Here is a 139,776-nt window from a genome sequence, read left to right as displayed (position 1 = left end):
ACTCTCCTAATTTCTTTCATGGAGGGTTCCCGGAGAAGGGACTCTCCCGCAGATCTCAAAGGGCGGTCAGGCATATACGGACGTAAGCGCTCGTTCAGGTAGCCAGGACCCAAGCCGTTTAGGGCTTTGTAGGTCATAATCAACACATAATATTAACTGGCTTGGTAACACATTCTTTTAAAACAGAATGATCAAAGTTAATTTTAGCTCCAGAAAAGCCAAGCGCTGACCATACTGACATGCAGGCTATATAGGAGAGACTTCCTCATTCCCCCCTGCCCAGCCTAGTGATAAAGCAGCCCTGAGTTGGATTCACATGCAACCTTTTGGGTGCCACGTTCTATTCGGCAGCTCCCTGAAATAGCTCCCATTGCATCTGGCCTTGGATTGCCAGGTCTCCCCTGATGCCTCTCCATCAGATACCCTCCACAGATTCAAGCCTTACGTTAGCCAGGTCCTCTTCACAGAAAACCAGAAGAAATCAAGTAATGGTGCACAATGTAACTCTGAAGATAATACGTAGGAGCAGAAGTATGGTTGGTTGATACACAAGGGCTGTGGATACTAACCTATTGACTGCCTCTTGAATGTCTGCCTCTGATCCTTGCCCAATGTAAGTGCTCTCCGTTGGTGGCCTAGACAATTCATGCATGGTAGTAATTAAAAAACACAACAAACGTTAGTCTAATAAACAGGAACCCAGCATGATTGCAGCAGTGTAACACAGGCTGTATCCAGGCAAACTGAATCAGATATGTCTTTAACCCCCAGCAAGGAGCAATTGACTAATCAGCCTTGGGGTGCATTAATGAATTTCAGGTAGAAGGTGAGTCCTCATAACCCTGTAGGTGGTGACCAACCTGTCGAGAGAGAGACTTCTAATTCTTCTAGTATTCACTTGCCATTTATATTTAGCAGCCAATTTCATTTGGGGGGAAGGGAGGAGTAAGAAGAACCAAAAGCTTTGTGATGACTAATCTCAACTTGCAGTACTAGTTTGGTCCCTTTGTGCCAAAGGTGGAAGACTTGTGGTCCTCCAGATGTTTTTGTGTACAAAACATCCTCCAGATGTTTTGCTGCACATGAGCAAAGCCAATTTTAGAATCAGAGGGATACCACCTTCCTTGCACTACTTCTTCTGTAAGTCTAAACGAAGGTGAGGTCTATGAGGAATACCTGTGTGCATGTACTCCTATTTTAGTGTGGTGATTTATTTATTTTATTGAATTTATTTAAAAGCCAAACTCTCTGGGTGGCCATTACAATAATAGCATTAAATAAAACCCATACAATTTAAAATCAGAATAAAATAGAACAGGGTAAAATTATAATACACAACATTAAATAAAAAATATATATTAAAAGCAGTGCAATTGATCGAATAGTTTCCGTAGCACTATAGGTGCACCAAAAAAGGAAGACTTTTGATGGCCATTAAACACCAACCTGAAACTGGAAGATCCCTAAAACATTGATACACAGTGGCACAAAAGAACATTCAGCTCATTCTGTTCTTACTGCATTCTTACTTGTGTTTTAATCCCATTGTTGCTTTAATCAAGTTCGCTTTATGATTGTAAGCCACTTTTCTTGACAGAAGGCCACGGAAGGAATCCTAGAAGCATGCATTGCTTTGTGTATGTATTCAGAGCCTGCAAGCCTTTTTCCATCTGACCAGGCGCAGGATTGCATCCCAAATAAAATACATGCATTAGATCATTGGCATTTTGTAGAGCATATCAGAGATTTCAAGAATCTTACCTGCTTTCACTCTCTGTCCTGATCCAAAAGAGAAAACTAGAATGAGTCACAGGCAATGATGTTTAACAGTAACATAACCTTTCCATCATAAATACATATTTCCCCCAATGGCTTCAATGATTAGTCAGTTAAATGGGTTCAAAAACGTCATATCAGATAAAATGTGCCACTGATTATCATATTTTTTAAAAAAGTTTTAAAGTTCTTGCACAAACTTCATGCATTATTCCTTCCTATCTATTGAGCAGTGGGGGGAAATGGCTTAAAAAGATTGCGTTTGCTATGATACATATGTCTTTTGATGTGATTTTATTAATATGTATATTTCTGTAGATTTAAATAAGACCCAAGCAAATCATTGGTGAAGCTTTTTTTCCCCTTGTTAACTCACCTGTCTTCATATTCTGGAGGTCCTAGAAAGTAAATTTTATACAATATGAATGCAAGCTCTTTGGAAGAGAAGAAAAGAACCATAGTAATAAATATTGAAAGCTTTTCCACACCAAATGATGCCTGAAGTACAAGTGTCACCCCTGATCTCAAATAAACCAAGGCAAATTGCTTAGTTTTTGTGAATTTTAATTGGTTCTACCTCTTCACTACCTCATGGTACCATAAATGCCTTGCCAAGTCTGTGCTTTTGTATTGCTTTCGTACTATGAGATATTCTTCTGCTTGCTATATGCTGGCACAAACTCCTCTCTCCTGCGCCCGGCCCCACCATACCTGGGTCACTGGAAGCCCCACATCCCATGGCCGTACCAGGCTCCTTGCATCCCATCAGTAACATCTTCCAAAGTTTGCCATTGCAGCTGCTTTTATACCGGGGGAAATGATTAAGGCTCTAAGGATTATTGTTGCAATGATAAAGCAAAACAGAGCTGAATGGAAAGGATATAATATTGATGGAGTGCTTTTGCCTGTAGAGCAGTGACCTTTTGGTTTTTCATTACACTAATGCAGTCCTTGCCTTAATTTCTTTGAAGTCATGCTTGACCCTTGAACTGTATTTCTAGACCATTTGGAAACATCCCTTTGGAAAACAAGTTGGGACCAAGGTCTTCAGCAAGTCGGATATGTGAGATTAAGAGTGGCAGATTCTGTACTGTAAATTTCTTCGAATAGAACAGAGAAAAGGCACTTTACTGTGTTAGATGCCCTGTTACTCCATTTTAGTGAGCACCTATTTGAGATGGCTGAATGCCGTGCATGAATTTATAGCTTATACATTCAGCAGTGTTAGGCACATTTCACAATTTGAGAAGCTCCTGGGTGCAACTACAGAATGGCTGCCATGGGAGATGCGGGAAAGGAGAAGGGCTGAATACAAGGTAGAAGTGGAGACTGAGCGTGTTCATTGTTTTCAGTACCAACAGAAACCTATTTCATTGCCAACTCAGTTGCCATTAAGAAAATCTGTTAATGTGGATACCTGGAAAAATGTCCAGAGGCCCTTTGTATCTATGGGAAGCACATTGCCGAGAATGCTGGAATATGAAGAACTTGATGGCAAATCTGTGTGTCTCCCATACTTTTAAATAGAAAAGGAACTTCACTCCGAGGTAGGCAATTAAATGCCATGCCTTGAAATCCCGGTTCTGAGACCAGTGCGTACTTTGCAAGCTAAGCAGACTTGCATGTCCTCATATTGCACATTTCTGGTTTGCCAGGCAAGGGAGGGAGGTGGAGCTCTGCTGGGCATGAATGTCAGGATCAGGGCCCGAGTGGCCTTGCGAGTGCTCACAGAGCCAGGAGCACCTTTGGGGGCACTTGCAGGAAGCACCTGGGCAGCAATCGCGCAGTGCAGCTGGGGACCCTGCAGGTCTTCCCTGCACTGCTGCTCCTGCCACAGCAATGCTAGTTTTCCTGGTGTCCCCTTGTGCTCTGGCCCCTGCACTGCTGTGCTTTGTTCCCCTTTGTTCCTGCCTGGATCACTGCACCTGGTTCCAGTTTGTTCCTGCCTTGTTCAAGCCCCGCTGCAGTATGTACCTGCCTTGTTCCAGTTTGTTTCTGCCTCGCTCCAGCCCATGGCCTTTTCTGCTCTTCCTCTTTCCTCTGGATAGACCCTGCCTCATTCCCCTGCCGCTGCCCCCTCTCTGCATGCAAAACTGGACTGCTCTCTTCTGTGCCTTTGACATGAACCTGCTGATTTGCCTCTAGACCATAGTAAGCTCTAGAATCTGCTTGAGCTTGCACCCGGGACCCGGCATTCTACCCTTCCCTGCTGCCGCCCATGGTCTGGCCCTTACTTTGCATGGGGGAAATGGAGAAAAGTTTCTTTTCTCAGAATCTACTAGGACCCCTGGCCTGGGCTGCAACCTTATTGCTTTTTTTGGAGGCCTGGGGGCAAAACTGAAGCCAAATTTTGGATCATGCTTGCAAATATCCCTGTGCTGATGCACGATGGTCTGAGCCCGTTAGAGGCAGTGTTAGCACCCAGGAAGGCGTGTTCTTCAGAGACATTCAGACACATTCTCTGTTCCAGCCAGCCAGATGTCTGCTTCTCTCTGGATCATGTGCTCTCAAGAGCTGCAAGATTGGGGGGGGGGGGGGGGGGTGGCAGCTGGTGCTAATTTGCAGGTTCCAAATCTGTCCCTAATTGGTTCATTTTCTTTTCCTCCCCGTCTCATGCCCAATCTCACCTATATACTCACATAATATTACTGCCATGTTTTTGACTCATTAGATTGTATGATGGGATCATGGCATCTGTGGGAAGAGGAGGTTGATACAAATTTTACTTCCAAATCATTTAGCTATGCGATTGACATGTGGTGTTTTGATAGACATTGCTTTCAAATACATTTTCACAATCGCAAGGATAAGAACTTTTAAAAGACGAAAACAATCTTCTCTGTGGGTTCTGTGCATTTGCTGCGGAGCACAGTCAGAGAAAAACTTCCATTGCTTGGTGTCACAGAGGGTGGGAGTGGACCAGGGTAAACTGCTCCAGCATCCCTTTCCCAACATTGCTCAGTATAAAAGGAAAACGTGAGGGTAGTTAAGCACGCCCTAGTTTTCTAATCATCTGATACTCAGAATGTCTGTTTTAGAACATACGAAAATAAAAGCCAAGCTGCATCAGACCAGTGGCCCATCCAAACGATCACCCAGATAACACAGTGGCAAGCCAGTGGTCCACAGGTTCGCCTGAGCAGGATGGGTGCAAGAGTTCTACCTGCCCTGCTCCACAGCGACTGGTATACGCAGGCACGTTGCCTCTGAGAACGAAGGTAGCACTCAGCCAGCAAGGCTGATAATCTCCAGGCATTTGTCTAATCCCCTTACAGTAGTCCAAATTGGTGGCCATCACCAATAGTTTCTGCACATGGCTTTTCCATTTAGGTATCCTTATAGCTACACCTTGTGGTTGCATATTCTGTTAGCTGTTTCTGCATAAAGTAGTACTTCCAGTTGTCCTGCCAATCAGCTCTTCAAAGAATCAAAGCTCTAGAATTACACTGGGGAAGTGTACACCGGGGTGGCCAGACTTGCTCAACAGAAGAGCCACGTGCCATAAAAGTCATATTTGAGAGCCACAAGTGGGCACCGGTGGGTGGCAGCCATGAGTGACCAGCAGCAAGCCGAGAGCTGCAAAATAGACTCAAAGGAGCTGCATGCAGCTCCTGAGCCTCAGTTTGGTCACACCATTATCTACAATTGTATGCAGCAAACTCTGTTCTGGGGAGTGTTTTCAGCTAGTGAGTTTGATTCATTAACACTGAACTGTAAATTACAAGATAACTAGCATGATGATTGTACAGGAAAACACTGTCTCACCAACTTCCTTGAATCCCTTATGGCATGGGGGCTTGTGTAAATATTTGCAGCCACAGGCTTCGAGCACTGAGGGGTGAAGAACTTTTGGCAGCTCAGTTTTGGTTAGAAATGAGAGGCCTGTAATGCTGTGAGGTCAATCAAGGCGAGAGACGATTCAGAGTTTTAGACGAAGAAACATAGATAAATGTTAGAATGTTTTTATTTAATTAGTTATTAAAATATTTTATGAGAAGAAAATGAGTTGGTTGACAAAGTTGATATCGCAAGCAAAGACTCATCTTTCTGGCATAGCCCCCATGCTGTGTCTCAGAAATAGCTTCAAATAAAATACTGTTTTGCCTTTAAAATGCTCTGAAGGATCATTAAAGGTAAGCAGTCCTGTCTTTCTCATTTCTAAAACTGTTGCAGTGACAGTCGGTCATCAAAACTCCTTCCCCACCTGTCCATTCCTGTTGGATATCCCTGGATGCATTGGAATATATGCTAGGTACTGGAAACATTTTTGACAAGTTTATATATTTGCAATACAGAGGAGCCAAGATCAGAAGTAAAAGCCATTTTATTTTCTTCTGGAAGAAATAGTAGGGAAATAGTAGGCAACTGAGAAAGATTAATCACAGAACCTCTTCCATAAAATTCCTAAGCTCCATTTTTAAATCGGAGGCTGTGTTAGAATATTGCTTAACTCGAATGAGTCTTGTGGTACATCTCTCTCACCCCAGGGAGTAGGGCCTATTAAGTACATTCAGGCTTGCTTCTGGGTAGGATTGTGCTGCCAGCCATGTTCCACAAAGCTTCTGTTATCATGGTTTAAAAAATCTATTCACTATCCACTAGTTAATATTTTCTTAATATTGCACCTGTAGATCATTTTACCTGCCCAGCCTCATTTCAGGTCAAAATATGGAGAAGGAAATCAGTCAGGCTGAACAGTTAAAAAAATGAAAAAGCAAATTAATTAAATCTGGGGTATGAAGGTGGGGCAGAGCCATCATTAAAAAAAAAAACAAGGACTTGTAACAGGGCAAACATCCATGACGTCTTCTCCATCACTCTGCAGCTGCCTGGCTTCTCGGTGAGCTTTGTGCTGGCTGCTTGTCCCCCATGCGCTCACAAACAGAACTGTAAAACTCCAAGAGAAGCTTTGCGGTCTTCATGGGCCTCTCTAGCGCTATGAAGTGTCCACATTTCTCCAGCATATGCACTTGGGAGTTGTGAATGGCAGTGGCTAACATTTCTGCACCAGTAGAATCAAAGACCTGAATGGTAAAGAATTAATGATTTTTCTTGGTGTCTACATTTTTTAAAGATGTAGAGAAATTAGGGAAGAGGCTGATGGAATTGGAAAAGAGAAAAGGCTTCCATGCAATTAACACAAGGATGAAGGAATGTCTGCTGCATTTGTCTAAGAACCACCCTGCCAAACTTAGCTTCCCTAAGCTGCACCTGCAAATGTTTGTATGTTCAGGCACACAGTCTTGACTGGAAGTGCTCAGTAGCCACCTCCCCCTCCACAGGAGCTTGTCCAACTGTTTGATCCCCTGCAGCCCTGTTTTGGGGCTCCTCACCATCTGAGAAAGAATGAAACCCTCTTTCCTTCCCCTTTTGGTATTCTGGAGCTCTAAAGCAAGAGTGTTGAGCCTCAGGCCCTTGGCTCCGATTGACTTGCCTGGGGCCCCACTGCCCTGGGGCCCCTCAGGCAGACTCCGTCTTTTCCTCTCAGCCCCCAATCAGTTGATAGGATGGCTTTATAAAAGGCTGAAATTCTTTTGAGGCTGAGTTACCACCAGTAAAACCTATATGCTGAACATGCGAGCGCCTTTTTGTCTGTCTATTTTTTGGCCCAATTCCTTTTACCTTCAGGCCTACCCACCTACTTGACCTGGCTCTTGGCAGTGCCTCTGAACTAGAATTCAGCCCTGGAGCTTACCTTGTCCTCTCTTCCCCAAATGATCTGTGTTGGGGCTCTGATCCTCCTCATGTTTTCATGGAGAATGAACCTGGACTTGGCACTTGAGATATCTAAGAAACCTTTCAGAATAAGGAAACCCGAGTTAGGACCAAAGCAACAACAAGGCATTGTGGCACCTTAAATATGAGCAGCCATTGGTATAGTGAACTTGGGGCTCATGGGGAGGTACTGGCCTTTTTGGCAAGGATGTCGATGGCCCTGCTCCCCTGCCCTAGGTCCCTCATCCCTCTGAGCTTAGCCACAATCCTCAGAGGCACTGGGGTGGGGAGAACGGATTTTCCCAGTGTAATAATACATTCTGTTGTAATGCGACAAGTGGCTTGCTCTGGAATGGGAAATCAAGATGTATGAAAGGCCTCGCCTTTGTGGAGATGAAACTGTTTAGCTGACATGGAGCACCTCAGCTGCCAGTATGTTCAGACTCTGCTTGGGGTGTGTGGAATGGAGATGCTCACGATGAGCACTTGCACTTCAGAATTCACTGCCAGCGCAGTGACTAACCGTCAGTGGATTTCCACCCCAGACGACTAAATGATGTAGTGGTCCCAGTCCCAGTGCTGGACTGGGACCCAGGAGGTCCAGAGAAGCCTAGTCCCAGACTCTCAGCCTAACCTACTTGACAGGGTTCCTGCTGAGAGAACTCTGTGCCCATGAGGAAAACTTAACCCGCGCACAATTTAAGATAAAACTCTCTTCCCCAGTGCTGTGGCCATGATGGAGATCCTGATCATGGATCTCCTGCTTTGCCTCTGCTTTGACCCTGACAGATGTGCCTCCAACCTGTGTGATAAGACCTGCATTTTGCAGCCTAGTTCAATATGATGGTCGCAGTGGGGAAATTTGGCAGCCTGATCATCAGGCTCTATCCAGTATGTAAGTGCCTGAGGATCATTTTGACAGCCTCTTAAAGTACGTGTGTTGAGAAATGGTCATGCATTTCTCTGGTATGAGCTCCTTTCAAGGCTCTTCGGCCCATCGTCTTTTCTTTCTTCAGTTGTGCCCCTACAACTGTAATAAGGGAAAGCAATAAAAGTTTCCTTGTTAGAGAGCTGGAGATGGATGTTCTGCATTGGTTCTTGTACTTACATGTTATAAAAAACATCTTATGTGGTCTCTGATCATCAAGATACCCCTTTAGGCGCTACGGGGGAAAACGACAACATATGAGTCAGAGGTACAGAAAGGCGGGCTTAGGCTCCTGTCCTGCAACAGTGTGCAGGCGTTCCTTTCTGCAGGCAGTACAGAGTGGCTTACCATAATCCCCAGCAATGCCTTTCCTAGACCAAGAGCTTTTCCACATAATGCTGTTAATCTGCTGTCTCTGAGTTTCTCACAAACCAGAGACCTGAGTGCCAAGTGAAGAGCTTTTGCTTTTCCACTGTGTAACCTCTAGGTGGTGCTGTGGCATAGCAGAGTAATGCAACTACATGGCTGGGAGAATGCATTTTGCTTTGCTTTCACATACAGCACTGCATTTCCCCCACTCTGTAAATACCTGAGAAGTGCTCCTATACAGGAAACTAATAAAATATAGTTATAAACTACTGTTATAGAAATTAGAACAAATAAATTAATTTCACTTCCGATCTGTGCTTGTGATTTTATCATCCAATAGGAATCTTAGCTATGAACTTGTGAAATGGCTGTCGGGTAGGGGGCCTATGCCGGTCATTGTGCATCCCTGTTCTCCTGCGTTCATTCTTGGCCATCTGCTGCCAGGCCATGAAACACTGGCCATCGCTGTCCTTCCTTTCTCTTTGGCTCTTTTCTTGCAATTTAGTTCTGCTAACAGAACTGAAAGGAGGCTCAGCACTGGGGCAGTAGCTGCAGATCCTGGGAGTGGCATGATTACTGTCTCAAGCAGTGGTTTCTTCTTATGCAATGCCTCTGTTGAAGGGTGGTATAGGGGGTGGTGGTAGCTCTCTAGAGAGTACGTGCTTCCTATGCACAGGTTCCATCCCTGGGCAGTGCCGGGGAAGATCCCTTGCTGAAGATCTGGCAGGAGACGGCCTGTCTGGGAAGGCCATATTGAGTTACATGGACCCAGAGTCTGACCGTGCACGAGGCATTCCGTGAGTCAGAGGACGCCAGGAAATGGGGCCGTTTCATCGGACCTGTTGAAGGACCACCTTTATTTGAAACTGAACTCCATCACCCTGAACTATCGCAATTCCATCCAGAGAGTCTTCCTGGACTATTGGGTAATACGGAATATAAATGCAATTATAAATAAATCAATGAAATAAATTCTAGCTGGTCATTATAAGAATAAACTAAAAATGAGTGGCTTTATTTGCTTGCTCCCCTCCCTCCCTCCCTCCCTCCCTCCACATCCTTTTCCCTTCTGAGGCACAGCTTTCAGATGTGAACAGGAGCTCTTTGGGCTTATGGATTGCTTGCAACTCTCTGGGGGCCTTCTAAGCTGAAGGAAAAAAGCTTCAGACTATCCAGTGCAAATGTGCATCTGGAAAAGTGACTGAACCGTCCCTTCAGATTTTAGCCTGTGCAGGGCCAGCAAAGTGGCTCAGGGGAGAGAGAGAGAAGGGGGCACTCAGGAGGGAGAATGCAGGGATGTGAGACATCCCTGTGGCAATTTGGACCATACTTCACCTGCATGTTTACAGTGGTGGGACGAGCCAAGCAAAGCTTGAGTAAGTTTTCTCCCTGCTCTTCATTCACTGGAAGAAGAGTGCCATCAGCAGGGTCCTTAGAATAAACTATTTCTCTTAAGCGTGCAAAGAACTCACTTTCTGTCGGATACTTCAGACCTAAAATTTGGGAGAGAATGCAACGTTTCCATCACCATTAAATAAGCAGCCCCAGACTCACTTCTATTTTGAAACCCTCTTCAGGGCAGCCCCAGGTAAGGAGCATTTCAACAATGGGCTGGACCTGGATCATGTAGTCTGATCCAGAGGCACTGCTCTGTTCGTCCACTGTGGCCTTCTGGGGTGCCCCACCTCTGCCTCTTCGTTAATGACCTGGTGTGTGCTGGGTAATAATAGCCTGAGTGCAATAAGCCCTTAAAAGATGACTCATTTGTTATAGGGTGAATTTTCATGGGCTAGACCCTCTTCATCAGATACACAGAGTGGGCTGCATCCTGCCATTCCATGCAGTTTCCTGGGGTCAAGGAAAGGCTGGATCCAGATGCGATGGGAAGGTGAAATGTTAGACTGAAGAAGGAAGAGGGCCGGGGAGCCACAACCTGAGGGAAGGGCAGGAGGGGGCACCATGGTTGGAGCGGCAGGGTTAGAGCCTGGCCAAAAGGTTCTCAGGTCGCAAGCAGCCCCTTGGATTAGTGCCCTAGCATGGCAGTGCAAGCGCCATCCTCTCTGCTCCTGCTTGTCCGCACCCCTGTGCCCATCGCTGTGTCCTGAAGAATCGCCTTGGAACCACTGCATGTCGGCACTCACCAGCTGGACAGAGGAGGGACAAGCAGCACACCTCCGAGGGGTAGTGAGCTGCATACACGCCAGCAATCATCCCGCCCGTGGACATCCCGACCAGGTGGAAAGGCTTCTTGTTCAGCTCGAGGCACTGGACAAACTGAAATAAGAAGCATGAACGAAGGGTGGCCCAGGCTACCTCGTGGCAGGGGAGACAAAGGGAGGGAAAGCCTCATGATCCGCCCCACGTCCTCCTCCCAGGTCGTATTTTCTCTCGGCTGGGCCATGTTCCCAGCGGGTCATTGTGGCCGGACACCAGTAGCGTCTTGGTTTTCCCTTCGCAGGCTTCCCTGTGCAACCACCACGCCAGTGGAGGTACCGCAGTGCGTGCGACCTGCGCCCGCTCTGCAAACGCACTCTGGAAGTGGGCCAAAGCAGATTGTGCAGAGGCACGACCAGCTGAAGGCCTGTGGCTGCACGGCAGGAAAGAGCTCCCCATGGGGCGCCTCCCCGGGGTGAGATGCATGGTGCTCACCGTTGGCCACATTATGTAGCCCCTGAGCCAGAAAATCCCACAAGCACCTCTTAGGATGGCCGCTGATGGATCTCCCCAAAGAGGGAATGGACCAGGCAGCAAAATAAATCTGCATAGCATTTGCATATTCAGGCAACGAGCCAGCGTACCATAATGGCTAGGGTGGGACTCTGCTGACCTGGGTTCTGGTCTCTGCTTGGCCGCCGTGGGCTCAGTGGAGGACTTTGGGCCAGGCACTGACCTGCAGCCTCACCTTTCAGAGTCTGTTTTAACTGCAGTGCTGCATTTTAAATCTTCATATTGCTGTGACGCCTTACTTTACAGTTTGAATTGCCATGATCTGCCCAGAGAGCTCTGCTTTTGGGGCAATACAGAATATAATTGAAGGGAAGTGACAGGATATTTCCAGTTGGAAGGCTTCTACACTGGTACCTCTGTTCTTCAGTGTTTCCATTTGCTATATGTTTAAATTCTGCATCCCACTTTTTGAGGGGAGTCCCTCAAAAAAGAGTTCAGATATCAAACTCAGCATAAAACAAAGCCAACAATAATTGCACCAGGAGCAGGAGTTCAAGAAAGGGGAACCAAAGTAGCATTTGGGGCGGGGGGGGGGGGGGGATAGTGTTGAGAGGAATGCCTTCTTGAATGAGCAGCTTTAAGCTGGTCCTTCAAACACTTTTAATCCCCCTTCCTGTTAACAGCTCATTCTCCTCGGTTGCAGCAATCAGTCATGAACACAACAATATTCTTTGATGGGGCTCCAGGAGGGAGGGTCTCTTACCAGAGCCCCTCAGCTGCCGGCAGCTGTGTCACCCTTAACCACTGTCGGGCAGCTGATGAGGGGCTTTAATGGGCTCATTCAAGCCCCCATATTTAGGACCTATCCACAGACACCCCCCCACCACACTTCACCAGGGAGTCCAAGAATACAGGCAGTTGTATCCGCACAAGCAACCATAACATCCAACCTATTAGGATTATCTGAAAGTCACACCGTAGAGAATGAGCCAAGAGAGCAGTGTAGGGACTAGCAGGCCAGACTCTCTGGTTGGGGGAAAACATTTCTGAGTGGCCGTGCTGTTCATGGGCGACGTGAGGTTAGCCACAGAATGGTGCGCCCCGCTTTGCCGCTGCCTGTCAGCTCCCAACGTGCAACGCTGCTGTGGGCGGCTTAAAGCGGGGCTTACCTGGTGGACCCTTTTAGCCTGAGCAGCCACTGTGTAACTTTCTCCCAGCAAGCGGGTGGTGTCTCCATGGCCGGGCATGTCAAGGCAGACCACGTGCAGGTCCTGGGGGAAGAGCTGTGAAAAGATGGCGGGAGGAATTGCGCTGAGGAATCTGAAGAGCAACAACCGGGTTTCTGTATCTTCAAAGGGTGGAGTGGCTAATGACTTCTGTGGCTGACTCTGGAGAAAACATCCTGGAGTCGGCAGTGATGAAGCACGAGTGAGCTTGCCTAGATCCACGGGGCAAGTGACCCAAGCAGGTCTCAGGTTAGGATCAAACACTTTCGTGTTTCTTCCCCGTCGTCACTCGCCTTCTCTACTTGGAGTGGTTCCTGCCAACAGCACAGTTCAGTAAACTGTTTGGGCAGGTATCACAATGTGAAGATGTGTGTTTCAAAGGAACCCGCTAACTATTTTCCATTCTATTTTAAATTTTACCCCTCAAAAATACCAGGAGTAGCTCCGTTCAGCAAAGACGTCATTAGCACACCTAGAGTGGGGGTGGAGCTCATTTGCTCCGTTTAGCCTTTAGCTCCCGTCAGGCCCAGCGGCACGAGAGAGGGGGCAGCTGCAGGCACCGCGGGAGGGGGGCCTTCGGGGCACGCTGCACTGGAGATGCTGCACTGCGGGTGCCAGGCCGCTTGAAAGGAGGAGGACAGCACACGAGCATGGCGGATTCTCCTTTTTTACCCCCGATAGAAACCTACTTTGATCATATTTAGCCAAATGTCTTTGTTGAGTGAAAACCCGTGCAGCATCAGGATGGATGGCTGGGCTCCTGGCTCTCCTCGGGAGAAGTAGGTGAATCTGTATCCCTCGTGATCGATGTGCTTCACTTTCACACCTCGCTTCTGACGCTTGAACCTAGACGTATGGAGAGAAGCGTGGTGAGCAGGCCAGTTGGTTGGTTGTGTGCCGGAAGGAAGCTTTCCATAGGGAGGGCCTTCCAGGGCCGGCTGGGCTGCTTCCTTCTGTGGAGCCTCGGCCAGTGGAGAAGGGAATGCAGGGCAGTGTGGCAGAGTGGGAACAAAAATGCCGCCTGCCAGAGGACCCTCACTGCTCCGGCAAGCAGGTGGGCTGATGAAGATCTTTTCTGAGACCTTCATGTTTACTATTCATAGGCACCTTTCCCCAGCCTGATGCCCTGCAAATGCTCTGGGTGCGAATTCCCATCAGCCCTAGCCAGCATGACTAGTTGCCAGAAGTGCTGGGAATTTCAGTCCATAATGGCTGGAGGGCTCCAGGCTGGAGAAGGCTGGCATAGAGGAAGCTGGAACAGAAGCTGCACATATTCAGCTTCCCATTTTTTGACACAGTTCCTACTTCACACACGCTGTCCGAAAAGTAACCCTCAATGTTGTTTGCATTTCTGCTTGACAGTGAAAGGCTGCATTTAAACTCAAGTGGTTGCCCTGTGAGCCTGTGCAGCCAGAAGTGAGCCGTATTGGAGGTGGCAGAGCTTCCGCCCTGGTGATTACGCACGGGAGGGTCTTCCATCTCGATCAGGGGCGGCAACATTAATGCAACCAGGGCCAAGGATGCCTGGTGGTGGTGCTGCTGCTGCTGCTGAGAGTGGGCACATTTGTCCCATGGCTATTTCTGCCCATGCACAATTATTTTCAAGCTCTCCCCTTTTCTTGACCCCCTTCCAGAATTCTCACTTTTCTCGCCCCACTTCCTTTCGTTCTTGTTCTCCTTCCCCCGGCACCTCCCTTCTCGCCCTCTTGTTCCACCCTACTCGCTGCACCGCATCTGCTTCTTGCCTCACTTATGTTGGGAATGGAAGGGGTGGTTGCTCCTGGCATACATTTCAAGGTCAGGCAGTTTCAGACTCAGAGGAGGAAGAAGAAGGGCCCTGGGAACCGGCAGCCTCAGACATCAAGATGGAGGAAATGGAGGATTTTCTCTCGAGGCCACCCTCTCCAGGTGTGGAGGCCGACTTTGAGCCAGGATCTACAACTGCAGGGAAGGGAGGTGGGAAAGGAGCTGCAGGGGTCAGCCGAGCCTGGTGCAACTCTTGATCCCATGGCACAGTGTCAGGAGACAAGGGCTGGCCAGCTGGAGGGGTGGCATACAGAGAGACACTCACCCACCTCCAAAAGGGCTACCCCTGCATTGGGGTGACACCCCGGGGTACTCAAAAAGAGGGTTCTTGGAAGTCATTTCTAGTTTGGATTCAACGAGCTGCTCTGAACATGTGCAGAGACTCATCCTGTGGCGATTGTGCTTACTTTGAGGAATAAAGCGCTTTTGCAAAGGAGTGGCCTGTTACTTGGAATGTGCAAAGGGGGAAACTAGCTCCACGGAAGCAGGAAGCTGGGAGATCAGAGGCTTAGGCCTTCAGGGAGCCAGAAGGTGCCGGCTGTCAGCCCTGATCTAACTCTCATCCAGGGCTAGAACCTCCAGGGCTGATCTCTCTCTGCTCACTTTTACAAAGCTGCCTTCCTGGATTTTGATCTTGCCCTGGATGCTGCTCCCTCATTAAGAACCAAGTAGTGGACCAAATATGAACATCATCCCATTTATTGTACTAGATATTCACTCACCACAATATGCTCCGGAATATCAGCGAGGGCAACTTCTCATACTTTTTGATTAAGGAAGGTGCTAAGAGACCCAGAGTGATGCGTAGGATGGTCTTGATCATGGTGAGGTCCATGCCTGCTACTTAAGGTGGTTCTGTGATGTCTGCATTTGAAAAAAGAAACAGGCAGGAGTAGGAAAGAACAAAGCCCAGCAGCTGTCCAGTGTATGTGTCTGCATGTATATGCATGTATTTAAGAGTCTAATAAAATGCAAATTAAAACAGTAGCTAAGAGGGATTTTTTCAGGATCGCTTTGAGAGCAATCCTGAGGTCCCCAGACACAGAAGACCCTAGCGGTGTTTGGCTGCCCATCTTCAATGCTGGGCAATCGTTCCAACCTCAGAGGCGGAGACCCCCTCTCCAGCCTCTGCAACTGGTATGGGAAAGACCAGGTCAGCTGCTGCTTCAAGGTCTGAAAAGCACCCCAGAGACGGGGTTCAGGAGGTGGGGAGGAGACTGGTGCCACTCAGATGCAACGTATCCTCAGCCTCCTTCCCCGTCTCTGGAGCTCTGCAGTCCACAGCCACAGCCAGCTACCCAGCTGTTCTCCAGAGCAGAAGGATCGTGGAGGTGCTGCTCCCACCCTGTATAGGATTCCCCTATGTGAGCCGTCCCATGGCTATAAGCGATGGGACAGCATACAAAAGCTATACACACATACATAATCCTCTGAGTTTAGAGGCGGCATGCAGTCCCGTAGGATTGTGCCCTGAGCTGCAGTAGGGTGAGCGTGGTTGTAAATTCATTTCTGCACAAGAGAGGGTTTCTCCAGGTTGCTGGAATGGGGGGCACTGCCAGTGGTCCTCTGCCACGCTCTGGTGGCCGGGTGCAACACAAGCGTGGGAATCTCGGCCGGTATGGATTGCTGCCGCAGGAATTATGCCTGTGGCAGCGTTGACTTTGCTGGGCATCATGGAAGACTCAAGCCTCCACCTTTTTACAGCACACACATTCTTAGTTTCCTAACAACTCACATCGCCATCTAGATTTGGATGAGTTGCAATGATCAAACTGACATTGGAGACCACAGGTTCTGTTGAATAACTTGAAAATTATTTCAACATATATTTGAAGTGGAAACAATTGTGAACAGAGGTGCAAACAGAAGTGGAAACAATTATTTCCACTTCTCTCTGCAAATGTGTAGGACAACTTTCAATAATAAAAGGAAACTATTAAATTGCCAAAATGCATATACAAAACACAGATTAAAGTGTTGTAAGCCACCCCGAGGCTTCGGCGAATGGGGCGGCATAAAAATGTTTTAATAAATAAATAAATAAATAAATAAATAAATAAATAAATAACGAGAACAAATTCACCATCCAAAATCTAAAATACAGAACAAGCTACAGTCCAATTAAAGTCACAACTCTCTTAAAAACAGTTTTAGTATCATTTCCCTTTGAAGTGGAAGTGTACAATCTGGGGTTCTCTGCTCTCACCCCTGCTGAATTTCCCCACATCCACTATGCCACCCTCCACTCTCTCCCTCAGCGATCTCAATTAATATTGCCATTTACCTGCCAGTGCTATGATGAGAAAATACCCCTCTGTATCGAGATGTCTCAGGTGTGTCAGTGTTTGTGTCCACACATGGGCACTGACTACTGAGGCTTCACTGCATGCAGTCCTTGGGACGTAAGAGGTTGTGCACCCCAGAGACAGGTGTCCTGTGTGTTTACCTGGTCTACTGTCCAGGTGCTCACTGTGGATGGACCACTCCAAGGCCCCTCCTCGCTCCCCTTAAATGGGATTTCGGCTGAGCAGCCTCCCAGACAGGGGATCTATTCAAATGGAGGATGGTTCTATATCAGTCCCTTAAACGGAGCTGTAAATACTAGAAGGAACCACTAAACACTAGAAGGAAACAGAAATGGTTTAAAAGTTGCCTCACTATGTATTTACAGTGCATCCTTATGCTAAGTTCAGCAGAAAAAGTGTCTATAGCTCCCAGCATGGACAGCCTTTTTCTGCCTAAACGAGCTTAGGGCTGCACCTCTAATTTTACTTTATTCCATTTCATCCTTGTCAATATATGGATGTGTCGGACAGCAACGTCGATCATCACCAGCCAGCATAGCCAATGGAAAATAGTATGAAATGTGGCTATTGAAGGCCAGGTGATGCCAAGCACTGGGCTTGTAACCGGATTACCTTTCAGTAATTGTTTGCATGGGACCCTTGCAAAATTCACTGTGCTGTTTCCTGGTAGACAGAAGAACTGAATTGTCTGGGCCACCATTTGTAGGGTTTGTTTTTCCTACATTCTATAAGAAAGGCACTGTGGGACATTTTATTATTTATTTATTTATTTATTTATTTATCGATTTATATCCTGCCTTTTTCCTACAAAGGGCTCAAGGCAGCTTACATCATTCTCCTCCTCCATCTTATCCCCACCACAACAACCCTGTGAGGTAGGTTGGGCTGAGAGTCTGTGACTGGCCCAAAGTCACCCAGTTGTCTCCATGGCTGAGTGGGGACTAGAACCCAGATCGTCTGAGTCCCAGTCCCAGCTCTTAGCCACTACACCACACAGATCTCTCCATTTCCAGTCAATTGTCCAGATCGCCTGTTTTCAAGGTTTTTTTCTAAAGGCATCTAGGCGGGCTAATGTGGAAAGTTTCCTTGAAAAGGGTTTGGAAAAAAAACTTTTTATTTACTCAGCATTTTAAAGTTTAAATACATTTTTAATCTGGTTTTATTAATATGCTCAGTTGCATTTTATCTTGTTATTATAGTTGTAGATCGTTTATATTTATTGTTTATTTATATTATAAGCCATACTGAGACAATTTGGTTTGTATAGGATGCGATAAAAATGTTCTAAATAAATAAGTTAAAAACACTGGCAAGACCAAAGTTGGATATGAATGCAGGTTTACCTAGAAACATACTCACTGTATTTTGTTCACCCAATATTCTCTCTAGGGCTATGCCAAGGGTAACCCAGTTCTGTGTGCTTTCCAAGGTAGTAGGCAGTACACAGTCCAGACTGGCTGCTGTCTCCGACGTCACGAATCTGCCCCCTCCCTCCCCCATCTCTGGAGCCCTGCTGCTTTGAATTAAACTTTCAAAATTAAACAAAAAGATGGCACATATTGAAAAGAATAAACATACGAGTAATCATGGTGAGACGAGTGAGCTGAATTAGTCTTTGAACTGCTACTAGCGTGCAATCTGGCTTTTATATTATGTATTTCCAGCCTGTCTGCTGAACTTGGGAACCACCTATAGGGCTTGTGTCTTGCCAGGAGGCGGGAGGAACGGGGCTTACCCTGTGAGAGAAAATTGGCCGGAACTCTAGTTTTAACATCTGATTGCAGCTTAACTGGTGCTGAGGCATTCTCCTCACAGAAAGAGCTGGCTTTGGTGAATCACAGAATAGCAGAGTCGGAAGGGGCCGGGAAGGCCATCGGGTGCAACCCCCTGCTGGTGCAGGACACCACGTTACACCACCCCACCCAGCTGGCTCTCCTGTTTCTTTTCGAATGTCTCCAGTGTGGGAGAGCCCACCACCTCTCTGGGCAGCTGGTTCCACTGCCGTACTGCTCTGACTGTGAGGAAGCTCTTCCTGATGTTCAGCCTGAATCTGGGCTGTCACAGCTTGAATTGATTATTCTGTATCAGCGGGCATCAGCGAGAAGAGAGCTTGACCTTCCTCTTTGTGACAGCCTTTGGGGTACTTATAGAGGGATATCACATCCCCCCTCAGTCTTCTCTTCTCCAGGCTGAACACGCCCAGTTCTCTCATGAAGTCCGGGTCATGTCCATGTGGATCAGCTGGATGCATTTCTAACCCCTCTGTTAAGCTGGATCCTCTTCCTGTCTGATTTGGAGATCAATTTTTGCTCATCATTGTGCCTAAATTAACAGGTAAGGTTTGCAAAACTGCCAATCAGTCTGCTTAATGTTCTTAGATGTCATGCATGTAAGAAGGAGCAAAAGAGAGCTTTCCAGCTAGCTGCTGCTGACGGCAGCATCTTGCAGCTTTCTCTGTTGCAATGTTGGGTCATGATGATTAGAGATGGTGGGAGCAGTAGTCAGCACATCTAGAAGGCACCAGAATGGGGAAAGCTGCAAGCCCCTGTATGTCACCAGAATTTGCATCCCATAAGAAACTGCTTTTCCCAGCATTGGACTGTGCACTTTTACCCCAGTCACCCTGCACTGGTCTAAAGCTAAGCAACAGCTCCTCTCCTAAGAAGAATTGAAGCACCAGCGATCAGCATTATTATCACATCACACTTGTACCCTCCCCTTTTTCCACTTGCAAGGAACTCAAGGCAGCTCACAGGACTGCCCTCCTCGCAAGATGGTCTCGTCCTCACCACAACAACCCCACAAGGTAGGCTGGGCTGGCCCGAAGTCCCCCAGTGAGCTCAATGGCTCTCTCACCACAGTGCCACCTGGCTCGGTTAACCTGCAGGTGTAACAAGCCCTCGTGTTTCCATCCTGTGCTGTGCAGAGGCAAGCACTGTGCCTGACGCGGTAGACTGAACGGCCACCACGTCTTGCTCAGCTTGCCGGTCTCCACTCACCTTGCGGAGTCGCTTGCAGCAGAACCTTCTGCTCAGAAATAAAGTCCCATTTGGCACAAGGGGATTTAATCCGGGGAAGTCTGTCTAGCGCTGCAGCCAGAAAGGCACCCGCACCAACATACAGCCTCTCTGGAAAATCCACTGACTTCTGATGAGTCTTACCTGGTAGGAGATGTTCTGAAGAAGTCCTCGCTCTCGCTCCCCCTTGCTGCTGCCGTTGCTGGGATCTCCCTCTTGAAGCCGGGCGGAGGAGTCCTTTAAAACCCTCCGGTCCAGTGGAGGTGTTGTGTCTGCCAAGCCTGCCTCCCACATCTGGAGGCTCTCGGCCATGCAAGCCGCATTCTGGAGCCTGGTTAATACTCACTGGCCTCCCACTGCCGCTGTGAAACCACCAGAGGTCCTATGACGCAATGCTAAGGGCCTATGACTACTACATCCATGCAACCTCCAGGCTTCTCGCTGTGTGTCTTGGCGGCAGTAATTCCAGCTGTAATTAGATGCCTATCCCCATTTCACTGGGGTGGCCAGTGGTGGCTCCGTCCCGTGGGCAGAAGGCACCAGGCTGATGACTCTGCTGCCTCTGGCCACTCCCCACCAGCAAATCCCAAAGAACAAACTGATGCTAGTCCCTCAGGGCCACCTCAGCTCCAGCCCAGGGAAAATGGCATCTCTCAGAAGAAGAGTTTTCCAGAAAGCCCAAAAGAGTCCCAGGGGCTTGGTGTGAAATGCATTTCAGAGAGCAGAGAGAATGACTTGGTTCAGATAGCAGAAAGCCCTCACTTAAGGGCGAGTGTGGGTTCTCACTGTGCTATGGGTTATTGTCCATGATGTCCGAGCCCGACTGTGAAGCACAAAAGCCCATGAACAGAACCCACGACGTGCAGTTTGCCATGGCTGGTTATCTCAGCTGGGTCCAGGAAAATGGAACGTATGTTCCAGCAAGCGCCTGTGGGTCAGCAGCACTCCGCCCGTGCCACGAGTGCGCCTCATCCCGCTGCCTGAAGCCAGAAGGGAGGTTGGAATCAGTTGGTGGCTCCACTGCTGTTACAGAACTCGCACCCGTGATCTTCTGCCAGGGCAAAACAATGCTAGAGAAAGAGGACTAGTGAGTCTGCGGCCAAGAGGAAGAGCAGTGATTTCCCTGCCCAGCGATTTCCCTTCTCCCTGCCCTTTCGCCCTCTTATGTTTCTGCAGGTATCAGGCTGATACTACTGGATTGGTAGCAGTGCTATTTCCAGTGGGGGCGCTTCCACACGGAGAGCCCCTCCACTGCCTTTTGTGACCACGTTCTGTCCTTTTTTCTTAACGGATTTTCTGAAGTACGGAAAAATGAGCAGTAGGGAAACTCGGGGTGGGGCTGCAAATGGAAGATGGTGACCTCCCGGACTTCCCTAAATTCCATGAATCAGGCAGGGCAATGGAGCTATGAAAGCCAATCTGGAAGCAGTATCAGAGGGAAGGAGCTTCTGCAGCACTGGAGAAATGCGCAGGTCTTAGTGCTGTTGGACATCTAAATTGCTGGAGCCACATCAATAAATATCATGACAATATCATAAGATGGAGCAGAGGTCTGCTTCAGCACGGGTCGGTTGCTTTTCAAACAATATTTATTAAATAAAGACTAAGAGAAATATAAAGAATAAAAATATACATAGATTTATTTAATTAAATTGAAATTAGAAAAATATACTAAAGATAGAAAAAGGAGATGGTCCATGAGTAGGTAGGTAGACAAAAATGGTTGTTTCTGGTTGTAAAACACATTATTCCAAAAATTCTTAAACAAAGTCACTCTCCCAATAAGTAAGTCTGGTTGTGATCTGTAATGGCTTCTCATAAAATAAGTTAGTTTGGTGACTGTCAATGTGAAAGGTGACATTATTATCTTTTTGATGCAACATTTAGACTTTGTTCTTTGGAACTGGGCAGCGTATGAAGAGGTTTTTGATGGGGTCCTGGCATTTCTTATTGTTGGATGATAAAACAGTTTATACAAGTTCATGTGTTTGTTCATGAGTTTGTATGTAAATTATTTTATATTTATGTCATGGTGTTTAATTATTTTAATGTTTGTAAGCCACCCAGAGAGTACTGGCTGTGGGGCAGCACAGAAATGTAGTCCGTGAGATGAACAGAACTGGAAAGCTGGGATGGGGTATTTATCTCTCCCTGCAGCTGCTGATTCCCCCTGCCAAAGTCCTTCTGCTTGCAGGGCCCGTCTCAACACCGCCCAGCTGTCTCCCCCTGCTGGGAAGGAACAGGCGCCCCCCCCCCCCCCCGGCCTTCACGGTGTGTGCGAGTGACCTGTGCCCGAGCTGGTGCGTGTGCACAAGCACAGGTGGGCACGTGAACGGGGTCTGGGCAATCACACTGGGCGCCCATGTGGCGGCAGTGGCTCACGTGCTCCTTTCGGGTTGCAGCCCCCAACTTGCTCCCCTGGAACCTGTCTGGCTCTTGGGCCGAGAAATCCCCCGATCTACAGGGAAGAACTCAGGGACTCCGGGTTTCTCCTCTTCCCACTGCAACCTGCTTGCACCCCTGCCTCTCACTGCGGCCTGGTCAATGGCGGAGGAAGAGTGGGAGAGGCCTCTGCTCCCACTGTCCAGCAGGCAAGGAGGAAGAGCGGTGAAAAGGGCACGGGAGGGGCCAACTCCCAGAGAGAGGGGGGCCCACAGAGGCTGCCTTGCCCAAGGATCCTCATTAACCTGGTGCTGGCCCTGGTGGGACCGGGGGTTCAGCACTTCCCTGGACGCCATTTCTCCCATGCCAAAGTGACCAGGTGCTTCTGCTTTCCATTAAGCAGCAGTCACAGGTTTGGGTAATCCAAGTAGTTTGCCATGAATCTGACAGAAGTGGAAAGATCACGGCGCTCCACTATATAAATTCTAGTCCTGCCGTTACAAAACCTCTTCACACTTTGAGCAACCTCGGCTGGCAAACATTTCCGTGGACACACGAGCGGATTGTCAACTCTCAGTCAGCTCAAGCTCAGGCACCGGATCAGCTCGGACAAGCCATTAATACAGCGGAAGATGCTCATTAAGTGCTGCCACGGCGGAGCTTCTGGCAGGGAGACTCGCTTGCTTGCCGTCTCGACTTGCCAAAGGAAGCGGCAGGTCTAACATAAAAGCGAGGACTCCCCCAGACTCCCGTGCTGGCCAGGCCGTCTGCCTCTGCCGCGGCTCCTGGTTGCTGTGATGGAGGGGGCTCAGTGCTGGCGACGTGACCAGCTCTCCAGGCCACAGAGTGTCTGCTAAAGCAGGCGAACGAGGCTCAGGAAGCAGAGGACGCCCGGCGCCTGCCCACCAGCAGTGCTCCTGTTGCCCGGCCTGCCTTCCCAACGTTGCCACAGGCGACGAGCCAAAGGCCAGGAGCCGGGGAAAGAGCAGGGCCGGGAGGGGAAAAGGAGGCAGCCTCCGCCAGGGGTCTCTGGGGGTAAACAAGCTGCCTTTCCAGCAGAGCCCGCCCCAAGCACAGACTCTGCTGGACGACAAATGCTGAGGAGGGCAGGAGGAGGCACATGGGGCTCGTTCACCCTGTCAAGCAGCCCGCCATGGTGCTGTCCCAACCCGGTGGGTGTGGGCTGTCACTAACAACAAACTTGACCATGGCTTGAGCATTCAGAAGTAGCCTGTCGCATGCCACAACCCACCATGACCTGAATAAGCCCTGGTGATCGTGTGAACCCAGTCACAGTCTCAGTCGGGTGACCCTGGTAGGAAATAGACCCTCCCTCCATGTGGCTCTATATTGGGATGGGGGCGCCTTTGTCCAAAGGTGGACCTTTGTCCAGTAGCCATTTGTAAGCCTTTGGACGTACCCTTCCCAATACATCGTGAGAGCACAAGCCCTACCATGCCCCTGTTTTCATTTTAAGTATCTCAGCAGAATCTCTGTTTTAGACGTGGCCTATTTCAGGGCATGTCTCTCCTTGCTGTTTGCCTCTCTTACCAGCTGAGAAAGGGGACTGAAAAGTGGGGATGCCAATCCAACAGTTTTCTGTCTCGGAATGTCATTATGGGGTTGCCTGGAGAATTGCTTGCATGTTTCTCAAAGGCTTTCCATTTAGGCACACAGTTTTGAAAAGCAGCTCTTCTTCCTGAGCAGCAAGACTCCACACCAGCAGATGACTCCACGGACATCTTCACCAAGGATGCAGGGAGCTTGCCAGCCCGTTGCTTCATGGGTGGCCAGGAGCTCTTCCACTAGGGCAGGGCACCTCTTCAAACCACAGAAGGGATGGTGACCATGATGCAAGGCCTCAACAGCTGAGGGCAGGGCTTGGGAAGACGGCCGAATCCCTTCCCTCGCCGAAGCGTCATCTTCCACTCATGGGGCCTCCCAGCAAGTCTACCTTGTCTCTTCCTTGAATGCTGTGGAAGTCATGAAAACGTGGCGGAGAGAAGGACGGGGAGAGCTCAGGTGCCTCGGGACCTTACTGCTCCTTGAACCCTCATGTCCATGTGCCGGGGTCCCATGCCTCCCCTCAAGAAAAGCCTGCCCCACAGAGAGAAACTTGGGCCCATCAGTCATCATTCCCACAAGGTTTTGCACTGTAGCACTTAAAAATGACAATGCGCACAACCAGAAGAGGTTGAATCAGGCAGTGGGTGGGAGCGTATAATGCAATCATCTATTTGGCGGATGGGTTTTCTATCACCCCACACTGATGTCCTTCCAAAGGAACCCAGGTAAGCGCCAGACCCCTGGAATTCTCACTGCTTGGCCTAGGGAGGGTCTCCAAAGGGTGAGGCGTGGCCACCAATGTCAAGTGATCCAGCACCAGCAAACTCAGAGAAATTGTTGGTGTCTGGCAGACATGCTGGACTGCAACATCCATAATCCCCAACCATGCTTCTCATTCGTAACTTCTGGAGAGCATCAGAGTGCCTGTCCCTAGAGCAGCGTATGCAATGAGATGGTTTGCCTTGGCGGGTTGAATGGCGTGCATCATTCTCTGCCGTCCCCTTCAGATCCGTGCAGCCACATCTTTGTTGGCAAGTCCACTCAATGCTTTACGTTAATCTACAGAACGGCCCTCGTCATTCTGGCGGGGCTGATGGCCCAGCGAGGCCCTGGTTTCTGAGTTCTTCCTTGTGGCTTTCCTGGCCGGCCACCTGTCAGCCTTGAACAAAGGTGCTGTTGCTGCCAAAATTCGCAACCCCAAGCTGGTGCCCTCCTGATGTGTTGGACTAAACTCCCATCATCCCCAGTCAGCTTGCAGGGGATGATGGAACTTGCAGTTGAGCAAATTGAGAAGGGTATTAGCTTTGGCAAAGCTGTTCTGTAGGAAGCTTGTATGTTCTTTCTAAGCTGAAAAACTCTGTCTAGGCACTCTGTATGAGGCTGCCTTTGCTGTACTCTCAGCAGACGTACAGGTCTCCTCCTTCACCTCACAATGGCCCGACAGCAAAGCCGGACTGCTGGGCACCCCACTGCATTGCCCATGGGGCCTTAACCAGCCGGGGATACCTGTTCTGCTTTAATGTACATGGAGGCCTTAATTACAGGTGGGGACAGGCTGGCAGGCAATCAGATAGTCTGCTGGGTGTTACAGATCACCATCAGACAAGACACTAATTAATTAAAAATTACAGCATTGGATCAACCAAAGGACACATGAACCAAACCCTTCCAAATTGTTTTTCTGTATGTGACAGTGGTGTCAGTTGCCTGTTCTTTGTTTGAATTGGCAGTCTCAGCCCCTGAAAAATATTTGCAGAATATCATTTTTTTTGTTCTGCAGTAGCAACGTGTTTGGTTTGCATTGTAATATGAATTGACTTAATTTGTGTTTCCCAAACCAAGACATGAAACAAAATGTAGCTGTCCTTTGGTAATTGCACTTCTCTGAGTGTTATGATGCAGTTTGCCAATTAAAAATGCATCCAAAATGCTTTTTGAGAGAATTGCACACAAAAAGGCATGTATTAATGAAAATCATGCATGAAAATGCTTGGTAGAGGTGAAAGTTGCTTGTGAAAAAAATCTATGTAACAAAGTGCATATAATCTAAGAAATGTATATAACTTATAATAAATGGATAATACATGCATGCAAACATCTGTGCAGCCTTTTTTAAAAGTTGCAAACCGGTGAAGGAATGGGACGGTATTAACGTAAGACAGGCAAAATGATAAGAAAGCAAAGATTCATCCAATTCTACTCTTTTTCCTTTCTCCTGCATTTATTTATTTATGGTTTATGTCCCACCTTTCTACCAAAAATGGTGCTCAGGACCCAGCTTCCCATCTCTTTTCTTGAGGGCACAATCCTTCGCATGTTGAGAGAGAAAAAAAGATCTACAAAAGATCGCCGCACGCTCTGGCCGGCACAGGATGGCACCGTTACTCTCGTAGTTTTGCTCCTCTTCTCCCTTCAGTGCTTCATTCAGCTTCTCCTCACCAGCTAACTAACTGTTTGCTTCATAGATTTGTGTACCTCCCTTCAACAAAAATGTCTTAGGTAGTTTTCAAAGAGATACTTCAGCAAATCTACAAGAACCTCGGCTTTCCCCATCATTCTGCACTTCTTCCATTGTTTTGGCACATTGTACAGCCCCGTAACAAAAGCCACAGGGTTTTTCCAAGGAGCTGTCTTCCCAAAGGCTGGGCTAAAGGGGAAGGGTCCCTTTGGGGAGGGACCCTCCAGATGCCCAGAAATGATAGGGCATTCCATCTTCTGTGGAGCCGCATTCAGGAAACCTCTGTTACTGGAAATGGTAATTTGTGCACTGGCCTAGCCACTGGAGATTGGCTCTATTCCCTGGATTCTTCCCAAGGACGTGGCGAAAACCACTGCTCAGCTTACTCTTCTTAACAGCTGTTTGGTTTCTTACTGTCCTAGGAGGTTTATCAGTTGAGTTTCATCATGGGCGATTTTCTGCCAAGCTGAAGTCAAATTGGGACAGATTAAACTGAGCTTATTTATTTGTTTAATACATTGCTATGCCACTCAACAGCTATTCTTCTCTGGGCAGTTAAAACAAATCTTAAAAGCATAAAGTGCAATAACTTAAGAAAGAAAGCATAAAAAGAGTTTTAAATGGAATAAAATTAGAGTAAGAAAAGAACAGTACAGGCCAGCAGCAGCACAAGGATCTTAAAACACACTAACACTTTTTTAAAGACTAAAAAGCCTGGGAAAACTGAAAAGGTCTGTGCCCTGCTTTGGAAAGACCACAATGCAGGTACCAGGCAGGCCTTTTTGGGAGGAAATTCCACAACCAGGGTGCCACCACTGAAAAGACCCTCTCTTTAGTGCATGCCTGCCTGGCCTCCTTTGATGGGGGGCCTGGCCCTTTGGGGATGTCCTCAAGGCATGGGCGGGTACACATGCTCACCCAGCAAAAAAGCTGGGAAATGCCTAGGCTCAGTCTAAGCCAACCTGAGTTGAACCAATCAGCCAATCCCTGTTGTACCACTAAGGAGGGATGCCAGGAGACCCAGTCCCTGCATCACTCCTGTAAGCTCCCAGACTTCTTCCCATGGCCCCTGTGAACATCCTCTCATTCTCTCCCTGCAGTCCTCACACTCCACCTCCTGCTCTCCCACTGACCAATGGCAAGGTGGGAAATTCTGGCATGCTAAAGTCTCCCTGCACAGGCCAGAGCTCATCCCATTCGGCAGAGTCTCCAGATGCTCCAAGTGGCATTTAGGGAGGCTGGAAGGATGCTTCCAGTGCTTGGATGCTTCTGCCAGTTCTGTTCAAGCAAATGACCAAGCGTTTTAGAAAGCATTTTTGCATCTTGCCAACCCCTATAGGATTATGTATGTAACGCCTTTTTTTCTTCTTGTGAGGAACCCAAGGGGGCTTGCATAGCTCCAGAGTGCTCTAAACTGGATCAGCTGAGCTGGCAGAAGAGGACTGCTCACCAGCCTCCTTCCCACAGCATCCCTTCGGTCAGCCGTGCTCTTCCATCCAGGGTCTGGAGAGGGCCGGATGGAGCTACCTTCCCCTTCTGTCTTCCGACAATCCAGTGAGAGCAGGTGACTGGCCAAAAGTCATTCCGTGACTGTCAAGGCTGACCTGAGAACTGAACTTGGGTAAGTTTCTGGCTCAGGACACAATCCAATGCGTGTTTAGGCAGAAAAAGGTCCCAGAATTCCCATTCCGTGAATTGCATCCTTCAAGTTCAGCATTCACACCATCACCATCACATATAAGAACCCTTTGTTCTCCCAAACACTGTGAATCGTAGTTACAGGGTGGCTAACATAAATTAATAAAACAGTGCAATAATTACAGCAATATATGTATAATAACAAATAAAATATCGTGCTATAATTAGCACAAATTGTATGACTATGCGGGCATATTTAAACTAGTAGGACCTGCTAGTCATTTAACTTGAGCTGTTCCTCACTATGTTTATGCCACTGTATAATATGTAGGCAATCATATGATTTTTTCAATGGTAGCAGGACATTTTATGCAACTTGCCATCAGTGAACATTTCATCTTTTTAAAAATTTGGGATTGTGGCGCTGCTTGTGGTTGCACCTTTCATTACGGCCTGTATATATTACAGGCACACACACAGATGCTCTCCAGGTTTCCCCAGCACCCCAGTCGTGTTGACTAAGCATTTGCAGCATAAAATGAGCAAACAAAAGAGGCTGTTCTCAGCACATGCTCCTGGGTCTTGTGGAGCTGGACCCTGAGTTGGAGGATGAAGGGCAGGAGGCAGCGGGATCGTGGGAACATCGGGCAACGCTCATCTCCAGGCCACTCTCCCCAGGCGCTCAGACAGGCTGAGAATAGCCAAGAGGTGCAGGTGCTGGGTGGAAGCAAGGGAGAGGCGCTCTCAGTCGGACAACCCCGGAGCAGCTCTTGACCCGTCGTGTGGATTCGGGAGAGGAGGGCCAGCCAGCTGGACAAGAGGCACATAGAACAGAGGTGGGCTCACTTCCAAATGGGCCCTTCAGGAGGGACCAGGCCCAGACTGAATGCCTAAGACCAGTTGTGGCCCCCTTGCATTGGCTGCCTGTATGCTTCCAGGCCCAGTTTAAGGTGCTGATTTTAACGTATAAAGCCTTACACAGCTGGGGTCTGCAAGACCTGCCAGAGAGCTTCTCCCAGCCCCAGTCTACTCAGACAGTACGCTTACTCTCTTCTGGTCTTTCCTCCAATTGGCAATTCTGGGGGAAGAGCAGAGGGGGAAGGCCTTCCTCCATGGCAGCCCATCTGGCAAAGACAGCCCTTGATGCTGAGGTCTTTAAAGATTTACTTGGCTACCCCGGTTTGAGGGGATTCGCCATTCCAGCTGTTTTTTCCCATGGCCATTTTTTGCTGTATGTGTTTGTTGCAGAAATTGACACCACACGTCCGCACGCGCGCACACGTTCTCTTGCCCATACGGCAGCCATAGTTTAAGTGCGGTAGCCATATTGAACTTCCTGTCCGGGTGGGAGGGGGGAGTATGAGAGCAAAATGAACTTTGTGTAACCTGCAGCTAACGAGCTAGCAAGACCCCGACTTAATAATCTGAGGGGAAGTAGGTTCTAGTTAGAACTATCATAAAAGTAGTAAAATGCAGTGTTAGACTAGGGCAGTGATGGCGAACCTTTTAGAGATCAAGTGCCCAAACTGCAACCCAAAACCCACTTATTTATCGCAAAGTGCCAACACTGCAATAAAACCCGAATACTGAGGTTTTGGTTTAGAAAATACAACTCATAGCCAGTCCAAACAAATATATATATATCCTTGGCAGCGCACTGACTGGCCATGCGAAAGCTCGGATGAGTCGCGGCTAATGAGTCGCAGCTTATGACGTTGTCGCCTGGCGCCGCTACTCCTTTCCAAGCAAGCACATGGCCCCTGTGTGCGCTGTTATCCGACGCTCAGCTGCTGGGGCGATGCTGGGGCGACTTGGCTCGCGTGCCAACGGAGAGGGTTCTGCATGCCCGCTGCAGCACGTGTGCCATAGGTTTGCCACCACTGAACTAGGGATTAAGACTGCACCAGGCTGATGTGTATTACCAGGAGTTAAGGAACGGACTTGAGGAATGGCTGGACCTTGAAGTAGAAAGAACTCTTTGAATTAAGCAGCGGGGCTGCGGGGAGTGTATTGATGAATTGAATCTGTATTGGGTGATCTGATTGCTTACGTAGGGATATAATGCTTGTTTAGGGTGCTGTAAATGAGACACTGCTTTGGAGATTTATCCCCTTTGTTGTCTCCACTTTCTTCTTAGTACACTAAAATAAAGTTTGCTTCAGGCTTACAGTCTCGTCTCTAGGCTCTTATTGGTTTGAGTCTTTATTGTATTTTATTGCCTTGTCTTTATGGATTATTCTAAACTTCCCGGAGAGCTAAGGCTATAGGCTGGTACAGGAATGAAATAAATAAACCAGTGGTTATGATGCTATGCAAGTTTTGACAGAAAAAGACCAAGAGCTCCCAGCATGATCCAGCCCCTTTTCTGTTGAACCTTGCATTGGCTTGTACCTTTCATTACAGAAGGTTGCAGGATCTTGCATGGTGTGGTTGCTTCCACTTGACTTCAAATAAAGATTTGATTTGTGGGAAGTGAATAAAAGAACATCCGGGTGCTTTGATGCAATGACCTCTCCTGCACAGCAGCTGTTAGACTGCCACAAAAAGAGATGCTTTGTCTGAGCCCTCCCTCCTGTTGGAGAAACACACCTCCTCCATGTTTCTCTCGCCTTTCACAGCGCAACACCTTCTATTAATAAGGGCCACTCCCAGGTGACGTAACGTAACAGCTTTCATATCTGTGAATCCATCTGTTTCTCTGCTTTCCCTGATTTGCCAATCCATACAGAAGAAGTGCCATCAAAATTGGAGAAGGAGGGAAGACTCAGCATGGGGGATCTCAAGCCTTTCATGAGAGAGAAAGCCCCAGCCCGGTTCCCTGTCCAAGAATAGTCTGTTCATCTGCAACATTTATGAACCCTTCTTAGACCTTTACATGCAGCAGCCTCCTTGGAAGCCTGAGCTTTATGTAATGGGTTTCTGGTTCCCATACATTTTGATGTGGAAGAGGGTGGGCACAGGCCGTGTTTGTCTATTAGACGTGCATCCAGTCTGGCCCCAAGAAGGAGGGCGAATGACATCATGTCTAGCTTGAACCTTAGAGTGCATCAGAGCAAGGAGGACTGCCTTGCGAAGAAACCCACCCCCAAGCTTTTTGAAGCGCAGCTGCACAAGCATCTGGATTATGAGGAGACAAGATGATGAAGGGGCGATTCCGAGGAGCTGCTCCATAAAGGAAGCTGCAGCCTTGAATGTGGAATTGCTGAGCAGGGCCATCAAGGACAAGGCATTTCGGAAGCCGGCCATTCGTGGGTTTCCCTAAGCTGCAGATGACTTGGTGGCAGATGATAACAGCAGCAAGTCCTCACACAGAGAGGCCCTAGCTCCTCCTCCTCCACACCTCTCCCCCTGAGCGGCACAGCTCTCACCTGTGCTGGGGGGGGGGGGGCGGAGCAGGGCACGCCGAGCGCATGCCGGCCAGGTGGTGCCACGTGGTGCAGGAGGCCAGCAGCATCCCGGGCGTCGGGCGCACACACATTTGCTCTATAAGACACACAGACATTTCCCCTTACTTTTGAGGGGGGGAAAAGTGCATCTTATAGAGTGAAAAATACGGTACTTGGTGGCATCTCGCCACAAAGATTGTGGACTGCATGGGGATTCAGAATCAGTCTTTGAGAAGCTCACACCACAAAGACCTGGGCCTCGATGTTAATTATGCCAGTTTTAGTTTCTCTTTTGATTTTTTTTTAATCTCAAGTTCTTTCTACCCCAAATATGAAGAAATATGTACATGTTGGTAAATTCTGTATGATTTGTGTTCTGTGTTTCCCCTGTTGGTTGGTGCCCTCTGCTGGCTTCTCAGTTATGCAGTCACCCCTTTTGATCTTTCTGCTTCCACTGGGATACATCACCCATTCCTTGACTTCAGCTACCATCCCAAGGCTGCCAATATTTCCCAGTCTTTTTGGATCTGGCCTGCTCTGGCCCCTTCGGAGACACATGGAAACTTTTCATCCAGTCCTCCACTGCATTTGACGCATGCGAGGTGATGCACCCGTCCCACCTGCCACCCCCACCATCTCCTTTGCTGCCTGAAGGTCACAACTTGACTCTGGGATTTTCACAGATTCATGATTTATTTTCCTGCCAAATAAATTGTTCAGGTTCCATTTCCTTCCTACCAAGAGCATGCTATTCTTCATTCCCTCCTACCCACAAATTCTCCTAAAACTGTGCTCCAAATTCTTATTGTTTCTTCCCTCGAGTACCTTGCAGCTCTTCTCTTGGGTCTCCTAATAATCAGTGGTTTTGTGTCTGGGACTTTCTGCTCCTCATTCCACTCACATTTCTTTATCCCTTTTTGACCTTGCCTCTCTCATGCAATTCCAATCACAATGTCTTAGCCAACTGCCTTTCACGTTTTGTCACCCGATTTCCCTCTTTTCTTCTTTGCATATAATACGTGCATGTCTTCTGAAACCTCTTATGGGTACCCCTAAAAATCTAAAAAGTGAATTATTATTATTATTATTATTATTATTATTATTATTATTATTATTATTATAATAACATTTCTGTGCCGCCCCTTGCTGAAACCTCGGGGTGGCTTACAACATGAATGAGGTAAACAGAAGCACACAGCTGCTGAGAAGGCTCCAGCCCACACGGTGGGTCGGTCCTCTGCCCTGTGCCCCCAGTGCTCACATGCATCCCATGCTCAGGTGAGATGCACTCGTGGCACGCACCAGCTTTGTTTTTGGATCCATCCGAATGGCTCTCTTGGGCTGTACTGGGGCAGGGGAGGAAAGGGATCGGGAACTGGCATGGGTCTTTGGCCCCAGCCTGCTCCCCTCCCCACCCTCTGGCACCCCCCTTCCCCTGCTCCCAGGCCCAGTTGCAACTTTGGGGAGGGGAAGCTGGTGTAGCTCTTTCCATGCTGGCTTTCAGGAGAGTTGGGGCAGGTTTGGCCCTTGGGGTCTGAGCTCCTAGACCGCAGGGTGTTCAAGCTGGGAATCCCAAGTCTCCTCTTTTGGGTATCCCAAGGATGGTACCTTTATTGTCCCACCTGGCTTTGCCTCTGCATGGTGCCTAAAATCAGCTTGATGCTAGTGACACCACCACTTTCTGCTGCAGTTCCTACCTGTCGTTTTCTTCTATCCCTTCCTGCAAGACCCACCTTGCATCTTCCTTTTACCTCTCAGAAAACTTCCAAAATCTCCTGTCTTGCTCCCTCTATTCAGCCCTTTCCCTCGACATGGCTTTAAAAGGGAAGCCTTAATTTTTGGCACAGGGTCCACTGGTAGCTACTGCATACCCGGAAGAAGCACTGTGCTCATGGAAAGGGTTCCTCCGGGATCAGGCTGCACATTGCACCCCTGGGCTGGGGGTCAGTTTCTGAATTACACCAATGTAAATGTGATTCCTTTTAGACTGGGACTTATCAGGACCTCGCCCCAAGGATTGCTTCTCAAAACCTCCCCACTACACATACAGGTCTCCCTGCTTTCTTCTTAGCAAAGGGGGGGGGGGACCCTCTCTTGGCCTCCATGGGCAGCACATGGTGGCAAAGGCGAGATTTAGTCCTCCTCTCCTGCTGGCACTGGTCCTGATCCCAGCTGGGCCACGGAGGCCAACATTAGAGCAGGGGAAGGCCAGCTCTCCAGCCCTGCAGCTGCATTGGTCATCTTGTGACTTGAGCAACGGAAAAGCAACTGTTTGGCTGAGAGATTCGAAGTATGTGCAGTCTGGCTTCACCTTTCCTTCTTCCTCTGCTTGCCTGTTGTGTGGATTCACATGCCGTGAGAACACACCTGGGGGCACAAGCCACAAGGTTTGGGTAGGTTGCTCCCTCTGGGGCCCATAATCCACCAGACTAGGCACATCACGAATTCCCAGCCACTCCCTGCTCACCTGGTCTGCTCATGCCCATCCCATCAGAGCACCTGATTCCCTTGTTCCTGCCTCTGCCCCAAGCCATTTTCAGCTCACTGCAGCTTGATTTTCACTTTCAACATTTTATCTCTGTATTTGTGAAGGTGAAAGACACTTCTCAAGCCGGCTCTCATGATACCCTTTTAGCCCTCCCCCCAGGCAGCCCCTCCAAGGAACACCCCGTTATTAATCGTATTGCGTGACATTTCTACACCACCCATAGCCAAAGCTCTCTGGGTGGTTCGCATTTTAAGTCACCCATCCAGGTTTTAACCAGGCCCAACCCTGCTTAGCTTCCAAAATTAGGAAGGATCTAAACCTGCTTTTGAATCTTCCTCTCTCAATTTAATGTTTGCAAATATATGTAAAATTCACCCTCTCCGTGCAGCTGTGACTGTAGAGATGCTCAGGGCAAGAGGGACCAAGGAGTTGCTGATGGCAGAGCCAGCAGGCCTTCTCTGTCCTGAGGGCACAGGAAGTCGATCTCCCCCACTTGCCTTTCGAAGCCTTTACCTGTCCAGCTGAGCCATCAGGTGCCTTAAAAACCCAGGGAGTTCAGTGCTTGTGGAAAGGGGGAGTTCGGGGAAACCAAAGGGCAACTTCATTATCCCTAACCATTGGCCATGCTGGATCAGCTGACGGGAACTGGAGTCTAACATCTTCCTAGCCCTGCCTGACAACAGTGGCACCAGAAGAACCGTATTGCCTGCTGCCACGGGCAGCGCTCCATCTGAGGCACTGACAAATTGTGCACATTCTGATTTCCTCCAAAGATGCCTTTATGTTTTGGTCTTCATTTAGACCCCCCCCCCCCCGCGCCCTTGTGTCGCGTCTGCTTGGTGTCATTATATGATTTGTCACTAGACGGCGCCGGACTTTGTCGTATTGGCCGGACTTTGTCGGGAGATTTCTGTCTTTTAGGGCTGTCACGTGTCCGCTGCCTCCTCCAAGCCTCCCATGACTTTGCACACGGGTCATGGACATGTGAACTGGAGCAACTGTTCAGCCCTTCCCCAGAGTGCAGACTTCTGCTAAAAGGGGTTTCCGATTGTATTTCAGTGTTTGCCTCTTAGTCCTGCCTTGGGATTATTATGAAACACAATCAGCAGAATGAATCTAGCTTGTCTACCAGCCTGTCCCTAAAAAAACGGGCGTGCCATTTCAAAGCCAGTCATGAAGATGAGTCCAGCGGCTGGGATGAGCTCCGTCACAGATGGGAATTGCATTTGCCTGATGAGGGTCATTGTGCAGGTGGTGAGATGATTGTAATTATGCTGCAGCATGATTTCCTCTGGTCCTTTAAAAAAAAATTGCTCAGTGATCTTCATTGTTCGAAATGATAATCCCCATATCCTAAATAATCCCGGTCTACAGACACAAGAACTTAATGCAGGTAGAACAACAGATGAAGCTTTGCCGGCAAGCTTCCACAAACCCTTCAAAACCCTTCAACTAGATAGGAGATCGTCAGAATTGTGCCTGGGGGCTCAGGATGAGGAGGGAGCACGCAGTGGGCAGAACGGCACCACGGCCTGGTAAGACCACAGGGCACTGCACCTGCCCACTGCACTGTCCAAGCCTGGTGCAGCTTCTGCAGGGGGCTTATTTCGCACAAAGAAGCCTCCAAAGACCCCCTCACTTGTTCTAGGAGACTCGGTGGCTTGCAACTCAGCCGGGCAACTTCATGCTGGCTTGTTATGAAGGGGTGCAGAGTCCCTTGGCCAGACTGGCTGAAAGTGGCGCTCCTTGGGAGCGATCTTGCTTCCTGAACCCCGCCTGGCCACAGCTGTAGCCTTCACCTTCCTTTGCCCTTCTTCTCTCTCACTCCGGTATGTTTTCATTACTTGTAGCAACCTGTATTATTTGTATTGTGTTCCATGTATACCTTGCCTTTCTTCCTCTTGCAAGCAGCCCAAAGTGGCTTACAGACCTCCTTGCCATTTTATTCTCACAACAACAACCCTGTGAGGTAGGTTAGGCCCAGAATGAGTGACTGGCCCAAAGTCACCCAGTGAGCTTCGTAGCTGAGTGGGGACTAGCAGCCAGATCTCCCAGGTCCACAGCCTGCACTCTGCCCATCAGTCTGCCATTTGCAGACTCTCACCTAACCTACCTCACAGGGTTGTTGTTGTGAGGATAACGATGAGCTATGTAAGCCTCCCTGAGTTCCTCGCAAAAGGAATAAAGGTGGGATGCAAATGCAGTGTAATGATAACAACCGAGCAACTTTTCCTTCCCAGTTCATCCGATCAGCTAGTACTGCCACAGACTCTCCCAGGAATCTCCCTTGTGGCTCAGACCGATTGCAGAAGTGTGTCTTCCTGCCTCGTAACATTCAAAGCATAAAATTATTCTGATGCCACCACCTTTCACAAAGAGAAGGCATTCACCAGCTTTCGTAGTCATCATCCTTCCCTAGTCCTGGAATCTGTCCTTCTGGAACTTGGCAGGATTCTCGCCTAGGGACTCTGCCAGCCTGCCTGCCAGCTTCATATCCCTAATACAGGGGAACATTGTTTTCTGATTTGAGGCAAAGTTATAACCTCTGATCTTCCAGATGGAAGAGAAATAGTAAGATTCCAGTCAACAACGGACGTGGCCCTTGAGACAAAGGAGCGGTGGAGTCTTCACTTCTCAATCTGCCTTGTGGAGCTTTTGAAGTCCCTGCCAGCTCACCCTGTGATATGATTTGCACATGAGTAGACCTATACTTTAGCCTTTCTCAGACACTGTCAAAAGGTCCCCACATCTCACCCTCAGTTTATAGTTTTCTATCTATAAACAATACTTTAAAAAACATGCTTGGTGTAGCAAAAGAGCCCCAACATTTTTTGTGGATCCCAAAAAAGGCACTGTGGAAGAAAAATATTAGCCAATACCAAGAAATCAAGTTCCCTGCGCTTGGTGAATCACCGTTACGAGGCTACCTCTGGCCAGACAGGGCACCAAAATGTACACAACCATGCAGGCCGCTGGGGCAAGAGGAGGGCTATGAACACCCACAAGCCTGCTGCTTTAGGGGGACTCCAGCTCCCTCCAGAACAGGCTAAAAGCCGTTTCACTGGCCCTCCAACAAGTATTGTCCAGACTGCACCTCTGGATCTCTGGACCTTTCCCCTCACCGTGCGTCTTATTCCTTGGGGGGCATGCCCTGTCCTGTGCTTGTAGCCCCTTTGCTGCCTGGGCCGGAGGGTTCTCAGCTTGCCCAGCATCTGCTTCTGCGCCCAAGAGGGACCAGGTGGAGGAGGTATGATGGCCACCTTTTCCAGGAGCCCGGGTCCTCCTGCTCTGCCTCAGGGCAAGGCCTCAGTCTGTCCTGGAGGGAGCTAAAGTCTGCGACACCAATTCTGAGTCAGGGGTGAAACGTGTAGAGGCAGTCATGAAACCAAATGCCCGAGATTTCATTTTCTCTAGACCTCCCACTGGCTTCTGAGCTCAGATGGGGTAGTGATGCAGCCCATCTTCCACAGCTGGAAGATCCGACCTTGTCACGGAAATGGAGGTGAAGTTTACAGGAGACAGGTCTTCAGGAAGTGCCATCAGCTAAACAGGGAAAAGCTGGTGCGTCAAACCTGCAGCAGCCGTCTCTGAGTTACGCTTCCCTGCCGAGATCAGACGCCTGACGGTGCTCTTTAGTGGCCACTCTGTCACTCAACCAGGCCCACAGGCACGAGGGTTTCCTCAAAGCAACATCTGGGGAACCCGGAGAGCTGCCTGGAACTGTTAATTTGCCTGGAGGAAGCTAACAGGGTCTTGTGTTGTGATGCTTGTGAACTGATTCAGGCCAAAGAGCTACACCGTAATTGGGCACTTGGGGTATGTTGTTGGGACTATAGAAGCTTTTAGCCCAGCACCACTCAGCCACAGCCTGGAAGGGGGCAGCCATTCTGCAGAACACCTTCCTGTGACACAGCGATCTATGCCAGCTGCCCCCCCCCATCACAGGCCCCCTTCTTGGCCAAGTGCCCAGAGGGTGCTGGTGTCTCAGCCACAGCTGACCCTGCAGATCCATCCCCGTCTGGGTTTCCCCTCCGCCTTCAGGAGACAGGCTTGTGGGCCCCAGTCCTCTCCACAGCGTCCTGCTGAACCACATCTGTGAGCGGAGAGTGCGGGGTGGTTCAGCTGTGACTGGCAGGGTCCAAAGTCACACCAGCACTTTGGCAGGTGAATGATGGGGCGCCACAAGGTGCCACCCTTCGCCCAGAGCTGCCTGATGATGGGGACCGACCAAGGAGCACTCACCCACTGGCAGCCTTGCTTTGGGGTAAGGGGCCACCAATGCGCTGAGGAACCTGGCACTATTTCTCTGAATTGAGAGATGCCGTGTACATTTTGAACTGGCACCGGGATGGAGCTGTGGCTTGGAGGAAGGCTAATATGCTGGAGCTGGAGCCTGATAAGGTACAGACCCTGGATCAGCTTGGCGGTTCCCCACTTCTGGGAATTGGGCCGCACGCTGCTTCTGGGTGCAGTTATGCTTCTCTGGCTGCTCCCGGACCCGTCTCTGTCCCTGGAGACCCAGGTGACCCGCGTGGCCCGGACCCCTTCCCAACCTCGTGGCAGCTATGTCTGTTCCTGAACAGGGTGATCCACGCACGGGTATCTTCATGGTTCGACTACGAGAATAAGCTCTCTGTGGGGCTGCCCTTGAACCTGGTTCGGAAGCCATAGCTAGTGGAAAAGGCAGTCCTTGGATACCCACCAGGGCACCCAGCCAAACTGACATAACACCAGGCTGCCCATTAACTATTGAGCTGTGTTGCAAGGTGATGTTGTCCATATACAAAGGCCTAACCAATATGGGACCAGGATACCCTGTAGATGGCCTCCTCCCACCTGCCCATTCAGGCGATCCCAGGAAGCCTTCCTGGTTGTCCTGCAACCGGCAGAGTATCTCCATGTAATATGTCAAAGCAGCAGTGGCCAGCCTTCGAATGCTCTCCCCCTGCAGCTGGGGAGGCAGAAACACCCCCAAAACACATTCATTCACAGGGGCCTTCTCTGGCTTGTGCAGCGCTGCATCTGCTCATATACTGCTCTACTGTATTTCTTGTTGGATTGTTCTGTTTTGTATTGGTTTCTAAACGGTTTTTAATAGTGTATTTCAAATATAGTTCTTTTATTGTTGTTGCGCAAACAGTGCTCTAATGATGTATTTAAATATGACATTTAATACTGGTGTGTAAATATTATGAATGTGAATTACCATGTTTAATATTCAAGCACCATCCTAGAGAGCCAATGAGGTGTTGGTGGTTAGAAGCTGGACTGGGAATGAGTGCAGGATTAAGTCTGGAATCTTGCAAGGAATCCAAGGCGGCATGCCTCATGCTTTCTATTTTATCCTCACGACAACCTTGTGAGGTAGGTTAGGTTAAGAGTCAGTGACTGGTTCAGGCCACTCAGTGAGTTTCACGGCCAAGTCAGGACTAGAATTCAGGTCTCCTGGGTCTTCAGTCCAGTGTTCTAACCACTATACCGCACTGATCATGGACATCCATGGAGTTTGGTAGTTTTGTTGCAAAACCAGAATGATTGACCTGAATAATAGTTTGCTTAAATGATATAACTGCTCTGAGATCATAGTTTTCTGGTGACTAAAAGCACCTAGTCATCCACTTAGTTATTTAACGCAATATTAATATGTCTTTAATCTTGAATTCATGGGCCATTTCCTCAATACAGTGTAATTATAGGTTAACATATGTAACAGGAATGAAAACAGCTTGGGAGTAATGATCCCCACTATAATCTGAGGTTGTGAGTGTCAGGGAAGACCAGCCTCAAAAAATGATCTTGTAACAAGTGAAGGAAACCAGCACAGACGTCCACACTGCCATTTCTATATTTTTCTTTCCAAAGTAGAAAAGCATCTGAAATGCTCCCATCTTCTCAGTTCTTTAATGATGTTTATGCTCACATCTTGTTTTCCACTGTGCCACAGACTGAATTGTAGAATTCCAGGAGAAGCTTTGTGGATTTTTTTGGCCTGTCTACTGCTATGAAATGTCCACATTTTTCCAGCACATGCACTTGGGAGTTAGGAATGGTATCAGCCAAAATCTCTGCTCCAGAAGGGTCAATCACCTGAATAATGAAGAATTAGATTTGTTTCCCTCCCACTGTCCACATATTTTAAAACTATGGAAAAAGCAGAGAAGTTACTAAAAACTGGATGCAAGAATACAGACTTTCTGGTGAAATATCTAAGTTCTGTAGTACAAGAATGAGGGAATCCCCCATTCTATGTCTGCAGGTAGAACCAGGGCCGTCTTAACAGCATCATGGGCCCCGGGCAAAGCAGTGTCCTGGGGCCCCTATGACAACTACAAATACTGTTAATTTTGGAAGTTTTCCAATTTTCCAAGGGTTATCATACGCAGATTAGTATGGGGCCCTGGGTAGAACTGGGAACATCTAAAACCCTAGAGGGCAGCTGCTAGTCAACAAGCATAGGTCAGCCTTCTCTAACCTTGTACAGTCCAGATCTGTTGGACTACAACTTCCATCATCCTCAGCTAGCGGAGTTATCCGCTGTCCTGGCCGTTCTTTGAATCTCTGAAGTTAGATCTCTTTTATAACAGTGTGAGCAATCCATTATTTCCCTCCAAAGAAAGGATGACTGTGGGAAGTAAAGAGGCTTAGAATTAAGGAATGTGAGTCAGTCCATTCTCTCTCTCTTTTATAACAAGAAGGCGAAAATGTTCAGCCCGTCATGGATGGTGGCTCCATTTTCATTCCTTGATCCTCTGTTTTGGCCTGCCACTTTCTTGGGAATCTTTCAGTGATAAATTTACTTCTTCCCTATCCAAGATCCCACTCACATGTCCAAAGGACGACTTTCTATAGGCATCTTCCTCCATTGATCTGCTAGTTTGATAGGAAGTGTTTCCCAGTTTGAAATTAAGACTGTTTTCCTATAGCTGAAAACAGCTGCCTCTCCTCTTCTCTCATTTTTGGCCTTGCCTTTTACTCAAGGGACATTTTCTTAGTCACACATCTCGAAATCCTTCAGTTCCTCCTATGTGTGTACCTAGGACAACATGGAAAGGGAGCAGTTCCACAGGGGGGAACGCTCTCTCTTCTTTAAAAAAAATCCTCCCATCCCCATGCCATTTTGCTAAGAATTAGCAACCCGAGTTACAAAATCATGGCGAGGAAGCCACGTAGCTTCTGCACAAGTGAAAACACAAATAGCCACTTGCCTCTTACACTTCTATTGCTATTTCAGTCATCTGAAGGCGGTCAGCATATTTCTTCATTCCAGATCATTTGCCTTCTTTCTGGGACAAGAATTCAACATTCTTTCCTAGAATGTTCTCTTATAGCCATTGTTGTTTTTATGACTCTTCAGAGTCCATTTTTCTATGCATGCTTGCGGAAAGCCGTCTTCAGCTGTTTGGGTGGGCTATAAATTTGTACTTCCTGTAACTTTACCACTTGAGGTATTCTTAGAATGCTCTGGTGCCCATCATGTCTTACATGTCTCTCCTTAAAACCGAATTCTCAAGGAGAGTTAATTCTAATGGGTTTTAAAATATTTAATTCTTATATTTGATTTCATACCAGAAGCTATTTTAGAAAATGAGTTTGAAGAACAGAATAGAAATAATTTAAATAAATGTGTGGAACCACATTAATCATTCACCAGAAAGTGATCTTGCACATTAGAAAGATAAGAAAAGCCAGCGTGCATCAGACCAAAGGTCTGTCTAGTCCAGCATTTCATTCAGCCAGGCATCAACCAACTGCCAGACCAGGTTGCTGGAGATTCAAAATGATGTTAAGATATAAGCCAAGATTTACTGGTGTTGTTTATTGACTATATTGTCAATAGTTGGAACCTGTATATATAATTACACCTGCATTTAAAGATCTCGACACAATGCATCACTGAATTAAACTCGCAAACCACTGAATTAAACTCGCAAACCAAGAAATAGATGCGTTTCCAGCCATTTCTTTCTTAGAGCAGGGTATATTACCTTCTAAGGCCTACTGGGGAATGTATTTGGAGGCTGCAGTTTCTCTTAGTTCCCAGCAGTAGCAACCTTTAGAAATGAAATGCTACTGAACCCAAATAGTTCCCATTTACATGTGGTATCTTCATTTTATTACATTTCTGCAATGCTAAAATGACTAAGATAAACATTTACCTTGTCATGTTTCCCCCAAATGATCTGGGTGGGAGCTCTGATCTTGCTCATGGTCTCATGAAGGCTGTATCTGGACTTTTCACTGGAGAGGTCTAAAAAACCTTTGCCATGAAGAAGCAGAACAGAAAGCAGAGAGCAGGAATAACTTGTCAGTTCTCACAGTGGACGAACGTAAACTCAGGGGTCCTCCAAGGACCTGTGTTGCAAACAGTGCACAGATGATACCGGGTTCCGGAAGGGCAGTGAGCTAGTCAAATTTGCAGATGACACCAAATTACTTGGAGTGGATAAAACTCCATCAGGTTTCAGGCTGGGATTTGGAATGGAGGCAGCCTTGTTGGCCCTGTGGGAGGACCTTTGCCGGGAGAGGGACAGCGGGGAATGCAGCCCGGTTGGTTCTCCTGGACCTTTCAGCAGCTTTCGATGCCATCAGTCATGGTGTCCTCCTGGACAAGCTGGCTGGGCTGAGAGTTGGGCGCACTGTGCCACAGTGGGTTTGCTCCCACCTGGCCGACTGTGTGCGCGGGGGGGGGGCAGTTGCTCTGCCCCATGGCAATTCCGCTATGGGGTTCCTCAGGGCTCTATGCTCTTCCCCCATGCTGCTCAACACATACATGAAACTGCTGGGTGGGGTCCTTTGGGGGTGGGGGCTGAGGTGTCGCCCAGCTTCACATCTTTTCACCTAATCCAGGTGAGACGGCTTCCATGTTGAATCACTGCCCGAGCTCAATAATGGACTGGACAGGGGCCAAATTGAAGCTCAATCCAGATAAGGTGGAGGTGCTGTTGGTGAATGGTCCATCTGCCCAGAGGGAGGACATCCTACTAGTCCTGGATGAGGTCACAGTCCCTTTGAAGGACAGGGTTTGTAGCTTAGGGGGTTTCTGGACGGTCCAGAAACTTCAACAGAACAGAGCAGTGCCGCTGCTGGTACCAGCAGGACCATGTGACACCAATACTTTACCATCTTCATTGGTTACCAGTTGAGCTCTGAGCCCAATTCATGGTGCTCGTTTTAACATATAAAGCCCTAAATGGCTCGGGTACAAGGAACCTGAAGGACCACCTGCTCCCACGCGTATCTGCTGGGCTCCGAGGATCTGTTTCACAGGCCCTTCTGAAAGAGCCGTCCTCCAAGGAGGGAATAGGGACGGCTACTGGAAAAGGGGCCTTCTCCATAGTTGCATCCCACCCGTGGAGCAGCCTCCCAAAAGCAGTTCGCCAGGCGATCTTGTAGGCCGGGCAAAAACAGTTTCATTGTCTCGGCATTTTAATAATTGATCTTATTTGGATAACTGGTAAGCTGTTGCCAATATGAATAGTTTTAAATCAATGTGCCCTCGGCTATGCACTGTTTTGTTTTATTGTTTTTGTATATTGTGTTTTAATCACAGGTTTTATTGTTGTTATATGTTTACAGAGTCTAATCTACTTAGAGGGCCTTTGGGCTGATTCAGTGGATAATAAGCCAATAAATAAATAAATAAATAAATAGGGGACACCAAAGAATTCCCAAAGGATCTCCCCAAATTGGGTCATCAAAATGGCAAATGCTATGCCCAAGGCTAAAGTGATGCACACAGAGCGAAAGAATCCCACTTCGCGAACATGATGATGGGAACTGATCTCATGGTGTTTTAACAGAAAGAGATTTAGGGATTGTGATGGATCACTTAATGTCAAAGTCAATCCAACATGCAGCTGCTGTAAAAAAAAAGAAAATTCTGTGAAGACACAATTGGGAAAGGAATTGAGACTAAAACTGTTGCTATTGTAATGCCCTCATGTAAATCTGTGTTGTAACCACGCTTGGAACGCTGTAGCGCATTTGGTTATCGCATCTCAAAAAGGCTGTTGTAGTTCAGTTAAGCCGTAGGACTGCCTGCTCCTCCCTGCTCGGTGTTACCTTGATGGGGAACCCAGGTTTGCGCCTGCCTGTGAAATGGCGATGGCGGATAATGGATGCCACTCCTTCCATTGTACTTACATTTGATAAAAAAAGCCTCGTGTGGGCTGGTATCTTCAAGGTATCCCTTTAGATGCTAGGGTGGAAAAAGAACGGGGTCAGAGCAGCGGGAAGCACAGCCCAAACGTGCTCGTTTCTGAAAGTAGTTAAATGCGACAGGTCAGTTCTTCCCACTCCAGCCTCCTCCTGTTCAATAAAGGTGCCGTTGTCCCGTGAAAGAATAGCAGCTTAACACAAGACTTCTGACCTGGTTTTTTCCAGTGTAAGTTGGCGAGGCGTCTTCTAGGGAGGACGGGCAGGGTCAGTGCAAGCTACTCGGCTGCTGGAGCCAGAGAACAGGATGCCCCAGCCGCAAATCCACCTTCAAAAGCGGTCCTAGCCTGGCAACTGATTTGTTCTTCAGTACCGATGGTGCGGAAGCTTCCTCTGCCTGAAGGGGGCACTCTAGCCTGGGGGGCACAGGGCAGGCCATGAGGCACCTGGCTTTCCTCCAGCTCCGAAGCAGTAGGGCTCAATGGGCGGGTTCTGGGCGGCAGCAAGGGGAGAACCGGGCACGCTCTGGGGAGAGAGCAAACCCTTCCCCCCGTTGCACGACTCCCCAGAGAGAGCAGGTAGCAGTGGCAGGGCGGGTGGGCGTGCAAGGGGGGGGAGCCAGGGTGGGTGGCTGCCCACCCCCAAAAGGCCCGCCGGCCGCGCTCTCGCTGCAGCGATTGCCAGAAGAGGAGCTGCCAGGCTTTTCCCGGAGGAAAAATGGGGCCGCAGCAGCGGGCCCTTCCGGCAGGGACCGACGGGAAGGCAGTGGCGGCACAGTTTGCTGCTCCCGGAGCGCCACTGCCCCCTGCGGACGCCTGGGTTTGCTTCTGGGAGGGCTGGCCCTGTCCTGAAGTCGAGCACGGCGTTATTTCTGGTTCGGTGCGGCGGCTCCAAACACAGGTGCTTTGCGGATCCCTCAACCCCCGTATGCAGAGTCTATTCCCTAAGCTGCTTTTCCAGGCTCCATTGGGTGCCTCCCTGCCCACACTGCCGGCAGAGGAACGCAGCCACAGACGGAAAGAGAGACTCGCGAGGACGTGAGGGATCGTCGGCCAAGCGTGCGGCCTTTGCAGTGCGGCGTCTTCACCTGCAGAGCGGTTCGGGTGGGGCGGTACAAGCCGTGCCTGAGGAAGTCGTCCGCACTAGCGGGTCGCTGCTCCTGCTGCAGGCGCCTGATGGTGTCGCGACTGGCTGGGTACCTCAGACCTAGGAGGTGGGAAGGAATGCACAGCTGGGGAAGAACGTGGCGGTGGACCCACCCCGGGATAGGGGCTCTAAGCCTGCTTCCCAAGTTTGTTTGTTGCCAGAGCGGTGGGGAGGCGAGGCAGGCTGGGTGCAGGCGAAGGAGAGATGCAGAACTCCTCCAGAGAGGGCTTTTATTATGAAAGTAGCCTGCCTTGGATCCAGGATCTGCAAAGCAAGTCAGCTGCCCTTTGTAAGCCTCCTGTTTCCTTGCCACTGCTGCCTTTGGTTTGTTGTTTGTTTCTTACCACAAAATCCTGTTAAGGGGGAATGACAGAGAGACTATGCAATGCTTTCTGACTGACAGATGGAGGAGCATCAAGAGCATCAAGAGGGACACCTGAAAAAGTGGCGCTGTTGGGGCAAAGCTGGCAGAAGGAGAGGAGCAGGGTGAACACAGCTGGCAGGGCTGGGTAGGTGCAGAGTTAGCTCCTGCTCCAAATGTTTGCTCTGCATCTTCTGTCATGATCTTGAAGAGAGCCGTGTAGTCTGTAATGTGCAATGAGCATCCCTTTTCGGGCCCGCCTCAGACCCAGGCCTGAGTTATTACGCTCCTCTAATTTGGAGACTGGGCGGGGGGCCCTGGCCTCTTTGGGCACTTAGGGTGCTATCCGTGCTGGATGGGAAATGCTGAGAGCTGGAGAACTCTTCTTCTGCCTGACATGCATAGGAGGCAGCCCTTAAGCCCTTCCTGGGGTCCCCCTGAAAGCACTGGATTCAAAAACTCACCAGCTGGGCAAAGGAGGGACAAGGCGCAGACGTCCGACGGGTAGAGCGCGGCGTAAACCCCAGCCACCATCCCGCCCGTGGAGATGCCGACCAGGTGGAAAGGCTTTCTGCTCAGGCCAACACATTTGGCAAACTGAAACGTGAATGAAAAAAGAGGCACGCTGTGATTCCAGCTCTGAAGTACTGGCTGATAGCATTTCCCAAGACCGTCTCGGGTCCCTCTAGTTGTTTCTGGGTGACGCAGGATGGGTCGGGAAAGGCGAGGAGGACTTGCAGAAGGGCCTGCTGCTGCTTCTCCTGCTCGGCCCGGGGAGCTCCGGGAGGAATGGGTCTGCTGGCCGCCCAAGGGCCACTGCACAGCGCTCCGCTTGGGGGACTTCCGTCCTCTCGTCTCCCTGCCCATTGTCTCTTGCTCTGTCCCCTTCCCCTGGTGATGCGCACAGGCTCCTACCATTATTACGACTTTATCCTTGCAGCTTTTCTGTTTTTTTTCTTACACCATCTAATTAGCAAAATCTGCCGTTTGCAACTATCTGCCATTCCGTGCATTTGCTTTGCAGATATGTTTGGAAAGCTGAGTTGCAGCAGGCTGGCGAAAGTGTCAGGTGGGCATCAGGCAGAAGAACCCTCAAAGGGTACATGGGATAGACTGTATGGGGACTAACCTTCAACCTGTGTAGGCTTGGAAGGGTACATGAACTTGGGAAGCCATTCTCACTTGGAATGGAGATAGACAATACCTTTTCCCCAGAGTGTTAGAGGTGGCACGGCATACACACTCATGTGCCTATTGCTGTAGCAAAGAAATAATGCATGTTTGGGTAGTGCTTAAAAAACCTGCTTGAGCAGAGACAACAGTGGCACAAAGGAAATGTGTAGCACCCAAGGCCACACAGCCTCCTCTTGTTGCGTATTTTCCACTCTTAAAAGCAAATGTCTAGAGTAAATTAGCAATTTAGCAAAGGAACATGCTGCATGGAAAGGTTGTGGATTCTCATTTTTCATAGTCTGAGAGGCTCAGAGATCTGCCTGGCCAGACATGGTTGCCTGTTAGGTTTTGAGTGATATGTGGGATGGAAAAGATTTGCTGCAGTCCTTCTGTCTGTATGATTGTACAGGATGTATATACCATATTGCTGAACTTGCAAGTACCAAGGTCATCAAAATATTCAGTGGAATGGATGGTAAATTTATAATGCATTATGTTGACAAATCACTGTAAAAATGCACAGCCTTTAACACTGTGTGCCCCAGTTCTAATAACCTGTCAGTTTCAATGTTTCACGATCGTCTTTAGTCTTTGGTACAGGAACCGAATCAGGAGCAGGGGAGCAAGAGGGATTCTTAGTAGAACCACTCACATGCTGTCCTTCAAGTTCTTATTTAGTTTTTTTCTTTCCTTTAAAAAAGTACTTCCTAACATTGCATTTTTCATAAATAAAAAGGAAAGAGCTAGAGATTTAAAATTTTTGAATGTAGGAGAAAGCAAAACTTGCAGACTTTTCCACCAGGCAGGGAGAGGACTTCTTGTGTATTTAGCTCAGGATTTTGTTTTGGAATTCCTGTGCATTCGGTCATGTGTGGGATGCTGAATTAGGGCTGCCACCATTCTCCCCCAGTAACCAACAGGCTCCTCTTCTTGTGACAACTATAGGGCAGACCACATGGCCCTCTCCAGGCTGCAAAGAGCAGAACCTGATGAGTTTGGCCAGTGTAGATTGGTGAAACTTTTGTATGGTTCATTTTTGTGCAGATTTACCAAAATTCACACATTTCTTCATCAATGGGGCAAAAATAACCCTCTGAATGAGGAGGGAAGTGCAGCTGACAGATGTGTCTCCTCTTTGAAAGATGCAGTGGCTCTGTGACAAGCAGCATGGCCTTACTTGGTGTATCTTTTTCGCCTGATCAGCGGCTGCATAACTCTCTCCCAGCAAGCGGGTGGTTCTTCCATGGCCAGGCATGTCGAGGCAGACCACGTGCAGGTCCTGGGGGAAGAGCTGTGAAAAGCTGGCATCAGTAACACGGGCCAGGGAGACCCGAGAATTTCATTTCTGTTTGCCAGTCATATGAACACATGTACATGCAAGCAGGAATTATGTTGACAAGAAATTTTTAGCAAATTTCCAAATATACCATTGTGTTTGGAATTTTTAAAGAATGCCCACTTTGGCAGGCACGGATCCCCCTATACGCATTTTCACACTTTATCAAAAAGTGGAAGGTGTGCACTTCTTAAAATACATGCAGAAATACTCACTTTCCCCATTTGAATGTACCAAAGTACAGATCATACTAAAGCAGGACTGAGTTGGAACTGGTTTCAGTGTGTTTTCTATACAATTCACATCAGCTTAAAAATAGTAGGTTATCCTACTCCAGGAAAGTAATATTAACTGTGCAGCTCCACTACCAACATGTATAACTGTTAACCTTCCTGGACACCACAGCAGGCAAAGTTTATGAACTGTTTGAACTGCCCAGAGAACTCCTGCTATTGGACATGAAATGAAATGAAAGGAGAAATGAAAGGAGGCACCCCTGATCTAGCAGATATGCCTTGACAGAGGAAAGATGTCCAAGAATATGCAGCTACAAGACACAAGCAGAGAAAATCATAAGCCTTGAGGATTCCTGTTGAGGGTGTCTGTCACTCTCTTGCAGATTTCACACAAGTTCAGTATCAGAAGGAACTGCGGCAGACCGTTGCAGTGCAGAGTGTTCCTGCTTCAAGTTCCAGCTAGCGGCATCCTCTCCTGGGACACTTGGTTAGACTTCCCCCAGCTTTCCACCCATCACCCCCAACAGTCAGCCAGGATTCTGTGCCGGCTGAGGGTACTCAGTCACCGCAGGCTGGATTTTTCCCTTTGCAAAGGTTGTTTGCGCTTCTACAAACCTTGGCATCCCACGTGCCTGCTTATGCTTTTCATCAGTGCACAGCGAGTGCCATTTTGGCCACATTAGGATCTACAGAGAGGGTTCAAGTTCATTATTAGCATACAGGATAGGGACAGCTGGCACCACTGCGATAGAAAGAGATGAGAGCAGTTGTCCATATTATCACATGAACAGCTGCACACAAATAGCTCTTGACCATCATCCTGCCCTGTCCTATATCAGAATATTTCCTGTTCTGCCAAGGCAGCTGTACCAAGTGATGGGCCAGGCAACAAAGAGAGGTGGGCATTTGGGCCAGAATGCAGCGGGAAGTTTCCTCACACAAGTTCCACCGAATTGAGGGTCTCTGCAACATCACAGACCCTTTTCATCTCTGTCAATATATCTAGGATCAGCCTTGACTTGGCAGCAGCACGGTCCAAACCAGGAAAAAACGGGAACCTACTTTGATTGTGTTTAGCCACATGTCTTTGTTGAATAAGAACCCGTGAAGCATCAGGACAGATGGCCGGGTTCCAGGCTCCCCTCGGGAGAAGTAGCAGAACCTGTAGCCCTCGTGCTCAGCATATTTCACCCTCACACCCCTTTTCTGATGTTTGTACCTAAAAGCATAAAAATGAGAAACATGAGTGGAGAAGCAATTTTGTGCAAGAAACATACTGTGTACTGATCAATGCCTTTCCGCCCAGATTTTTAGGATTTCTGCTGGCTCTGCTGACAAAATTGGTTTATCCATCTGTGAAAATGGGTATAAGTCAGCCCAGCCTTCAAGCCAGTTATGCAGGACTCTAAATACAATCAGCCCTTGTCAACGGAGCTGTAGTCGGATAGCATTTAGAAAACCACAAGTTATTTATCCCTGTGACGGGGCAACGTGAAGCAAAGCAAGCTGCTTCACCAAGGCCTGGTTGCCATCTCTTCCAAGAGAGGTACTCACCATATCATGATCCTGAAAACTGTGAGTGAAGGCCCCAGGTTGTATATTGTAAGAAAGGTAAGCATGAAGACGCCAACAATTAAGCTCATGAGCCTTTGGAATGTCCTAGCCAGAAAGAGCTCCATGCCTGTCCGGTCCAGTCCAGTTCTTCTTGGCTGCCTGCAGATGAAAATGATCTGACGATAGTTGAAGAGCATAAAGTCAGATATTGGGAGAAACGGAAAAGAGAGAGGTGTTTAATAGAACTGGGGCTCACAATTGAATTGTCCTCTGCTTTTAGCCCTGCTCTCAAGGGGGAGGCAAGGAAAAGTACACCGGAGCTGTACAGTTCTTACACTATTGCCTTAGTATAACCGAGATTTAAAAAGCTTTAATTGAAAGGTAAGCAACATAGTTAATGCGCAAGGAAAAGAAAATTTTCTTCAGAAAATGCCAGCCTTGCCCAAATGAGGAAAACAACTGGGAACATGAGCTTGTACAAGCAGCTCATAAGAGCAGACCATGAAAGATACAAAAGGGCATTTTGAGGACATCTTGCTAACAACATCAAGATCAACAAAAATAAATATTCCTTAAATATATCAGAAGGAAAAACCAGCCAGTGAGCAACTGGACCATTACATGAGAAAGGAGCTAAGAGTGCTACCAAATGATAAGGAGATGGTGGAAAAGCTGAATGAACCCTTTCCACCCACCTTCACTGCAGAAGTTGCAGGACAGATGACCGGTGGCTGAACTGGCTCTCAGGAAGAGAGTCTGAGGAACAACAGCAAGTTCTTGTGACAATAGAACTTCTAGCCTTATTGAAATCTAATAATCACCGGGCCCAGGTGGGATTATCCATTCGAGAGATCTTGAAGAATTCAAATACGAAATTACTGTTCATCTAACAAAATATGCCACCTGTCCCTAAGATCAGCTTTTGCACTAGAGAGCTAATGTCACACCAGTTTTTAAAAAGAGATTCTGGGGGTTCTGGAAGATTACAAGCCAGCTAGCTTAAAGTCTGGTTAAAAGTATGAGAATCCTCCAGGCAGTTTGATTCAGCAGAGTTCTGCTTATGCTGCTGTTTCCCTCTTACTTTGTAGATAAGAGCACAAGACTGAGGAATATGCTCCTCTAGCAGGCCTCTGTCACTGGCCTTCTCCATGTGAGGCACAGAACCCAAAGCTTTACTAAGGCTTTTGCTTCCATTTTCTTTGAGGGAGGATTAGAATGTCCCTCAAACGAGGGTTTTCCTTTCTGCCTTTCTGAATGTCCCATTACCCAACACAGTGGTGCTGTGGTATAGAGCGGAGTTGTGAAACACAGAAACTGAGCGAGTCAGAAGGGGGCTCCTGGGCCATCTAGGCTGACCCTTGGCTCCAGCCAGCTCCACTCATGACATGCCTACCATGTGCAAATACTTTTGCTGCTTCTGCCTGGTTTTGAACCGGGGACCTTTGGTGTGTGAGGTGAACGTGATAACCACTATGCTACTGAAAACACCCTAGGCTGCTGTAGTGAATACTGATGCTGTCTAGGGAAATGCCAGACTTTCCACCGATAGCCACGAGGAAATAATTTATATGTTAAACATCATTTAAAAAAATGATGATGAAGAAGTGCCTTGCATGCCAGCTGAATGAAGCAAGGTAAAATAGGCGAAGGTGCCTTCTCTTGCAGATGTGTGGAACGTAAAAGAGGCATCAGCTGTGGCAGGTATGCATGGAAGGTATATTTGCCATGCAGCAGTAACAAGACACGCATATGACTCAAAGCATCTTCCCACCCTTTTAGTTCCCTAGCATCTCAGATCTCCATTTAGATTTGGGTGACTGGGAAAGTGCTGGCAGATGTACAATTAACGTGCCAAGAAAGCACATACCTTTAATTAACCTTTAATATTTGCCAATTTAATTATATTGTTTAGTGTTGCATAGAAAAGTCAAAGGAGGCATGCAGAGCATTTCAATAATCCAACATAAAAAAACCAGACAAAAATTAAAGGAACAGTTAGAAAGTCATCAAAATGCAAAATACAGAGGAAGGAAACCTTATTAATATATTTGCACCACTTTCTGGAGTCAGCCCTCCAAGTAGAAGCATAACCACTCAGCTTTCCAAGCTCAACTTATCCCAGATACTATGGTCAATAGTATCAAAACCTGCTGAAATCCTGGAGTATCAGAATGTCAAACTCATCTTTCTCCTCGCAGGGGTCATCACCAAGGACAACCAAAGCTGCTAGTGCCAAAACCTGACCTTAGGCACCCGAACTTTACTGTACTGCCAGAGGAATCCTGCTGGGAGTTGGTCTGTGCTTCTGGGTTGCTGGATATATTCTTGTGTTCTGGTGGGATATAAATGTCTGATCAGGTCATGGACCAGTCAGGAAGGGCTCACAACTCTCCAAAAGGGCACGTCATAGATCTAGAATTGAAATATGCTATAGGTGTCAATATACTAAACCAGGAGTGTATGGAAAGAAACAGAGATTTAAGAAAATGGATGAATGAAACATAACATATGAAATAATGTGGAATGGAAAGAGGAAAACTATGAAATAAAGTGGGAGTGATGTAAGGAAAAGAGAAAGAAATGTCAGCTCAGATGTAAGAAAAGCCTAAAAGACAAAACATCATTCCTTGACAAGGCCCCCTTTGTCAAGGGGTGTGATCCGCCCCCCCCCCCCTTTGGTTGTGTGGCCCAGGATAGGTTGTTCCAGTATCACAAATGTCACAAAGAAAGTTGCCCCTTGTCCCACACAGAGTGTTAAAGCCAAGGATACATAAAGACAATTAAAGAGTGACCTGGATGTGATCCATTTACATTATTCCGAAATGAATGTAAGTCTCATCTGGGTCCCTCATTTCTACCCATTCATTCTTCATTCCTGCCTGACTCCAGAGGCAGCAAAGCTGGCTTTTACATGGCCATTTCTGACTGGTGCCATTTTTACTCCCAGAAAGTCCTGAACTCCACTTTTCTGGGCCATTCCCGGAAAAAAGGGGGCAACTGAAGTCAACTGTGTTGCTGCAAGTGCCCCTCCTGCACACACGTGCACACAAACACACACACACATTCACAAACATGCACAAATTGTAGAACACAGAAGGGAAAAACAGACAAATGTGAATAATGACACAAAAGCCATATTAATGAATGGACAATGGGAAAATGCAAATTGAACAAATAGATAATTAAATAAATGAGAGTCCTAGTAATGAGAATGAGTGAAATTATGAACCAGGTCCCCACCACCATCACTAGAAATACTCCAGGCTACCCAAGCCAAGGAGCAACATGGCGTACATCTTTTCAAGTTATATTCAACTTTTCCTGCCCCCAAAGCATTTTTCAAAATTCTGTCAGAAATAGCAGCCCCAGTATAACAAAACCATACCTAGAAAATCACTCAGGTGAGACAGCCATATACGAGGCACATGTGCAAATCTTCAGAGATACAGTAGTCACTGACTTATTATTTGGTGGTTTCAGTGTAGCAGTGGGAGGAAAATTAGTACCCACCAGGCTATGGAATACTCCTTCAATTTCAAAAGAGTTCCAGATGTGCGAGATGGATCAAGAAACACCTCCACGTACCTGAAGAACTTGTTTGCAAGCTTCTCCACCCAGGTTCAGGCTGTGGATACGCACAATTGTGGGCAACAGAATCAAGCGACACCAGCATGCTCCCCCCTCCCATGTTCCATCCCTTTCTCTTTCCGTGAGTCTCATGTCTTTTTAGATTGTGAGACAGAAGATGGGTACTGCATGATTGTTCCTCCTGTGAGCTGCTCTCGTAGCATTTTGACTTAAGAGTATACCAGGAGAGAAATGCTTTGAATGAATGAGTCTTCAGAGAACATGTTGGATGGAGTTAGGCCCGGGTGCATGTGTACATTTTAAATATGGGAACAGGTAGGCGGGCAAACATGTTGTGATGATATAAATACGCAACATTGCACATTGTATTTGCATACGACACACTATTTTCCCATTACCACTCATCTGATACCAGTTTAATATATAAGTTGCTTCGGGGTGGTGTTCCGGGATGGCCCGTTGATTACTGAGCTTCTCTGTGTAATGCACCTTCGCTTTCTCACTCCAACAGCTCAGGCCACGTTTCTGCCGCCGGCGTGAGAGTCGCCCCTGCAGCATGCCACGCAGCCCTCCGTGGACCCAGGATCCCTGCTGCAGTACCCTTGCTGCATTCCTTCCCCACCCCACCAGTAGTTCTCTCCATTTTCTCCAAGAAGCTTGCTCAATCCTCTTGAGCAATTCTCTCCGGAAAACAAAGACAGATCCAAAGGAACGCATGGCATGAAGACTGTTCCCCTTTGCCCTCTGATTCTATTTAGCACCATCCCAGTGGTTCTTCGGTAGCATCTAAGTTCTTATTTCAGATTTTGGCCTGCATATATTATCCCATGGCACACTCCATGGCCAAAGGGGATATGATATGGAATGTGCCAAAAAGAAGAAAGAAAGGCTTGCTCCAGGCGTTCCCTCCATTGCAGACAAAGATTTTGCCACGTGCCCCATTTGCTCTTCACAGAATCCAAGGAATTCTGTCCGTGTACCAGGTGAGTGAAAAGTAGTTCTTTTCACATTTGTAGATGGCTTGTCTAGAACCAATCTCTGCCTGTGGGCACTAGTCATAATTTGCTGTTTTCTGGTTTGAAACATCCCACAGGCCAAAAGCCAATGGACTCCTTTGGAAAGACGTCCTGAGGTTGTTTCGAGCCTCACTGGTAGGGTATATGAAAGAGTTAAATGATGCCCTGCAGTATATTCATTCCCAGGCCCAAGAAACTGAACCTGCAGCCGATGAATTGCCAGTGCACAACCTCCTTTAGGTGACTGGATCTTAGTCAACGGAAACCAGAGAAAGACACACTTCAAGCCACAGTGGAAAGACCCATTCCAGGGCAGCTCCAACTGCCACGAAGGCTGCTGAGCTCACCTGCTGGAGCTACACTTCCCCCTGTAAACTAACTATAGATTCCAGCATCTCTGGGTGAATCCCAGACCCTGATCTGGACCTGACCTTAGCACAACAAACAGACAAACACTCGCTCGGCATTAGACCCTGAGGCCCTTCCATTCATTCCGGCTCACACCTTCAGCCCCAGAAGTCTCAGACCACAAAATCTTTTTGGTACCAGGTTAAGGCAGCCCTCTTTATGGAGGTCCTGAAAGACCTCCCTGGTCACTCAGAGGCCTGATGTGTTCAGCCAGGTGCCTTTCTTTTCCTCTTGACCAGGTCTTTTAAACTGCCTTTTATTGTCTTTTAATGTTCTTTTAACGTAATTTTTAATTCATAATCTTTGTATCTATAATATTTTATTGTTTTTATACTCTGTTGTAAACCATCCAGAGAGCTTCAGCTACAGGCAATATAGAAATGAAATAATAATAATAATAATAATAATAATAATAATAATAATAGTAGTACCCTGTTAAGCTCACGGGGTGGACACCTGTGATGATAGAGCCAATAGATATTAATGTTTTTATCTATTGCATTTTATTGTTTTTATATGTTGCTGTAAACTGCTTGTTGGGAAACCTTGATGACAACCACAACAAGGATAACCAAGTTCAGTCAGGAAAGATCCCTTTCACCTTGAACCTCAGCAGATTTAATAAAAGATCACCTGGTTCTCCTGCAGTGACTAACAACAGCATGCTACCAGGTAGAGGTTCTCACCACCAACTACAAGCTTTCAGAACATGTACAGAGTGTTTTATGGATTCTGAGTTGCATGGGCCCAGCAGTTGGGCAGTTGATGATGAATAAGGGGAACACAGTCAGAAGAAGGTGAGAGGTCTATGGAGGGGCTCAATACAATGGTATTTGATTGCAGGATATTAAGATAAGATCAATGAGGCACAGGGATCACTGTGGGCCTTGGCATGCAAATGAGGGTGACTGCAATGCTGTTAACTTTATCAGTTCTTACTGAACTGCAAAACAATCCCCCTGGCAGCTTCTAGGCAAGCTGCCAGTTCCCACTTCTTAAACCAGCAGCAAATGTTAAACAGCAACCTGGCTTGGAAATGAGGCGCTTTCCGAGAAAGGGGTGCTGATTGTATAACACAAAGGCACTTATAAACAACCCTTTTCTGCCAGGATTTAGCTGAATTTTCCCAACATGGACAGAGAGCTTCAGTTACGGGTGGCATAGAAATGAATAATAATATTAAATATTATGATAAATATGACAATGAATATTGCACTCACACAGTCAATACTGAGGTCAGTATCACCAGACTCATATTCAGCATATATGATTTCGGTGGACACATTGGAAAGATCCAGTCCAAAGCAGGAGCAGACACTGCTGGGATTGGGAGGCTTCCTGGTCTATCAGCATGGAAGTCCTTGCCGAAATACCTAGAGACTGGGATCATAATCCCTGTTGCTGGCTATGTGTTCATGAAATTGTGCACTTCCTGCATAACGACTGGGATTAATCAAGCCACTGCCAAGGTGGAAGCAGCTTCTGTGACACAGAAGAAGCAGATGGTACTGAAAAAGCTTGAAAATGAATGGGTCAAGAACCATGGGATAGGAAAATGATAACAATTGGAATATAAATTGTGAGGATAAGCTAGCAGAGAAGATTGTGAAGATAAATACCTTCAAAGTGGGGGGGGGGAGGATCAGGAAGCAAATGGCTTTCATTGTTCATGTAACAGATGGTTGGAGGGGTGGAATATGCTGAGAGGACAAGCTAGCAGAGAAGGGGGAGGGGGATGGATCAGGGTCTGGGCATCTGCTTGGAATTGGTTCTGTCTGCCTGGAAGGAATTGGAATGTAGCATTGCTTGTATCAGCATGTTGGCATGTCTATAAACTACATTAACCCTGTTTTATACAGAGAGTTCGTAGAATCATGGAATAGTAGAGTTGAAAGGGGCCAGATGGCCATCAGGTTCAACCCCATGTTTGGTGCAGGACACCAAGTTAAATCCCAAGTTAAATCCCTCTCAGGTGGCTTTCCAGTTGCATCTTGAATGCCTCTAGTATGGGAGAGTCCCCAGCCTTGCTAGGTCATTGGTTCCATTATCATACTGCTGTAGCAGTGAGGAATTTTTTTCGTAATATCTTGTCAGATTCTGGCTTTCTGTAACTTGAGCCTATTATTCCATGCCCTGTGCTCTGGGATGATCAAGAAGAGATCTTGTCCTTCATCTTTGTGACAGCCTTTCAAGTACTTGTAGGGTACTATCATATCACTCTTCTGTCTTCTTTTCTTGGGACTAAACCTGCCCAGTTATTTCAATCTCTCCTCACAGGGCTTTGTTTCCAGTCTCTGGATCAACCTTGTTGCCCTCCTCTGAACCTTTTCCAGTTTCTCTGCATCTTTCTTAAACTGTGGTGCCCAGAACAGTACGCAGTAGTCCAGATGAGGCCTCACCAGTGCTAAGTAGAGGGGAACTAACACTTCATAGGATTTGGAAGTGATACTTCTATTCATGCAACTTGAAATAGCATTTGCCCAATTTTCAGCCACATCACATTGTTGACGCATAGTCAGCTTGTGATCTACAATAATTCCAAGAGCCTTCTCATTTGCAATATTGTTCAGCCAAGTATTCCCAATCTTGTAACAATGTATTTGGTTTCATTTCCCTCAGTGCAGAACTTGACATTCATTCCTATTGAATTTCATACTGTTGTTTTCATGCCATTGCTCCACTGCATCCAGGTCACCTTGAATCTTGTTTCTGTCTTCCAGGTATTAGCTACCCCACCCAGTTTGTGTCATTTGCAAATCTGATAATCATTTCCTGTACTTCCTCATCCAAATCACTGATAAAACTGTGAAGAGCCCTGGGCCCAGGACGGAACCTTGTGGCATCCTGAGGTTACCTCTCTCTGGTTTGAGAAGGTCCCATTGACGAGCACTCTTTGACTCCAATTCAGGTAGCCAGCTGTGGATCCCTCAACAGCTGTGCCAGCTAGCCCACTAGCCTGCTAGTTTGCCAATCAGGATATCATGGGGCACTTGTCCAAAGCAAAGTGCACAGTCTGTTCTGAATAAACCTGTCTTGCCTTTTTGTAAGAAGCTGTTTCCGGGGTCAGTTTTGCTTTATCATGTCGGCTTGCTCTCTTGTTTTCTGCTTGTCGAGCAACCCAGGAAGAGTAGCAGTTATGAGAAAGAGGATGAGGCGATTCGGCAGTTCCTGAGTATAGCAGTGAGGAAGCAGCTGCACAGAGGAGAGGGAGTTTTGCCCCAGTGTCCTGGGTAGCCTGGAATTTCCCTGCCCTGACTGCCCAAGCAAAGCTTAAATGAAAGAGCACATCCCAAGGATCCCATAAACAGTTGGAGTGGGTGGGACCAGGCTAGGCTAGGAGGGCACGAGGTTGCCCAATGGGGCAGCTAAACACAGACCTACAGTTTTCTAGTTTAAGCCTGAGAAGCTCCCTAACCCTAATCTAAAGAAAAACTGGGAAGCTCTATATAGGTTGTTATCCGGGAACTTTAATCAACATTTCACTAAAGGATGGGTGACTCAGACTATTTCTAGTACATGTCACTTCTGTATGTGTCTACCTGTAAGTCCATCCCATTTCTGCATTAATTATAAATGGTTACAGTTTGTTTGTTTGTTTAATCTGAGTGAATCTGAATATTGAAGTGTATATTTTAAGCTTGCTTCTTTCAAAACATACATTCCTAAATTTATTTGCACTAAAATATATGTACATCTGTAGTATTCCTGATGCATTTGTCCACTGAAAACTGCACTGGAATGCTCAGAATACCCACCTGCCCAATGGATATACAGTGGTACCTCGACTCACAAATGCCTCAGTTCACAGCCAAATCGGGTCGCAAACAGAAATTTCAGAAAAATTTTGCCTCAGGTCACGAACTCCACATCAGGTGATGACCACGATCACAGCCATCTCCCCTGCATGAGTACAATTGCGGCCATCTCCCCCCCCCACCCGAGCATGAGCGCGATCGCGCGATTACGGTTGGACTCTTCCTCCAAACAATAACCTCCCACTCCACCTAGATTAGTGTTCTCTACTGCACTGTACTTTGTTTCTTTGTTTTTCTTTCTTATTTTGTTTCATTTTTTTGTGATTAAAAAATTTACAAAACAGATTAACCTTATTTACACTGAACCTTATGGGGAAATTTGACTTGGCTCGTGACCAATTCGGGTCACAACCTGAGTCATGGGATGGATTAAGTTTGTGAGCCGAGGTACCACTGTATTTTGTTCTCCTTATTAGTCCAGCAGGTATGAATCAGGTCAGTTCAATCAGAATCCACAAAAGTGAAGTGACGTGAAATGAAATAGATAAAATCGATACCCCTATTCAGTTGGTCCCTTCAATTCTTTTCTCAGGTGAGATGCTGGTGAAACAACCGACAATGCGCCAAGGAGACAGTCGGGTTTACCTCCAGCTGTTCTCTCTTCCCCCTCAGTCCTCCAGCCGCCCTGGGAAGTGTCTCCTGTGTCTTTGTGCTGGAATCCCACCACCCCCTGCTCCCACACTCCACCAACAGCCCTTTTACGATGGATCCACTGTACGCTCAGGGCATATTTTGCCTTTTCCAGCTGCCTTCTACAAGATTCCCACCCCACCCCTTGCCCATTCCTTCCTGCAATTGTATTCACCAAAGCGACCTCTGCTTTTACTAGCCTGCTGTTATCATTGCCTGCCTGTGTTGCTCGCCTCATTCAGCCAGTCCCCCTCCTCTCACTGCTGCTTCTTCCTTCCTTCTTGCTCCTCTCCTTTGAATCTGTTATCTCTGCAGTCCTCGGTCACCTCAGTGACAATCACAACGTCCCTTGCCAGGCACACCTGGTTGGTTTTATGCTTGCTCGGGAGCTGCGCTGCCCACTGAGTGTTGCTTAGTGGCAGCTTCTTCCCTGCTAGTCCCTCGGGCTCTTCCGGTGGCGGTCCCAGCTGCTGCACGGGCTGCACTTCCCTGGATGCACCTGCAGCTGTAGCCTCCCCACCCCACCTCCACCTCCTCTCTCTGAAAGCCCTTTGCAGCTGCATCACTCTGCCTGCTCATATCCAGCTTCCGGTTAAGTGCATCTCCAAGATCGTTTCCATGCCTATGACTTTTCAGCAAGGTGCCCCTCATCACTGTCGGCAAAGACAGAGTATTCCCTTCCCTTTGACCTTTCCACGTTTTTATTATGTTACAACCTGGAATCAACATGGATTTAATTGGTTGCCCAAGACAGGAAGAGTGAAGAGGCACTCGCCGATGAACTGATCCTAAAAAAGATCTTGGACTGTGCAGAAATGGACAGATTGACTTTGTCACTGAAGGAGAAAGAAGATACTGACTTCTATCAAACTTGGGACTCTTGTTATTATTGGCTAGAGAAACGGGGCTTCGCATAGATTTAAATATGTTCATAAGTTAACATAAAAAGAAAAAATGTGGGGGGCTGACCCAGTAGGTCTGATGTTTCCGGTGATTGATGTTGTTTTTAGTTTTTCTTTGTATTAGCTTTATTTAGAATAAAACCTATTAAAAACAATCAAACAAACATGGATTCAATTGGCGTTGTTACCATGTGAAGTATACAACATATACAGTGCTGTGAAGGTGCAAAATATTTTTATTGTGGCATTGAAGTTAAGTAAACAAAGACAAACCAGGCCTTCTTGGCTGCCAAGGTGTTCACCTCCCTGAGTCAATGCTTGGCAGAAGAACCTTTGGCAGCTGCAAGTCTTCTTGGGTGAGCTCTGCACATCTAGAACCCGCAGTGCTTGCCCATTCCTCTCGGCAGAACTGCTCCCGCTCCGTCAGGCTGGATGGAGCAACCGCTCCCATTCGATACCACCCTCCAGTTTGATGGTGGGGGGGCATTGACAAGTGCTCTTTGACTCTGTTTGTCCAGCCAGCCCTGGAGCTCTAAGTTGTACAGCCATGATGAGCTAGCTGGCTAGGCAGAATATTCTTTGTTCTTTGAGGGAACATGTTTCTACACTGGGGAAGGCAATGTGTAGCCTACCATCTCACAAATGCCATGCGGGCTAACCACTCCCATCAGCCATGGCCAGCACAGCCTGTGCTGAAGGATGATGGGAGCTCTTTGTCAAAACATGTGAAAGCCAACACTTTTTCTATCCTGGTGCAACATCAAAACACAAAGTGTTTATCATATCTTGGTGGCAATTGTAAGTTATATATTTGTATCCCGCATCATTTAGCCAGCTCAATTCTCTCTGTGGCAGGAAAGTATCTTTTGCTGGTGGTGTCAGATGAAACTAGAACATCCCATCTACTGTCCAAGCCCTTAAGCACACATTCTAGTGATTCTGTTGCCAAAACATTTAATCTTGTGCTGGTTCTTTTTGTCTGACTACAAGAATCTCTTTGTTTCAGAATTTGGCATTGTTTTGGAAACATATACTTTGCATCACTGAAATGGTATAGTAAACCTGCTCCATTGCAGACACTCTCACCAGAGTTTCTTGGGATGAACAACTTGGACGAACAAAATGATTTAAGATGCTCCCTTTCTGTTGCTTCTCTGATACTTCGCAGGTTATGCCTTCTGTGTGACTTCTCACTGCTTTCCCTTTCTCCATTCATGTTTGGCTGAGGAAGTCATGGCAGTGTAGTGTACGTAGTATTGTAACAATGACTTTGTGAAATTCAGTTTTAAATGCACTTTCCTTACACCATTCATCTTCAACATTGCCAGTATGAGAATGTGCTTTACCCCTAATGGTATGATCTTTTTGTTTAAATGTTTAATTAAGAGAAAAATGTTAATGCCTGGTGTGGCACAGAAAGACTGATTTTCTTCTGGGTTACCTTCTGCTGTATTCTTTGCCATGGAGACGGGAAATCGCTTTTGATCATTCTAGCGTACCTCACACCAGTTTAAAATACTCCCTTTGTTTGTTTGAAAGCTCATTTATTGGGGGAATAAATCTTTCCCCAGAGCAAGGAGTCTGGATGGATCCCCAAAGGTGCAAGTTTGCCTGAGTGCCCAGCATCTTCTCTCAGTCCTTTCTTAGGCTGCCCTGGCACCTCTTCTAGTGTCTTTGCAGGGCTGGCTTCCATAGTTTTCCCCTCATTTTGCTGGCTAAATGCGCACACACCCATAGTCCCCTGCACCTTCCTGCTTGGAATTCTTGATTCCCATTTACCCACTGTACCCAGGTACGCTTTTCCAGTTCCCTGGCCTACAGACAGCAACCCTCTGCAGCAATGGCCTTTTCCTAAAGGCTGGAATGACTAGAAATAACCGGGCAGGAACATGTGGGACGTGTGCCCAACCAGCACGAGGGCAAGCAGTGGCATCTTGTCGGATCTCTGGGATTGATCCCAGGAAATTCCTGGAGGTTGAGAGACCTGAAAATTCCAGGTCAGCCCTGAAGTATTGGCAAGTTGTAGCCACACCTTTTGCTATTCATGTTCATAATGCTTTCATAACCAATTAACTTTACCTGACCCAACTCTTATCTCCTTGAAAATAAGCTGTTGAAATGTCAGGAATGTGAAAAATGGAGGGGGGTGGAATGAAACAGAGAGAGAAAAACAGGACTGGGGGAACTAATTTTTTTCTTGCCTGTCACTGTTCTTCTGCTGCGTGTCCCATCTATTGTTACACTTGCAAGTTGTAAGTATATTTGTGTGTGTGCGCACACAATGTCCAGGCCTTAATCAGCAGGTAGGATGAAATCACAGTATCTTCAGTCATAGAAATAATGATATCTTGTCAATTAGTGAGGCTCTAGTCATGAGGTTTGGTCAGTTGCTAGGAAAGTATCCATACCCTCTCTATATAAGCACGGCAAGGAACCTTGCAGGTCAATATAGGTGCATCACTCAAGGGGCAACAATAATTACAGGTAAGAAACTGAATTTCTCTTAAAATCTTTTCTTTTGATTTTCTTTTCTTTATCTGTGTGAGGACAGCTAATAGTTTAACTAGATTGAGAAAGAATAATGAAAGTTTTCTAGGTAAATTCAGAGTTTCTAATCTCAGCGTCAGCTGACAGGTAAAGCAGCAAACCTCTGAAATTATGCAAACTGAAAAAAGAGGGGGCACCAGTACTTTGGGGGCTGCTTCACAGGTTACATTTCAGTGTGTAGATTTATAAGATAAAGTCATAGATTTATAATTGCCTCCATCTGAGCAATGAAAGCAAGCCCTTGCCTGAGCCGACAGAAGGGCTAACTGAACAAGAAAGATGAGAAATTTCAAGTGACTATTTATTTATTTAAAACTTTTCTAGACTGTCCCCTACTGAAGTCTCGGGACAGTTTAACAATACAAAATATGAAATAAAACACAGCATCCTAAAAATTCAACTATCAATAAAACCCCAATTAAAACAATCAGATCTTAAAACACTGGGAAAATAAAAAGTTTTCGCCTGGCGCAGAAAAGAATAAAGTGACAGCGCCAGGTGAACCTCTTTGGGGAGCAAATTCCACCATTGGGGCACCACTGCAGAGAAGGCCCTTCTCCAGGTAGTCACCCTCCTAATCTCCTTCAGGGAGGGCACCCAGAGAAGGGCGTCTGCCCCAGATCTTAAAGGGCGGACAGGCACATATGGAAGGAGACACTCCATCAGGTAACCAGGCCCTAAGCTGTTTAAGGCTTTATCACCAGCACTTTAAACTGGGCCCGGGATTCAACTGGTAGCCAGTGTAGGTGGAAAAGGACCGGTGTTATATGTTCATACCTGCGGGTCCCTGTTAACAACCTGGAGGCTCTATTTTGGACCAGTTGAAGCTTCTGGACTGTGTTCAAGGGCAGCCCCACATAGAGCATGTTATGGTAGTCCAATCAGGAAGCTACCAGGGCATGGGTCACTGCTGCCAGGCACTGCCCATCCAGATAGGGTTGTAGTTGATAGATCAGCTGAAACTGAAGGAAAGCGTTCCTCATCACAGCCGCCACCTGGGATTCCAGGCACAGCTCTGGGTCGAGGAGTACTCCCAAACTGCACACCCTGTCCTTTGTGGGAAGTGCAACCCTGTCCAGAACAGGGTTGGAAACACCCACCCAGGAGGCTAAACTGCCTACCAGCAGGACCTCCATCTTGTCTGCATTAAGCTTCAATTTTTTGGCCTTCATCCAGCCCATCACCCCAGCCAGTCACTGGTTCAGAACCTCCACTGCCTCACCTGGATTTGATGTAAAAGAGAAGTAGAGCTGGGTGTCATCAGCATACTGATTACTCTGCAGCCCAAACCATTGGATGAGCTCTCCCAGAGGTTTCATGTAGATGTTAAATAGCATGGGGGATAAAATGGAACCATGGCAAAGCTGCCATGGCACAGGAGCACAATCCCCCAGCACCACCTTCTGGAATCAGTCAGCCAAGTAAGCGTGTAACCACCACAGAGCAGTGCCTCTAACCCCCAACTTAGCCAGCCTGGTATCGAAAGCTGCTGAGAGGTCCAGAAGAACCAACAGGGACGCATTCCCCCTGTCCCTTTCCCTGCACAGGTCGTCATACAGGGCAACCAAGGCAGTTTCCATCCCATAACCAGGCCTAAAGACAGACTGAAATAAGTTCAGTCAGTTTCATCCAAGAGAGCTTGGAGTTGCCTGGCCACCACCCGCTCAAGCACCTTGCCCAAGGACAGGATGTTAGCCACTGGTCTATAATTGGAGGCCAACTCTGAGTCCAGGTTCGCCTTCTTCAGGATGGGCCTGATCACCACCTCCTTCAAGGGGGAGGGAACCTGACCCTCCCTCAGGGAGGCATTAACTACCTCCTGGACCCAGGTATACATTCCATCCTTGGCTTTGGTGAGCAGCCAAGAAAGGCAACGTTCGAGTAAACAAATGATAGGCTGGACAAGTCCAAGCACCTTGTCCACATCCTCAGGCCGCAACAATTGAAACTCATCCAACAAAGATGGACCGGACAGCGCTCTGGACAGGTACTACTTCAACTATAGAGTCCAGCTCGTGATGAATCTGAGCAATTTTATCCCTAAAGTGCTGGGCAAAGTCATCACAGTGAGGCACCAATGGTGCGATGAAGTAATTTTTTGGTCTAGAATGTAACAGACCCCACACCACCCAGAAAGGCTCAGCTGAATAGCACTGTGAGGATGCAATGGAAAGGGAGAAGAATTCCTTCTTTGCCGCCTTCACCGCCACAGCATAGACCCAATAATGGGCTCTCAGTTGTGTTCAGTCCAATTCAGTACGGGATTTCCTCCACCTGCTCTCTAGTTATCTCCCAGCCTGCTTCATTGCCTGCAACTCAGGCTTATACCAAGGCGCCGCATGGGCTCCGCTTGGTGGGAGAGGATGCTTTGGAGCGATTTATCAGTCACCCAGGTCAGTTCTCCATTCCACAGATCAGCCAAGGTGTCAACAGGAGTGCCAGTTTTATCAGCCGGAAATTCTCCAGAGCCCTCAGGAATCGATCTGGATCCATTAGACTCTGGGGGCAGACCATTTTAATAGCATCTGCACCCTTTTGGAGGGGAAAGACTACCATAAGCTTAAACCTCACGAGGAGATGATCTGCCCATGACAAAGGGATTAACATCAAATCCCTCAATTCCAAATCACCATCTTCTTGCCCCGTTGAAAAAACCATGTCCAGAGTGTGGCCTCTTTCATGTGTTGGGTCGGTGACATGTTGAGACAGCATGGAAGTTGAAATCCCCCAGGACAAACACCTTGGGGGTTCTCACAACTGGGCTTGAGACCACCTCCATCAGCTGAGGCAGAGAGGTAAAGTGCAGCAGGGTGGTCGGTACATTACCAGAATCCCTGTCTCAAGACACACAGTACAAACACTTGAAACACTCTCCTGTTGGGACAGGGAGCCTGGTAAGCGAGATCGCATTTTTAAAGACTATCGCCAGCCCCCTCCATGTCCCTCCAGACGGTGTTGCCGCTGCAGTGAGTAACCGGGGTGGGGGGGGGGGGGCCGAGCTGAGTGAGAGGAACTCCACCTTCCACTCCCACCAGGTCTCAGTAATGCATACCGGGTCAGCCCTGTCATCCACAATTAAACATAGAGGAGGGAAGCTTTATTACAGACTGGCCTGGTATTAAGCAGCAGCACTGACTATCAGAGGGAAGGCTGGAGGGAGAGCTAGAAGAGGGGCCAGGTACTTCTATGCCAGCAAGCTCTGCCCCCAGCGCTATAAGGCCCCTGCCCAGCGCTACCATAATGGCTGCTCCCCCAGCCCTCCCCCCTCCCCCAGTCCATGCCAAAGACCAAAGAGTAACCCTAAACACGTGCAGGGCCTCCTGCCACACAGCACCACCCAGGCGCCAAACGGGCAATGCCCTTTGGGTCGCCTTTAGCATTGCACAAGCGTGCCGCCCGAGGGGGCACCCTGTGAGCTGGCCGGAGAGAAAGGCCCCACCCTGGAAGGCCGCCCAGTGGGCTGGAGGGCCGACGCAGAAGCCCCCCGCTCTTCACTGCCGTCTCCCACTCGGCAGCTGCAGGTGAGGAGGGCAGCCGGGTGTGGGGGGTGCGGAATATGGCCCCTCAGCCCCGCGGCAGGTGCTGTGCCAGCGAGCAGCCAGCAGCAGGCAGGCAGCAGCGAGGCCGCCCTGTGAGCCGGCCGGAGAAAGAGGCCCCACGCTGGGAGGCCCCGCCCCGGGCGGCCGGGTGGCAGGGCTGGATTATGAAAGCCCTTCCAAAACAGCAATGCTTTCTAGCATATGTAACTCTGAAATTTAAGGACAAAACTACACTTGACACAGGAGAGACAGACACTGACCCCCAAAGGCCTTTTTTGGCCTGAAAAATCTATTGGGGTAACTCGGCTCCCCATTATCCCTGGCTGCTTGAAGATCTTTGCACCCTCAGCAGAAAAGAAGCACAGGCCTGGGCCACCTTGAACTTCCATTGGCCTGAAACCACTTTGCCAAACTGTAAATCACCTTGGGAACCTTGGCGGAAAGGCTGTATATAAAAATAATAAAATTGCATAACTTTATAAGCTTCCCCACTCTCCCCTTGAGATCTTGCCTTGCTCCACTGTACTATTGTCTGACCTCTTTCTTTTTTTTTATAATACAGGCCGCAAAGAATATAATTGGCCAGCATGGACTTCATTTTACTCAAGATATTTCTGATGCATACAAGCATCTTCATAGGTGTCTTACTGATTCTGTGTGCCTCCATCTATATGCTGTGGCCTTCAGTGTTCCTTACAATCTTTAGATGGTAAGTTGCCTGAAAAGGCTGCAAGGCACCAGTGCCTGCTGTGAATCATGACAAATATGGAGGCCCACCTAGGTGAGTGGCCATCATCCAGAGGAGGCAGACAGGTATCCAAGGGACCAGAGACAGAAAACACGACCTGAGGACCAAGTGTCATGTTACATTTATTGTGCTGCCAGCAGCTGAGCCTGGTTTCTTCTCCTCTCCATTAATGGACACATTATTCCTATTCCATTGCATGTGTGTCCCACTTTGTTGCCTCTTGCAAGTAATGCACAGGGGCTTACAGGGTCCTTCTCCTCTCGGTTTTATCCTCATGACAGACCTAAGGGACAGTGACAGACCCAAGTCAGCCAGTGAACTTCATGAGCAGGTGAGGACTAGAACCTGGATCTCTGGAGTCCCGGGCCACTCACTATAATCACTACACCATACGTGGTCCCAATTCAGACTGGAATGCCCATGCATTCTCCCTCTGTTTCTCTCCCCAACTTTCTGCTCAGTCAGGATTTAAAAATTAATCCCTGTGCAAGGGATGGGTCCACATAGGTGTGGTAAAGGAGATTTGGAGGGGTGGGGGACTCGTAAGCCCTTATCTTAATTGGGCCCATGTGCGTGTACTCTGGGGTAAGGGGAAGGGATCAATTCACAGAAAGCATAGATGGTAGCCAGGGTACATAGCATGCAAGATGGAGTTCATTTAGCATCTTCTAAACCAGACTTAGGAGGAGAACCAGCTACTACCTCTCTCCTGGAATTGTTGGTATAGCAAAACAAAAGGGCCCTGCCCCTTGCACCCCCTGGGGACAGAGAAACCATTTTGAGACTATGAACAAGCTCTTCTCCTCAACAGCCCAGTTTCCCCAGTTCAAAAGGCTTTCTCCCGTAGCCTCTCTAATCTTAGCAGTAGTTGCCACGAAGCACTCCTTCCTTCCTCTTCACTCTCTTCTTTCCTGATGTGCATTTCTTTTAGGTATTTATTTCAACATTCCTGACAAAAAACTCTCCCTAAGGCAGCTTAGAAGATAACCAAACTGGTATACCCTACGATATTTTAACCCATACCATAGAAAAAATGTAAAATGTGAAACACTCATGAAATAAATACCTTAAATTTAAAACACTGACATAGGGAAGCATCCCACATCTTCCCAGCAAACATAACATGCAGTTCACCTGCCAAAGAACTGAGACCTTTTCTGTACTTCAAACCCAGGGTCTGCACAGACTGCAGAAGCAACCCTTGCATCCTGCTCCTTCGCTACACAAGAACATTTTTTTTACCATGAAAAAAGTCATGTATTAAATTTTAGATCAATGCAAACCAAAATGAAACCCTCATGAAAAGTCACAAACCCCCAATACTATAGCTATTCCAGAGCACTTATGCCTGGTTAGTATAATATATGGAAACACAATAATATACAAACCCTGGGAGAAAACCCAGTGTGAAGGATGCATTTTCCTTCTGCAATGAAAATGGAAGAGGAAGCTGCAATAAAGCAGTGGGTTTGAACTCTTTATGTAAAGAAAACCTAGACTCATCAAGAGAGACCTCATAATCATTATCTCAACTAGATGATGGAAACTTTTATTTTAATGTTTATGTTTCCTCTACCTTTTTACTGAGTTTGTACAATCAGGAAAGGAAAATAAAACAGTGGTTGGTTTAACAAACCAGCCATACCTGGTGTGGATAATTATGGAAATGAGGCATTGTGGGACAGAAAGGTGGCTTCTTTTCCTTCCCCATCATGCAAATCCAGCCAAGACTCTGGTTTAACAGCTCTTGGCTGCTATGGGGGGATGAAGTAATCACACCTGTACAAACAGGGGAGCTGGTAGTAATTCTATGCTGTACTAAACTGGTATCTAACAGATGCAACTCTCAGCACATAAGGACATCACCTAACACCAAATCTCTCCATTAAACTTCCACCAAGCGCCATTAAATTCAAACAGCACATTCCTTAGTCTCTCCCAGACCTAGTGGATGGCCCCAGGAGACTAGCTCTGTAAGATCAGTATGTCCTGCTGCCCCCCCCCCCCCCCAAAATCACTAGTTTCTCTCTAGGTTAACTGGCTGCAGTTTCCCTTCCCGCCACTCTCTGGGAAAGCACTGTGGAGAACGGCAGTCAATCCCACCTCAAGCGTCCTTTTGGGAGGTGCCAAGATGGAGTCTGCCTCTGGCTTTCTTAGTGTGAGCCTGCACTCAGCACCTGAGGGCTTCTTGTCAGCGGGCTCAGTGCATGCTCAGAGAAAGCCAGATCTTAAAGTCATTAGCAGGTACTTCCACAACACTTTCGTAGGGATGCTTCATCAGAAGAAAGTTCCCCTCCAAGTTCATTTGATTCACTTCTCTAATAAATCTTTTTCCCAACCTGGCACCCACCAGATGTGGACACAATGGGTGGGGGTTATGGGAGCTGGAGTCCAGCATATCTGAAAGGCACCAAGTTTGGGAAGCATAGTTAAGATCATGACTACCTGTCCATCACAAATGTGCAAGGTGGACCTTTCAGACTGATTCCCTCACTTCTTGCTTTAGATAGACAGCAGAGTTAGTTTTATGAATGAGCTTTTATAGAATTCTATTCTTACTCTTAGGTACCTCTGAGTTCTTTGCTTTATTGATTTTCTGTTATTTTACTATTATAATTATTTATTATTGTTCCTGTTGTAAGCTGTGTTTAAACATTTATATGAAGTAGGAATGTTTTGGCTTACATGTTCCCTAATTGTGGCATAAAGGCACTTTAAGAGCTTTCTTCCCAAAGGTGCTAATCTCATGTATCTACTTTTGATTTCATTGCAAAATAGAGATCCAAGTACTAGACCTAGAGGGCTTTATTTCCTGCTTTTCTAGTGTATAACCTTTAGGTGGCTCTGTGGTATAGCATAATGGTGCAAATACACAAGGGAAAAAGTGGTTTATTTCACTTCTATCGCCTGGAGTAGTGTTGTCCATGGGGTCGCGACAGGTCGGACACGACTTCGCGACTAACAACAACAACAATTAAATGCCACAGCTTCCCTCCTCTTAAAAATGCTTATTGAAAGTGCTTATTAAACAGAAAAGTGAACCTGGAGGGTTACAACATTGTCTAAAGAACCCGTAAGCAGCCATGACTAAAGAAAAATAAATGTGCAACGAATTCTTCATGTAAAAAAGCCCTAAGGTGATTTCTGGTGCTTTGCAAAGTTCAGTCCTGCTCCCATCATTGCAGGAAGGCTGTGAGTTGTGCTCCGCATGAGACAGGAATTGCTTTACCACTGCTCAAGTGCTCCCACTGGAATGACTGTGGAAAATTGGGGTACATTTTATGAAACATGGAATATTTCGCCAAAAAGTCCCCATTCCCCCCATCCTGGAGGTCCTAGAATGAGCAAGTGTAAAGGGAGAGTTTGAAATTGATTGTTGGGGCAGGATTATAATCCAGTAAGTCAGTCAACAAAGTGAAGTTAAGGTAACTGTGGTGGTGAGGTAAGCGGAGAACCAGCTTAGCCTGCCTGGGCCAGACCAGTGATGGCACGTGAGCTCTTCTGGCAGCTCTTTGGGGCAACATGTGCAGTTTTCTGCAATACAAAAACATGCTCCAGCCTCACACAATGACCCATCCCTGGATCAGTTCAAATCCATACTTCAGGATACAGCTGAAAGGAGGAATTCTGGGCTTGTGGACTTGTCTGTAGAAAGCTTTTCTCAGAGCTACACCTCTTTTCTTCCCTTGTTCCTTTTGGAAGGAATTTCCGTCTAGCATTGCATGGCAATTGGCTATGTTGAAGAGGCTCCCTATGTTGAAGAGGCTTCTGAACTGAAGCATGAATGTAAATTTCATTTCATTTCCTTATGCATTTGTGTTATTTGCACCTCATTTGCTTTGTGAGGGCAAACACATCTGCAGGTTGCCAGGCTGGGAAGGTCAGAGGAATGAATGAATATATGACATCTTTGCAGTTCTGGAAATTATCTTACTAGTAACACGGACCTCCTAAGGAGTTGGTTCACACGTGGTACAGTCATTTCTAAGAGCTGCAGAAGCAAAAAAAAAAAAAAAAACCCAAGAAATACCTGCATGATTATCTCTTGTCTATTTATCTTGACGGTCTCTTTGCCTTTAGGTACCTTTGTTGGAGAAATGGTTTAAAAGTGAGATATGCGCAACATGAGGGCTACAAGTTCTGCTACTTCTCCAGAGGGAAGCCTGGCTTTGATCCATCCATCCTGATGCTGCATGGGTTCTCACTCAGCAAGAGCATGTGGTTATTGACACTTGAAGTATGTTCACCTTGTTTGTTCTATTAGACAACCACACAGAAGTTGCTGCAAAAGAATAACTCTGATATGTTAGTGGGCAGGAACAGATAAACCTCAGCAGCCAGCCAGCTCTACTTTCCTCCCACAAGTAATATTTCCCCACTATTTTAAGGGACCTTCTTCCATGGCTGACATATATTTTACTATAGCCTCAGCATACAAGCATGTTTCTAGTTCTCATGGCCTTCTGTAAAGAAGACTATTTGATTCTGTAAGCCATCGGTTCTCTGGATTCCAGTGGAATGGAAACATGCCCGCAACTGTTAAATTTCACAAATTGCAATTGCACGACTGTTTAGCATCAAGCAAAACACAGAAACATTATTATTACATCATCATCATCATCATCATCATCATCATTATTATTATTATTATTACATACCCTGCCTTTTTGCTTCTTCCAAGGAGCCCAAGGCAGCTTACACAGACCTCCTCCACTCCATTTTATTCTCACAGCTGCACCACTGTGAGGTGGGTTAGGCTCAGAATGAATGGCTGGTCCAAAGTCACCCAGTGAGCTTCATGGCCAAGTGGGAACTAGAACCTGGATCTACTGCGTCCCCAGTCCAGCACTCCAACCACCACACCACATGGGCTCAATGTATCACCATCACATACACCCGAGTTTACAATAGAGGCTGTTCCCCATCCATCTCAGTGGCAAAGTGCAGCATGGTTACATCGTGGGCAAATTTCCTTCCCATCATGGAAAAATGGTTGTCTTCTCCCAGGTCGTCTTTGGCATGGTTTTATTTGGACTGTCCCAGGATGTTTTTAAAATAAAGTTTTCAATCCAGCCTAAAGTTACTTTCCCAGTGAAAACTTCCTCCCCATCCATCAGGGCATTTGGATATGAAATTTTGCAGCTGGCCGAAGAGGTGCTCATGGGCAGGCTGGAGATCAGGCACCTTATTGGGGGAGTGAAGCAGAGTCCAGGTTGCTATTCGATTTGCCAGGCTGCTTAGATGAATGAAAGCAGTCCAGCAGAGCCTGCCAGGGCCCAGGGCTCCTTGGCTCACATGGCCCGGCTGCTGAAGGGCTGCAAGGCCTCCCCTGCACATGATGAGGTGGAATGACAGTATCAGAAAGCTCAGGCTGATTGCTTTCACTTGACAGTAGAAATAAGGTAGTGCAGCCCTGCAGCTTAATGTATTCGTTTCCTCATGTTTGCAGTAAGATTTTAACTTTTCATGAATATACCATTGTACTATAAAGTGGAGGTGGGATTATGTTCCTAATTCTTAATGGTCTTCTGGATTATTACCATGTCTGGCGAGTCTTCAGCCATCTCTCTTTACCCTTCTCTTGATGTAATAACGTCGGAGGTCTCCCAATTTTGAGAGGAGCGTCTGTGTGTGCCTATGTTTAATTGAGTCAGATTTGGACACCATCACCCTGGAGCTCTTTCCTTATGCGCGGGTAAAACCACATGATTGGCAACAACGAATTGTGTTAATGAAGGTAATTGAACTGTGCCCAATGGGCACCCATCCAGACAGGAGAATGTTACAATATTTGTTAAAACTTGTAGAGAAGGAAGCATCAGAAAGCCAGCTTCAATGACCAGTGTTGCATTCAGAAGGCCTAATTCCTGGTGTTTCTCTCCCCACCCTGGCCCAAGTATTTGCCAAAGGACACGCACCTGATCTGTGTTGACCTGCCTGGACACGGGGAAACCACGTGTTTGCCTGGAGATGACTACACACCAGTTGATCAGGCTAAACGGCTACACCAGGTAAGCATGTTCTTCCGAGCAGCATTTTCCAGTTGGGTGCCTGCTGCATGTTCAAATTGTGGCATTCCTGCCATGGGGATAATGGGGACTGGAGTCCAAAGATTCCAGGGGGCACCAGGTTGGACCCCTATTTGGGCGATCAAAACCACATAGTTACAATGAATTGAAGCAGGGCAGTGAGCCATTTTGTGAACTAGGTTTGATACATCAAATGGACTCCCTATTCCACTTGGCCATGTCAAGTGGTGTCTGGTTATTCTGGCTAGCCCAGCTAGTTATTCTGGTCCCTCAGGCAGCTCTCCCCATCTCTGGCAGCAAAAGTAGAATGATAATTAGCCATTTCCTACCCTTCATAAGCCCCCAAATCCAAGACCTGAGGCAGCCTCCTCACTCTGCCTGATAGGGCTGTCCCAGCATGGGGAGGGTCCCATTGCCATGCCGCCAGTCATGCTCTGGGGGGCACCTCTGCAGCTGGGGGGCTTCCTTGGGGGATCCTCTGTAAATGTGCCCCCCAGCGGTAACATCACCTGTGATACAGAACTGCAATCCTGCAGGTTTCGGCATCACTGCCAGGGGGCTACAAGCATGGAGCAGGCTGTTGTGAGCAGTCCTTTCCCTCTTCCCTCTCATTCCAAAACTCAAGGCAATCCTTTAAAAGTGCTGTTCTTTCCTTACAGATAACAGAACAGTTTGAGCTCTCAATAGTCTTCCACCAAAGCTGAAAAGAGAAGCCCCTGCTCATGTAAAAGGCTGACTCTAAACTGGAAAGTTTTCCCAATCCCTCCCTATCCAGTAAAGCATGAGTCCTCAAACTATGGCCCAGGGCCCGGATCCGGCCCGCCACACCCATTTATCCAGCCCGCCATGCCCCTTTGGACCCGCCGCACGCCCGTGCCCACATGCGTGCCCACCTTGCCCTGTGCACAGAGAGGCAGCGGTTTGCTCACTCGGAGAAAATGGCCTCCAAGCAAGCAAGCCGCTGCCTCGTGCGCCCGCCTCACGGTGCATGCCCGCCCCCGCCTCGCCTCGCCTCGCCTCCCCTCCCCGCATTGCACGCCCCACACGTGCCGCCCCGCCCCCGCGCCGCCCCGTACGCGCTGCCGGTGCCACCCTTCTGGCCCGCGCCCAGCACCAGCAGCTTTCGACTGGCCTCTGGTGGAACAGTTTGAGGACCCCTGCAGTAAAGCCTCTGGTCCCACCCAGGGGTGTCTCTCGCTCCTTAAGGGCCAGACGGTGTGAACTGTGAAGCCCCTGCAGTGGTGCAGCTTGCTTTTCCCGATGCTTCCACACAGGCCAAGGACTGGGTCCCGTAGCCAAGCCTAGTGCCCATCCTGTGACACACAGAGATTCAATCCCCCCACACACGCAGGCGCTTCTAATGCGCCCTTTCCCTACTTGCCCTCCCGCCCCCTGAGATCGGCGGCAGAGGCCCTCCTCGCAAACCCTCTGTGAAAGACGTTAGGAGACAGAGTACCCGGAGGAGGGCCTTCTCTGTGGTGGCGCCCCAACTATGGAATGCACTCCCCAGAGAGGTCCGCCTGGCGCCGTCGTTATTTGTTTTTCGGCGCCAGGTCAAGACCTTTTCATTTCAACAATATTTTAATATGTTTTAATATTGAATGTTATTGTTGTATTTTATTAATTTGCAGCCAGTGTGGATGGTCAATTTATTCATGTTGTAAGCCATCCAGAGACGCAAGTAATTGGCCGGCATACAAATTTTATAAATACATACATACACACATGCATCCCTGCTTTGGCTGGGGCATGCACTGCTGCCCTCTCTCCTGGCAGGATGCATGCATGAGCCATCCTGGCTGTTGTGCACAAGGCAACTGTGTTGCTGCCGTTTGCTGCCACACCAGTCCCAGTTGCTCCATACAAAGCTGCCAGAGGCAGCCCACAGGGTGCCTTCATCCGCGCTTCTCGTTCCAGTTTGTTGAGTGCACTGGCCTGAGCAGAAAGCCTTTCCACCTGGTCGGCCTCTCCATGGGCGGGATGGTGGCTGGGGTTTACGCCGCTCTCTACCCGTCGGACGTCTGCGCCTTGTCCCTGCTTTGCCCAGCAGGTGAGTGCCCACCTGTTGGCTTTTATTTTGAAGTGATTCTGTGGGCTTCTAAAGAGGCCTAACCTGGAATAAAGAGGCCAGGATGCCTGGTTCAGTCTCAGGATAGGGGTGCCCAACCTTTATGGCCCCCGAGTGTGTATCCTGTACTGGATGGCAGTTGCATGTGTGTGCAAAAATGCACACACACGCAGCGCACATGCACAAACACTGTTTTGCCTAGACATGTCATGAGCCAGGATTCCTACTTTGTGCATTCAGAAGCGCCAGACCGTTTTCCTTGCCAAGCGTTCTTTATTGACCAAAAACACCAAACACCCAGAAGGAATCTCTGAGCATGCGCAGAGTGGTTTGCTGAACTCAGTCTAGGACTCGCCCCGAGGAATTCTCCCCACGAGCAGGCCTGGGCCCCAAGGAGGGGCCTTCTGAAAGCGAGCATATCCCTCTCCGTGTGCCGATCCTCTTATTGGCCACCCTCCTCTGCTGATGCCCCTTCACGGGGTCAAGAGCCAGGGCTGCCCGGTGTGTGTCTGAGAAGCTCCCCAGCTCCAGCGGTACATCCTGGTTATTCCCAGGGACTGCCTGCCCCCCAGGAGCCTGGCCTTGAGATAGGACACTTCTCTCATCTGTGTCTCAGCCAGGCCCACATCCCACCCCCTCCAGTTCTCCTTCAGCTTCCGGTTCTGGTTCCCCTGAAGCCCAGCCAGCAGCCCTTGAGAACGAGCGCCCAAATCCGCCACCTTTCTCACCCCCAACAATACACATGCTCGCACCTTCTGTATCCCTACACCCAATCCGAAGGTCTGGGGTGCAGAACATTTTTGGTCCCCGGGGCTACAGGCTGTGCCAGATGGGTGGCTGGGGGTGCATATATGTATATGCAGGCACACCAAGCCCACACACACACACACACACACACACACAATCTTCCTCTATCGCAGATGGGGACGCGTCACTGGAGTGTCCTCCCCTCTTCTCCTTTCTTCCTGTTCTCAGGTAGCATCTGCCCCCTCTCCCCCATACCATGCCACCATCTTCAGGCCATGCAGACTCTTACACACACACACACACACACACACACACACGCTTTTGCTTCTCTTAGGCATTGCAGTTGCCAATGAAATTGTTATCACTGTGCCACTAGTTGCAGTGGGGACATTGTGATCCTGCATATCTGGGGTGCCTCTCCCAACCCCCAGGGATCCTCTGCAAAATCCCTGTTTAGCAGCTCTGAAAGCACACGCCTTCTGCATGCCCACCCTGTCTTCAAGGAAAGTGGGCAGGGGCCCTGGGGCTCTGCAGGCTGCACGGCAAGTGACTGAGGGCCACCTGTGGCCCATGGAATGCAGGTTGCGTGGCCCTGCGCTAGAACACATTGTGCCTGGGACAAATAGGAAAGGTGACGGCTGTTGGGGCATTAAGATACCATTTATGCCACCTGGTTCCTAGCTTACAACATCCCTAATGGGGGATAACGATTTTGAGGGATATTGGGGTTTTGGTGGCATTAAAATTAATGAGATGAAGGCCCTCCTCAGGTATGGCAGCCTCTGAGGCAGAAGCCAGTTCTTTGCTCTGCCTTTCACTACCAGACACACGCACACACGCACGCACGCTCACGTGTGGAGGTCAGCACAAACACAGTCCCATTGTGGCTAACTCCGCTGCCTTCCTCTTTGCCTGGCAGTTCTCAGGTTACCATTATTTGGAGGTCACAATAAGATGAAAGAAGGTGAAGCTCTTCCTGGCAGACTAATCCAGTGCTGGCAAACAGACAAAGAAACAAAGGCAAACACTGCTGGGGCACAGGCAGGCCCTTGCCGCACAGGTGTGGGCAGCCCTCGGGCCTCCCCCTTCAGCCCCCCTCCCCCAGGTCTTGGCTGCTCTCAGTGTGAGCGGAACTGGTTGCATGAACTGCGTGTTCTCTCCCAATCCACAGGGGTGAGGAATCCAAAGGATAACAAGTTTATTACTCACTTGAAGGAGCTGGAGGAGAGCCACAAGCTTGTTGGCAACAACCCTCTCATTCCTCTCAACGTGCAGCAAGGAGTAGAGCTTTACAAACTCTCGGTATACCATCGCTGCAGGATATCCAAGCAGGTGAAAAGCAATGCTGCAAAGAATATGAAATTTGAAATTGCAGTATAAAACTGTAAGAAACATAGCCTCCCCTTTCTATCCTCCTCCTCCCCATCATCATCTTTACTACTATTAATAACATATGTGCATCAATGTAATTTCTGGTTTGTGTAGCACCTGTCCTTGTACAAAGTGCCTTATGCTTCTTACAAGTTTATCTTGGAAGTTGAGAATCTATTTCTCCCAAGCTGGTGTTCTCCAGATGTTTGGAAGTACCAGTATTCATAACTATTGGCTATTTTGGTTCAGGCTTATGAGAGTTGAGATTCAGAACATCTGGAGCATACCACATTGGGAAGGATGTCTTAGGAGTGACTTATTCAAAGTCATTCAGTGCGTTCTGTGGCTGACTGTAGATTTGAAGTTTGGCTTCCCACATCATTCCATCCCTTACGCCACAAGGGCAGCGAATCCGCTGTGTGTTTCCTCAGAGGTAAGTTCCTCGGAGTTTAATGGAGTTCACTCACAGGTTTGACCTTGTTCCAGCCACCTGAGGACCATCTCCTGGGCTGTGGCTTATGTCCCACATTCAGCGTGGCCGTGGAGTCATAGTGCCCAGATTGAGAATTATCCACAAACAACATTTGGGCATCTTTTGTGAGCCTTCTTCCAATTCAGTTTTGAAAGCACATGTTCTGCTTCCTGGGAAAAGAAAAGGCTATCAATGGCCGCTAGTCCCTGACTGGGTTCACATAACACAGCAACCCACCATGGGTTACTACCTACAATTGTTTGTGGTGCCATGTGAACCAGACTGGTGCCCATACAGTGGCTTGTTTAGGGGCAACAAGCTACTCCGGCAACTCCTGGCTTGTTCTTAGGGTTGCTGTACCCACAATGGGTCCAAATCCAGATGGCCAGCTGCACTGTGGGCATCAGGACTCCTCCAGAGGAGGCTGCTGGTGCAACCCTGTCCTGCTTGTGAGCTTTCCATAAGCATCTGAGGGGTCCTGGTGGGAACAGAATGCTGGATAGGCTTTTGTTTAACCCAGTATGGATCTTTCCATGGTGCGTCTGTTATCCCACAAGGTGGTCCTTGCCCAGAATCATTCAGTGGGAACCTCCCATGCTGAGCTGCCCTGGTCAGGAAGTTATACAAATCCACCCCCCCCCCCCCGGCCGCCCCATAGTGCACATGGATGGTTTGGAGAGAAAAAATTGAACTGCTTACCCACACACCATATAGAAGCACCCCATGCAACCCGGGCTGCCCCCATGCCGGCCTCCCCATCGCATGGCGCACCTACCTGCATGGAGCTGCCTCGCCGCAGGCACTCCTTATTTATTAGAGCTTTGTCCCGGCCCAGAAAGGCTCTCTCCTTGCAGCCACTTGCACTGAACAGGCGGATTTCAGGGTCAAGGCAGCATTGTGCAGGATGGTGGGGAGCTCGGGGTCCTGCTCCCGCTTCCCCTTCTCCAGGCCTCTTCTCCAGGCCCCCCTCCAGGCCCCTGCTCCCGCTTCCCCTTCTCCAGGCCCCTTCCACCACTCGTGGAAAGCCACTGACTGAGGCTCATGGCTCTTAGCCACTGGGTACTGGGTCCAGGTAAGAACACCACTGCTGCGTGCCCTGACCCTAACTGCCTCCCACTGTTTTTCCCTAGTTCCTAAAGGCATTTCTCAAACAACGGGAACAAGAGAACAAATTTTACGAAAAATGTAAGTACAGCAGCGAGAGTGGTATGGCTGGTTCAACTTTTAAGATTTGCGAACATTATGGGTTCAAGGTGCTGGGCTGCAACATATTTCAGCCCCCTTCTAACTGGAAAAGTACCAGCCATGCTTCCATGGCCAGCCTCATGCCATCCTTCCACTGCCATGTCCAAGAGACCCAGAATGCCCCCACCTGAGGGAAGGGGACCCTCATGCTGCACAGGATTGGCGCGAAGGGTCAAGGGCAGACGGGTTGCGCAGAGGTGAGGAGCAGCAGGCACATCTGCGGCCTGGAAACGAACCCGCACAGGGGTGCAGTCCTTGGGAATGGAAGGACACGTTGCTCACCCGCAGCTCAGGAGGGGCGGGGAGGAACTGAGGGGCGGAAGGCCGAGGAGAGAGCTGCGTGCAGTGCCAGGCCTTCTGCTCCCTCACACGTTCTGGGCTCTTTGCTGCATGTTGCTGGTTTGCAACAGGAGGTCAAGGACAAGCTGCCCGTCCCAACTTGATGGAAACATTCTCAGAGGTCTGCATAATTGACAAAAATATGAACAACCTGGGGATGCGGCAAGTTGTTTGGGGAGAAAAGAACATTTCGGAAATTACTAGGAAATGTGCTGTTTTCTTGATCACCAGTTGATCCTAAACTTGCTTATATTTAGAACAGGGCCCCCAGCCTTTTTGAAAAGATGGCTACATTTAGAAAGGCGTGCATGTTTGGCAAAAATGTGTCCCAGAATACTTACCTTAGGAGAAGTGCTCATGAAAATGCACAGAGAGCTTTGTTTGGGCTTTAAAAAGTCAAACTGATGTGGAAAAGGGGTACCATAAAGGGTCCTTGAGGAACTTCTATGGAGAGCCTTCTGCAGGAGCCCTCCTTGAAGGAAGTGAGGAGGGCTGTGAAAAGGAGAAGGGCCTTCTCAATGGTGGCGCCTCAGTTGTGGAATTCACTCCCCAGAGAGGTTTGCCTGGTGTCAACTCTTTTTTCTTTTCCAGTGCCAGACCAAGATTTTTATTTAACCAGTATTTTAATTGTTATTTTTAACATATATCTGATTTAATTGTATTTTAACCAAGTACTGTAAATTATGTTGCAAACCATCCAGAGATTTTCTATGGAAATCTAGATGGCACATAAATTTTAAAATAAATAACATGAGGTTGGAAAAAGCGAGGGGCTGCATGCCAGAATGCCCAAATGCATGGGTCCTCAAAACACGGCCCGCAGGCCGGATGCGGCCTGCCGTGCCCATATATCCGGCCCGCCATAGAGGTGTTGGACTCGCTGCATGCGCACAAACACGCACACCCATGCGTGTGGCAAGGCGGTGGCTTGCTCGTGTGGTGATCATTTTGGACTTGCTCGGAGAAAGCAATCTCCGCTCGCATGCAGCCCCACCCCGGCCCATGCCCCTGCACCCCCTTGGCAGCCTGCGCCCATCACCGGCACCTTTCGACTGGCCCCCCGTTGAAAAAGTTTGAGGACCCCTGCCCTAATGCGTCCCTCCATCCCTCTCTGGGCCCTTTTTTGCAGAAAGAGCAGTGTGTGTGAGTGAGAGAGGGGTGGGGAGAGGGAAGTCCTGTGCTGGGGGACTTGGTCCAGAAAAGTGGTCTGCAAAGACTTGATTGGGGCCGTGCCAGGATTGGCCAGCAGGAGGGAGGGGCGAGAAGAAAAGCAAGGGGCTCCCTTGCGTGAGAAGCCAGCTTGGGTGGCGTCTCCCTGGTACAACCTCATGGCTCTAGACTGGAGGCTGGATGTAGCAAATCTGTTTCTTGCTTGGAAAGGTTTTTCAGACTTCACCACTGAGAAGACCAGGTATAGTCTTCATGACCACATGAGCAAGATCACAGCTCCGACCCAGATCATCTGGGGGAAGAACGATCAAGTAGGTACCCTCTTTGCAGCATCATGGCAGCTCCAGGGATGGCATCAGCGAGGGGTCTTCTAAATCGGGGGAAAGCGTTGATTGCAGCGGTGGTGCTGCTGCACTGGCCAAGGGGGTGCTGGACTGAAAAGGGCGGCACGGCGCTCCCTCGCTGGGGGCGGGTTCTGTGCTCAGGACAAGCTCTGCTGTGGAGTGGAGGCCTGCGGGCGATGCCGGTGCCACGATCCAGAGGCACCGCAAGAGGGGCACAGCGAGGACTCTGGTGCACGCCTTGTTAAGCCGTCGCTTGCAGAGGCACGTGGAGGTGAGCCATCCGTGCGGCAGTTTGCAGCTAAAGACGTCTGCCACAACGGGCCACTCCAGGAGGATGGTTCCTCGCACCGCTCATCGAAAAGGCATTGTGCAGGTTTCCTGCCTTTCCCTCATTTTCTGTGTAAGAAAATAACGGAAGCGGCAGTGCCCAAACACCAGAGGCTTGCAAATGGAAGACGGTGAGGCCTGTTGCGCATCATACCAACCCATCCGACAAGGAACAGAGAGCGGATTGTTTGCTGAACAACTCACAGTGCACCCGACGGATGCTCAGGTTCCCTGTGGACTGTTCCCTGCTTCCTTCCCCCTCAGTCCTCCACTCACGCCCTAGAGAACATGGCAGCCGAGACTCCCCCCCCACCCCGCTGCAACCGCAAACCCCTGTTTGCTCACCTTGGCTTTTTTCCTTCCCCACCCAATTTTTCTGCGACATCTTCTTTTATGATCTGAGTTCACAGCCAGTAATGGGCCTCTTCAAAAGGAAACTGGAGGGGGAAGAAAGAGGGGAAAGCCATGGAGAGTGCAAGTGATCTCCGGGTTACACTGCTACCTGGGCACTGGCGGGGCAGCTGTCACTGGTGGCAGCCTCAGCAAGTGCTTTTTGCCACTGTGGCTGAACAACTTGTGGACTGCTTCCTGCAGCCCACAGTTGGGTTGGTCAGCAGGGTTCAGATGGCCTGACAACCCACCATGTGGCCGACACCCCCAGAGCAAGCCGTGCACAACCCAGAATACTTTTCCAGACTTCCCCCATTTGAAATGGCCATTCAAAATTCCAGGCATTCAGATTTATCAAGACTGCATTTGTGTGGCACAGAATGTTAGTGGGTCCATTTGGTAGATGAAAGGAACAAACCCAGAGACACGATTTAATTGGGTTATTAAATTGGGTTATTTGTTCTTAGGATTGGCAGAGGCCTGGCCATGCTGCCTGATTTTTTCCTCCTGGTCCACTTGCCCAGAGTGTTGGCCGTGGGTGCAGGGTCAGAAGCCCACCACAATGCAGGCCCCTTTCTCCACACCCCGGATGTGTCACTGCTCTGCCCTGGCCCTGGCCCTGCCCTGCGTCTCCAAGGGATCCCGCAGAGTGAGGCTGGCTGCACAGCCTGGGCTGGCAATGCAATTCCAAATCCCAGGGCTGCTGGCAACCTGCCCGCTTGAGCCCTTGCCTTCAAGCAAGCAAGCAAGCAAGCAAGCAAGCAAGCAAGCAAGCAAGCAAGCAAGCAAGCAAGCAGTGATCACGTTGGCTTGCTTTGTGATTCCGAGCAGCTCTCCCCATATCTCTCAAGCCCATCTGCTTGTGCCCTACGGAGGGTCACACTTGGCGAGGTGGGGGTGGTGGGACATGCAGCCAAACTCACTCTTGCCCTTTTGGTCTCCGTGAAGGATCTAACCATGTCCCCCCAGTGTGTGCCTTTATAGGCATCAGTGGCGGCTGGGGGGGGGGGGATCCTTTTTTCCCTGTTTCTCACCAAAGCTAAGTTCTTGCCAAGCCTGCAGTGTGGGGAGGGGAGGGGAGAGGAGAGGAGGGGAGGGGAGGGGAGGAGGTGGATGGTCCATTCCTCCCACCTTCCCTCCAGACCACCAGGCGCCCATTCCCTTGCCACTCAATTCCCCATGGGATGTGGGGAAGGGTCTTCTTTACCAAAAATCGCAGAGGCCCAGTCCCATCTAGCAGCCTCCCTCAGCAGCGAATGAAAGCAAAGCAGGGCGCACCGGCTCCTCCTTTTTGCTGTGGTGCTTCTGCTCCACGTTTGCTTGCCTTCCTCCTTGCTGGTGCCTCGTTCTCGTGTCACTTCCTCATTTCCCTCTTGCTCCTCTTCATCTTGCTGCTGGTTCATCGAGGCAGCCACAGCACTGGTCTTGTCTGATCCTCTCAGGCCTTGCTCTGTGGGCCTCTGGGGGACCAGAGTGGGGAGAGGCCCTAGGGCCCCCCCAGTCCACCTCCCCTCCATCCTGCACCCACCAATCTAGCTGGCCATCCAAACGGCTTGATGCTCTCAGGCCTTGAGGCATCCCGCTCCAGAACAAGAGCCACACCTGCTGCTTCCCTCCTTCCTCTCCGGCCACCTGGACATGCTCACGCTCACAGTCATGGGCTCCCCGGCAAGCCAGGAACTCAATCTGCAATTTTTTTTTTTTTTTGCTGAAGAATAGCTATGACTACCAACACTTACCAAACTACATATGCATGAGTCTGTTTACAAGAAAAGGTGGGTGCTTTGTCCATCTGTCTCTGTTTATACTTGCAAGGTGCTGCTTAGAATAAAGCACTGATCCAAACGTTTTCCCCCAGAAGCCTTGCATTCCACTCTGAATCCTTGCATTGCTCTTCAGCACTCTTGATGCCCTTTCTGCGGCCATTTAATGCTGGACACCAGGAATTTACATGCTGTATTTTCATTCTTTCTACTCAGATACTGGATCCATCTGGAGCGGAAATTTTAGCCAGTGGTATTCCAGATACTCAAGTGCACATGCTGGAGAAATGTGGGCACTGCATAATATTTGATTGTCCCAAGAAAACCGCAGAGCTCCTCTTGGACTTCTACAATTCAAATTGTGCCATGAAGAATAAGATCCTGGCATGAGTTAAGAATCACATAATTCTGATATTGAGCATCCAACTTGAAGAGAAGAACAATGGAGATGACATTACATATGTTACATTTCTACAGTGGTTTACTCAAAATGTAGCTGTTCCTTGCACAGGTGTTTGTGTTCAGCCTTATTTCTTGCTTTTATTACATTATACCCTGTGATGCGGGGCCACGATGGTGACTGACTATCCTCCTTGTGAGATTGATCAAAGATCTTACAGGTATAATGGACCAACAAGAAGGATGGCAATTTCATATTGATTTGCATTTTATATGAATGGGCAGTTTTATATTGACTTTGTGCTTAGAAATAAACCTGTCCATTCATGTAGAATGTATATGAACAGGGCTTTCTTGCTTTCTCTCTCTTTTTCATACTATTAATTTTTTGATCACTCTAAATAGAAGAATAAAGTGAGGAAAGAAAATTACAGTGGTACCTTGGCTCACAAACTTAATCCGTTCCACGACTCTGGTTGTGACCCAAATTGGTTGGGACCCAAGTCAAATTTCCCCATAAGGTTCAATGTAAATAAGGTTAATCCATTCTGTTACTTTTTTTTTTAAATCAGAAATGTTGAAACAAAGTGACAAAGTACTGTACCGTACAGTGCAGAATACTAACCTAGGTAGGGGGAGATTTTGTTTTGAGGGAGAATCCCCCTCCATAAGGACACTGGGGAGATCTCTTTCAGGGGTTTCCACTCTTTGTCTCCTAGCTGCAGGGTCAATTTTGGTGAAAAATCTGTCTATAGTCACTTGTTTTTTCCTGTGCTGCATAACCCTCCGGAAATGAGAGACGACGTTATTGTTCATCAGATTCGGCACTCTGTTTGTTACATTTATGTTGGGGTGGTGCTTCTCAAAGACCCTGGCATGGGCGTGCTCCTGCAGGAAAGACGGGCGCAATCTCGGCCATCTCCCCTCCCCCCCGATTGGGGAGATGGCCAGGATCGTAGTTCCGTTCGTGCAGGGAAGACGTGTGTGATCATAGATGTGCTTCTGCAGGAAAGACGGGCGCAGCACAGCACTGCCGTGATCACGCACATCTTCCCTTTATGAATGCGACTGCGATCATGGCCGTCTCCCCACTCAGGGGGGTGGGGAGATGGCTGCGAACTTGGTTGCCACCCAAAGCGGCATGACCCAAGTCAAAATTTTCATGAAATTTTTGTTCATGACCCAAGGTGTTCATAACCCAAGGCATTTGTGAGCCAAGGTACCACTGCACCATATTTTTCCGACTATAAGACGCCCCCATGTATAGGACGGCCCCCATTTTTTTACCGATCCCCAAGCGAGCAAGCTGCTGCATGCGCGCACCCGCCGCCTCCCTGCACGCATGTGCCTGTGCCAGTCTCCCCCCCCCAGCGTGCCCGCGCCTGCACCGGTCTCCCCCTGATCGCACCCATGCCCATCTCCCTCCAATCGTGCCTGCGCCTGTCTCCCCCCTGATCGCGCCCGTGCTCGCCTCCCCCTGATCGTACTTGCGCCCGCCTCCCCCCCGAGCACACCCACAATCATGCCAGTCTCCCCCCCAGCACACCTGCAGTTCTCCTCTCAGCCCCCCATGTATAAGACGCCCCTCCTTTTTTATGTAAATATTTTAAAGAAAAAGTATTGTCTTATACACAGAAAAATATGGTATTCACTGTAGAAGAGTCTCTGTTTTAAAGCCAGAACTGTAGGCACTCAGGATGGCTCTTCATGTCATCATTTTCATTTGGTACATATCAATATTCTCTCACCCCTGTCTTTTAAAAATGCTAACACTTCATGTTTGCGTTGCATCTGATGAAATCAGCCATAGTTCACAGCAGTGCATGCCAGAATGTTTTTCTTGGTTCTTGAGATGCCGCAAGACTCCTTGTTGTTCTCCTGTTTCTTGTCTTCCAAGAGGTAGCCTGCCAAAATTTCTAAGTGCTCTTCGCATCCCTTGTGTGCTCTGCAGCTGTGGTTACTCTTAAGACTATCAGGGCTTCACAGAGCAGATCAATAATGACAGACAAACAGCTCTGAAAAGTGGCTAGTCTGTACTTGTCAGTCTTGCCTTACAAAGTACTGGCACAACAGCACTTTGGATGCTTTCTGGGCAGAAAGCCAGATAAACTTGGCTAGGATCTCACATGAACTGAGTGTGTTCACCCTGCACAGGGCCGGCCCAGACCATTCTGCTGCCTGAGCAGGAGCGCCAAAAGGTGGGCATCCCTCCCCCCGCCCCGCCTACCTCCAGGTACATTTTACCTAAGGCTGGCCATGTTATTCTGGTGCATGCAGCAGAAGATCCCACCAGCAGCCCTCCCCATCGCTGGCAGTCAAGTGCAATGACAACACAATCTCTAACAATTGCCTGCCTTTTCATGACCCAAAAGGTGCAACCCCAGGCATTTGCCTCAGGGTAGGGCTGGTAACACAAGCCCGGACCAGACCCTTGGCAACGTGCATCAGTGTGGCTGGCCTGCAGAAACAGGAAATATTCCCTGAAGGCTGAACGTTGGAAAAACACTAGCATCAGGCACCTGGGAATATCTTTCATGGGATTCTATGCAGGAAACGAATGTTGTCAACTGTGCCCCAGTACTACATACTGGCATTTAATCTAAGGCGCAAGACAGCTGTTGTTGCTCCAGAGAAAACAGCATGCTTGGCTGTTTTAAAGCCAAAAACAGAAGTTTTATTTTGCTAACAGCAATGATCTAAGGAAGAAAGTGCTTTGCCCATGAAGGCACGATCGGGCAGTAAACAAGGGAGGCTGAACAATTAAAATCAAAGGCAGATGGACCCACCAATAATCGAATATTCCTTATGGCAAGGGTGGGAAATGTGCAGCCCTCCAGTGACAGCTGAACTGCAAGACCTGTAATTACTCTCCTTTGGATATATTGGTTAGGGCTTGTGGGAAGCACCGTTCAGCACCATACGGAGGGCCACTCATTCCATGCTCTAGCTCAGAGCTTTGTTGGGGAACTTCCTAGACACAGTTAAACAGAAGAATAAACTTCAAAATACAGAGCTGTTTTTTTGGACATGCACATGGTGGGCATGTCATGAGCAGAGCCAGCTGGAGCTGGGGGTCAGACTAGATGGCCCGGGAGATCCCTTCTGACCCACTCTGTTTCTATGTTTCCTCTAGCATAAAGGCCAAATTCAGTTTTGAAGGAGCCACCTTAGAGTGATCAGAGAGGCCAAAGGCAAAAAGCATTAGCTAGGTGTTCCCATAAGATAACAAAAATACCAGCATTTTGGATTTTACAGCTCTTCTGGCCTGTAACTAAGTCTTGGGAGAGGCATTTCAATCTCCAGAAATTGTAAAAAATGCAGAAAAACCCCTCTTCGGTGTGGCAGGCACGCTGATGCACGAAGAAGCGCTCCGGAAGGCTGAAAGGCCAAGCTCAGAGGCTGAAAAGCATCCACTGCGCAGTGCCAGTCACGGCGGCAGTGAATGCAACTGCTGGCGTACCCCGCTCCCTGCATTTTGTCTAGGCAGCCATTTTCTGCTGTCTGGTTTTTGGTCCAGCAAGGGGGAGAGAAGGAAGCTGAGGCACAACTCCATAGCCCCAACCTCCTCCCTGTCCTGGCATTCCACCCGCCCCGCCACAAGCCAAGTTGCAACCTCAGTGGGCACAGCCAGTGCAGTTCTTGCCACGTTGCCTGCAAGGAGCAGGGCAGGTGGGGGGGACTCCAAAAAGTGTGATGCTCCCCCAGAACGTTTTAGGAAGGGAAGCGGCATGGCATTTGCTCTCCAGTTCACCGGGCAGGGTGGAGAGAGAGAAGCCTTGCGGGTGGTGAGGGAGGTGGGAAGGCGACTGGAGCTTCTCCTCTGAGGTGCTGCTGTTTTGCCAAAGCCCCCTCCTCTTCCCCTCTGAAGCCGCTCCTTCGGGCTGCAGAACGGTATGGCAAGTTTTGCACACCGCCAGAAGGAACCACAATAGATAATATATGTGACACTTCTGAAGAAATCCTGGATCTGACAGCGGAAAGAGGGCAAGGAGAACAGTTTGGAGTGAGCATCGCATGGCATGCTGGTGAGCCGGGCATTACAGTGCTGGTGAAGACGCCGTGCGTTGGGTGCTCCCTGGACGCTGACGAAGTAAGCAGACAGTGTCCATGAAAACACGTGTTATTGAAAGCATGCTAATCTTTAAGACGCCACAGGATTCTTCGGTTTTGTTTGCCACCATCGCCCTGGAAATCACTGGGACAGATGGTGGCTCATTCCTTCAGCTTAGGAAGGGTCTTGGGATCAGATTGGGCAAAGTGCTGTGCAACAGAGAAGAAGACATGAAGAGCTGAGCTGGTATCTGTTGGCAACTCTGCAGGCCTCTTCGCAGGGGGTTAAAGAGGGGCTCTGGTTTTGCTGGTTTAGGGTGCTTCTGCTCAGCTTGTATATTTGCTAATAAACTAAACCATTTCTTAAAAGTCTCCAGTGATCTCATTTTCCAAACGAACCAAACCCCAAGTTAGCACAACCCCTTCAACCTGTCACAGCTTGTAGTCAGCGCCCACTTAGGGGTCATCAGTGCAGCTCCTTCTAAGAGCTCTTCCCAACACTCTGAGGCTGGTGGCTCCCTTGTCAGTGGGGCAGTGTATCCACTCCAGGTTTCTGTCTGAACTTTGAGGAACCTATCCACAGCACCAAACCTATTTGAGGCATGGTTCAGTGCCAGATATAGCTGCTTAAAACTCCAGGCTGAAACCTGGAGAGGACACCCCACCCCACTGATACTGGAATCTGGGGCAGAGTATGACCATCAGGACTAGTGGTCTGTGATAGCCATTTCTTCCATGAAGTTGTCTAATCTTCTTTTAAAGCTATTCGGGCTGCAGGTGGGGTTACCACAATTTGTAACACCAAATTTCACAAGTTAATGACGCATGGTGTAAAGAAGTAATACTTTTGCTCTGTCCTGAATCTTCCACCAATCATTGCGTTGTGTTACTTGACCTTTACCTTAAACTGAAGTGTCCAAACATTGCCACCTTTCTTCATATTGCTGCCCCTGGAGTATTCTGGATGCCGTGCCTGCACACTCCCCACCACCTGACACTTTTGATTCTGCACTTTAGAGTTCTCCCCTGGGTTTCTGTGCCAAGAGTCCCTGGCATCGGCCTTTCACCTGCCTGCTGGGGCCCTCTCCTGGCTTATCTTGGCATATCCTCTCCTTTACTTTTATGCTTTCTCTCTAGGCATGATCACCTGCTCTTTTGATAGGCTGGAGCGCCAAATACACAGCGAGCACTTGTTTTTCCTTTTGGTTCTGGCCTTACTAGCTCTTTGCCAGTTGGGTTGTTTGGGTGACTCGGGATAGAGAGAAGCACAGGTCTTCCCTCTCAAAACATCCCTCCTGTCACCCCTTTCATTTAAAAATGGCAAATTCAATCTTCCTGTCAAGGTTGATTGCTGCCTGGGATTGCAGTATTAAGCAAGTACGCCTCCTCAAATACATGTTTGCAGACCTGACTTTTATCATTTTGACTTAGTGAGAACTCTTCCTTCCTTTCCACTAAGCACACAACCCCAGTCTACTAATTTAACCCTTCCCCGATTCTGATATATTTTAAAACCAGAGGCTGGTGACAGTGTGCTCTCCAAAAGTTATAGACTACAGCTCAGATAATCCCTGTCAATAAATTATGCTGGTTGCACATGATGGAAGGTGTAGTCCAAAGCCAATGGAGGTTGCCTGCTCTCCATTAGCGCTCATGATGGGATGATTTGCTTAGGGCTCCTCTACTCACAGGTTTTATTGCAGCACTGCTCACCATGTTGTTGTGCAGATAACGCACAGGGCTCTCATGACATGCTCTTCTACATAATGCCGCAAACCACTTTGCCTTACTACATTTACCAGGGATGCCTGAGGAAGGTGATACGATATATCATATTTCCAATATGAATGCCATCTCCTGGGCAAATGTGCACATTAGAACACAGTTATTCCATCAGGTTTCAGAGTCCCCTTAAACCTTGTGGTGCAGTTTGCAGCTCAAAATATATCTCAAGGGACATATTTAAACTGTACATTTACAGATTAATGGCATTTAGAAATTTCTGGTTAGGATAAAATACCTTTGGGAGGAAACATTTTGAGAGAGAAGTGCATATTCTTTGGATTAAACATATACTACAGATCAGTGAGGAAACAGGAAGGCACGGGTGTACGAGTGAATGTAGATGAAAGTGACACAGACCAGGAACACAATCTAATGTTTATTCAAAAACATGTCCCATGGCATTTAATAGGGCTGGCTCCAGGTACCTTTGCATAGGACTGCAAAGACCATGTCCTGCTAAATCAGAGCAAAGGCCCATCTAGCCTCCCGTTTGGTTTACACCAGGGGTCTCAAACTCAACTTACCCGGGGGCCGCTGGAAGTAGAGTCTGGGTGAGGCTGGGCCGCATCAAGTATTCCACCACCGCAGTGGTGGTGGGCCGCTCATCCCATGGCCGGCCCGGGTGCCGCCGGCGCTTTGAAGGCCGCAGGGCCCCTCCCCTGTGCCCCACCCGGCCCGGCAACTGGCCTGCGGGCCACGAGTTTGAGACCCCCGGTTTACACTGTGGCCAACTGGATGCCTATGGAAGGCCATAAGCAGATCACGCATGCAATCACACCTTCCCACTTGCGTTTTCCAGCAACTGGTAGTGAAAGGCATACAGGCAGTCCCTGGGTTACGAACAAGGTCCATTCCTGAGAAGATGGAAATTCGTCTTTAAGTTGAAAAAGGGCGAATAGCCAGCTGCCCACCTGCCCAAACTCACCAGCACCTGCTTTTTGCAGCAAGGCAATGCCAGAGAGATTTCCCTTGCTGGATGGGCGGGGCAGGAAGGCATGCTGTGGAGGCCTCCCCCTCTCCCCTCTCACTTCTTTTATCTCTATGGTGATGCTGTGGAGGCCTCCCCCTCTCCCCTCTCACTTCTTTTATCTCTATGGTGATGCTGTGGAGGCCTCCCCCTCCCCCCTCTCACTTCTTTTATCTCTATGGTTATAACAATATCCTGTAGTTTTTTTTAATTAATAGGCTTTATGGCAATTTGTTCCTATGTCTGTAACACTGGGACTGCCTGTACTGCCTCTAGTGCCCAAGCTAAGCATGGCCTGATTACAAGCTGCTTTAGAATATGCAAAGCCGGCAATATTCCCAGCCGGGCTGGCACTGGAGAAGGCTGTGCAAAATGCAAGCATCCAGCTTCCTTATCGCTGTCCCGAGGCCCATCCCCGCTTGGAGCATGCCCCATGCTTCAGAAGCCTGCTTGTAAGACCGTCACAGTGCCATCGTCATACTTTTCACCCTGTGGCCAGTGCTGCTGAGTCCTCCCAGCTGGTTGTCTCCTTAATGAGCTTCATGACAACTTCTTGGGCTTTGCTGTAGCACAGTTTGATTTGTAGAACTCCAAGAGGAGTTTTGCTGATTTCTTGGGTCTATCAAGAGTTATGAAGTGTCCACATTTATCCAGCAATTGTACCTGAGTGCTTGGAATGGCTTTGGCTAACAGTGCTGCTCCAGAAGGATCCATTACCTAAATAATAAAGAAGGGGTGTGCTATTTTCAGGTGTCCCACTTTTTTCTTTATTGAAAAAGAGAGAGAGAGATTGAGAGGAACATGAAGGTGCCAAGAACTGGGAAGAAGAGTGCAAGAATTTTTTTTAGTGAATGTCTTTGTTAGATTGAAACGGGGGCAAAATTCCTTCTTTTTTCCTAAGGAACACATTAGGAAGCATGTAACACAATTGTATTCATGTCTACTGAGAAGTAAATCACATTGAGTTAAACAGAGGTTACTCCCAGGTACGTATGTAGAAGATTGTAGTCTTGCTGTACAATCATATACTTGTCTACACAAAAGGAAGCCCAATAAAAATGGGCTTACTTCCAGGTATGAACTGAAAGATCCCGAGGGATCAATTTAACCAACCCCGATGCCTGTAGTGTTGGACCAGAGCTGGGTGTTGGAAAAGCATACGAAAAACCATGCTGGATCAGGCCAATGGTCCAACTTCTAGAACAGCTGCCCACAGGATCCCTCAAGCTTATTTGGCTTATGAATTGGGGTGTAACTAGACATGATACATAATCAAGGTCTTCTGTGATTAAATATAAACTAATGGTAAGGGATGCCTGCCTGCACCTCCCAAAACTCAACTACCGTCTTTGGAAATGAAATGCCGCTGAAACCAAATGGCTCTTGTGGCATGAAGGCTTCTCTTGTGCTGTCGCGTTAGATCAGCCTCAACCTCACAAAAACTTGACAGTGGCTCTGCTGGATCAAGCCAAGGGTCTGGCATTTTGTTCACACAGTGGCCAGCCAATGGTCCACAGGATCCCAGGAGCAGGACATGAGCGCAACAGAAGCCGCCTTTTCATGCTCCCTGGCAAGTGATGTACATATTGCCTTCTGGAGGAAGGGCATGGCGCTCAGGACTACTGGCACTGATATCTTCCAGCTCCCATCATCCTCACTCAACATGGCCAGGCATCAGGTTGGGAAGGCGGCTTTAGATGCTAGTGTGCACGCACGCACGCGCGCGCGCGCACGCACACACACACACACACACACGCCTCTTACCTTGTCATCCTTTCCCCAGATGACCTGTATTGGAGCCCTGATCTTGTTCATGTTGTCGCGAAGGCTGTACCTTGACGTCATACTGGACAAGTCTAAAAAACCTTTTCCAATAAACGAGAAAGTGAGGGTTGTTTCTGTCATCATCTTACCACTGCACAGCTTCAGTTGTGTGTTTTCAGGTTAGGTGTGTGCTTATTTTAGGGCTGAGCAGACTGTGGTGGTGGATGAAGAAAGAACCCCCAGGTGACTGGAGGGGAAAACTGGGAGCCCAGCAGCCACGTTCAGCTAAAAATTAAGCAGCACTGCCATGCATATTGTCTTAAAACATACACACAAGAAAAACCCCCATGCAGGAAATTGTGTGTATTGCCTGCCCAAATGCATAGTCATGGTTAGAAAAAGCTGGCAGACATGTTTTCCTGTGTAGAGGGAGTTGTACTGCTAAAATATGTGTGAGGCATCTGAGAATTTTGTATGGAAAAGCTACTCAAACAGGGCTGGGGAATCCGTGGTTCTCTAGATGTTCCTGGACTTCAATTCCCATCAGCCCCAATTAGCATGGGCAGTGGTGCAGGATGGTGGGAACTGTGGTTTAACAACATTTGGAAGGCCACAGGTTCTCTTCCTCTGGGGGAGAAGATGGTTGGAGCGTGCCTGGGCTGTATCCTACCGGACATGCCAAATGCTACCTGGAAGCAGCTCGTTTATGACCCCTCTGATGTGGCCTGGGGCTGCATCCAAGCAATGCAATTACGTGGTCCGAATTCAAGGAGCTGGATGTGTCCTGGGAGGTTGAGTACCATGCAGTCACAGAAGAGCAGCTACCAAGGGGCTGGAGGTACATCTAGGGGAACAATCCACCACCCAGGGGAACAATTCTGTGCACACTTAAACAAGAAAAATGCCCGCAACTTCTACTCGTCATTTGCCTCAGCAGCCATGTGACACAGGATGCCACAGCCTGAGCGATGTTACAGAGTGATGTTATAACACGCTGAGTTTTGACTGTGGGGGTCACATTAAAGAGAGCAAGTGGCATTAATGTTTGAAAGAACTTGCTTCCTGGAACATAGTGATCTAAACAACACAAGAACAATAGAAAAGCATGTTATGCGCAGCCCATTTTCCCAGACACTGAGATGTTCCAGGGGCAGCGCTATGGTGGCTTGGCTTCGTTTTGGGGGGAATCACTACTGTGTAATGTTTGGGCTCATTGGCAAGTACTGCCAATGAGGCTCAATACAACCTGAGCCTAAGTGGAGAGAAACAGTGCAACCAGTTTTACAAGCAGTGAATTCAGTACTGGCTCTGGTTAGCTATTCAGTCTAACGTGGGCTTCCTTCTGTGAAGAGGCCCAGGCAGCTTCTAGTCTTGCTATGACTGCACTTACATTTTAAGAAAAAAGATTTATGTGGTCTCCGATCTTCAAGATATCCCTTTAGGATCTAAGTTGGGAAAATGAAAAAGAGGTTGTTTTCAGAAGAAGTACAAGGCAGTTCCACTTCTCTCACGCAGCAGTGACACCAGCATTCTTTTCTGCAGGCAGTGAGTGGCGTTATATCAAAATCTTTTGTACAGGATGACCTCCCTGATACATTTACTAATCAGCTATATATGGAAGACCAGCTAAAGAATTTTATGTTAAATGGAAAGCCTATTATATATCCTTTAATTAGCAGTTGAGAATGTTGCGATTAAGTATTAGGTATACAATGATCAAATTAATATAATTGCTCTATGAATTTAACTTTTTAATTATGATACTGTTTCATCTGGAAAAAAGAGGGAAAATCACTTATTAGTTGCTGGTGGGTTTGTGGCTATGCTATAAGGTTAATTATTATCTACTGGATACCCATGTTAAAGCCTTTTTTCTTGTGTAATAATAACCAAGTATTGTTAAGTCAAAATTATAGTCATAATTATTGACTTTTGTGCAATTTCCTACACTTAGTGCTACACATAATTTTTGTGTAAGGTCCCTTGGTATCTTTTTCTTTATTTTCATGTAACTTTTTCTTTGTTTTTTTTCCCTTTTATCTATAATCATAACCATATCTTCCACACACCTGGGGCACGATTTTATAAACATGGGGTTAACTGCACCCAGTGGTGCCTTTCCATCAACAGACTGCACTTTCTTCTGTGCAGTTCCGTGAGCTGCCCCTCGACCCCCAATTTGCTCCGGAGCATCAGAGAACACTTCCGAGTAGATCTGGGGCATGTGGATGAGAAGGAGAGTGTGGAGAAGTCCCATTGTACAAGCAGAAGTACCAGTATGCAAAATGGCTTCTGCTCACCTGAGCACTGGACCGGACAAGCATTGGATCAAACCCCACTCTTAAGTACAGGCATGTGTTGGTTGTGATGGACCTCATCCCCTTCCTTACAACTAGCCAACTAAATGGGGCAGGCATGGGTACAGATCACCACTAGGCCGGGGGTGGGAGGCAAGGTCAAGATGTGAAGAGACGGGGGATGTTAGCCATGTTAGAAGAATTTACTGATCCAAGAAAGGTGCCAGAGTTAAAGTTAGCTCAGACTGCACGCTGGTGCTGCCCAACCGCCAGCTGTGTGAAACCAACACAAGCCACCTGCAATTCAGCGTTTCCGCTTAGAATGGGATTCTGCCATTGTGTCTGCGGAAGTCTGTTCATGTTGCAGGTTGTGGGGCCAGAGCTAGCTCCTCAGTGGTGAAGGAATGGCATTGAGGGAGTCCTCAGCTTGACAGCAGCTTGGCCACAGGCGAACAAGGCGTGGGCTACGACCCATGACCGTCTGTTGGCTGTCTAAGTCTATCAAGTTCCATTCATTTCAGTGGGTCTGCTCTGAAAAGGGCTGTTACTGGATACAACCTCTTGCTCAGAAGCTGACTTTGCTGACGTGTTTTGAATGGAGAGGCAGGGCCAGCACATCCACATCACGAACGCTTTTAGGCGAGAAGCACCGCTGGACTGAGAAGATGCCTGACTTCCACTTTCCACAGGCTGTCATTCAAATGGTCTGAAGAGCCTTGGAAGGCAAGTGCACTCGGTCTGGGAACAGCAGCCTGTTAGGGCTTCTCTACATGAAGCATTTATCCCATGGCTTCACTGAGGGCTTCTCACTTGTACTCTGTGAAGCATCTTGCACACTGATGGTGCAAACAGATGAGTAAATTATGATCCCCATCAGTTCCTAAGGTCTAAAGAGACTGCAGTTCCTGGAGGGACAGGATTTGGAAGCTCTCTCCTGTATCCAGAAGCAGCTTCCCCAAATGCAGTCTATTAACTAACCCTCCCCCTCAGACTTCAGCCTACTCCTCTCCTATCATCAGCAAGCAGCTCTGGCAAGGTGGGCGCAAAGAGGTGTGAGTCATGACTGGGCCAGAACACTACAATTCTCAGAAAGCCGCTGTTTCACCTGAACGTTTATCTTGGTGGGATGGTATAAGCCAAGCTTCAGCAAATCTTCTCCCTGCTTTGCACTCAAAAGGACAAATGGATTTTCATGTGAATTGGCAGAGTCCCGCAGCTTCCTCAAATACTTGATGAACTCGTTTTCAGGTGGGTACAGCAGGCCTAAAAGAGTTTGGAGAGAATGTGCAGCCTAAGCATGCTAGTGATGGCAAGCCAATGCTCCCAGTGCCTGATGGGATTCAGATCAGCTCCCACAGAGTATGTTTGCTGCCAGGGCCATGCTGTTCCCGCTGGTGAGGAAGCCACACATGTGCTGGTGGGAGGCAAAGCCACCTCACCTCCAGAGGTTTCTGGATGGCATGGACTGTAACTACCCTCTTCAGGTGGACTGTAAGCACCCTCTTCCCAGGTTGAAATCATATATGAGGAGAGAAGGGCCATAGCTGCACCCCTCTCCGTTGTCACATCTGTTGCCCTGTATGTGCAGAGAGGGAGAGACTCTGAACAGGAAAGACTTCTGCATCTCTGGAGGCCCTGCCCTGGAAAGTCAGGGTCGCCAAGTGTGTGGAGGTGTTCCCCAGACGGAGGACAGCTGCAGATGGATTTCAGTCGAGCTTCATACCTGGTTACAGACAGGGACTGCTTTGGTCACATAGGTCGGCCATCTGTGTGAGGAGCTGGACAGGGGTTTCACTGGCCCTTTGGCATCCTTCTGGGCTGCCTGACTGGGGCTGGATTTGGCGGCACCCTTTAGGGTTCCTCCATTCCTCGCAGCGGTGACTTTCAGAATGGGATGCTGGAGGGCTCCTCTTTGGTGCCATGGCCTGTGCTGGCCTGTCGTGCCCATCAGGGTTATCTCTTATCCCCCTGATATTTACCATAGGTATGAGACGACGGGAACAGATTGCCTGTAGATTCGAGGGTTGGGGCCATCAGCTGGACACCCAGCTTGATCTCTCCTTTCCATCTGAATCAGAGGAAACTGTTCTAGGTCTGAACTGGAGGACTCCTTGAGGGCAACAAACTGAAGCTTAATCAAGACAGGGCAGAGGTAGTCCTGCTTGGTCCAAAGGCAGGAAAGGGACTCAGCCTGTGCCGGGTAGGATTACGTTATCCCTGAAGATTCAGTTTCATAACTTGGGTGTACTCCTGGAATTCCAGATTTCAGCAACGGCCGGAAGAGCGCTTGCTGTTGGGATTGTGCCCTCAGACTACGTGGAAGACCACTTTCTCCCAGTTGACCCTTCCTGAGTTAATGTCCTCAGGAGAGGCCCTTTTCCAGCCCCACCACTGTCAGAGCACCCTTGATGGGATCATGGGAGGACTTTGAAGCTCTCAGCCAAGGAAGACCAGGGCGGCCAGCTCCAGCTCCAGCTCCCTTAACCTTCCGCCAGGAGGCAAAGGCATTTGTCATTCAAGCAGACTTTTGACATCTATGCTATGCTGATGGATGTTCATTTTTTTAGCCAGCTTTTTTGTCTTTTTTATTTCTATTGGAGGCTTTTTCTTTCCAGTGATGAATTTTAATATTTAAAGGACAACTGTATCCTTTTTTTCTGGATTTTACTCCGAGTGTCCTTGAAGGTGGAGAGATGTTAAGTGGAGATCTTAAGTTAATGTTAAGATCTTAAGTGGAGAGATGAAGCAGAAACGGTATACATAAACAGGTAAATGTACACATCTGGTACCCTACTGGGCCAAAGAAGGGGAAAAGATGAAGGAGACCACAGTTTGCTGGCTGAGGAAGAAACTGGAAGATGTAGAGTTGGAGCCTGTGGTTCAAATGCCAAGAATCGGCCACCTGCCACCTTTAATTCACATCTTCACAGTGGCTTAGGCCTCACCCGCCCTTGTCCTGCCTATCTCAGACATGCTGCTTCTGCTCCGTGACCTGGGGCCTAGACCAGACATCCAGGTCCCTTGAAATCACTTCCTTTGGACACTCACCGGGGGGACACAGGAGGGACAAGGCGCAGACGTCCGATGGGTAGAGGGCGGCATAAACCCCAGCCACCATCCCGCCCGTGGAGATGCCGACCAGGTGGAAAGGCTTTCTGCTCAGGCCAGTGCGCTCAACAAACTGGAACAAGCAGCAAGGATAAAGAGACGTGTTGCATATCACAAGATTAAGGAGTGGTTAGAAGCATTTTCCAAGAAAGCCACGGGTCTCATTTATGGAAATATCTTGCTATCTGTAAGGAAACACCTTGAGGCAGCTAGCAATCGAAAAAACAAGGACAGGTGCTTCTAGGTGAGGCTTTTATTGCTGTGCCTGGTTCACAGAAATTTAGGTTTGTGAGTCCAGATGATGACGTCTCCTACTTGTGGCTCTCCAGGGTTTTCCTATCTTTTTCCTCAACAGAGGAAATACGTTAAGGAGAAAATCATGGAACAGCTGCCTGGTGCCATCTGGCACTGGAGCTAAGAGTCCTCCGTTGGGAGGCAGCCACAATAGTTTAAAATGACAACATCATGAAATCCATACAGTCAATGAACTCCAGGGCAACCATCAAGCCACGTCTGGGAAACCTCTTCTGCAGTAGCACTGAGCAGCGTCTGGAATAGGAGGGCCTTTGCTTGCCAGTGCTATTAAAAAGGCCCACAGTGATATTCGTCACGCTCTGGGGGCATTATGTGATGGGCAGGAAAGGGCCTCCTTGCTCCACCGCGCCTCCGCTCAGGAAGCCCCAGGCAGAGTGGTGCTGATGGAAGCCTCCTCACTGCCCCCCGGGGACGACCCCCAAAGCAGCCGCTCCTGCTCAGTGCTGGATGCCACTCACTGAGTCAGGGCAAGAGGGAAGGGGGGAGGCCGCCTCCTTCCTCCCTTTGCCCCTCTCTCCTTGTCGTTTTCTGCACTCTTCTGCTCCTCTCCCACATGATGTTTGCCTAGTAGATTATTTATTGTTCTCACGAGCTAAAAGGCTTTGAGCATTCAATCAGCCAAACTGATGGGATCTCTCCCTGTGCATGAGGTGGTCAAGTCATCATATGCTGCACCAGTGAGTGATCAGAAAGAGCGATGACCCACTTTCCCCAGCTTAGACAATCATCATGGCCACAATACTTCATTGATCAATGAACGTTTGGACAAAAAGGAGGAGGTGGGAAAATGTGAGGCATTCTTACCAGCCTGGAGGAACTCACACGGCAGCCTCCCCGGGGCAATACAGCCAAGCCCAGTTAGAGAAAGGCCTTACCTGGTGTATCATTTTAGCCTGATCGGCGGCTGTGTAAGTTTCTGCCAGCAGGCGAGTGGTTTCTCCATGGCCGGGCATGTCGAGGCACACCAGGTGGATGCCCCGAGGAAAGTGCTGTGGGAAGATGGCACAGGTGAACCCGAACTCCTGTGGATGCTTCGTTGTCCAAACAATTCTGCCTAGCTCTGCCTAAATTCCTGTTTGCAAAGAAACCTTTGCTTCAACAATTGTCCTAGCATGGGTCTAGCTAGGAGCCATGCTTAATGAGCCGCATGGCAATAAACTGCTCCTTGCAGGAGGCAATTTTGCTTTCAACCGAGGCTTTTTTCTGAAGGAAAATTGCTCACGGGGCACTAGATCACTGAATTTCGGTGGCAAAATCAGCAGTGCATGATGCTGTCAGGGATATATGGCAGAGGTCCTATATGAAAAGCACATGTACGGCTTGGAGGCCGGGCTGGTTGGTCTAGAGTTGGGGTGCAGAACCTCTGTGGGTCCTGCCACCCCAACCCTGGAAGACTTTCCACAAGTTTATTATTTTATTTATTATTTTATTAAAACATTTCTATGCCACCCCTTGCCGAAGCCTCAGGGCGGCTTACAACGCAATAAAATACAATAAAATACAAAAATAACAATATAAAATTAACAATATAAAATAAATAACAATATAAAAGCAGTCACCCTGGCCAGATAAATAAGCAAATATTGTTAACAATTAAAATGACGTTTAAATAAAAAGGTCTTCACCTGGCGCCGAAAAACAAATAACGACGGCGCCAGGTGGACCTCTCTGGGGAGCGCATTCCATAGATTGGGCGCCACCGCAGAGAAAGCCCTCCTCCGAGTACCTACCCTCCTAATTTCTTTCAGGGAGGGTTCCCGGAGAAGAGCCTCTCCCGCAGATCTCAAGGGGCGGGCAGGCATATATGGATGTAAGCGCTCCTTCAGGTAACCAGGACCCAAGCCGTTTAGGGCTTTATATGTCATCACCAACACCTTGAATTGGGCCCAGACTTCAATGGGAAGCCAGTGAAGCTGACGGAGGACTGGAGTCATGTGAACACAACGCCCAGTCCCCGTCAGCAGCCTGGCAGCTCTATTCTGAACCAATTGAAGTATCCGGACCGTCTTCAAGGGCAGCCCCACGTAGAGTGCGTTACAGAAGTTGTGTCCCTCGAGGCCGTGAGGGATTCAGGCAGGAGGCAAGGCGGGAGGGAAATGCTTCACAATGCAGCTGTGCTGAAAGATTCCCAGAGGCAGGAGAGAGAGGCGTCTGTGATCGAGCACAAGTGTGCTCCTGCCTCCCCCACCTGGAGGGGGAATCCAGAATACTGGGGAATGGATACGTGCAGTGGACACGGAAGGTTAGCTGAAGGGTGGACGGGCAAAAAGGAACGGGATGTATGTGGCGCAGAATCGGGGGAGAGTGGCTAGAGCTCTGAAAAGAAGCACAACCCTGCGATATTTCATTGTAGGGTCTCACTTGCAGTATACTTATTGTCAAACTAAGCACTAAGCTGAATGCCGGAGCTGAAGGTGTAGCGTTTGAAAGGGAGCAATCTGGGCTATTTAAGGTTACTTCCAGGGACATCAGAGCTTCCTGCTGTGTGCTTTTAGCACTCTGCTTCTAAGGAAGACCCGCTGAAACATACCAGGAGCTATGCAATGCTGCTGCTGTTGTGCTTTTATTTTTTGTTATTGTTATCATTTCTCTCTGGCCTCAACATGTCTTGGTTTGCTAGCAGTGTTGCCTGAATGCAAAAATCGAAACCTACTTTGATGGTGTTTAACCACATGTCTTTGTTGAAAGAGAATCCATGAAGCATCAGGACAGATGGCTGGGTTCCAGGCTCCCCTCGGGAGAGATAACAGAAGCTGTAGCCCTCACGCTCAGCGTATTTCACCTTCACACCCCTGAGCTGGCGCTTGTACCTAAAATCATGAAGAGAAGGAACATAAATGGCGAAGTGATTCTGCACAGGAAGCACTTTCAATAAAAGTCTGAGCAGTCAAGTCTCTGCAGATGTTGCTGCTCACACTGAAGCCACCTATCTGTAATGGAGGAATACCTCACCCCTGCCCTGAAACCATTTATGAAGGGAGTTGGGTACTGGTGAGACCAGTGTAGCTTGCAGAAGTTTATGGAGCAGAGAATAAATTGTAGATATGGCTGGAGAGGAACAAAAGTCTGGCCACTCAAAGTGAGATACACAAGCACTTGGACCCAAATCCTCCTGGTCCTCAAAGTCAGAGGATCTCAGAGATCTAGTCCCATGACACTACCTACTCCCTGGCTCCTTGATCTGCTGAACAACTTCAGTTTGGGAAATACATTACTGGAGACCTCACCGTGCTGCCCTGCTCTGCCTTGTCTTCATTCCTCTGCTTGCTTTGTCACCTGAGCCTCCTGGTTGGTTCTCTGGCCTGCCTTTCCACCCCAGGTGATTGCTCTGCTGCCAGACTTCAGATCTGATCCTGGTCCTTGAATGCCCAAGCCCTGTTGCCCCACTGTTACATTTACCCCTCCGTGATGGCAAAAGGAGCAGTGATTTTGCAAGGAAAGAAGGCGCACAGAAGCCACAGCCTGTTTTGGTTACCACGGTGGTAGCAGCAGTGGGAGAGGTGGGTCCTGTGGATTCTCTCAGGGGCAAAGCAGGCTCCTGACCCCAGATGTTGCTTACGCCTGCTCTTAGGCGTCAGGGCCACCTACGTGGAGGTCATTTGTGGTCTCCCATCCACGTGGCATCCAGAGCCAAATGTGCTTGTGGACAGATTTCTGTGCTCCATCTTCCCAAGTTCTGATCTTGCCACAGATGCTCTTTTGTGGTCCAGATGCTGCCCGGCTGGGCAAGGTAGGGAAGTGGTGCTGTCGGAGTTGGACTCTGGGGCATAAGCCAATCTGAAGAGCCCCGCTGGGTCAGGCCCAGGGTCCACCGAGTCCAGCCTTCTCCTCACACCATGACCAGCCAGCTGCTCACCAGCTTCCGCAAGAGCAGCACCCTCCACCCATGTTCCCCAGCAGCTGATGTACACAGGCACAGTTCCTCTGACTGATACCGGAGATGTCAAGGACCTCACTTAGCAGAATGAGCGGGAAATTCCGCAAGCACAGCACACATTTTGAAATGCAGTCATATATGGTACCATCTACAGAGCTTCTTCCCGGAAGGTCCAGTCTGCCTTCTGCAGTGATCTGACCGCAGCACTGCAAGTATCTTCCCCCACGAACACTCACCATATCATGAACCTCAGCAGTAGTGAAGACCAGGGCGGGTGCCGCCTGTCGAAGAGGCTGGAAAGCATGCCCAGGACCCTCCACAGCACCTTCGTGACGGGGACAGCCATGCCTGCTGCGGGTTCTCCTCTTGGGCCTGCACAAGCAGACGGTCAGACAAGGGCACAGCCAGGCACTGCGAGGAAGAAAATCAGAGGGTGGGAACATGCAAGAAAGGTGGCAGACAACCACTGAAATGCTCTCTGTGGCTAGAGCTGTCCCCCAAAAGGAGGTGGGGTCATCACTGCCAGGACTATGCTACTCTTACAAAATTGGCCGGATGGTAATATGCTGAAATCGAGCTGTTCTTATGCCCCGTGTGGCTCGAATTGGAGAGCAGGTAGGAAAATGATCAGTGAATGATCACAGTATTTTATGTGTAAAGTAAGCATGGGAAATTAGCCTCATGGCTTTTGGTCTTGTGGGTTCTCTCCATATGGGAAGGCTTTATATGCAGAAAAGTAGGAAAATTGAGAGCAAGGGCAGCAGGCATGAGGGGAACTGAGGTCATCTAGTCCAACCCCCTGCTTGGTGCAGGATCTGATCTGCAAGATGTGAGCTGGCTGCCCAGCCTCTGCTTACATACCTTGAACAAAGGCAAACCCGCCACTTCCTGAGCAAGTTGCTCTGCTAATGACTCACTTTGTTGTCTTTCTTAGTACTTAACCAAATCTGCTTCCCGCAGTTTCCACCCATTGTTCCTGTCCTACCCTCTGGTGCAACGGAGAACATGTCTTTCCATCTTCTGCATTCATGTGCATCCAGCTTTTATGCTTTCCCTTAATCTTCTCTTCTCCAGCCTAAACATAGCTCTTTTTGAAGTAGGACCCCAGCCCAGTAGTAAATTACTACTAGTATTACTGCTACTGATGATGATGATGATGATGATAATATCATTTCTATACTGCCCCACAGCTGAAGCTATCCATAAAAACAAAAGATAGAAATACAATAAAATATCAGAAAAATCAGGAAAAAAGCACTGAAAAGTTTTAAACAGCTAAAAACATCCTCAAGGCAGACAAAGCAAGGAATGACAAAACAGTGACTCTGTGAAATTCCCCACAAGATCCTGAGCTGTTCAGGAAGCCTTTGAAAGCTTCAGAAAAGAGGGCTAGCTTTACCTGGTGCTGAACAGGTGGCAGATTGGGCACAAGGTGGGTTGCAGTGGGGAGGTTATTCCATAGCGGGGGGGGGCACTACTGAGAAAGCCCCCCCTCTTGTTGGCACCTTCCACATTTCCCTGGGAGTGAAGCACATACTTTGAATGCCAAAGGCCCAGGTTGACTCCTGGCAAGTCCAGTCAGGGCCATGATAGATCCAGAAACCCTGGAGAGCTGCTGCCTGTCGGCATGGACAAAGCCAGGGAGGCAGCCCCGGTGGACCGGCTCAGGATAGGTTCACATCCTTTGTAACTGTTCATCCCTGGACTCGATTCCAGACTGCTGCCACCCTGGCCGCCCTCCTCTGTACACGCTCCAGTTTTTCTACACCCTTGTTAAATGCGGAACTGGACACGGTAATGCATTTTAACCGAGATCTCTCCAAGGACCTTGAGTCACATCCCCTCCTCCGGGGACAGGAACTGAAGCTCATCCAAGCCACACAAGGAGCAGACACCTGAGTGATGTCTTGTAAAGATCCTGAGGCCACGTGCCATATTTGATGGGCTCCCTGCCACATTTGAGCAGCCTCCTCCTATGCCACCACTTGCACTCTGGAGAGGGCTCCAAAGGCCTCTTTTCCAGAGACCCGCTTCATTCTAGGCAGCTGGAAGGGTGTGGGGGTGTTAACCACCAAGGCAGGCCCCAGTTTGGGAACGCTTCATGCTTTCAGCGGGAAGCCTTGCCAAGCCAGCTGAAAAGGGGCATTCCGGAAACCCTCTGGACCCAGGGTGCCAACCATTCTGACAGAAGTGATCACCCTCCAGAAAAGTCTAGATAATGCTGTGATCCCCATCCTCATATACACCCAGCCTTTCTTGCAGGGAGCCTCTCCATTTTAGCCTCAAACAGCAGCCCTGTGAGGTAGGTTAGGTGAGAGTCTGTGACTAGCCCAAAGGCACCGAGTGAGCTTCAGAATCCAGTCCCTCTGAGTCCCCATTCAGCACTCTGACCACTACACTACACTGTCACTGATGTGGACACCTCTCAATTGAAGAGAAGAATCCCTGATGCACAGTTCTACTGAATCTATTTGGCCAGATATAGCCCAAAACAGCCCGTCGTGATGATGGTGACTCTGGCGTGCTGAGCTGCACCTGCCCAGGGCACCTTGAAATAACTGCATGTTGAAACCCAACTTAAAAGGAGTCTGGAATTAAAGAGGCAAGATAGGCAAAGGAGGTGGGTGCTCTCTTGCACGAGAGCTGAGACATGAAGAGGTGGACATCAGATAAAGCGCCCATGCCTGGGACAGTCTTGAATGGGTTGGCCATGGGTGGAAGAGCACATACCTGACTGAGAGCATTCGCACACCCTTCGCTTTTAATAATTATAGGCTGGGGCAGATTGCATATTGGTATTAGCTCAGTCGAAAGGCTAGTTCAGAGCTTTACACTCAGTTTGATTCAGAACTCTGTTCGTAACATTCGAAACCAAGTTCTCATTCTGTTGTCTCTTCTAACTGGCACACTCTCTTTATTTCTTTATTCGTCTATATGCTTTAATTCTGATTGCTTATTTGATTGCCTGCTTCTAAAAAGAGTGTTCAGTGAAATACTTTTGGATTCAAAAGAACCCATTGGCTTGAAATACTGTTTTCTTCATCATACATCACTCTTCCACACACACAGTCCAAATTCACAACAACTCTTAGGTATCTTAGGTGAGGGAAGATATGTTGGTATGACATTGGCAAGCCATTCTGGGTTGCTGCCCACAGAGGACTGTTATGCCATGTGAAGCTGGACCATGTTCCTGGGACACTTGTGCCTGGACAACAAGCCACCTCAAGAACCAAAGGCTTGCTCTAGGACTTGTTTTACCCACGATGGGTTATTGTGTCATTCAGACCCAGATGACTAATGCCAGTGTGGGCAGAAGTAATCAGCTAGCAAAGTCCCGTGACAAATCAGCACGATACTTTTGGTCCTCTTGCCATGAGGCTCCCAGGTGAGTGCCAGGGAGCACCTCGAAAATCCCTGGCTGGCACTTGGAGGCGGCTGGCACCCGCTTCCCCCATTCCCTGCCAAGATCACGAGGCTTGCTGCAGCTTCAGAAGGGCACTCGCCTTCCGTGAAGAAGGTCCCAAGTTCAATCCCTGGTTCTCTGGGTAGGGCTAAGAAATATTCTCGCCTGAAACACTGGAGAGCCACTTCCAGTCAGTACTGACAACACTGAGCTAGATGGCCCAGTGGGCTGACTCGCTGCAAGGCAGCTTCTTGTGTTGTGAGGCTGGCAAGCCAGTTTTCCTCTGGCTGCTTTAACAGCTATGAACAGTCCCTTCGAAGTGCCCAGCAGCCCCTTGAATCGGCTGCCCATGATGGTCTAGCCTTTAAAATGTGTAAACATTAGAGTTATTGTTATTATAAAAATTCTGGCCACAGTTCCATGACTCTGTGGGGCAGCAGATGCCGACCCTAAATATTGGCAGGATAGGCTCCAAATATATTCCTCACCTTTGGTTTTTCTGACAGTTGTCAAAACACAAGCTGTGAAGACACACCAATGGTGAAGTAATCTTTAGATGCAAAAAATATAGATATGAAGGATTTAAACCCACTTCACAGCAAGATCTTCAAGAATATGTCTGTATATGTCCTAGTCCAAAGCAGCCAGTTCCCACTCAAACGTGGGACACACAGATTTTTGACAGCCAGCCAACTCTTGAAAGAAACATGGGCTGGGGACTCCACATTTGCGACTTCCCAAGCACCAAGAGGCTATGAATGAAGTGCAAAATGTCTGTCCTGGTGGGAAATAAAGGGTGGGAGGGAATTTGAGAATCTTGCAGGGAGAGGGGTTTAAATCCCCCCTCCACTTTTCCCGGCTAAAGATCGTTTGTTATTCTTCTCCTGACAGCTCACCTTTGCCTGCATTCAAGAAAAATTAAGGTGAGGAATGTATGCGGGGCATCTCTAAGGCAATTTCTAGTGTCGGTTTCTGCCGCCCTCTGCAGCAGTCACTTCCTCTGTAGGTTCCTCCAGCTGAGGATTCAAATGCCACAGTTGCACAACTGCAGCTAGAAATTAAAAAAAGAAAAATAGAACACAATTCTTTGTACAAGCAAAAGCAAAAGCGGTGGAATGACCCCTTTCAAGGTCCTTCTGGGGCACTTTGAAGGGACTGCTTGTTGCCAACATGAGGATCCGGAGGGCTGGCCCAACAGCTGCCTTCCCCAGTCTTTGGGGGCAGAGGAGGGATAAATGGCATAAAAGCTGCCGTGAGTCTGAAATGGCTCAAGATTGCAGTGGTGGGGGGGGGGGCATCATTCCCGCGACGACGTGTCCCTCAGCACACCTGCAGGAGCACCAAGGAGGGAGAAGGAGGCTGACAGCCCACAGTGAGCCCACAGCTGGTTCATTGCCAGGGTGGGTCAGCATAATATACAGATGTGCCCTGTGCTTTTTATTGCTGTGTTCATGGTTTATAACAAAAGCAACGTTCAAAAATGCAAATGGCAAACCTCTACCTGTTTATAGTGGAGGAACATTTTAGTTTTTATTAACAACAAACTTAAGTCCACCACAAGTGAGTCTATTTCCTTGCTGTCTTTCTGATCACTCAGAATCTCTTCTAGGACAAGCAAAATTATCTGATAAAAGAATCCCTCATCCTGTTCATGCCATCCATTCTCCTTTTTTTTAGGAGACTGCAGCGTATTCTTTTCATTTAGCAAATTCAGTAAATGGCCACTTTGTTCCATTAAGGTGTTGATGTCTACTTAGCCTCTTTGTAGCTAAACATGTTTAGTGATGATCTCCATTAATGGAAAGTCTCAAATTTTCTGTTTCCATCATTAAGAGAAAGTTCATTTGCAGATTTCCAGTTAGCAGCTATGAGCAGCCAGGCTGCCGTCCAGAAAAAAGTCAGGAGCACTTTATATCTTAGAGCCCATGTGAAGAGAGCATAGACCCAGTTTTGCAGGTAGCCTTCTGCCTTGTTGTGGGACCTCCCTGGCAAAGGCAGAGTCTTGTGCCCGAAACCCTTGCCCCAGCGGGCAAGGAGCAACATGCTGCAGGAACACGTAAGGACAGCTAGGAAATGGAGTTAATCGCCACATCGCCCACTGTACTGGCCCACCGACTGCATCAGTCGCACTTTGCCAGCCCTCACTGGGTAGGCTGGCGTTCCAGTTGCATTTAAATCATCACAAACAAGGTCTTTAGAAAGGGGACCTGGGAAATGGGAAGTAGAAAAATGCAACTGGTTGTCTGTAATGCCATTTGGATTCACTGGAACAGATGGATGATAAATATATCCTGACCTCTGTCTACTCTGCTGTAAATGAGAAAATGTAAACTCTATAAATTAGCCTTGTTAGTGTCTCCAGGCACCATGGCCTCCGCCAGCATCCCACAAGTGGGCTTTGGCTTGTCCTACAGAACTGCCCTTTGGTTTTGCCTCTACATCCTTCACACCTCAGCACTGCTCTGGAAGGCCCTCCTATCCTCTGGAGTAGTTGCGGGGGTCCAAGGGGTGTAAGGGGAATCCTCTCCCCCAACAGTGTCCATTGGGCTGGCAGATGGACAGCACTGGATATCCAAAAAACCCCCATCTATTCACCTTATCTAAGAACGTAGGTAAGTAGAACTAGGAAACATGATCATTATACACAGTCCAGTGAAGGCCACCCCCTAATAGTTTATTTAGCCCCTATAGGCATCAGCCTCCTCCCCCAACACACAGAATGGTTTGCTATCCTTGCATTAATTTAAACCTATGGTAGCTGCCATCTCGAGACAAATAACAGTGGTAGCAACTGGAAAATATCTAACAACCAACCTTCTTCCTTTCCTTCCTGCGCTCATCAAAATGCCAAAAAGTACCAATGGTTCCCATTGCCTCAACATGTAGCTCCACTGCCCTTGTACCCTTCGCATGGCCAAACTGTTCAGCAGCTCATGTACACACGGACAGCAAGTTCATATGCTGAATCTTACCTGGGATGGGAAGCTGTGCAGTGGCCTCGGTCCTTTTGCCCTGCCGCCTCTCTTGCTTGTAGCCACATCTTGAAGCTGGGTGGAGGAGCCGGTACACAAACACACAAGCCACGTGGAGGAGTTCAGGAAAACCTTTCCTCCTCCACATTTGTAGTTCTGTTTAGTTTTAAGCACTGGAGGAGCATTCCAGATCTTTGCCTTTATCAACGGTCCCGCACTGCCACACCTGAAATGATCAGAGGTGATCCCGAACCAGATTCCTGACCTAGGAATTTAGATGCATTCGTCTGATTGCCTCCTGTGTGTATAGATACATATATACTTATACGTATGGCTTCAGTCCACTGCGAAGAGCAAAGGACTTATTTTCTGGAGGTATCCACTGCTCATTGCTGCTGCTGCTATTGCATGTTATATCCTACCTGTGTTCCTCTTGCAAAGAACCCAGGTGCTATACATCCTCCTGCTCCCCATTTTACTCTCGCAGCAACCCTGGGAGGCAGATTGGGTTAAGAGTCAACTTCTATATGCACCAGGTGAGTGACTGGCCCGAGGACACCCAGTGGGCTTCGTGTCCATGCAGAGACTAGACAATGGATCTTCTTGAGTTCTACTCCAATGCTATCAACACTGGGCCACATGAGTGCTTGTTGTCAAATACCAATCTGTCTGTGTCAAGGGCTCCTACAGAAGAGGCATGCGGACCACCTGCACCCTACCCCACAAATGGGTCTGTTGGAGGATGTGCCACCCAATTTCCTGGGATGTTCCAAGTGCCCAGAAATGTTAAGACATATCTTGAGTACTAATTTGCCCTGACAGGTGCCATATTTGCTCTTATGGTAACCTTCCTTCCTTTCTGGTTGGAGCAGTTTTTAGATGTTGTTTTTACTTAAAACAAGCACCACAATAAAGCTTTTCACTCTTTTCACTGTGTCCCCACCTTCAGATTTCTGCATCTCCACTATCTGGCAAATTCAGAATCCCAACCAATGGGTCTGAAAAACAATGAACTGCTGAGGAACGCTGGGAGTTGCCAGAATCCGCCCCCCCCCCCCAGCCCTATAAACAAGCATGGGACTGTGCCCTAAAACGGAAACAAAGCAGCCACTGAAGACCTAATTTCACCTTTCCCTCCAGGATATTTTAATCTGTTAAAGGACTGCAGTACCCCCATCCTGCTCTCTTCCTGGGTCTTAAAGTATCTTCCAGATTCCTTCTCTTTTATCAGCATGCTGTCTCAGCACTTCATACGTCACAGAAAATCACCAGTTTTTGCCAGAACTTTTGAAGGAGATGAAAGCATCCCTACCCTTTTAATTCACAGTTTGATATTGTTCTGGGTACAGTGAGAGCTGCCCCAGTTAGAGACGCTTCTAACTTAGTACGGGGTGACCTGGTTTTACTTCTCAGCTGGTGACCACCTGTGGGAGTTCCGAAAGCTCCCAGCTGCCTTCACCATGATCTGCCCAATCTCCTTTCAACTCCATTTAAATCATTGGCCAATACCCTTGGACTGAACCAATAGGAGAATGGATGGCTGTGAAATTTCCCAGGATGAAACACTGATATGGGACACACTCAGAGAGTAATTATCTAGTGGCTAGGGTTGGGCATAGAATTTGGCATAAGCCCCATTATTCCCACAGAATGCATGAGATAACGCCACCCTAGTGCAGGGTGTAACTTCAATTTGAAACGGAGAATCCCTCATCATGCATAGGCTGGTGTTCCTCCTGCAGCCCATTGGTCCTGGCATTTACCTATGGGCCTTGAGTCTGGGAAGGTGGAGAACACAGGTGGCTGTGTGGTGTAGTGGTTAGAATGTGGAACTGGAACTGAGGAGATTTGGGTTCAGCCATGTGGGTGACTTTGGGCCAGTCACTGACTCTTAGCCTAACCTATTTCAAGCGCTCTTGTGGGAAGAAGACAGCCATGCATACCACCTTGGGGTTTTCTGCAAGAGGAAGAGAGGAATAATAGTACTAATACTACTACCGATGAAAATGAAATATCTGATAGGGGATGCTTCTCAGAGGTTAGGGGAAGAAGTGCCCTGTGGTGTTTCTAGTGCGGATTCAGATTCCAGGAGCATCCTCTCCTTTGCCCCAAACAAGCCTGTGTTGTGTTGTGTTCTTTTGGCCAGGCACACAAAAGTGAATGGGGCCACACTACCCCATCTGTTCACTGGGTTTTAGACTCCTGCCTCCTGCTTCCCACCTATATTACCTATACAGAGAGCCCCGTTAAGATGCTGCTGTTTAGTTTTGTCCGTGGCTGCCTTGTGGGATGCCTGAGCCCTTCCCTTTCCTCCCAGGACGAGTCTTCCATCCTTGTTCCAGGAAGGCCCTGTGTCTTCAGTGTACCCACCTGCCCATGGAGCCGAGAACCTGCTGCGTGGTGCCCGCTCTCTCGCCTCTCCTTTGCGTGAGGTGCTCCCAAACTTTGCTCATAGCAAGCACATCCTTGTGCAGGGACACCCAGAAAGTGGCAGCTGTGCGCTCCTTACTGCCAGAGCGACAGGGGCTGGTGGGCTGGAAACACTGTGGCGTTGTCTCAAATGTGGTGTGTATTGAGATGCAGGGGTGAGTTGAGAATATCAGTGGTTAATAATGGTAAAGTCTGGAGTTTGGGTGTTCGTTATGACAGTCCCCATAGCCATGTCCCCAAAGAGGGCGAAACTGCAGGCAGCTGGACCAGTCCACATCAACAAACCAGTTCTAACAGTTTCGTCTCCACTAGGAGCAGCTCTTTGGAATGGGTCTCAATTGCCCACTTGAGACAAAGCCACCAGAAAAGAACATCATATTATTGCCGGGATAATAAGGATAAGAAAGATAATAAGTCTCCTTCACCACTGAAGGAGATCCAAAATTCACTGGTTCACTCTTTGTGTGGGCATCATCACCTATACGGTCCCCCACTGGAGGGGTCTGACAATGAGTGTGTGTATGTGGGGAGACGGCTGTTATTTATTCACCATTTTCTGATGATGGCTGTTCTGCCAGCACATTCCCCCACTCACCCCGCCAGCTTAATTAGAAGATATTTATTCACGGATCAGTTACTTCATAGATAAAAAGACTCCAGGCAGTGAATGTTAAAGCAGAAAAGCATAATAAGGCAAAAGAATAAAGTATTTAAAATCATAATAAAATGTTATTAGGTACATAATAGTTACATAATAAAACTGTGCCTGGTCATTCAGGAAAAGCTTGCCTTAAGAATAGTCTTTAGAAGAGACCAAAACCACGATTGTTTTTCACTCAGTTCTATTCTGTTCCACTGCATCATTCATATTGTATTTAAATACATTTCCTGGATTTGATGGCCAGAATGACACATGACCCAAGACAAACTGTGACTCCTAATGCTGTGATGGTCTCTTAAGGTTGATTAGGGTGCTGAAGGAAGTAATTCAGTGATTGAGAAATTGGGAGGCAAACAACCGAGCCATGAAGCCTTTCTGAAGGAATGTGGAGGGAAGAAAAAGATAATTGGCTTGAAAGAAAGTGTGCTATCTCATCCTCCCAGTAGTTTTATGAGATAGGGGGTCATAGAGCAAGGTGAAGTGCTTATAACTACAAGTAGTAGTTACTTGTAGTTATAAGCACTCAGGTGTAACAGGTTGATGAATATTAATTCACACACCTTGAATAGACAATGGACTAATTATAATGCACATGTGATGTATGTAGATGTATGTAGTGGGATGAGGTGGGAGATAGGAAGTAGGTGGACAGAAAGACTGTAATTTCCTAGTACCTTATCCAAGGAGGGAAAAGGGGAGGATTGTGGCAGATGGACTGAGGAGTAAAAGGACCTGCTTTGTGAGTTTGTACTTTGGAGAGATTCTGATAGAGCAGGTTCTCCCAGTCTATTGCAGTAAATGAAGGAATCACCTCACTCTGGTTATTTCACTTCAGGAGAAGTATTTTTGCAGCTTTTTTTGCATAACAGTGCCAAAACAGGCAGCACAAGGAGAGAATTAGCAGTCAAGAAGGAGGTGTTTAAGGGTGCATTCCCATTCATGTTTCAACAGGAAAAGCTCCTACAACTCTGGCTGAGAAAGCTGGGAGTTCTGAGATGTTTTTCTTTTTAAACATGCTTAGATCTGCATCCTTAGCCTTCTGGTGGCTACTGATTCTCTCCTGGCTGCAAAAATGATGCTCTTGCTGATGTTTTGCTTTGTTTTTTTACTATTCCCCTCCCCTGCCAATTTCTAAGGCTAGAAGAAAACCCAGCAGCAGAAAATTGGGGGTGGGGGGGAGAGAGGAAACGTCTGCATTGGGAGGCATTTGCAGAGAAGAGCTGCAATTTTGAGTTAAGTACCTGCTGCTTAGCCTCTGAAAATGCCCTGCACCCACAGAGTCTCACTAATTGCCATATAAAAGTCTGTAAAATATACAATTGTTTACCAGATGCTGTACTTCACTGTCAGTCTGGCTAAATAAACTCCCATCCTGCTGAAACACATCTCAAGGTCCAAGACCGTTTATTAATGCCTAATTGGTCTTTATAGGCACACATTTCCATGAGTAAGCCAGTGCTCCAGGGCAGGCCAATATTATCTATCGCATCAGCACATGTTGCAGTGATGGGGCTTCTGGTACAGAAATTTGCTTCTTCCCAGGACTCCCCAAAGGAGGAGACTGGCATTGGTCACAACGGGTGGGCTCACGCAGCACAACAACAATGATCTTTAAAACTTTTTTGGACTGACCTGTTGTCTGAACCCTGATGTGCTATTTCTACATGGTACATTTGGTTTTCAGAAACCCCAAACAGAAGCAACAGTTTGTTCTCTGGTTTCTTGGTACCACAATTGCTTGTTGTGTCATCCTAACAGGAAAACACAGCTTACAGTGGTACCAAGGCCAGGACCATACAGCCACTTGGCAAGAGTGACCTGTTGAACAGAAATCAGAAATAACATGACAGAACATAACAAATATATTTATTTCAGTATATTAATGCCAATTTTCAGAGCTTTCCTCCCAAAAGCAGCTCATAATGTATTAAAACATAAAAGTCATTACTAATAATGCAAGCCATACAACTGTACTCTATAAAAAGGAACTACAAAACCAATCTTATATGAGCAGCAATTAAAACAATACAACTGATTGTTATATTACAAAAATAAATATTAATATTATATTGATTCAAAGTTAATAAAACAAGCAATTAAAAGTAGTAGCAGTCACATACAGAGCATTAAACATCAATGTAAGGCAATTTGGAATGTCAACGTTTCCTTGCCCACTGTAAAAATGCCCAGAATGGGATTATATATACATGCCTTGGAAAGAAGATGCACAACTATGGCGCCATAAAGGAAAAGGTCCAATCTTTAGTGCTGGTCTTGACAGTAGCCTCATGAATACAGGTGCAGGTGGTCCTTCAAATAACTGAGTCCTGAAGAGGGGTGGGCAACTTGTGGCCCCCCAGTTGGCAAGTGCTGATGGGAGTTGTAGGCCATGGGTAGAGGGCCACCCATGACCCAAACTTATTATGACTTTAAAGGTAACCACCAGCACTTTAAGTTGGGACTGGAAATCAACTTGTAACACATGGAACTGCCACAGAACTCCAATTGTTGGACACCCCCTAAAGCAGTGATGGCGAACCTTTTAGAGATCGAGTGCCCAAACCGCAACCCAAAACCCACTTATTTATTGCAAAGTGCCAACACTGCAGATTCAAATATGCCAGGGGGACAGCACAACATTACAAGAATCTCAATCTCTTAATTAGAACATCTCTCTGCTAAATCTTAGATATTAAATTTCAATTTTTCATAAGAAAACTCAAAGCTAAAATCTTGTGTTAATAAAAACGAATGTATTAAAGCTCACAGCCAGTCCAAGCCTATATATATATATATAAAATTTCCTTGGCAGTGCACTGACCAGCTATGCAAAAGCTCGGACGATTTGCGGTTAATGAGTCGCGGCTCATGACATCATCGCCTGGCACTGCTACTCCTTTGCAAGCATGCGCATGACCCCTATGTGCATTGTTATCTCATGCTCAGCTGCTGGGACGATGCCAGGGCAACCTGGCTCATATGCCGACAGAGAGGGCTCTGTGTGCCTGCTGTGGCATGCATGCCAGAGGTTCGCCACCACTGCCCTAAAGCAAGCAGCCATATTCTATACTAGCTGAAGTTTCCATTTCACTTTGAAAAGCAGCCAAGAATTAAGCATATTATTGTAGCCTAGTCTACCTGTAACTAGCAAGGGATGCATAACTACAGCAAGGTCCACATTCTCTAGATCAGGGTGGGCAGAAGATAGATACTGATCTACTGCTTAGTCTCTAAGTGATTTGCAGTAATTTGGGAAAGGTTTTTGGCTTTCCATTGTTTAACAGAAGAGTGAGCAAAGGTAGTCAGAATATAATATGTTCTGAACTTCAGCTCTGAAAAGCCCAGGCAAGCATAGCCAAAGGTCAGGGATGCTGGGAGGTGCAGTCGAAAACAGGCAGCAGTCTACGTTCTGCCCACCCATGTTTTTTAATGTAACAAGCAACTAATTTCTGCCATTGTTGGCCTTGTGCTAATTCCTTCTCTCTTTAGTCTCAGTCTTCCTTGCATGTAAAATAGGAGTATTAATTGGATAGCTTTGACAAGGTCTTTGTGCAGCTCTCCTCCTAGCTACTTTGACTCTTTGTGTTAGAATCTCTGATCTATACTAACATGGGGAATTTTGAATGTGAAAATACAGTATATGGCCCTCCTAACCACCCCTCCCACTATTTTGCAACTGGCTCTGATTAGTGGACCTAGGGCTTCTAGTTAAAAGAAAATCAGTTGACCTTGAAAGAACTTAAGTCTTCCCATCCCTTGTATCTATGGTGGTTTATAGAATTTCATAAACAATGTGGAGATGGAAAGGAAATTAAGAGAAATACAGATGAGCCTTGAAGCCTGAGAAATAAGTGAGAGGAAGAAACAACCAGAGACTGTAATTAGCGAGATGTGGCAATATCTATTGACAGACCAATTCCATTACAAACTGCCAATTTAAGCCACTTCTATTCTGAGAACTGGGTGTGTGTGTGGAAGGAGAGGCCTCTGAATGGCAAGACAGCATCACGGGCATAGGAAGACAGGTTTGTCATGGAAAACTAGGGAACGGAGCTGCTGTTTCAATTGGGGTAGAAAGGTCAGAAAGAAGCAAATTATGGGGATGAGATTTGGACAGGCAGGCCCCACACAAGTACTGAAACGGTGAGGAAAACTATAGAGCAGAAATGTTAAAAGGGTGCAAACTGTTACGTTCTTAGACAAATAAAATTTTGCAGAGCTCATAATTTATTTTTAAAAGTTATATATCATTCACCAGCCAGGGAGGCTTTCTGGGTTGATCACAACTGTAAAATATACAAAATAATAGACAACAATTAATTATAATAAATAAAATCAAACAGCAATACTACATTAAATAAAATAACAAAAACAAACCCATAGCAACAGCAATCACACCAGTCCAGCGGATAACAGCTAAATCAGATAAAATACAATGCAAAAGATTAAGAATAAAAAATTTAACTGTTAAAATACTGGGTAAATAAAAAGATTTTTACATGGGGGAAGGGAAATAGAGTAGGCTCCAGGTGCACTTTGGGAAGCTGATTCCATAATTGGGATGCCACATCCAAAAAGGCCTTTCCCCTTGTAGCTACCCTCTTTACTTCCTTTAGAGGGGGCTCTCTGATAAGCACCTCACATGATAGCACATACAGGAAGCAGCAGTTCTTCATAAAATGTGGTCCCAAGCTATTTAGGGCTTTAAATGGTAGTGTTAGCACTTTGAATTAGGCCCAGACTTCAGTTGGTAACCAGTGCAGTTGAGAGAGGATTTGTGCAATATGTTCTTGTCAGTCAGTCCATTAGTAGCTTGCTGTCCTATTTTGAATCAACTGAAGTCGCCAAACCATTTTTAAAGGCCGCCCCATGTACAGTGCATTACAGTAATACAAACGAGTTTACCAGAACATGGATCACTGTTGCTAGGAGGCTACCAGAGCATGGATCTGCCTCTCCAGATAGGGTCATAGTGAATTGGCCTGAGCTGATAAAAGGTACTCCATGCCACTGCATCCACCCGTGACTCCAATGACAATTCTGGATCCAGGAGCACTCCCAAAGTATGAACCCCATCCTTTAGAGGAAGTGCAACCCCATCCAGAACAGGCTGAATATTAACCAACTGGATTGATGAGCAACCCACCAACAGCTCTGCTGTCTTGTCTGGACTGAGTCTCATCCAAGCCACTTCCTCACTGGGGCTAGATGAAAAAGAGAGGGGCAACTGACTGTCATCAGCATATTGATGACTTTTCAGCCTATACCTCCAGATAATCTCTCTCAGCATTTTCATGTAGATGTTAAATAGCATGGGGGATAAAACAAATCCCTGTAGTACCCCATGGTAGAACTGCCATGATGCAGAGCAGTAATCCCCCAGCAGCACCTTCTGGAATCGGCAAGTCAAGTAGGAATGAAACCACTGCGAAGCATGGAAATAGGGCATGTCCTAGTCAGTCATGTTGGCTGTCTACATATGCATAGGATTGTGCCCACAAGGAGAGAAGGAACTGGGCAGGGGATGGATAGTCCAGACCCTGGAGCAAAGCAGTTTAGTCCCCAAATGGTCCCAGTCAGGTAGCCAATGGGCAATGTCCTTTCAGCAGCAAATGAATATTTGATTTATATCGCGCTGTATTCATGAGTTCAGAGTGGCTTATAAACATTTTTTAATGTTTAGAGTTCAGTTCCTCAAGGGGCTCACAGTTTAAAGAAAACTCGTATTACATATAAGGAAAACTTATTACACAAGTCCTCTCCCAGCTGCACTGGCTGCCAGTTGAAGTCTGAGCCTGATTAGTGTTAGTATTAATGTTCAAAGCCCTAAACAGCTTGGGGTTAGGTCATCTGAAGGAATGCCTTGTTTCATATTTACCTACCTGGACCCTGAAGTCATCTTTGGAGGTCCTTCTCTGGGAGTTCCCTCCAGAGGAAGTGAGGTAGGTAGCTACCAAGAAGGGCCCTTTTGATTGTGGCACCCCCAGATATGAATCTCCAAAGATGTGTGCCCGGTGTCTATTCTGTATGCTTTTCAGCACCAGACAAAACCCTTTTTATTTTCCCAGTATTTTAACAGTTACATTTTAACCTTAGTTTTAATAATGCATTTTAGACTGTACCATTGCTATATCTTTGTGCTGATTCAGTTGCAATTGACATAGTTTTGTCAATTTTTGTTGTTTGTGTGTTTTTAACTTTGTTAACCACCGAAAGAGCTTTGGCTCTTGGACTGTATAAACATATGTATGTATAAAATAAATCCAAACAGCATACAGCTAGTCCAAAAAGCCATTGAAAGGACAGTGCTTTTTGCGAAATGGAAATTTATTTAAAAATGCTGGGCTGGATGAACAGCACAGGCCTTTGGTGCGGTGCTGTCTCTTCTAGAGTGTCAGACATGAGAGGTGAATGACTTTAGCTGCAGCGTTCTGGCAAAATTAAAAAGACGCAATTCCCCTGGAGAGGGCACTATGGCTCTTGAAGACGGTAAGTAGCTACATAACAGATGATGTTGCAGTAGGTGTTGTATGCCGCGATTTTGAGGACGAGACCAGAGACTGGTTGGAATTATCGAGAGAGGTTTATTTACCTGCAGGGACCAAGCACTCATAGGAGTGTGGTGCCGAGAAGGGGGAAGACATTGATTTTATACTCTTTTACACTTATGCTTGAATGACAGCGAACAATAGGGGGACTATAGGGGGACAATAGGGGAAAACACATTTGCACATTTATCATACTAAAGCAAGCAAGCGTGGGTACAAGGGCGTAACGTCTGCGGTGATACTGGTAATGCTGGAGCGTAGCCTGCTTTGTTGTCAGCCTAGCGTAGCGTGCACATCCGTGTTCGTGTCCTTGTTCTCATGCGAACAGGACACTCTGACCATGTTTTTTACTCGTGATGAGCCATGCCCTGGCTGCGTGTTTGATTATGAGGGGGGTTACAACAGTAGGCAAGGCAGAATAGGTTCAGAGAGGTTTTACTAACGGAAGAAGCAGCACGTCTTGTCCCAACCTTGCAAAACAACAATACAAGCAACATCACCAGGGGAGCAGGAGGGACCGGGAGCTGAGCAAGGCTGAAGTCCCATGCAGCCGTACCCAGGGGTAAGGCCTTGGACGGACATTTCCCGGTCTGAGCCGATGGCAAGGGTCCCGGTTGGATGCCTATGTCCGTGGAGACTGCGAAAGCCCTCTTGCGCCGCGGGCATCCGCTCCTGAGCGAACGCGCACGGCCGCGATCAGGCGGCTCGACTCATTACATAGCCTCGTCTGGACGGCAAGGAAGCACCTCGCTCAGAGCAGCGCTCGCAGCGCCGACCCGCCTCCCCAGCCCGCAGCCATCCCGGGGGAGCAGCAGCTGGGGTCTCCCGAGCCATCCATTTGCGACGGCACAAGCATCCCGTTCGAAGTGACATCGCGCAGGCCTAAGTGGGAGGAGAAAAGAACACACAGCCTCCAAGGCAACGGCTCGTCGACCTATGAGAGACCAGCACTGAAAAAACGTCACCCGCAAATTCCGAGCAGGTCAGCTTCCGGGTCTTTTCTTCGTCTGACCTATCGTTATGACTGTAAGTTCCATCTCGGGTAACCCATTGGGCCGGTGCCCGCGAGGGATAGTTTGCGCGTTGCCATTGGAGAAAAAGAAGGGGCGGGAGAAAGAAAAGCTCTTTGATTGGTTAGTGTACTTGGGGGAAGTTCTGTTCGTCCAGTTTGTTTCCTTCGGTTTTGCGGCGAAAGGGGCGATCACGTGGAGGGAGGTTTGTTGCGGTTCGTGGCTCGTGCGCCGTCATTTTTCCTCAGACACGTTGTTTTGAGGGGAAGGTTGTAATAATACAGACCTGCACGTGTCTATTTCGAAGTAAGTCCTGTTGGGTCCAGTGGGCGCTACTCCCAGTAATTGAGTATAGAATTGCAGCCTTAATCTTCCGGTCAGAATGGCTTGGTCGCCTTTCCTTACCGTTAACCAGTTCGAACCAGTTCGTAGATTGTTTAGCGTGGTACATATTTTGCAACCTAGCCTTAAATCTATCTAATTGTAATCCTAACCTTGTCCCTGAAATTGTGCTGTTGATCGAGGCTTCTTACGAAAGAAATTCCGTAGAAATAGAAAAAAAAAACTATTTTTCATATTTGCTTAAAGTAAAGCTGGAGCACATGACCCTCTATTTATTCGGAATGTTGGTCTATATCCTGGATTGTTTATACTTTAATGTAATACTGTTTAATACTAAACAACAGCCTTTCTCGACTCCGTGCCCTCTGGCTGTTTTTGCGTTACAGCTCCTGACCATTGGCCTGGTATGCGCAATAGCTCGGGCATTGGGTTCGGCACAGGCAACTTGTTGTATTACTGTTTACAAGTCTGAAGAGTAGTCCTCAGAAGCTCGTGTTTCCAAGAGAAATCCAGTTTATGCTTTGAGAAGTATTACTTTGCCAGTAACTTGAAGGACCAAAAATATGATATTAGAGAGTTACACTCTCTTGCATGTGTTTTTGAAAGCTCAAGTGACATTTGGTCACATTTAGAATTTGTGTTTTGAGTATAGCACTTCGTGATATGTCAAGGCAGGCTGATTTCTTTTTTAGATGTCAGCTTACTGAAATGACTGGATTTGGTGATGAAAATAAGGGCTTTGAGCCTCCTTCCTATGAAAGAATAGTTTTCAAGAATGCTTCTGAATACCACTATCTGAAGATCCATTTGTAAGTTCAGTTTATTGGTTCTATGCAGCATATCGTTTATATGATAGATGGGATTTACTCATAAGGCTAACTACTTAAATAAATTTTAGGGAGTTTCAAGAAGCTGCTATCAACTTAAGTGCTGTTGAGTTCAAACAACTTATCATCTCTGCTTTGAAACGGCTGCATGGTGAGGTATGTTGTTCTTAATTATGGTCATTTGCTGTTCTTGAAATTATGGACCCTTGCATTCCTTTTAGTTTCTGTGTTTTTTTTTCTATGCTCAGGAAAGTAGGATAATTGAAAGAGCTCCTTATTTAACTGGATCCCTTGCAGAGAGGAAAGATTGCTTGTACAGCTCCTTAAAATCAAGGAGGGAAAGATTATGGAGCTGCCACTGCTCTATGTCTTAGCTGAGCTAATCCTAGATGTTCTTCCCAACTTTGTATTGTGCTTGTTTAAAAAAACACAGTTCCTTAAGCTAAATAAAAAACTTGCAGTATCTCTTCTCATACTGGACTGTGAGTTTTATGCAAGTGAATACAATTTAACTTGCTAGGAGAATTTACTTTGTTTGTGTAAACCACTTATTAATAACCATGGCACATTTCCTTTTAGGTTGGTGCAGCTCTGCCTGTTGATGTATTGACATATGAAGAAAAAACCTTGTTTGCGATTCTAAGGGTACCTAAAACGTAAGAAACTTTAAATGTGCTTTCTTTCCAAGCGCTATTGGATACAAACAGAGTGCTCTGGTAATTAAAATAACCGGAACTCCCTTTATACTTGGGTGTCACAAACTTGGGTAAAATGTAAGAGTGTCACGTGATGGTAATATAAATATGTCTTTATGATTGAAGGTTATTGGTCTGTCAGTCCTGCAATGTCAGGGTTGGAAAAATATTTCAAATTCTGAGATGCCAGCCTCAGATATGAGCATCAGGACTTTTCTGTGCTAACAATAAACAAATCCAAGTTAGTAGGTAAGAGGCAGACTTCTGTCAACCAGAGTAGGGTGGTCTCTAACAGACTAAAAGATATGGGAAAGAGTTGCTCACATCAGGGCAGTGTTTGCTCTGCAGCCTCCGAGAAGCAGACTTGTTGAATTTGTTTGGGCAACCACCATGAAATACATTTTGGACAATTTCGACACCTCAGTCCTGTAACTCTTATCTTCTAATATTCACCTATAATGTATCTATTATGTAATGCTTCCTGTGTTATTTGAGAATCTGTATGTCAGCTTCATTAGTGTGCTTGATTCTGTCATTTGTACAGTGGCCTGGTGAAGTTGTGGAGTGCTCTTACACTGCTTGGTTCCTACCAGAACAAGAGTTGCTGTTTTAGGGTCATACAGGTAAGAGTCAAGACACTATGCAATCCACCTAGCACAGCTTAGAAGACTATTTAATCGTGCAATATTTAATCTACACAAAATTCCTATTGAACTCAGTGGGACTTTACTTCAAAGTTAATGAGTATAGGACTGCAGACTAAGGATGTGTATGTGCTACCTACCCCCTTCAGAGTTTGTGCAGTGTTTGTGGCGAATACATAGCAAATGTTATTAAAACCTTTTTCTCCATTTCCTGAAAAAACTAAAAATGGTTTACAATTAATAGTTCAAATAAGGAATTCCAGGTCTAGGTTGAGATTTTGAAACTCATACGATTGTGGTTTTCTTGGTGAAATGATTCAAATTCATTTTAAATTCTATGCCTGCTTTGCTTTTCCTTTGTTACTGGTCTCACATAATTAAAAGGTGGCATTTTGGACGGGGTGATTAATATGTTGTACAGATTAGGATTTAATGCTAGTTAATTAGCTTTCTTCTTCTCATTATCTGGTTAACTGCAGTTGTCTTAACTACACTACAAATGATCAACCAAAGTTCATGGTAAATCTAGTTCCCATCTTTCATAGATTTGGTTACTGCTGTAGAACTTCTAGCTTGTAAGAGTCTGTGTACCATAACCTGTTCAGATTGGTCAGCCTATGCTCAAGGTTGCTGAAAAGTGTGAACTACAGTTTATACTCCAGCAGGAAACCGTGGATTCCCTTTGTGGGTTATTCAGAATTAACAAACTATGTTTTGTTAGTGTACCTGAGTATACATAGCACAGCAACCCTCACTCTATTGGTAGCCCATATGCAGGATTGTCATATACATGAACCAGGTCACAGTTTTGCACTCGGGATTATTCTAATTCTCTTAAGCTTTTATTTCTTTAACACGTGTTTTAATCATATTACAGCCTTTCATTTTAATATGGTTAACTGAATTGAGATGCCTGGGTGGAAAGATGGGTTAGAAATTTTATAACAATATATAAACCTAGTTAAACTAGCATAGAGTGTAGTCACCTGAAGTGTTCTGCTCTCTGCCTGCTATTTGGCTGATGGTCACCTTTTCATTTTTGCTGAAAATGATTTTCATCCTTTTACTGACCATCAACAATGCAACCCATTTCTAGCAACTAACTTCATCTGTTGTTGGTTAATATTGCTTTATGCAGAAGTGATTGGGCTATTAATAACTTTCCTGCTCTTATTTTATTTTTTTTCTTTTTCTCTAGAACTCTCCATTTCTTCTTGCATTATCTGGGAACAGTAGAGAGTTGGTGCTAGATTAACTGCGCTAAAAAGGCAACTGACTGGGGCTTGTGAAAGCCAGAGCAGTCCCAAGATGCTGATGGGGTTGCCCAGGTGCCGAGTTCTTTGTGCAAGACTCCAGAGAAGGTTTCCGACAAAGCCAACTGTTGTTTCATTTTTCACTAAATCCGGTGTGCAGCCTTTACTCATACAGATTGGAGACAAGGCTGAACTAACTAAAACGTTTACACAGAAGGATGTTTTCACCTTTTCTGACTTAACAGGTGACACAAATCCATTACATCTAGATGAAGAATATGCAAAGAGGACAAGATTTGGGAGAACAGTTGTACATGGTGTATTGATCAATGGACTTATCTCTGCCGTTCTGGGAACTAAAATGCCTGGCCATGGCTGTATTTTCCTTTCTCAGGAAATTAATTTTCCAGCCCCTTTATTTGTAGGAGAAGAGATTGTGGCTTCAGCAGAAGTGAAGAAATTAAGGAAGTGTCTTGCTTATATTTCAGTAGCATGTACTGTTGTAGAAAGTGGCAAGACTGTTATGGAAGGTACTGTTAAAGTCATGCTGCCAGAAGACCAGAAGTCCAAAACCTGAGCCATTGTGTGATTTATTCTGTAACATAACTTATGAATCGTGTGCATGGGCATACATTTAATGACTTTTAAGAAAAAGTATCTTGTCAACTGTACATTAAATTCACTTAGCAACAGAAAGCATATCCTGTATTTCTCTGTATCTGTAATTGTTGTAGTCTTACTCTATCTCATAAAATTTCTGAAATCCCCAAATCAGCTAGTCAGAAAATCTGAACCATTTAATCCTAACAGTTTGATGGTGGCCTCTGATTTAAGAACTTAGACTAGAAAAAAACTATCATGCCAGTAACTGTTAGCAAGATAAAATACAAGCTCGCTTTTCTGATAGAAGTGAAAAGCAGAATGTGAAGTGCTTTGAAGTGGCTTAGCCTGAGCTCATGTACTGGCCAGATTTTTTTTAATAAAAAGCATTAAACACCAGTGATATTGTGTTGACAAACGGTCCTGCTAGCTCTGCATTTGGTCACTGGCCAGCAAAATGTTTCCAGGAGACTCGCAGGCAAGATGGATTGAGGAAATACATCCTTTTATGTTAATATCACCTGGTAATTATGAGTGTGCTATGGATAAACCCATCTTCTTTATGTAGATCAGGTCCTCCCTTTAAGCCATTTATGCTAATGATTTTCATCCCATCTTGAAGTGTAGTAGATTTATTATATGTGAACTGATAATTAACACTCTGCAGATTTCCAGGTAACCAGAAACCACCACAGAGGAATTTCCCTGTGGGGTTGCTCTTTGTGGCAGTGCTGGCTACCATTTTTAATACTTGAGCTATGGCAGAGGTGCAGCATAGCTTTGCATTATGTGCGTACCCTGCAAGAGCGGGTTATTGGAGTGGTTGACAAGCCACTCACAACCTTAAAACAGCCTATGGGATCTGGGTGGCTTGTCAAACACTCTCTACAACTCCCCCTCACCAGGTTGGCATGTCATGTGACACTGTCATGGCAGCTTGGATCACCAGCCTGGCACCTAAGGGCACTGCAATGCACTGTGGCAGTCATGCAAATAAGGCCAAAAACTGATTGGACCCTTATTCAGTATTGACAATATATTCAATAGTCAGCAAATACCTTTTCCTCTTCATTCTGTGTTAGTTTAAGCTGCATTGTGTCCGATTTGGTGGTAGCGGTTTTTTAAAATTTCTCTGAACCCTCTGGCATAGGATTAAGGGTCCTCAACCAAGCCTGTACAGCAGTCTTCCACAGCTGGCTGGCCTTCAGCTCAACACATCTCATCCCTACCTCAGTGCTGACCGTTGGTGATGGCAATCGCAGTCTAAACACTCATGGAGGGTGGCCCGTTAGGGTCGGCTGCGGGACGGTGTTTGTGGTTTGCTAGCAAGGTTCTTTCTCCATAGATGCACCTTGCTTTCTTGTATGTTCCAAAATAAAGAGAAGTGATGGGAAGCTTGACTTCAAGATGTGGGATCACCCTGTTTGTGCAGGTCAGACTACATAGTTCTTCCTTTTGGTAATCTCAGTGTGGATCCTCTTTCAACAAAGCATGTGAGCAAGGCCTTTAAACAAACTCATTCATAAACGACAGGTACAAGAGTTTAATGCAGAAGCTGTTTATTTTAGAAAGGAAGCAGGTTACTTAGGTGGGTGACTTTCTTTTGTGATGGATGGTTGTCCAAAACTTGGCTCAAGACATAACATACATGCAGAGGGGGTCTTTTTTTCCAAGCTACTTACTAGGTTCAAGATGGCCCCGCAATCCTGAACCATCAAGGGAAATAAAAGCAGGGTCACAGAATCATGGACAAAGGAGGAAGACGCCATAGGGGTTGTTCCCCACATCTCTGGTCCCAAGCCACCTAATTAGAAGATTGCAAGAGTTGAGGTGATTTACAGCCTACCCTGGTACCCTAGATGGGGAATAGTTTCCAATTCTACCTCTTTTTGTTTTTTTAAGCTTAAAAATGTCTTTTTTGTTGACTTCTGTGCCTAGGATAAAGAAATACAAATGATATCTCTGTCGAGCCCTGCCTTTTTGCAATTCTAATGCTAATGCTTCTTAATTCCAGAAAGTATTTCTAATTTACACCTCCTTTGAGTAGTATAATCAGTCCCCTCCAAAGTATACAGGAGTACTTAAGGTTGATTGAAAGACCATGGGGCCTAGTTTCCTTGTTGGGCAGATGCAGGTAAAGCTGGGGTGTATTGAAGAAACGGCTAGAAACAAAAGCTTGCACAGAAAGCTGTTATGGTAGGAAAACATTGTCTTTCTGTGACACCATTCAGCACAATTATTCCATCTGAGACTCTATCCTCAAAAGTTGTGGATGCAAAATGAATTAACATTAGTAGCCTTAAAAGAAATAGTTTGAATTCACTTGGTAGCATGTATAATGATACCTCCATGGTTAAACCATGAGTTATCCATGTGGCTGACATGACTTCATTACTAGTTAATTTGAATTGTGTGTCATCTCTGAGTTAAATGGTGACTGCTTAGCAACTTTTCTTGGCTGATGAGAAATTTGTTCTGTTAGATACCGGCTTTGCATGAAATGACAGCCCACCAAGGCTTAATATAGCTGCAGAGGTTGCTGTGATGTGTGCCTCTGCTTCTGTGTAATACAAAAAGTACATTATGGGATGCTTGAAGGAGTAGGCAGCTCTCAGTCCTAAAACAAGCTATGCAGTGTTAGAAAGTTGACTCCCCCTCAACCCACAACGCTGGGTTCGTACAACATGGCAAGCTAGAATGTCTGTGGGTACACTCCACAACACGACAGCTGCTACAGGGAAACTAGCCCAGGGTGGCTTAATGTGATGTGCAAACAGTAGGTGAGTGAAAAAAGAAACCCCAAATGAATGCAGCATGTAGGCAGCCTCCAAAGGGACTACCAAAATAGAGTCTGTACAAAATGCTTTTATGGCCTATCAGTTACATGCACAGTTTGGGGGAGGTGGGGTCAGTATGCCAGAGGTACAGTAGGGTAAAACAATAGGGTACAAAAAGAACCTTCAGGATAGGTAAATAATTAGCATATCTAAGTGTTCCTCCAAAGGACAGACCAATTAATATTTCTAAGGAGTATGTGGGAAGCAAGACTTGTAACCCGGATTCCTGCTCAGATCAGGAATCTCATCTCCTCTAAAGCTGTTCTTACAGTGTCGGGTTTTTAGCAGCCATATTCTGGTAAACCTTCTGCTCATTTTCTCCTGACACATCCTTTCTTCACCTTACTGAGGAAGTATTCACAAATGCTTATACCAGAATAAATGTGTAAAGGTGCAATCCTATGTATGTTTAGGCACAAAGTCGGACAATTCCCCACATTCTCCAGCCAGCACAGACAGGATTGTGCACTTAGTCTTTAAGGAGCTCCTTACATCCTGTTTACTTCTGAATAACCTCTTTGATAGCTGTGTTCCAATGAATGAGAAAGAGAGAGAAGGAAGTGAACATGTGGTCTGTCCTGATAGAAGTGTGTTTCCTTTTGCCTAGCTGAAAAGAATGTGCAGCTTTGTAAAGGGTTAGTCAGTTGATTCTCTTGTTCATCAGTGATTGTTGTACTCATTGAGCTCCTCTGTAGTGGACACATACTTTGAAGATGCTTTTGTTTGAGGTGCAGAGAGTAACAAACCTACAGCAGTTTTTTCTGCACCATTCCTCAGTGTTCAAAGTAGGCCTTTTGTAAGTCCTGAGAAATGTACAAACTGTCCTTTTACTGGCTGACAGCATCGCTTTGTGGTGAGATAAGCAAAAGCACACAGTCAGATGATACAAAGTTGTGCCAACTGTCAAAGCCACCTCCAAAATCTACACTCAATTAGACCAGTTGTGTGAAACATGAGGCCCTTCAGTTGTAGTTGGACTGCAACTCCTATCAGCTACAGCTGGCACAGGTCTGGTCCAGTAAGACCTGCAAGGCTACATGTTCTTCATCCCTGGCTTAGACCTTTGCTTGTGAAGCTCATGCTTAGTTGGTGCAAAAAAGTAGCCACCATGGCGGAACTTTCCTGTGGGGCTTCTTTTTGTAGCTGCAATGGCCACCATTTTGAATGCTTGAGCTCCAACAGGGCTGCATCATAGCATCTTGGAGTCCCAACTCCACTCGGTTCACAAGTAGCAAGAAGTTAACAATAAACTCCCCACTGCAGCTCAACTATTTAAAATGGTAGCCACTGCTGCAATGGCAAGTCCCACAGGGAAATTCATCCAGTATCTTCTTGTGCAACTAGGTCATCTTGTTAAAAAGCAGGAAAAGGTGTCAGAATGGTTTGCTACTAAACCTTCAGTGCTGCCAACTGAGTACTTTGGTGATCCTGCAAATTTGTTCTAAAGCAAAGGCAGTTTGCATTTCTGAATTGAAAAGGTAGTTTCCCCTCTTCCAGGAGGAAACTACACCAGTGGTGTGAGGGTTATTACTCTTGGTTTGCCTGACCCTCATTACCCTTGTCCTCCCTGTCTCTTTTTTTCTGATTGCAGAAGAGGGATTTGCTTTGAATGTTCAGCATGCTTCTAAATTTGTCCCATCTCTCCTGACTTCCAGGAAGGTTAATGTTAGAATCCTAGGAGAAGCTGCTTAAGATGACTTTTGATGAATATAGTAAATTGCATAAATGAGAAATAACCCCACTCCCACTGAGATCATTACCTTAATTACTTTATTATCCTTCATTCAGGGTGCTGGAAGTTCCCTAGTGACTAATCTATTTGCAAAGGATTTTTGTATTCCCTGGAGCAGAAACAGGGAACATGGTCGTAATGGAACAAATGAGCAGTGATTTAGATAGACATGAGAGAACAGCTCCTTATGGGGATTCCCATTTGCCTGCTGCATCTCTATGGTGAATTGTCCTAAAATGACAAGGGGAAAGCTCTGTCTGAAGGTGCTTGATATTTTGTGTATCTTCAGACTTTTTGCTATACATGTTATGTTTCCTGCAATGATAACATGGAAACTAAAATATGAATGTGGCTTTTCTGTAATGTGTACAGCAGGTCTCATTACATGCAATGGTGTAAGTAAACACAAACACTGTCACATATAAACAGAATTAACATTACCAGAAGTATAATGTCCAGGTCATGTGAAGTAATAAACCTCATTCAGGGGTGATTAAACTGTCCCCAATATGTGTCTCTGCACTGGCTGCCAATATGTTTCCAGATGCAATACAAGGTGTTGGTAATTACATTTAAAGACCTTCACGGCTCAGATCCAAAATATCCTTTCCGTACATTCCACTTGCCAGCTAAGGTCCTCTGGGGATGGTCTTCTGAAGTTTGCCTGTCTAAGGTTAATGCCAACTACCCAGAGGACTTTCTCAGCGGTTGCCCCTAAACTGTGGAATGACCTGCCAGGAGAGATGCATCTGATATCCCAGACTGCTACCTTTATGGGGGAATTAAAGACATATCTCTTCTGACAGGCCTTCCCAAATTAGTTCTCAGATCAGTTTTATTGAATATGTTGTTTTCAGTCTAATTTTAAGCATTGATGGTTTCAACTTATTGTAAACCCCGCAGAGCTTTATGGGAATCAGGTGATATATGAATGAGTGAGTGAGTGAGTGAATGAAAGAAAGAAATCAGGTTCCCCCACCCAATTCCTCATTCTCAGTCCCACTCCTTGGGTCTAGTGGCTTTTTAGATTGTAATCTCAAGGACAGGGATTTCCTGGAACCTGCTCAGGGACTTTTGGGACAACTTGCTTTTGGGAAAAGAACATAAGAAGTTGGCTCAGTCAGATCAGTGCTCTAACTGTCAGGCAGGAGCCCCCCCCCACCCCGCAACCTTACCTAGAGATATTAGATCTCGACTCACCTGCATGCAAAACTGTAACTGAGCTGAGGCCCTTTGCATAAATCCTTCCCATTCGACAAACTCGCTTTGACTGTTCCCTTTGGAACCTGCTTCTTTATTTTGGAAGGGGTATATATGGCATTGGCCCATGCGGGGCTATTGGGAGTGGGGCCTGTGCACATGAGCTCACCTTCTTGCCCTCCATAGGTATGACGCCATGGCATCAGAAAGGCATCAGATCTCTCCTGTTCTGTTCAGAACCACATCTGGAGTACCGTGTCCCATTTTGAATGCCATATTTCAGAAGGCAGTTGAGAAACAAGGGTGTCTGAAGCACCCAGAAGAGGAAACCAAGTCCTGTTAGGAAAGGCTGAAAGAAATGAATTTGTGTGGCTTGAGGGAGATGGGAGAGCTGCCTCCCATTATCTGAAGGGCTGCAAGCAGAAGAAGGAACAGACCTGTTCTTGGTTGCTCCAGAGGGCAGGTCAAGAACTGATGGGTGGTCTTTGTGAGCAAGCATGGCTGGGAAAAACATTCAGAGAAATCTAACCGTGTGAGCTGCTTGAGAGTGGGCAGGCTGTCTTGTGAGAGGGTGGGCGCCCCTTTGCTGGAGGTATTTAAGCAGAAGATGGGCAGCCATCTGTCAATGCTGCAGCTGCACCCTGCAAAGCAGAACCTGCGTGGAGCAGAGAGTTGGAATAGCTCAAGAGTGGGGAAGCGGTCCCCCAGGTAACTTCAGGCTCTGTCTGCTCCAGCCAACATGGCCAGTGGTCAGGGATGATGGTGCTTCTAATCCTGTAGACTCTTTCAGGCCACAGACTCCCCATCCCTGGACCAGACAAAGTAGGATCAAAGGAAGTTCAGACCACTGGTCTATCTAGACTAAGTACTGTTAACACAGACTGGCCTTGTTCGTGTGGCAAGGCAAGCCACTGTGGGTGCATTTCCCTACAGGACTTGCTGTTTTCCATTTTAAAGATTCAAGCCATGATGGGGATGCACCACAGCTTGTCCTTACATCCAGATTCAGCAAGGGTGGGCTGATGCTTTATCTACCCAGAACCCATGGCCTGGTTTATGGTTGTTGGGTGCCTTTTACCCTGCCCAACAGCCTACCCTTGCTGGGTTCACAAGTAGTAACAAGCTGGAACGTGTCCCTATTTCAGAACAGTGGCAAGCACTGCAATGAATAGCCCTGTGGTGGATTCTTGGTACATGCAACGTGGCCCCATGACAACAGTTCTGCAGAATTCCAGGCAGGAATTTTTCTAGCTCCACCTGCATTTAAAACATGCGCAGTTCCACTAAGCCACAACCCTGGGCCTCCCTTTTATCTCTAAAATCCTGATTCTGAGAGGGTATCTGCCAGAAAAGCATTCAACACAAAAAAAATTAAGTGGAACTGCTTCTGCCCCTCCCCACAGGATGGCTTTATCACATCTAGTGCACTTCATTCCTTTCCTTCCTTATCTCATTGCAAGCGGACACAGGGAGCTGTATTTTTGGCATGATTAGTAGAATTTCTGAGAACAATCACAACTCCAGAATCCAGGTCAGCGCTTTTCAAACTCTATTCTGGTGAATCTGGCAGTTCCTCGGAAGCATAGTAGGGATTCGTCAATTAAAACATCCGTAATGATGAACAAACTTGCAAAATAGTGAGCACGGCTTAATGCAGAGTCAGGTCAAATAGGAGCGGAGTAGCAGGAAATGAGGGCTGAAGTTCAGGAAAGGTGTAAGAGGTGAAGCAAGTGGTTTATCTAATGGAGAACAGAAGAACATGTGTACACTGGAAACTGTCTTATTTGGAGTCAACCCACTAGTTCATATAGTCCAGTATTGTCAGCACTGACTGGCAGAGGTTGTTCAGGGGATTCAGGCAGGATTTTTTCCTAACGCCATTGGGAGACGCCAAGAACTGCAGCTGAGTTATTCTGGATACAAAGCATGCCCTCTGCCATTTAGCTTCAGCCCTTCCTTCTGCCCCCTGTCAGGAGAGATCAAAATGGTGGTGGCGGGGGGGACTTCATTTGTGTCCAGCTTGTAGCTGTGGTATGTCGGAAGAAATGCTGCATTTATTCTTTTCCCCTCGCTCTAGATGTGTTTGCCAAATGTAGCTGCTTGGGGAAGGAGTGTCAGAATGCAGGCTTGGTTTGCATCATCAGTCAACCCATGATTAACAAACTAGAGGTTGACTGTGAGCACACGAGCAAACCTAATGGCTCACACCTGCTTCTGAAAACCTAGGATTTGGGGTTAAACAATCCCAAGTATTGTTTTGTTGTTTGGTTCAAACTCTGGGTTGTTTAACCCTAAATAACCCAGAGTGCCAGGTTTGCATGATGCCATAATGCAGGAACAGGGCATTCCCAGGTTGTTGAAAAACGGAAGCAGATGAGCGGGTGGAAGGGAACACACAACACTCACTGAGGCTGTTCACACATAACATGAATGGTTACTGTGCAGCTACCTCTCTTACCTAATGTCCTGTGTTTACACATTCATGAAGTACCTACTCATGAGTAGTCTCAGCAGGTCTCCGTCTTCCCTGCAAATGGCAGTACATTTCCCATCAGCCCCTGTAGCTGGGAACCAATCCTAGTGTGCACCACCTGCCCTTCCCCCACTGGCATGCACACTGCCCTGTTCTCAGCTGCCACCACTTTTTCTGTGCAGCTGAGAACAGGGCACTTTTTCTGTGGAGCTCCCACCTACTCATGAGAGCAGCACGGTGGCTCCACAGACACAGCAGAACTGCAACCAGGCGGGAGCACCAGGCGTGGCTCTCTGTGCAGCGGGTGCTGCGGGAGGTTCTCCCTGGTGCCTGGCTGCCGCCTGGCTGCATCGCCAAGATGCCCATCTTGCTCTCTCTCCTGGTGTGGCCTAGTGTGTGAGGCTGCACTGTCCCGTGTGCTTGCATGAGAAGAACCAGCGTATCTCGTGAGAGAGGTGACAATGTGCTCGCACGTCAGGCTGTGGGGGAGCCATGGCAGACGGCTGGGCAAGATGGGCATCTTGGTGGTCGGCCAGGTGGTGGGTAGACAGGCCATCGGCTGGGCAGCAGAACTGGTGGGGTGGCTGGGCCTTAGGGAGCATGTGCTGGGAGGGAGTGCAGAGGCAGCCAGGCAGGGCCCTGTCCATCAGCAACTCAGCCCTTACGAGGAAGAGAGGGCAGCAAAAAAATGGTGACCGGAGCGAGCTCGCTGGCTGAAATGGGGAAACCATGGGAAAATATTGTAATTGGCGGCATGCATAACAAGAAGCCATGTGGAAACCTTAGGACAAGCCGTTGGCTCTCCATGGGGATGCACTGTAACCAAGCGGGCCACGCCTCGCCATCCCTCGGTATTCACACGCAGCAATGTGCACTCCTAGCATGTAAATGGAAGAATGTGTGAATACATGTGAATGCAGCCTCTCACTTTTGCATGCCAACATCAATTTCTAGTTGTTTATGAGTGCACCAAGTCTTGTGAACCACGCAAGGGGAACAGGGCTGCTCTGAGTAGCTCCACCCTGCAACATCCTGTCCTATCCTCTCCCACCCACAGGCAGCCATGCATGCAGTGCAAACCTGTCTAGTGTGAGGGCCTTCCTGGAGCAGGTGTCTGCACAGAATGCATGGACATCCGCAGGCACAGCAAAGCTGTGATGTGATGCTGGAGATGGGGCTACCAGGTGTTTCCCCATTCCCATCACCACTTTTTGTAGCAATTGAATATGGTTAGTGCAGTCCTATACCTCATGCACAGGAGGGAGCTATGGCCTCCCAGCTGATGGGAATTGAAATCCAACAACATTTGGAGGTCCACATCCTTGCTGTATACATCTCCCCAGACATCAGATAACTCCACTGAGTTCAGTGTAAAGCCTCCCAGGGGTTCCGTGAAAAACCTCAAAAATCAAATTTTAAATGGATTTTAAAATGAAACCACACTAGGCCAACTATTTGATTGTCAGTTGGCGTCCACGCAGCAAACAAGGAAATGCATCACATTATTTAGATCCTGGGACTCCATTGAATAGTGTTAGGAATAATTGAAAGAATCCATTTGGGATATTAGCATATAACTGCTTTATTCATTTGTTATATTGAAAATGGTTTCTCTTTTTTCCAAACCTACTATGTTATGCAAAGGACTCAGGCAATAGGACCAGATGAAAGAAGGACGAACGCAGTGGGTTCACAATGCTTAGTAAAAAGCAGGGATAGAGTTGGGGTTGCATGGGAAAAAATGTCTTCAGAAAGGTTCCATGATTGAAAAAGTAAGGGACTGGCTGCCTCAGAGAATAATGCTTGAAGCTGACAGTAGTTGTAGTCCAAACATTGGGAAGGAAATAGTTTTGGCAAGGCTGGTGTATGAGGATCCAAGCTTGTGTAACTGCTAGCACTTTCACTTTCCTTTCCCCTTAATGTTTAATCTCAGTTTCATTTCTTCAATGTTCTTTTCCAACGGTCCAGCCCTTTTCTGCTGGGAACATTGCCCAAAATATGAATTGCTCCAGGGACTTCTGGTCTGAAATACAGATTTGGCAATAGTAGTGAAATGAAGCAGGGCTGGTGGTTTAATGTTGGTATAACTATAATTTGCTTCAAAAGGAAAATATAAAGACCAAAATTAATTCTAAACTTGGTATGTAGGGTTGTATTGGCTGTATTGTGTTGTACTGACTTGAAATAACTTAATTTTCCTTGAAGATACTGAGAAGTCATTGACATCACATCACTAACCATAACTTAAATGTCAATGTCAAAGATTTTATTAAGTCATATTTGAAAGTGTGTTAGCATACTGAATTACTCTTTGTTCTCATTTACTTGTAACCTCTAAAAATACTTTAAGGTTTAACATACTTATACTAGGCTGTAATTCTAAAAGTATTGCTATGCATGGGTCCTCTATTGCTGAGCAGTGAAAAGTTTTGTGAGGTTCCAGCATTTGCTCAGGGTTGCCTTTGAATGAGGTCATGAGGTCACTGGAGACTTAAGGTATTTTGGTAATATATAGGCTAAGGTGAGGATCTGCAACAGACCTCCCTTTTAGACTGACTTCCTATTATAGTATAGTGGTAGCCATAGTCACAGCCTCATGCATCCTTTCCCTCTGGGCTAATTGGACAAGAGGATGAGTCACCTATTCCCCACTCTAAGTACCTATTATTTTGAGCCTATCCCAGTTCCCAGTAAAACACAACAGCAAAAATATTACTGGCTCAGCTGTCTGTTTTCAGGTCTTTGAGAGCTGCTGCATCAGGCATCTGCACTGATAGCTCTACTAAAATCTTGGAATCCATGCTTGGGAGGGATGTTGATCCAACCCTGAAAGGTCATTTAAATTGACCCCAAATGCCGTTCTGACAACAGGATAACCCACACTCAAGATCTGTTGAATTGGTCTTATGTCTGAAGCCAGCTACACTAACAAGCCATGGAATGTTAACCATGAACAACCCATGCAGAGAAGCCATGTCTTGTTGAGTTGTGAACTGTGGGTTGTTCTTGCGGATTAAGACAACATATTAACCCAATGTTCAGCAACAACCCATACTCAGTGTATACCCAAACCCCAAGTGCGGGTTATCATGATATCTGAACTTAGTGTTTACAAGGCCCTAGTAACTAGGGAGTAAGCCCCATCATATTTAGTGGGAATTGTGAGTCAACATGCACAGGACTGCACTGTTCAAGCATGCCCTGTCTGTAGTCAGTGTGACTTGCTTCCCCATAAATATAATGTAGGACCTGGCTGCAGGCTTCCCCAGGACAGATGCCAGCATTCCAACCCAGAGCAAGCTAAGTAACATTCCATGGGATAAAAAGTTATGCAAGGGGATTGTTCCCTCTTCGCATGCTTAAAGCAGGCTTGGATCAGAGAAGAATGGACATCACCTAGAAGCAAGAACATGATGCATGTGGACTGCATTTATTTTTTGCTTTGTGCCCTGCTGGCTTCCAAGGAAAGGAGTACATAATTGGGTGCCTGCCTTTGAATGAAACATGGCTTGTTGCATCCACACATTTTCAAAACAGTATGAGAGAGCTAAGATACAGTTTAGAAAGGTTGCAATTTGTAGGCAAAAGCTGAACATTCAGTTATGGAATGGGGATAATAACCGATTTGACCACGTTGTTCTAAATAAGACCTCTAATTTAGTAGTTAATCTGGAATACAAGGGTGTGATCTTCTGCTCTTGACATGGGGTGTATTCTTAAGGTAAACTGTTTATTTATACAGACACCTTGCTGTTCCACAGAATGATGTCCAATGCATTTTAATACAGATATAGTCCCCTTTAAACTTTTTAGTACCACGTCATAGTCACAAATCCATATTTTACATGCTTGTAAGTGTGTCCAAGACCACTTCACATGGGCCCGGTCGGAAAGTCACAATGTGAGTAAGAGAGAGAGTGTGCGTGTGTGCACGAGATAAAGAAAATGTGCGTTTGTGCGCGAGAGATTTTAATGTATTTACAGTTCATATTCACACACGGACATACACGCACACCCGTCCCTGCTGAGGATACGTCATACATCCGCCAAAGCGTATGTCCCTCTTAATTTCTTAAGTCTTTCAGATACTCCCAGAGTCCTTGTTTTGATACAGAATAGAAATTGTCCAACAGGCTTTAACTGTGCCGTCGCAGCGAGTGGAGTGCGCGGGGTGGACCGGGAGGCCGGGCCGGGCTGGGCGCCCTCCCGCCCGCCGTTCTCTTCCACTCCCTCCTGCCTTCTCTTCCTCCTCTTGTCCTGCCTGCGGAGGCTCCGGCTACGCAGAGCCTCCCTGTTGCAGGCCCGGCTGGCCAGGTCGGAGTGCCGGAGTGGGCTCCCGCGGCCGAAGGGGGCTGCTGAGGAGCAGCGGCCCTCCGCTGGTACCTTCCGGGCTTTAAGACCCAGCGGAGGGCAGAAGAGAGGGAGGGCGCCCTGGCGAGCTAACGAGCTGCTCCGGCGTTGACAGCCGCCGAAGCCCGGGGCTGGGGGCAGCCGCCGGGCGAGGCACCGCGAGAGGCGCCGGACTTCTCCCGCCCCAGCTCGGCATGGCCTTCATGGAGAAGCCGCCGGCGGGTAAAGTGCTGCTGGACGACACGGTGCCGCTGACAGCGGTGATCGAGGCGAGCCAGAGCCTGCACTCGCACACGGTGCGTGAGGCGGATGGAGGCGAGCGCCGCGCCGCGCCGCGGCAGGGAGGGAGGGCGAGGACGCGGCGGGAAGACGAGGGCACCGCGGCCAGGCCGGGCCCGGCTCGGCTGAGGTGCCGCCGGCGAGCGGGGCGCCGAGCGGGGAAGCGTGGGGCAGGGGCGGGGCGCCAGCCGCGGGCTGCGGCGGCGGCCGGGCTGGCGTGCCTTCGGGCGTGGGGGGTCCGCGGGGCTTGGGGCGCTTCGGGCTGAGCCGGGGGCGACAGGGGCACTGGGGGGATGCGGGTCCTAAAAATGCCCGGCGCTGAGACTTGTCAGTTGGGGTGCTGCGGCGAGAGGCTCCCCCGCACTCGGCACATTTCAGGAATGATTTAGCATAGCTTTCCTCAGCCTGGCGCTGCTCAGACGTTTGGACTACAACTCCCATCGTCCTCTCCACGGGCGTGTGTTGTAGCACAACGCGTGGCGGCTGGGAACGATGGGAGTCGTAGTCAAACCCGCCTGGAGAGAACCAGGTTGTCCGGAAGGCTGAATACTGTGGTCTCGTGGGTTGGGTTGCTCCGAAGTGAGTGGTTGAAAAGCGGGGCTCTTTTGCGGGGGACAGAACGTAGCCGGCGGCCTTTTTAATGCCCGCGCTAAGCCCACTGTGCTGCGTTGTGGTGAAAAGTGCCGGGCAAGAATGTGAGTTCAAACGTTTGCTCAGACTTAAGGCTCACTGGATTGGTCTGACCTTTTCCTTTAGCCTAAATTACGTGACGAGGTTGTTGTGAATAGAAATAACACGTAGGGCTGGCTGGCGTGATTTTCCAAGGAGGCATGATAAAACATTGTAAATAAATTAGAGCATCTGATTTTTGAATAGTTGGAAATGCCCCTGAGCAAGCACAAAGTGCATTTCTCTGACGATAGAGTAACAGTTGTCACAAGTCCTGAATTTGTGGAAGGGTTTCCAGGTGAGTTTTGTTGTCAAACGAAAGGGAGCACGGTGTGAGGTCCTGCCTTCAAGTGCGAGAATATGATTGCAGGATAGGCGTTAGTGGGTAAGAGAACAATGAGGCTGGAGACTTAGCCAGAAGTACTGTATTAGACTGTAGTCTGACTGACTTGGGGAGGGAGCAAAGGAGCTAAAAGGAACATTGGTGGTGGGGATTCTTGGGTTTGGGGATAAAAAAAAAATACTTGAGTCTAGCCAAGAAAGGTTCACTTAGTTTAGCATTATGTTAACAACAGCAATCAGGTAAATGCTTCTGAGAAGCTCACCCCAGTATTTGTGCAATATTCAAATGTAAATGTTTATGGAATGCAAAGAGCAAAAAAAGATAACATAACATTATGCTTACACATTAAATTCAAAAGAAAACTCTAACCAGCTTTATGATCATAATTATTGGACACAGTCTAGAATGCTGTGGCATGCCTTTTCTTAAAGATAGACCTGATCAAAGATCAGTGAACAAGTGTAGAAGTAAATAAGGTGTGTTAGAGATAGATTTTCTTATGATAAGAATTTGTGTCAATGCATATCTCTCTGCCTTAAGGCAGCATGTTAGGCACTGGTGAAGGTAGCAGGTAATAATTTTGAAGTTAATAGGCAAGTTGCCCAATTCACTGTTTTGGTTCTACAATTAACACAAATGTTTCTGCGTGTATTTTGGTTTTAAAATGTTTTAATGTGTTTGCATTGTTACTGCTGCTTGGCGACTGTCCTACTAGTCAGGGATGACTGACCAATATTCCTCTGTGGGAGGTGATGACAGATATTTTCTTGAATGGGCCATGTTTCTTACACAATGAGTGAGACTGGTGTGTGTGCGCCTGATAAGAGAAAAACAGTCTTACTTTCAGTTTTGAGAGTGGCAGAGAGACCTGTGGGTTGGCCAAAGATGAGGCTCTTTTGAAGAAGGCATTTTTTCTGGGTACCTTATGCAGTATCAACTGTGGGGGCTGCCTCTTTTAAGAGTCCATTGACTTTCACTTTGTTCTGCCTGTATTGCCTTAAAGCCAGTTTACAGCAAACATTTTCAGCGTTCTTTCATCCAATGAAGTAAAATCTTGTAGGGCTTCTTCTGGTTTTCTCATTGCTTATGGAAATGTGGCACTCTTAATATAACTTATGAGATAATCTATTGTATTTATAAACAGTTAAAATGCCTTATTTCCTGTGAACAAATTACAATAGTATGGGTCCTAGACAGTGCTATACAGCAGGATATTGGCCCTGGAATAGTGTGCTGAGAATTCTAGGTATAATGAGGCTTTATATTATGACAAACTTGCCTTGGATGTAGCCTTGTTCATTGTTTATATGCTGGACAGTTGCTCAGCAGCAGGTGTTGTGTTTCTTTGAGTGAGAGCTGCAACCTCAGCAATCTGATGGTCAAGTACAGTAAAACAGTTGTTTGTTGCCAGCACATGCAGTATAGCAGGGGAGAGCTGATCACCGTATGTCGTTCTCTGCTGTCGTCTCAGACTTATGGTGACCCTCTGAGTGAATGCCCCTCCAAAATGTCCTGTCTTCACAGCATTGCTCAACTCTTATAAACAGTCAATCATGTATTTGCTCTTCCTCTTCCTCTGCCCCCAACTTTTCCTACCTTCTCCCGTGAGTCCTGCCTTTTCATGATGATGTGGCCAAAGCAGGGCAGCTTCAGTTTTATCATTTTTGCTTCCAGGGAAAGTTCTTTCTTGATTCCATCTAGGACTCTCTTGGTTGTCTTCTGTCAGTCCAGGGTATTCATAAAACTCTCCTCCATCACCATATGTTGAATGAGTCAATGTTCTTCTTGTCAGTTTTGTTCATAGTTCAGTTTTCACACCTGTACATAGCAGTCAGGAATACGATCGTGTGGATGATCTTGGCCTTGGCCTCCAGTGAAACATACTTACAATTGATTGCCTTTTCTAGTTCCTTCATTGCTTCACTTTCAAGTCTCAGTCTTCCAATTTTTAGGCTGTAGTCCCTGCTTAAATTGATGAGCCAAAATATGCCAAATCTTCATCATTGACAGTAAAGTTGTGTTCTGTAGTCATGATTTTTGTTTTCCTAATAATCAGGCACAGTCTTGCTTTTGTACTTTCTTATTTCACTTTTATCAAGAGTTGTTTCAACGCATTGCTGTTTTCTTCCAGTAATATAGTATAATCTGCATATCTTAAATTATTGCTGTATCTTCTACCAATTTCTATTCTTTCCTCGGATCCTAATACAGGCTTCCTTTTGTTATGTTTTGTGTACAGATTGAACAAATAAGGAGATAAAATATACCAATGTCTGATTCCTTTGGCTAAAGGAAACCATTCAGTTTCCCCATATTTTGTTCTAACAGTAGCTTCTTGTCCATGATACAGGTTACACATCAGAAATACAAAGTGCTGAGGTGCACACATTTCTTTCAGTACCATCCATAGTTTCTTGTGATCCAGATGGGTGAAATTCTTCTGAAATTCTTTGGTGCAGTCCAATATTCTGCATATATTTGTGGTATGACCTCTAGTGCCACTTCCTTTTTGGAATCCAGCTTAAAAATCAGGAATTTCTCACTCCATGTAAGGTAATATTCTTTGTTGCAACACCTTGAGCATCAGTTTGCTTGCATGAGAAATTAGTGCAATTATCCTGCAGTTACTGTACTCTTCTGCATTGTTTTTTCTTGGGAATTAGACTGTATATTGAATGTTGCCATTGTTTTTTTCCCGTATTTATTGGCATATTCTTATCAGGACTGGACCGATTTGTTCTCTGAAGCTTGGAATGGTTTTATTGGTACTCTATAGAGTACCAATAAAACCATTCC

At 47.4% G+C, this 139,776-nt stretch overlaps 6 protein-coding genes across 6 annotated transcripts; 3 read left to right on the top strand and 3 right to left on the bottom strand.

Moving 5' to 3' along the window:
• Positions 1-6,544: 6,544 nt before the first annotated feature.
• LOC123034379 (monoacylglycerol lipase ABHD6-like) lies at positions 6,545-15,322 on the bottom strand. Its single transcript, XM_044451707.1, has 8 exons — positions 15,210-15,322; positions 13,371-13,527; positions 12,625-12,738; positions 10,930-11,062; positions 10,124-10,281; positions 8,600-8,654; positions 7,472-7,572; positions 6,545-6,800 (listed from the first exon to the last, which is right to left on the bottom strand). Exons 1-8 carry the CDS (start codon positions 15,320-15,322, stop codon positions 6,591-6,593), a joined length of 1,041 nt encoding a protein of 346 aa, XP_044307642.1. The 3' UTR covers positions 6,545-6,590.
• Positions 15,323-39,644: 24,322 nt separating this feature from the next.
• Positions 39,645-49,814, bottom strand: LOC123034378 (monoacylglycerol lipase ABHD6-like). The gene is made up of 8 exons (XM_044451706.1): positions 49,690-49,814; positions 49,198-49,354; positions 47,741-47,854; positions 45,855-45,987; positions 44,971-45,089; positions 43,872-43,926; positions 41,885-41,985; positions 39,645-39,815 (listed from the first exon to the last, which is right to left on the bottom strand). Exons 1-8 carry the CDS (start codon positions 49,812-49,814, stop codon positions 39,645-39,647), a joined length of 975 nt encoding a protein of 324 aa, XP_044307641.1.
• A 16,907-nt stretch (positions 49,815-66,721) lies between these two features.
• LOC123034578 (monoacylglycerol lipase ABHD6-like) lies at positions 66,722-83,537 on the top strand. Its single transcript, XM_044452021.1, has 8 exons — positions 66,722-66,843; positions 70,963-71,119; positions 72,780-72,893; positions 74,829-74,961; positions 76,898-77,058; positions 78,700-78,754; positions 80,534-80,634; positions 83,364-83,537. Exons 1-8 carry the CDS (start codon positions 66,722-66,724, stop codon positions 83,535-83,537), a joined length of 1,017 nt encoding a protein of 338 aa, XP_044307956.1.
• Positions 83,538-90,888: 7,351 nt separating this feature from the next.
• LOC123034377 (monoacylglycerol lipase ABHD6-like) lies at positions 90,889-102,055 on the bottom strand. The gene is made up of 8 exons (XM_044451705.1): positions 101,946-102,055; positions 100,486-100,642; positions 98,708-98,821; positions 97,458-97,590; positions 95,515-95,672; positions 93,503-93,557; positions 92,113-92,213; positions 90,889-91,065 (listed from the first exon to the last, which is right to left on the bottom strand). Exons 1-8 carry the CDS (start codon positions 102,053-102,055, stop codon positions 90,889-90,891), a joined length of 1,005 nt encoding a protein of 334 aa, XP_044307640.1.
• Positions 102,056-118,906: 16,851 nt separating this feature from the next.
• On the top strand, positions 118,907-122,577 carry RPP14 (ribonuclease P/MRP subunit p14). Its single transcript, XM_044452112.1, has 6 exons — positions 118,907-119,042; positions 119,771-119,887; positions 119,977-120,061; positions 120,485-120,561; positions 121,145-121,223; positions 122,443-122,577. The coding sequence occupies exons 2-6, from the start codon at positions 119,787-119,789 to the stop codon at positions 122,497-122,499; spliced, it is 399 nt and encodes a 132-aa protein (XP_044308047.1). The 5' UTR covers positions 118,907-119,042; positions 119,771-119,786; the 3' UTR covers positions 122,500-122,577.
• HTD2 (hydroxyacyl-thioester dehydratase type 2) lies at positions 122,553-123,196 on the top strand. Its single transcript, XM_044452111.1, has one exon. It carries the CDS (start codon positions 122,553-122,555, stop codon positions 123,072-123,074), a length of 522 nt encoding a protein of 173 aa, XP_044308046.1. The 3' UTR covers positions 123,075-123,196.
• The last annotated feature ends 16,580 nt before the right edge of the window (positions 123,197-139,776 follow it).

Source organism: Varanus komodoensis, unplaced genomic scaffold (genome assembly GCF_004798865.1).
Source record: "Varanus komodoensis strain SLA01 unplaced genomic scaffold, ASM479886v1 scaffold6_4, whole genome shotgun sequence".
In the NCBI taxonomy this organism is placed as follows: Eukaryota; Metazoa; Chordata; class Lepidosauria; order Squamata; family Varanidae; genus Varanus; species Varanus komodoensis.
This window is presented reverse-complemented; position numbering and strand designations above follow the sequence as displayed.

Coding starts and splice junctions, on each gene's coding strand:
- LOC123034379 (XM_044451707.1), bottom strand. CDS start 15,322: ATGGACCTCACCATGATCAAGACCATCCTACGCATCACTCTGGGTCTC. Junction 10,282..10,929: donor GTCCCTCCTCTGTCCAGCTG/GTGAGTGCCGAC, acceptor CCCAAATTTTAG/GTCTGAAGTATCCGACAGAA. Junction 6,801..7,471: donor TTTGGGGAAGAGAGGACAAG/GTAAGCTCCAGG, acceptor TTTACCATTCAG/GTCTTTGATTCTACTGGTGC.
- LOC123034378 (XM_044451706.1), bottom strand. CDS start 49,814: ATGGAGCTCTTTCTGGCTAGGACATTCCAAAGGCTCATGAGCTTAATT. Junction 45,988..47,740: donor AGGCGAAAAAGATACACCAA/GTAAGGCCATGC, acceptor TTCACGTTTCAG/TTTGCCAAATGTGTTGGCCT. Junction 41,986..43,871: donor CGAGGCTTTTTTTATCAAAT/GTAAGTACAATG, acceptor TTCATGGCAAAG/GTTTTTTAGACCTCTCCAGT.
- LOC123034578 (XM_044452021.1), top strand. CDS start 66,722: ATGGACTTCATTTTACTCAAGATATTTCTGATGCATACAAGCATCTTC. Junction 77,059..78,699: donor GCTGCAGGATATCCAAGCAG/GTGAAAAGCAAT, acceptor GTTTTTCCCTAG/TTCCTAAAGGCATTTCTCAA. Junction 78,755..80,533: donor GAACAAATTTTACGAAAAAT/GTAAGTACAGCA, acceptor TTGCTTGGAAAG/GTTTTTCAGACTTCACCACT.
- LOC123034377 (XM_044451705.1), bottom strand. CDS start 102,055: ATGGCTGTCCCCGTCACGAAGGTGCTGTGGAGGGTCCTGGGCATGCTT. Junction 95,673..97,457: donor GTCCCTCCTGTGTCCCCCCG/GTGAGTGTCCAA, acceptor AAACTCTTTTAG/GCCTGCTGTACCCACCTGAA. Junction 91,066..92,112: donor TCTGGGGAAAGGATGACAAG/GTAAGAGGCGTG, acceptor TTTATTATTTAG/GTAATGGATCCTTCTGGAGC.
- RPP14 (XM_044452112.1), top strand. CDS start 119,787: ATGACTGGATTTGGTGATGAAAATAAGGGCTTTGAGCCTCCTTCCTAT. Junction 120,562..121,144: donor ATTCTAAGGGTACCTAAAAC/GTAAGAAACTTT, acceptor TCATTTGTACAG/TGGCCTGGTGAAGTTGTGGA. Junction 121,224..122,442: donor GCTGTTTTAGGGTCATACAG/GTAAGAGTCAAG, acceptor CTTTTTCTCTAG/AACTCTCCATTTCTTCTTGC.
- HTD2 (XM_044452111.1), top strand. CDS start 122,553: ATGCTGATGGGGTTGCCCAGGTGCCGAGTTCTTTGTGCAAGACTCCAG.